Here is a 144,179-nt window from a genome sequence, read left to right on the forward strand (position 1 = left end):
ATTTTAGCTTATTATTATTATTATTATTATTATTATTATTATTATTATTATTATTATTATTATCCATAAATTATATTGAAGATAGTTTTTATTATGCTTAATCAAGAACTACTGCCCGGGACCAAACGCTATACTTTTGTGCATAACTATAAAGGTAACCATGAAAGTTCTGTCCCTTTTCGTGGAGGTCTGTGTTCAATTGGACCTCACAACGTGTTGAATGCGAGTGGACATAAGGCGAACGTCAGTTGTTGGTGTGGGTATATCCAACATACTCCCTTGTTGTGGCAATTCAGATACACCGTGAACTTGCGTAAAGACAGAGGGAACATGGGTCATCCACAGAGCGTCATAAGAGCATGTATGCTGAACGAGTTCAAATAGAGGTAGCGCGACAGAAGATATGCCAGGCCTTTGGTGAGGGTGTCGTAACGACGCGGACAGTGCAGCGATGGTTTAACAAGTTTAAGGACGATGACGAAACACCCGAAAACACCACGTGCCAAAAGACCAACACATGTACAAAGAGGAACTGGGACTACAATTCAGTGTGTGGAGAAACCATTCGGTAGCACATCCATCAACTTGGGAAGCACTACAAGTTGGGTCGATGGTTCTCACCTGTTTTGACTCCAGGCCAGAAGGCAACGCGGCAGTCGCCTGTGTTTATTTCCTGTTTCGGAGCCATTTCTGGACAGGGCGTTGACATGTGATAAAAAGTGGGTTCTATACGAAGCTCCACGACGCCGTCTTCATTGGTTAGCATCCCATGAACCGATTTCAAAACAGCCGAAACAAGCACTGTACCAGAAGAAGGTCCTTCTGTGTGTTTGGTGCATCGTGCATCGGGAACTGCTACCAGCTGGTCAGAGTATCAATGCAACTGTGTAGTGTCAGCAGTTGAGCTGTGCTCAACAAAAACTCAAAACTCTGGAGCCATCACTTCTGAATTGCAAATGGGTTCTCGTTTACAGGACAACACTAAGTCCCACGTGACTAGGATGACTCAGGACACCATATTCCGCCTTGGATGGGAAACAATATTGCAACCACTATATTCCCCGGGTATTGCACCGTCCGATTATCACCTTCCGAACGTTTTCAGAAGGTCGTCGATGCTGATGGGAACTATTTTTGATCTTCCAGATTAGGTGACATATTGATGTTCGAAGGTGGTGGGTGGAAAAGCAACAAAACTTTTCTTGGTCACCTTTATATTTAAATTTAAGACCTTGTATACAGAACCTATCTACACAAGATTGGTTTTCTTTGAAATTTCACTTAATTTCTTTACGGTTTCCTGACAAAAATATTTATTTATTATTCGTGACTAAAAATTTAAAAAAACAATTATTTTATTACACTGAGTAGAAATAAAAGAGAGAGCGAATGAAATCCAAATTGAATAAAAACATTGTTTCTCACCAAATTTTCCATCCTCTATGTCTTTTAAAACACTTGTTAAAGCATTTAAAAATATACTGTACTTACAAATCAGTTTAGTACCTTTGTTTTATGACTGTATTTGTAGTACTTGTTAAAACGTTTGTCTTCAAATTGTCAAATATAAATCGCAGTAAATTGTGTAATCTGCTGTTACAAAAAAGTATCCTATTTTCCGATCAGTATAAGGAAGAGATACTATATTATTTTTCGATCGGTATGGAAAAACAATATTTCTCCATACTATATTACCGTAAATTATTAATTGTCAATAAACTTTGTTACATTTAAATGAATGAAGCGAGATAATTTTACTATGATGTTTTAAAAGCTGGTCATTTGGGGGGGGGGCAGGAAACCATTTGGGGGGCCGGGCCCCGATGGGTCCCCCCTTGGCTACACCCCTGCCCACCACCCACCATGACCCACCACCCACCGTGACCCACCACCCACCGTGACCCACCATCCACCATGAACCACTCTCATCCACTTTGACCTACTTTGACTCACCAAACCCATCGTCATGAACTCTGAACACGATCCACGGCCTCTTCTGAACTGACTAAAGAGTTTACACTTGTAATAAAACAAGACTGTGAAATTGTCACTAATCGGAGTTTGAATTTCTAGTCACCACTCTGTTACAATAACGGTGGATCTGACCTTTACGATATTAAATGGTAAAGTGTTTGTCAGTGAGGAAATTGAAACAGTTCGAGGTGGAGGTGGGGGGGATTAGTGTGTGCCTAAAATATACTTGTATCAAGAGAGTATTCTTTCAAGTGTTAATTTCTGAACGCATTCCACAAGAAACTTCTATTCGCAGGAAAATATCCCTGTACAATATGGAAAAGGTTATGGTTTCTCAGTTCACAGTATTTTTCTCACAAAAGACTTGAAAAATCAGTTGTTCATAGGGTATAAAGGTGCTCGGGTACCGTATGTGGGAGCATTTCCATAAAGCATGCTCATAATTGTAAATTGTGTAATCACTAAAACACCACGTTAAATTTAAGTTACAAATATACATAATTGCAATTATTATGAATATTTATTCAAAGTAGTTTACCTAAAGCAAAGGAGAGACTTACTAAAAATTAGGTACAAAGTTGAATAACACAAATAAGCCATTAGTAATACAAGTATCTCTCTATCTCCATACATCTTTTCCATATCGACCATGTCAGTTGGCAATGTCGACTCATGGAGAACAGAAACTTCATCTACCACGCCTTTGATAGGGAATCTTGCGAATAAATTATCAATTAAAGCCTGATAAACTGATGATTTCTTATTTGTTTATAAATCTAATTTTTGTAATTACACATGAAGGTTTGATAGCATTACCAAGTTTCTTCCCCCGTCTAGAAAACGAAAGGGAACGAGGTTCCTGGAAAGTGTTCAGAGGTGAATGGGAATTTCCCTCCTTCTTCCCCTTCAATTACCACACTGGTGTTTGCCATGTACCAAATTACGATGAATTTCAATTAAATTATCATAATATAATTATTTCCTTGTTGAATTATCAATACTTTTCAGTGGAAAAAAGGATGAAATTTGAAAGTTCCAAATCAAAGTAAGTAGACCAACGTAAAGGGAAAAAAGTGTAAAATTTTCCATACAATTATGCGTACAATCCAAACTTCAAATTTCCGTGTAGTTAAGCTTACAGTACAAATTTTATGTCTATTTTTCTCACACTTTATGGGTTGATTGCCCTGTGCTGTAAGCGCTCCACGTAATAAACATAAGCTTCAGCAATCATTATAACAGAAATCAATGGATATATGAAGCCAAGCACTGTATTTTTTGTTTCTGATTTTTTTCTTAAATAACATCGATCGTTTTCGATCATTTTTGACAAACTCACTACCAATTTTCCACATATAGAAAGTGCCCACCCCCCACATAAAGGAGAATTTTAGAAAATGATAGGACACATTCTGTTTATTTTCAATAAAGAGTTAATACACTGAATTTCAGCTCCGTAAGTTTACGGCTTGCTAGATACTCATTTTTTTCGCAAAAATTGGGATCCTCACAACTTCCTTAGGATATTATGCATTATAATAAAAGCAACATAACATCCCAATTTGGATTAAGGCCGAACTATATACCGAAAGTAATTTCATTTGACTTTGCAATTTAACTGTGATGATCAGGCGCGCATAGTTACATTCAATTTTTTATATATTACAGTGATTCAAAAATGTATTTTTTCCAGTAGTTAGCCCTAAAAACTCACAGGTCTCGAAAGCCAAGTTGTAGTGTAAGTCCTATTGCTATTATTACAATTAAAAATATCAATATCCAAAAGTGCCTAAAGTTCTTTTTTCACTTGGTTAGATATACTCACCTCAGGTAAGTAGACAGAAACAAGTGGAAAAGGAAGGGAAATGAAGGTATTGAAAGTAAAACGGAGACAAATTTACCACTTTCAGAAGATACTGTCTACAATGCAGTGAGCAGAGAGGGTCGGTAGATCATACTGAATCGGTGGGTCGCGGTGGGTCACGGTGGGTGGTGGGTCGCAGTGGGTCATGGTGGGTGGTGGGTCACAGTGGGTCACGGTGGGTGGTGGGTCACAGTGGATCATGGTGGGTGGTGGGTCGCAGTGGGTCACGGTGGGTGGTGGGTCACATGCTGTTGACCCACCGACCCACTGACCCACTTCATCTCTGCATCGCAAGCATTATTTTTTTCTTTGAAGTGTAGAAAGGGTGGTCGCTGAAATTTTAATATTTCCCTCTACTTTGTGTTTATGCCTTATATATGGTTAACTGTGCGAGCACAAATTCTGCTTTGTGCTGCTCAAATACAAGCAAAGACAGACAATTCTATCGCAAGTATTAACTTTCTCTTTGAAATGTAGAAAGGATGGTCGCTGAAATTTTAATGTTTCCCTCTAATTTTGTTTATGCCTTATATATGGTTCACTGTGTGAGCATAATTTTGGCTTTGTGTTGCACAAATAGAAGCATCGAGAGACAATTCCATCGCAAGCATTAATTTTCTCTTTCAAGTGTATCAACCGTGGTCCCTTATATTTTAATATTTTCCTCTATTTTTTATTAATGCCTTATATCTAGTTAACTGTGTTAGCACAAATACCGCTTTGTGTTGCACAAATAAAAGCATGGAGAGATAATTCCATCGCAAGCATTAATTTTCTCTTTCACGTATAGAATGAGTGGTCGCTGAAATCTTAATATTTCCCTCTATTTTTTATTTATGCCTTATAGAAATAAATGGTTAACTGTTCGAGCACAAATAGAAGCATCGACAGACAATTCCATCGCAAGCATTAATTTTCTCATTCAAGTGTATCAACCGTGGTCCTTTATATTTTAATATTTCCCTCTACTTTTTATTAATGCCTTATATCTAGTGAAATGTGCGAGCACAATTACTGCTTTGTGTTGCACAAATACAAGCAGCGAGAGACAATTCCATCGCAAGCACTAACTTTCCCTTTCAATTGTAGAATGGGTGGTCGCTGAAATTTTAATATTTCCCTCTACTTTTTGTTTATGCCTTATATATTGTTAACTGTGTGAGCACAAATTCTTCCTTGTGCTCCACAAGTACAAACGAGATACAATTCCATCGCAAGCATTAATTTTCTCTTTGATGTGTAGAAAGGATGTTCGCTGAAATTTTAATATTTCCCTCTACTTTTTATTTATGTCTTATAGAAATATATGGTTAACTGTTCGTGCAGAAATTCTGCTTTGTGTTGCACAAATGCAAGCATCGACAGTCAATTCCATCGCAAGCATTAATTTTCTCTTTGAAGTTTAGAAAGAGTGGTCGCTGAAATTTTAATATTTCCCTCTACTTTTTTTTTTTTTTTTTTGTTTATGCCTTACATATGTTTAACTTGCGAGCACAAATTGTGATTTGTGCTCCACAAATACAAGCAACGAGAGACAATTCCCTCACAAGCATCAATTTTCTCTTTCAACTGTATCAACCGTGGTCTCTTATATTTTAATATTTCCCTCCACTTTTTATTAATGCCTTATATCTAGTTAACTTTGCGAGCACAAATACTGCTTTGTGTTGCAGAAATAAAAATATTGGCAGACAATTCCATCGCAAGCATTAATTTTCTCTTTCACGTATAGAATTGGTGGTCGGTGAAATTTTAATATTTCCCTCTACTTTTTATTTATGCCTTATAGAAATATATGGTTAAATGTTCGAGCACAAATTTTGCTTTGTGTTGCACAAATACAAGTATCGACAGATAATTCCATCGCAAGCATTAATTTCCTCTTTCAAGTGTAGAAAGGGTGGGCACTTTCATTTTAATATTTCCCTCTTCTTTCTTTATATATCCCTTATGTATTTCTAACTTTTCGGGCACAAATTCTGCTTTGTGTTCCACATATACAAGCAACGAGAGACAATTCGATCACAAGCATTAATTTTGTCTTTAAAGTGTAGAAAGTGTGGTCGCTAAAATTTCAATATTATCCTCTATTTTCTGTTTATGCCTTATATATGGTTAACTGTGCAAGCAGAAATTCTGCCTTGTGCTGCACAAATACAAGCACCGAGAGACTATTCCATAACAAGTGTTAATTTTCTCTTTCAAGTGTAGAAGGGATGGTCGCCGAAATTTTAATATTTCTGTCTACTTTTTGGTTATGCCTTATATCTGGTTAATCGTGCGAGCACAAATTCTGCTTTGTGCTGCTGAAATACAACAATGGAGAGACAATTCCATCGCAAGCATTAATTTCCTCTTTTATGTGTAGAAACAGTGGTCCGTTATATTTTAATATTTCCCTCTATTTTATACTTGTGCCCTATAGAAATATATGGTTAACTGTTCGAGCAGAAATTCTGCTTTGTGTTGCACAAATGCAAGTATCGACAGACAATTCCATCGCAAGCATTAATCTCCTCTTTCAAGTGTAGAAAGGGTGGGCACTTACATCTTAATATTTCCCTTTACTGTCTTTATTTATTCCTTATATATGGTTAACTGTTCGGGCAAAAATTCTGCTTTGTGTTACACAATTACAAACATGGAGAGACAATTCCATCGCAATCATTAATTATCTCTCACGTGTAGAAACGGTTGTCGCTGAAATTTTAATATTTCCGTCTATTTTTACTTTATGCCTTATATATGGTTAACTATGCGAGTACAAAATCTGCTTTGTGCTGCACAAGTACAAGCAACGAGAGACAATTACATCGCAAGTATTAACTTTCTCTTTGAAGTGTAGAAAGGGTGGTCGCTAAAATTTTAATATTTCCCTCTACTTATTGTTTATGCTTTATATATGTTAAACTCTACGATAACAAATTCTGCTTTGTGCTGCACAAATACAAGCAACGAGAGAATATTCCATCGCAAGTATGAATTTTCTCTTTCAATTGTAGAAAGGGTGGTCGCTGAAATTTTAATATTTTCCTCTACTTTTTGCTTAAGCCTTATATCTGGTTAACCGTGCGAGCCCAAATTCTGCTTTGTGCTGCTCATACAACCATGGAGAGACAGTTCCATCATAAGCATTAATTTCTTTTTTCAAGTGTAGAAACATTGGTCCCTTATATTTTAATATTTTCCTCTACTTTTTATTTATACCTATAGAAATATATGGTTAAATGTTCGAGCAGAAATTCTGCTTTATGTTGCACAAATACAAGTATCGATTGACAATTCCCTCTCAAGCATCAATTTTCTCTTTGAAGTGTAGGAAGGTTGATCGCTGAAATTTTAATATTTTCCTCTACCTTTGTTTATGCTTTATATATGGTTCACTGTGTGAGCACAAATACTGCTTTGTGTTGCACAAATAGAAGCATCGAGAGACAATTCTATCGCAAGCATTAATTTTCTCCTTTAAGTGAATCAACTCTGGTCCCCTATATTTTAATATTTCCCTCTGATTTTTGTTTATGCCTTATATCTGGTTAACCGTGCGAACACAAGTTCTGCTTTGTGCTGCTCAAATACAACCATGGGGAGACAATTCCATGCCAAGCATTAATTTCCTCTTTCAAGTGTAGAAACTGTGGTCCCTTATCAGAAAAATAAACCTACTGCTGAATAAGACTGCACTTTTTTAATATAAAAAAACACATTTACACGTTTACACGTGTTTTTTTTTTAAATATTAAATAAGTGCAGTCTTGATCAGCAGTGTGTTTATTTTTCTCATTTTATTCGCAAGACGTTGACTATGATTGTGGTCCCTTATATTTAAATATTTCCCTCTACTTTTTATTTATGCCTTATAGAAGTAAATGGTTAACTTTTCGAACAGAAATTCTGCTTTGTGTTGCACAAATGCAAGTATCGACAGACAATTCCATGGCAAGCATTAATTTTCTCTTTGAAGTGTAGAAAGGGTGGTCGCTGAAATTTTAATAATTTACTTCGGTATGATATTAAATACTCGCCCGCGCGAGTGGTTATTTCCATCCCTGGATTAGTGTGTCACCTTATTGTAGGGGCCTGTTTCCTTAACGGTTTGCGTCAACTTAATGGAAAATTTGCGTTTTGGTTTTTGATAATCGGCACAACTATTACAATGGCTTATTGCGATTTTGCTTTACGTTGCGTTCGACATTTTTTGTCAAGACACTGTACGGAATGTAACCTACATCTGTGATTACTTACTAACATTAATTTCTGATCTTTTTTATTTCATATTTTACTTTTGACATTATGGAATATTCCTTGTAAACCTTTGCAAAACCTACGAAGTGAAACGCAACTCAAAACATGCACAAGAATTATAACAGCTACTTCTATTATCAGAAAGACAAAACGCAAATTTGCGTTGCGTTGACGCAGACTGTAACGAAATGAACTCCATTATGAATGAAAAACTACTACTTTTCAACGTGAAGTGATTGGAGCATGCAGAGGGGAGGAATACGTATTGAAATTTGAGTTTATTCTGTGGCCAAAATACAATAATTCACAATTGCAGGAGGTTTGAAGTTCAAGGTAAAGGGAAAGTAATTGTGATAAGTGAAAATGTTTACCATGCAGATATATAAAGAAGGCTAAAGTAAAACTATACATATTAGATATTTTTAGTATATGAACTTAATGATATAGTTGTAAAATTGGAGAAGTAAATAAAATATGATCCAACGTAACAGCGTGTCTATCGTTCTCTTGGTGAGTTTGGTAATGTGATAAACAATGGATGTTAGTTTGCAGTGGCTTTCAGTTGTTATTAGTGCTATATTGTCATGAAGATTTTTTTTAAAAAATAATGTGCACGCATGGCCTACGGTTAAATGTTAACGTGATTTTTACCTTTGTTTTAAATGGTCTCGAGGTTGAGCGGAGCTAACACAATTTTCACAAATAGTAATATTGTAAAGTCTTGTACCTGTTGTCTCAGTAGGTCAGTATAAACGAGCGGTGAAACGCTAATCAATGCGTTTATTAGGTCAGCCCATCTCAAAATACAAAAATTTTGTTGTAAGTGAAGGTTAAGACACCACAACTTGAATATAATCATAGAGACTCAAATGCGCAACATTTTGCTGTCTGTCTACTTTCACACTCCAAAAAAATTAAACATGTTCAATATAGAAATCAAAAACTCTGGACTGATTTAATATGGGTGTCTGGGTAATCCTGCCAGTGTTCTCTTTCGCACTTAGTCTGTCCCCGCAGTGCCGGATTTATGTATAAGCTAAATAAGCTATAGCGGGGCCCAAGAAATTAAAGAAAACGACTGAATGTACATTTCCAAAAGACAAGAAAAATTATCATTAACTAAACTAACTCTATGGCCTATGGAACCCCGAGGTTCAATGCCGCGTTCACAAAAGCTCTCCACGGATTTCTATCCTTAGCTAATTGGATCCAGTTTCTGCTTTATATTCCTATCTCTGCGAGATCCATCTTAATATTGTCCTCCCATCTATGCCCAAGTCTTCCTAATGGTCGTTTTCCGATGGGTCTTCCAGTCAGGACTTTGGAAGCGTTTCTCCTTTCTTCCATTCTAGCTTCCAGACCTGCCCACCTAAGCCTCCTAGACTTGACGACCCTAATAATGTTGGGTAAACCGTATAAATTATGTAGTTCCTCGTTATGAAGTTTCCGCCATTCCCCATTCCCGTTCCTCTTGTGTCCGAAAATTCTCAGGATCTTGTTCTCAAATACTTTCAGTCTATGTTCTTCCCTCAGAGTAAGGGACCAGGTTTCGCAACCATACAGGACAACAGGCATGATTATCGTTTTATATATTTTAAGCTTCAAATTCCTCGACAGAATTCGCGACGACAAGAGGTTTTGAACCGAATAGTAACACAAATTCCCAGCTTTTAATCGACATTTAATTTCTTTGTGGATATGATTTTCGTCTGTTAATATTGATCCTAAATGTTTGAAAGTATCCACTTTATCAAAAGTATGATTTAATGTTCTAACGCATCCACAGTTTGTCGTATTACGGTCCCTGCAAGCGTTTAATAAGATCTTTGCATTTCTTTCTATTCTCCTATCATCCTCTATTAAATTTACATCATCAGCATATGCCATAACCTGGTGAATACCGTTCAACTCTAGGTCCTGGTTGGTATCTTTGATTTTCCTTATAGCGTATTCCAGCACAAAGTTAAATATTAATGGTGACAACGCATCTCCTTGTTTCAGCCATGTCCGACGTGAAAGCTCCTACCTGGACAAAAATTTTCCTACCTGGACTTTACTTTGGGATTCATTTAAACATATCTTAATTAATCTAATTAGCTTTCTCGGTATTCCAAGTTCTATAAGAACGTTGTATAATGTTTCTCTTCTAACCGAATCGTACACCTTTCTGAAATTAATGAATAATTGATGGGGTTAAGTTTAGAGTTACCCCTCCGCTTTTTATAAAAATCAGGAAAATTTACAAAAGAAATGAGGTAAGAAATGATAATTTGAAGTTTTTATTTGATGTTTAGGAATGTAAGTTCGGCAGGATATTTATGTTTAATGCGAGAAAAGATATGTGGAAGTTAGTACTATTTGCTGGATGCGGAAGCATTCGCGGAAGGTTACAGCAGCATGGTGCTTGTAAAATATGGCGAATGTGGCGAACAGGTGTAACGGATGCGCAAGAATAATGAAGAAAACCTTTTAAATTTTTGTGAAGCCCACGGAGTACTGAAGTCAAGTGAAATGTAAAAATTTTTAATACTTTGAGCACTGTATTTTGTATGTTGCAAAGTCCAAGGGCACCTTCAGACTGGAGGGGCAACTCTAAACTTAAGCCAATTGATGTACCGGCAGGGTTTGAAAAACCCGGTTATTTTTGAAAAAAAAAAAAAAACACCTGGGCCCACGTGGTTTTCTTTCCGGTATTTTCGGTTTAATTTGGTTTTTTCGAAATATCTCAATGTCTTTAGGGTAAAATTGTTAAAATATGATTTATATTTCAAGATTGTCATCGTCACAGCTTGCAACAATTTTCTATTCACTGCTGTTTTGAAAAAGTGGCCATCATTTTGAAGTTTTATACTGGATAGCCGAAAAAATCTATACAGCAAATTTTGAATGTCTTGTGCTTCTATCCTCTAAATTTCAACTTAAAAAGTCCGAAAATTGCACCCTGTAGCACGGATACCCGCTATTCTGAATAATGGCCACCATTTTGAAATTTTATGCCGCCAAAATAATATACAGCTAATTTAGTCTCTCGTGTTTCTACTCTGAAAATTTGAACTTGAAAGATCGAAAAACTGTCCTTTGTAGCATGGATATCTACTATTTTGAAAAGAAGGCGCCATTTTGTAATTTTACGTTGGTATGCCGCCGAAATCTATACAGAAAATTTAGTGTCTCCAACTTGTATCCTGAAAATTTGAAAGACTGAAAGTTGAACACTGTGTGGTACAGGCAGACAAAAAAGCGAACAAATGTAGATCGACTCATCCCAGGAGCCTCAATGATATTCTCCAAATATGAATACCAAATAGCTATATTAATTTAAAACAAAGACATAATTCATCAAAATGTCTTCTATGAAATAAATATTTTTCAACGTAAAATAAATGGTTTTATTGTTGAAGTTCACTTTCGATGCTTTGTGCGTTCAATTACGGGAATTTCCCGGGCACTTGTTGCAAGACGGTTCTTTTCTGAAAATTAATTTAAAACGATTAACTAAGATAGGCGTATGATTCATATTTTATAAAGTAAATGTTTCAAAATGTCTTAAATGAAATTAAATATCTTCCAGCTTAAAATAAATAGTTTTATTTTTGAAGTATTTACTTTCGATGCTTTGTGGGTTCAATTGCGGGAATTTCCCGATCACTTCTTTCACGACGAGCTCTCTCGTGGCTAAGCGGTTAGCGTACGCGCCTTTGGCGCTGGAGACCCGGGTTCGATTTCCGGCGGGAGCTCATGTGGTTCGGATTCCACGTTAATCAGTAGGTCCACGTCTCATATAGCCATGCTGCTGAACGGGACGCTAAACTAAAATCAAATCAAATCAAAAACTTCTTTCACGACGGGTTTTCCCTGAAAATGCAGCTTGCTGTACTGTGGTACATCGAAACTTCCATTAATTGTGCAGTTTGAATTCAGCACTTAAAATAGTAAGCGTTACGTAGTCTTGGGAACTCCGAGCATTAAGCTTCTTAGTTCTGACACGATTTTTTACGCTATTGCTGGTGTTGATTCTACAGAATGCTTATTTGAAGGGTAGCAACAAATGACTGAACTACTGAAATTACTGAACTACTGAAATTATATTCAATACTTTTGTTAACCATCAAAGGTAATAAATAATACTAATAGTTTTACTAATATATTTACATATTTACTGTTAGTACCGGCACCTATGACCTTAAACCCGTCAACGGAATGAGGGATAACATCAGGGTTTGCCCAAATAGGCCCAGCCCGAAAAAAACCGGTGGTTTTTTTCGGGTTGGACCCACCTGAAAAAAATCGGTGGGTTTTTTCGGGTTGGACCCTCCTGAAAAAACCCACCTGGGTTTTTGACCTATTTGTTAGTATATTATTGATACAACTAAGGTGATCACATTGTAAGTAATTTTTACAAGATTTTAGACTTTCCTTGGGCGAATTACAGGCTTTCACTTTAAGGTATACAACAGCATTCAATATAAGACCTTTATAAAGTTCTGAATGCACTAAATGAATTAAAAAAAAAAAAAAAAAAACTTAGCTTGAGATAGTTATAGAACAAATTAATGTATGGATTATGCTTATAGCCTATTTGAAGTAAAATAAGCAATTTTGTATTAGAAAATATTTTCCGTGAATAGTATGCTCGTCGACTTGGCGACACCGAGGGACATTATCACTCATACGTTTGACGGGTTTAAGGCCATAGGTGCCGGTACCTACCGTATGTAAATACATTAGTAAAACTATTAGTATTATTTCTTACCTTTGATGTAAAACACAAGGTTCTTCAACTAAAATTTGGTTTTCCAACAATAACAGTTTAATTCAGTCATTTGTTGCTACTCTTCAAATAAGCATTCTGTAGAATCAACACCAGCAATAGCGTAAAAATTCTTGTCAAATTTAAGAAGCTTAATGCTTGGGGTTCCGAAGACTAAGTAACGCTTACTATTTCAAGTGCTGAGTTCAAATTTCCGTACTAGTGGAATACGTCCCGTAAAAAACGGGAATGTCCCGTTTTTGGGCCCGAATTTCCCGCGTCCCCGTAAATTTAGTCGGGACAGGGAAATGTCCCGTATTTTAACTCCGTTCCATTTCTGCTATCAATATCAGCTTATTCGAAAAGTGAAAATCAAAAAATTCTGACATTGGCTGGGAATCCTGTAATTAGTGAATGAATAGTACGCTGTTGCATGTAACACTTTCGAGGAAGTTATAACACCACCCTGTTCGACTTGATAGCGAGCGAAATTTGCAATGCTACTTTTTCCATTGCACTTGATGGAAACTCGGATATTCTCCGGAACATACATACATACCGTACATATATATAAAAGATGGCTTTGAGTGTTTCTACATTTGCAAACACAGGGAAGATGACTAACCTTTTCTTCAGCAATACATTAGATAAGTTAACAAGAACTATAATCTTTTTTCAGAGGCTAGGGGCACAGAATTGTGCTTTGGTCCAGGTCTTAGAAAAATGTAAATCTGGTCCTGACAATTACACACGACACAAGGAGAAAAATCAGCTTTTCATCAGATTAAACTAACGAACGTAATTTTGGCAGATACAGCCATGTAAATAAATATTGCTAAATGCGCGAAAAATACTGAAAGTAGATTGTACCACTGATTTAAATAATTTGCATATTGTTTTCCTGTAGAGCATTTTTATAGCACATCTTAAGATTTTAATCATCTTCAGTCTATACAATTAATTGCAGGGTACGAGATAAGCTAAATTTGCTGTATAGATTTTCTCGGCGATCGAATGTAAAATTTCAAAATGGCGGCCATTTTTTCAAAACAGCAGTAAGTAGAAAATTGTTGCAAGTTGTGACAATGACAATCTTGAAATATAAATAACATTTTAACACTTTTACGTCAAAGACATTGAAATATTTCGAAAAAAAAACCGAAATACCCGAAAAAACGCATATGGGCCCAGGTGGATTGGGCTTTTTTTAAAAAAAGCCCGGATTTTTTCAAACCCTGGATAACATCCCTCGGCGGCACCGGGTGAGGAAGCACACTGTTCACGGAAAGTATTTACTAAAATATAAAATTGCTTATTTTACTTCAAATAGGCTATACGCATAATCCACGCATTAATTTGCTCTATAATTATCTCAAGCTAAGATTGTTTTTTTTTTTTTTTTTTTTTCATTCATTCATTCAGTGCATTCAGAACTTTATAAAAGTCTTATGTTGAATGTTGTTGCCTATCTTAACGTGAAACATATAATTCGCCCAAAGTTCAAAATCTGATAAAAAATAACTTTCAATGTGATCACCTTAGTTGTACCAATAATATATTGACAAAAAGTTCAAAAACCCAGGTGGGTCCAACCCGAAAAAACTCGGTGGGTTTTTTCGGGCTGGGCCCACTTGGGCAAACCCTGTGTACCGGGGTATTGTATTCCCACTTTTTTTTTTCGAGTATTTGGTGAATGGTAAATATTTGGTCGATAGTTGATCGATTTCGTCTAAATCCGCACTGATAATCTCCAAAAATTTCATCTGCATATGGGGTCAATCTTGCTAATAGAATATTTGAAAGGGTTTTATAGGATGTTGACAGAAGAGAATTGCCTCGATAATTATTACAGTCAGTTTTGTCGCCTTTCTTGTGAATTGGAACAATGATTGATTCTTTTCACTCTTGTGGCAATTCTTCCTTGTTCCAGATAAGGAGAATGAGTTTGTGTATCTTGTTCCACAATTTTTCGCCTCCAGCTAAAATTAGCTTAGCCGGAATTTCATCTACATTCGGAGATTTGTGTTTCTTTAATTTCTTTATAGCGGTTTCTACTTCTATTCGGTTGGGTTCTGGAATATACGGTTCTGCGGTGTGTATCTCCTTTTCTCCAGGCACATTAGTTTTTGCCTGCGTGTTCAGCAAATTGTCAAAGAAATCTTTCCATCTAATTAAGATGCTATCCGTATGAGTGAGAACTGTTCCGTCAGCTTTCTTTAATATATAAGCACGAGGTTGATAGCCTTTTTTAAATTCACTGATTCCCTTATAATGTCCCGAATATTTTTATTTTTACTATTATCTTCGAGTTCCTTAATTTTAGTTTTCAAAAAATCAGTTTCTTTCTTCTAAAAGTTTTGGAAGTTTCCCGCCTGATATCTGCGAAATTTTGTGTAGTTATTTCATTCGGATTTTGTAGCCAGCGTAATTTTGCCTGTTTTCTCTTCTCTACTAGTTTAATGCATTCCTGGTCGAACCATGGTTTGTTCCTACGTATTTCCGCATGTCCCAATTTTTCTATTGCTGAACTTTTAATGCTATCTCTTAATTTTAATCCAAGTATCCTCAACACTAGTGCACTCCGAATCTTCTAAAGCCGAGAATCTATTCGAAACTACAATCTGGTGTTCCTCTCTTACGTAGCTCTCTTCTAATTTCTTTAAATTAAATCTCTCCGTTTTCAGGCATTGAATATTACCTTTATTCAACGATAATCTCTCTCGTATTATCGCTACTACCAGGTAGTGATCAGTGTCACAATCAACCCCTCTAAACGACCGGACATCAATTATACTAGATTGCCTTCTTCTATAGGGGCCGCGGTGGCTCAGTGGTAGAGCGTTCACCTCTGGTGCTTGGGGTCCTGGGTTCGATCCCAGCCCCCGCCAAGTGAACTTTGTGGTGGACAAACACCGTGTGCGTGGGTTTTCTCGGGGTTTTCCCGTTTCCTTCCACTTTCTTCATTCCACCATTTCATTAATTAGTCATCATCACCGTCTCCTTTAGCCTAACCGGCATAACCGTGGGACGTAAAACAAAGATTTCATTTCATTTTTTGCCTTCTTCTATCTACTAAAACGTGATCAATTTGATTATGTGTTTTTCCGTCTGTTGATGTCGAAGTGTATTTATGAACGTCGCGATGTGGGAATTTTGTACTCTCCACGATTAGGTTTTTGGATGTTGCAAAGTTCACGAGTCTAACACCGTTGTCATTACTTTCCTTGTGCAGACTTTCGTTCCCTGTAATCGGTTTCAAAATATCCTCTCGTCCTACCTTCGCATTGAAATCTCCTAATAGAATTTTCATATGGTATCGCGGGAGTTGGTCAGATATCCGTTCCACTTCTTCATAAAAACTTTTATATCGTCACCCTTATCTTCAGTTGGAGCATGTACATTTAAAACAATAATGTCACACCACCATCCCTTAAGAGAAATAAAAGAAAGTCTGTCAGTAACACATTCAACCCGTTTAATTGCTGGTAATATTCGTTTGTGAACGAAAAACCCTGTTCCTAACTGGTGATTTTTGTTTCCTTCCCACCTAACTTCCTGAACTCCTACTAGATCCATCCTGTATTTCTCTAACTCACTCGTTACGGATTTTAACGCGCCTGCCCTACAAAGACTTCTAATATTCCATGTTCCAAATCTCATGTCCGAGGCTTTTGTGAATGTTTCTGAACAAGTGCTTTTTTTTTTTTTTAATTTTTTATTACAGGATGAGGTAGTTAGCCTTACCCAAACCCGCAAGGTGGGGGACCACTCCTAGTCGTCTGTGCGGGACTGCTTATTCAGTATATTCGCAACTAACCTCTATATATAGAGACCTTCTCCTCGATCCGCAACCTGAGGACGCGCCATGCCGTGGTGACAGGAACCCACGTTTTGCAATGGCAGGAAAAATAATAAATAATATAAAATCTACATATCAACGGCGGTTGGTACTATATGTTGCATGGTTATGCAACCGGATATTTTGTTAATACTAAAGATATTTTTAGGTATTAAAGTAGTGTATCAGTAAACAATAAACCTTTGCTGTTGAGCATAAAACAGTATTGATGCATTTCTAAAAAAATCAATAAAAAAACTAAAAGAAAGAGAGTGATTTACATTTCCAGTTGCAGTGAGCGTTGCCACTGGAAGCAGTAACATTGAGCATATGGCAGCGAGCTCCTATCTCTTAACATGAGGAACTGAATTTATTCCTGCGTCGCTGGTATCCTCCCGTATTGTTCCCTTCCAGTTGCACCTTTTTCTGCCACTGGTATATAGTCAGCTTCTGTAATAGTTACGAATTCCTCCGCTTGGCAGCGCTTGACTCAATTGATAGAGTGGGTGAGATATAGAGGCTTAGAAGAAAGAAGTTATTCACAAAACAGAAACTCGCAAAGAACAAATACGCGTCTGGTGGTAGCAGGGGTGGATCCAGGCTGAATGTTTGGAGGAGAGCGGTCGTTCGAAGTCAATAGGTTTCATTTGGGAAGGTTCTAGAACACTGGTCCCCCCATATAGGTTAGTAGCTAGGTTGGTTCCTTTCTGTATCAAAGTTTAATATTAAATTCGTATAGTATTGCCAAGGTAGCGTTAGCGAGTGAAGGCGGGTTTGAGCTCCGCAGGGCACGTTGTTTTCTGTCTTTGTTACAGCTTAATGGGAAGAGGGACCTGTGTTCTAGAACCTTGCCGTTTTATTTTACATTTATGACACAAAGGTGAAAATTCTTGTTATAGTTTTTATTTTTAAAATAAAATATATCCTATTCTGGGGGAAGGGGGGAGGAGGCGATCGAGCCTCGAAGCAGAAAATGTCTTACTACTGGTCTAATTCCTAGCTCTGTGTCTTTCGTGCACATGATCCCGTGTTCGATTTCCAGCGGAGAGTATAAAAAAATTAACCTCAAATGATTCACTTTCAATACTCGTCTGCCTTCTTTAGCCTAAATTGCTGGGATGTTAAAGTAATATTTTTTTTTTCATTTTCGAAGAAAAAAACCTTAGATTTCATGCTTCTTTGTAGTAGAACAGCAGACAAAAATACGTGGTTACTGAAAATGGACTCTTTGCCCCTTATATTCATACAAAGAAATGCTAACAAAATGCATATTGTGGAAGAAGAGAGGTGTTTCTGTATCCTAACGAAAATAAGCAGAAAATATTTGCGGTAGCAATGCTTTCTATTTAGAAAAACTTGGCGAGCACCATTTCAGATTTCAATGAAGTCAGAAAAATTTCAAGCTCGAAAAGAACGAAGAAAGATCTTCCATTTTAAAATAATGCATAGTTTACTTAATTAAATAATTTTGTTTAACTGCGTGCATGAATATATGCAATTTTCTTGCTTTTTCCTTCTTTTCGGGTTAATGATATCATTCATGGCTTACAGCACATGCTATATATTCGATTTATCTCTTGTTCAGTGACATGAGTGAAGAAGTTTTGTATATAAATAGTGTATAAACGTACATTGATAGTGGATGTTTGAAAAAAAAAAAAAAAAAAAAAAAAAAGGAAATAACTTATATTAAACCAATATTAGAGAATACACTTTAATCAATAAATATGGAGCTTAAAAGGACTTTCCTCTTCATATTTCCTGAATATGTTTTGGATAAGACTCAAGAATGCTGGGGGAAGGGAACACTTGCGCGTACCTACACATCAAAACAAATGTGCTCAAACAGTTATTATTATTATTATTATTACGAGTTCTTTAGTTGTCTTTTAATAGTAGTTCTTGCTCAATTCCTGTAGTAGTAAAATTGGAAGCGTTGCGATATCATTAATATGAGCACATCAGCAATCGGAATTTCTTTATCTTCTGTTACCTATCAGCTTGTGTTGTACGTATTTTTATATTGTAGCCAGGTGACGTTTCCAGTGAATTCTTGTACAACGTTTTTACTAGTACTTTTTGAGGAGGTATGCAACCACGCACAGTAATTATTACTTCATCCGCCATCTTTTAATCTGCGTGTATGAATACTGATCTGCCACGTAGTATTATTTCTAGGCAATGAGACGTCTTTTACATGCTCTTGTCCACTCAATTTACGTTATAAGATGTCCGGGAATCCCTAACGTCCTTTGGGAAATCCCTTCCGCCACCACTGCACAAATTTGAAAACGGCAAATTTGGATAGAGCAGGTTAGGATCCTTTGACGATATCATGCCGCATCACGTCTACGCTCAATAGTTAGTGAAATAGTCTAAAGTTTGTTTTCCCACGCTTTCGGCAGCCTATAACACTTAAATGACGCGGTTTTCGCCCTATGTTTATTAGGACTTTTTTTGTTTGTTTTACTCTCAGGAATCACTCCTCTGCTTTTGTACAACGAATTTAGCGCAATATTGTATATTAAAAAAAAAAAAAAAATTATACAATCGTCAGCGGCAACATATTGTTGTATAGCAAGGACATCGAGAAGCGACAGGTGCATAGTGTCAGTTTTTACTAGTTTAGCTTCATTGTTCAAGTTGCAGAAGCAGGAGATGTAGTTGTGGTGTTCGTTGTGTCCAGTGTTACTGTGCAGAAATGCGCATTTCATTTTTTTTTAAGAATTCCAAGACCATGTTCAATTCTTCCTGGCTGTTAGATAATTTTCTATCATGAATTGGTGAAGTGGCAGGTGAGAAATTTTGTCGGAGTGTCTTTTCGCTGAGTAACATCGAACGGCAAGTAATAACAAGTCACATGAAAGATAAAAAAACATATACAGTTGGCCACGTCCATCTCAATAATAGGGACAGTTAGTGCCTTTTGTGAATCAAGAAAACATGCCAATACTGTCAGTGGGGGTGACTTTGGCATACTTCATGCATACTTTCGTTCATAACTTTTTCTGTGATAAAGCTATGGCATTTTTGTGATATATAAATACTGAGGGAAGGCTACTGTATCATTGGATATTCGAGTCTTAAAAGTAGGACTTCTCATTACCTAGGAAAAAGAAACAACTATCACCATGCCAATCTTACAACAGTATTGACTTTGGCACTCCCTCTTTTCTTTGCAGAAATGAACATAATACATCATAAGGGTGCCAAAGTCAAAACTCTCATGTAATTCTGATGGCTTACTGCAAAGTTACAAAGATTTCTGAATTTGGGGTGACTTTGGCACATTCAGTTTTATATCACATATGACAATTAAAATACATGTACTGCATTGAGGGATCTATTGTGCTTCTAGAAAAATTTAGAAATGCACAAAATATGTACAAAGATGTGGACCTTGAACTAAAAAAGAGAAAACAAAGCAGTTATTCTAGCGCGTGGCTACAGGAATGTACTTTAACCTAGAATACAAAAAAACAGTTACTTTCATCATCCCTCTTCCAAAAACAAAAGTAGGTAGAACCCGGAATAGAAGAGCAGTCACTTTAATGTCCATTGTAAATTCATCTTTTTCCCGTGCCAATCCTCGGACTTGGACAACTGGATCAGATAATACTGCCAGTATGTCATGTAGTCCAACTGTAGACTGGTCTGATTGAACAACACTGAACACACTTTTTGTATTGTTGGAATGGAGTCCTGTAACCCTAAATTCTTCGTCCTCAAGGGCCTCTCTGATGACATAAACATACTTATAGGTTTGTGCATTTCTTTAACCCCCTTTGAATGATACTAGAACAAATTTCCCAAGATGAAGAGTAAGTTCGGTTGGAGCTTCATAGGTAGGTGTCCATGCTGGTAGTGGCTTAATTTTCAGCATTTGACTGATCATCTGAAGGTAAGTTTAAATCTTCATCTTCGTCTGTGCCTGAAGAACTTGCAGCCGTCACATTTGTACCTGGATCAACAGTGAGTCGTTTCCTTTTTCGTAAAGTTCTGACACTACTTGAATTTCCAAATCTTCTTTCTCGTTTAAAAAAAAAAAAAAAAAAAAAAAAAAAAAAAAAAAAAAAAAAAAAAAAAACGATGTAGACTCTACTTGGTCTTGAATTTGTTCATGACCTGGGTAGCTGAAAGTGCTACAAACAAGCAACATTAAAGAAAAAGTTAATCTAGTTAAAGTTCCAAGGATGCCAAAGTCACCCCAGTTAAGAAAATACAATGTACATACTCTTGTGTGCAACAATTTCGTACTTTCGGGATTATGAAAGGAACAACTAAATAAATAACCATGCAAAATTCGAAACGGTTATTTTTTTTTCGGTGTGACGTGTGGCTCTAAGTTATGCAGCTATTGAAAAATGATGTTTTTCTTAGGTGTTTTTAAAGTGTGTGGAACACTGATGCGGGTTCCTGGTTCGATCCCACCTTGCGCAAAGTAAGCTTCGTGCTGAACGAATATCATGTTTTCTTCGGGCTCTCCCGTTTCCTTTCACCTCATTCCACCATTGCATTCATTATCACCGACTCCCTTAATCTTGGAGCATATTCGCGGGACGTTAAAGAAAAAAGCTAAATTTCGTAGCATCACGGGGTAAGGGCAGTTTTATTTTTTAAAATGTAAAAATAATTCTGATGTTAGATAATATTTAATAACTTCTACACATTTAAAATTAACAGTGTTCCGCAAACTGAAAGAAAGAGAGCGGCTCTTCTAACTGCATGTCTTCTTAAAATGTCAGTAGCCTATATTTATGTGCTTTCTAAAAGTACTGGAGAGGTTTGAGAAAAGCCTTTGGGTCTCATCCTAAACGAAGGAAAAATTCCAACCTACACCTCCTCGCGGGAGAAAGTGGGCAACGTCTTCGGGACCAACGTAGGTGGGAACCGACCGACTCCCGGGATAAGGAGTCAGCTTCTACCAATGGCCTTCTCGGAGGGCGGATGAGCGGGTGGAGGTCAGGGCCCTTCTTGTCCTTAGAAGGATAAACTGTACTAAAAGGCGGATGAACCACTAGATGGTCAATGGCATGGAGATGTGGAAAGGAAATGGGAATACTACCACATTATCTTTTTCGCAGAAGGGACGAAGGAGGAGAATAAATAAATATGATGGTTCTTCCTGAGGCGGATCTCCAGGTGGGGACTACTCCGGGAAGAATCATCAGAGGAGAAAATAATAACTTTCATTTCAGCATGGGAACTTGGAACGTGGAACTTAGAACGACTAAGAAATATCGACGAGGATGTAAAAGAAGAGATTGAAGAAATATTCTGTGCAATGGGAGATATGGTTGACAATATAGAGAATACTTGGGGACAAGTTAAACAGATTCTACTTGACACACTCCACAATAACATTGGTAGGATGGGAAGAGCACCGAAAAAACCATGGATAACTGAAGCAATGCTTAAGAAAATGGAGGAACGCAGAAGGGCAAAAAACACGGACATCAATGAATACAGAAGGCTGAATAATGAATTGAGAAATGCACATGGAGCAGATATGTGAAGAAATAATGGAACTTCAATGGCGCGGCAGATATGATCTGATGTACCAAAAATCACAAGAATTAGGAGGGAGAGCTAACAAAAGTATACGAACGTTCGGCATCGAAGATCAACAAGGTGATGTAACCAATGACCATCAAAGAATCCTTAGAATTTGGGAGGAATACATAAAAGATCTGTATAATCAGAAAAACCGCCCGAAAGATACTGCGATCGAAGAAGAGGAAGAGGTGGATGACGACGAAAAAGAATCCAGTATATTGAAAAGTTAAGTAATACAAGCAATTGAAGACATGCGAAGGAGAAAGGTCACTGGAGACGACGATATACCAGTAATTTGCTCAAGGAGTTAGGAGACAATATAATGAAAGTGCTGACCTCACTTATTAACAAGATCTACCTGAGTGGAGAATGGCCAAAGGATTTTCTTGATGTTACAATGATTGCATTGCCCAAGAAAAATCAAGCAAAGAAGTGCAGCGATCACAGAACCATTAGCCTGATTCCCCACACTGGAAAGATCGTTACATGCATACTGAACGGGCGGCTGGAAAGCAAGATAGATGAGAGGTTAGAAGATCAATTCGGATTCCGGAAAGGAAAAGGCACCAGAGGTGCTATTGGATTGATGAGAATTATATCAGAAAGAATTCTTGATGTAAAGGAAGAATTGTGTTTGTGCTTCATCGACTGGCGAAAAGCTTTCGACCGAGTCAATTGGACGAAACTTCTGAAAATACTTAAAGAAATCGGAGTCAACTGGAGAGATCGACGACTCATTCAAAACCTGTACATAGGACAACGAGTGAAGATGCGCTTGAAAGAAGAAGAAACCAATAGTGTGAAGATTGTACGAGGAGTCAGACAAGGATGTAGTTTGTCGCCCCAATTATTCAACATTTACAGTGAATGTTTAATGAAGAAAACATTAATGGGAACTGGAGACTTTAAGATTAGAGGACAGATCATTAACAAGATCCAGATATGCAGATAATACGGTTATAATAGCTAAAACCGAAGGAGGACTACAGGAGATGATTGACAAAATAGTTGACACTGGAAAACTGTATGGAATGGAAATTAACATCGAAAAGTCAAAAGTCATGAGAATATCCCGTGGAAACACGCCCGTACGAATCAGAATAGAACAAAGAGAACTTGAAGAGGTCGATAATTTCAAGTATCTAGGAAGTATTTTGACGAGAGACGCTTACTGCACCAAAGAGATCAGGTCAAGAATTGCCATAGCTAAAGAAGCACTCAACAAGAAGATCACTCTTAACTAGCAGGCTCAATATTGGATTTAAGAAGAAGTTGGTCAAGTGCTATATATGGAGCGTTGGACTGTATGGTTCCGAGACTTGGACATTACGGAAGTTAGAGAAGAAATATTTGGAGAGCTTCGAAATGGGGTGTTGGAGGAAGATGGAGAAGATAAAATGGACAGAGAGAGCAACAAACGAAGATATTTTAAAACGGATAGGAGAGAAGAGGACACTTCTAGGCACCATTCTTCGTAGAAAGGCCAATTGTATTGGACACATCTTGAGAAGAAATTGTCTTCACACCGCCATAGAAGGAAAGATGGAAGGGAAGCGAGGAATAGGAAGAAGAAGAACACAGCTGATCGATGATTTGAAAGATACGAGAAAATATTGGGAGTTAAAAGAGGAAGCTGAAGATCGACAAAAGTGGAAGAAACCTTTCCAGGCCCAAATCTATAAAAAAAAAAAAAAAATAAAAAATAAAAAAAAAATAAAAAAAAAAATAAAAAAAAACTTCATTAGTACCAGGACCTGCCGAAAGGCAGAATACCTAATAATATTTATGTGACTTGAAGTTCTTGGAATTGAGCGTTATTTGTAAAGTATTGAGAGAAGAAAGTTTATGGGAGTATCGTGCTATTTTCTCTGCTGAAAACGTCTAACCAGGACAGACGTACAGAGGGTAAGAACAAATGTGCTCCATTTATTTTATTATTATTAAGTATATTGTATACGATAATTCTACGTAATAAACGGTATTTATTATACTGCTGTATGAGTGTTCGATATAAACTATTTCCAACTCTGTTCAGCATACAGGTACAGGGAGCAGATGGAGTTAACATTTTTATATTTTATCGTCTTTTTCTGTCATGAAACTATAATACACGTAGATATTCCCTGCAGCCTCTCAATAATTGTATGCAGAACATTGGTTTACATAAACGCCAAGTAAATCATGGAAAATGATATCGGAATGCGTGAGTAACAAACTTCTCTTACTGTCTCTCTACATGCTACAACACAAAAAAGCTATCAGCCAGTTAAAAAAAAAATAGTGAGTAAAACAGCTGCCAAACGAATAATATAAAACCTAAGGTCGACGGTTCAAACCCTGTTCGGTGAGTCATTTTTTTTTTTAAAGTAAAAGTATGAAATGAGAAAGGAAACAAAATGAAATATTAATGTTAATACCGAGCCAAATCAGAAAATAAAACGATGTTGATACCGTGGGACCCGGACAAATCCGCCAAATGACAAATCCGCCAATTACCAAATCTGCCAATTACCAAATGCGCCAAACGCGAAAATGACCAAATGCGCCAATTGTGAAAATGGACAAATCTGCCAATGGACAAATCTGCCAATTACCAAATCTGCCAATTACCAAATCTGCCAACTACCAAATCTGCCAAACGCGAAAATGACTAAATGCGCCAATGACGAGAATGGACAAATCTGCCAATTGACAAATCCGCCAATTACCAAATCTGCCAATTACCAAATCTGCCAAACGCGAAAATGACCAAATGCGCCAATCGTGAAAATGGACAAATCAGCCAATTGACAAATCTGCCAATTACCAAATCTGCCAATTACCAAATCTGCCAATTACCAAATCTGCCAATTACCAAATCTGCCAATTGACAAATCTGCCAAACGGAAAACACCGAACTCTGTTTGTATTATCATCAAATAACTGGATAGTCTAGTAAAAAGCATACTGAAAGAAAGTATATATGAATATCAAGCAAGAAACTAAAAGTAATTAATAGAAAATAATCAAATCATCGCCCAAATATTTGAGGATTTGAACGAGGTAACCATTTAAAATAACATTAACGTTTACTCAGTATATGTAAAAAAAAAAAAAAAAAAAAAAAAAAAAAAAAAAAAAAAAAAAGTTGGTTATTTTATGAAGACCGGAGAGACATGATCTAAAAGTTCAATAAATCGTACATGCTCTAACGCAATGAGATAATTTGTTTGTTCTTATATGTTAATTTGATGAATTTATAACTGTTAAAAATAAATATTCTTGTTATTTGCTGGAGTGATTGCCCCCTTTCTGCACTGAGGTTATGTTTTTGGGGTGCCCGACCTCTTGGACATTACACTATACTTGTTACAGTTGGCAATACTTCTTAAAATGACGTAGTTGCGAGAAATTTTTAAAACGATAGTTGTTTGTTTTCGTACCTTTGACACTTGACCAACAGTTTTTGGTAGTCGCGATTACTACAAATTCTCCTAATTTCACGACTTTTAGCAGTATTTCCAACATTAACATTCATTATCACATCTCCTAAACCATGTAAAATAACAAATTGCTATTACGTGTTGTTTGCCAAGACTCGATTTTGGTGTTGTTTGCCACGGTATTGTTCTCTCTAGCTTATCTTATATCACAATCGTGAAGACTTATACAAAATCGACTTATAAGCTAAGGGTTGCCAGATGAGCATATTATAATGATCAAATCTATTATATTATAAACAGAATGAATACAATACGAATTGTCCCAAGCACGTTATTGGGTTACTACGCTATCGGCTGTTAACGCCACAGTTAAATTTATTCAAGGTGAGTTCAAGCACTCAATATAATAATTTGTTTGCTTAGAAACTCTCCAAGTGCATTTTCAAAATTGATATAGCCTACAATTTGTTTGTGTTCGACTGTGTAGCCAACGTTAAATCTAGGCATATCATCAGGACTAACAATAAGGGGGGTATAGGAATCCCGATAAATGGGGACCCAAACCTTCTAGAGGGGGCGCGATACGCGATATATATATATATATATATATATATATATATATATATATATATATATATCAAATTAAAATGAGATTTAAAGATCTGGATTTAGCGATCTTTTAAACACCTTTGATGAAAGTAGAAAAATTTAGTCTATTGGTAATACAAAAATTTAGTGACTTATGTATAGTTACTGAGGTATTTTCAAGTCCACACAAAGAGCTCCCTAGTGGATGAGCGGTAAGCGTAGGGACCCAGGTTCGATTCTTGGCGGGAGCTTATTTGGTTCGGATTCCACGTTAAATTGTAGGTCCACGTCTCATATAGCCTCGATGCTGAACGGGACGCTAAGACTGAAAATCAAATCTGTCCCACAGAGATTATTAAAATACAAGGGTCGGCAATCCCTCCATAGCATTTCTGAAACAAGATGGAATGTACACGAATTGGAGTGGATTTGAGTTAAGCATCCCATTCAGCAGAAGACTATGAGCCTTGGGCCTACAACTTAACATAGTTTCCGATACACATGAGTTTCCACCGGTAATCGAACCCGGGTCTCCCATACCAAAGGCGCGTACGCTATCCACATAGCCACAAGGGAGCCCTGTGTACGATTTAAGACTATAAAACCTATGGCAGAAGAAACGGGTAGGTTACATTTCTCTAAGTTACAACCATTAATTCTCTCGGACGTTTGAAGATAAAATCTAGATCATATCAATGTAAGAAATTGAATCCCGCATTTGATACTGAACCACTCCGAGAAGAAATCAGAGAAGAACAATTTAAAGTATTGGCTTTTTGATGTAATCGTACATAAGATCGTATCTCAGGTGGATTCTCGGTGTACAGAAATGAGATATATTTACTTGACTTTTCAAGCAATTCTCAGAGTAAACACTTTAAATGACAGTGTCGCAATCAAGAAATTAATTACAATCTACTCTGATGACTTCAGTTGTAATTTTGTCAAAGAGAAACAAGTATATAAGTCAGTCTCTGTGCAGCTACTTTCTCGGATCTTCACACTAAAACTTATAAATTGATGTTATATTTGTGTTTCCTGAACTTTACAAGGCACTCAGAATTTCCTCGCGCAAAGTGGATTTTGTGGTGGACAAACACAGTGTGTATGAGGTTTCTCGGGGTTCTTCTTCCTCCCATTTTCTTCATTACACTATTTTTCATTCATTCTTATCATTACCATCCTTTAGCTTACACGGCATAAGGGTAGGACGTAACTGAAATTGAAAACAGAAAATTATACAACAGGAGATAATATTAAAACTCCGTTAGAAGAGAAAATGCAATTATATCAATTTATTAAGTTATTGTGATATTAATGATGTTCTATGTTCATTTGTTTTGAGTTTAATGTTCTCTTTCAACAGCGACTCTAATGAGACCTCTCTCGTCCCAAAGGCGAGAACATTTACCACTTGTTCCAGAGGATCAAAAACAGAGGTGCCTGGCAACCCTTCCTCTTACTCCAGATGTGAGTAAATTTTCACGATAATAAGATATGATAAGATCGGAATGCAAATACTTCGTGGCAAACAACACGAAAATCGAGTCGTGGCAAACAACACCGTTGCAAACAACACGCCACCCAAATTGCTGTAAACGGCATTATGATCATTACATCTTTTGAAAATAATCTACGTAATTAGATGTGATACTTATCTCAGCTCTTTTCCGAAACAAAGCCCTTTGCAAGAAGTCAAGTTTTGAATTCCATGTAGCTTTTTTCTTCTGTTTGATAGAAATACATGATATGCTGACCATAGTATTCGACACTAATTTGCTTTCGATGTGCGATGCACCATCCGTCTCACTTGCGTCCTTACTGTTGTAGAGGCCTCCAAAAGTGTGGAGGATGTGTGTATTCACCAGATAAAGATTCAAATTCAACACAAATTAGAATAACAGTAACCTTACACCCTTCACTACAATTGCAATATTATTTTGACTCACGACAATAGTTTATCCGATAAATATATTCTTCCTAACACAGTAACCTTCCCCTTCGTTTATATGCAATGAAAGATATAGCCATTTAACACACTTAAACACACTTGCACTTATACACTTTCGAGTGACGAACTCAGTACTAATCAGGAACTTTTACTCATCATACACAGTGTGAAACTACTTGAGCAACGTACAGATCTTTAAATGTGACATCTCATCTGAAACCTGTTACCTGATTGACTCGTAATAATCAATCATCTTACAGAAAACAAAGTTACACAAAAATTCTAAAATCCCTTCCCTTTCCTGCTCTACCTTCGCAAATACATAGAAATAATCTAATTACATGAATATAAACATTAATTCTTATGCCTTTTCAGTAATTTATCCCACTGGCAAGAGCGGACTTGGCTACCTGGCTACCCGGCAATCATTTCTTTCAACTATTTTAACGTATTAGCATTGTTCATTTTTTTTTAAAAAAAGTACTTCATTTTATACTATATTCTTCATTTGCTGTAGGCAGGGGGTGTGCCTGGGGATCCGAAAACCCCTCTCCGAAATCACAACTTTTCGTAAATTTCGTCTAATTTTAGGGGCGATATTACAAATTTTAATACAATTTGTCCTCATATTGAATTTGGACGCCTTCCCTCCGAAATGAATTCCTGCTCACTCACGTCCCTGGCTGTATGTAAGTATTAAACAAGTTTAATTAACATATAAGCGAACTCTATTTGGCAGGATATGGTTTGAAGGTCCAGCTCTTCGTTCCACTCTCTGGTTACCCTTCTGTATTGTACTCCTATTGCAAGATCCTTGTTGTATTTTTTTAATGTCAACTTTACCAAATAAACCTATCCTCCCTTTAGGTTGTGAAAGAGTTCATTTATATTTTTGTCTGACTAAGTATAGTTGTACATTTTCTGCTTGAAATTTTTTGCATACTGTGGAACGTTAGGCTCAGACTGATTGATGTCTGGGAAGTTTTATGAATCGGAATCTGTGCAAACATGTTTTCATTACGCAATAAATGGAACATAATTATGAGAACTATCATTTTAATTTGTCTCTTTTCTTTACACACAAGTATTGAGCGTCGGTGAAGACTTTTTTCACTCTTCAAAAATTTTCTGCGTTCCTGATCCGAGTTAAGTTGTTTTCGAGGAGTTACAATTCTATTTCTGTAGGCAGAATAAACGATTTATATTGAGGTAAAAGAAATAAAATACATGAAAGGTGGATAATGTTAAAAGAGATTCTACTGTTTTACGTACAAAAACAAACACTTACGCACTCACTCCAGAACTTGTAGGACTATGTTTTTGTGCCGTTTTTCTTTTCTTCTTTCTTTCTTTCTTTTTCTTTTATTTTTTATTTTTTCTTTTTTTGTAATTAGTTATAACTTTGTTCCCGTGAATTGCAGTAGGGTGTCGAAAATCCGGATTCGTGAGCCATAATGGTCGGATTCATGGGTCAAAATTTTGATGGTGGACCAAAGTTTGCCAGTCCACCCCTGCTCTGTGATAATTAATTCTTAGTTCTGATTTCGAATCCATTACATTGTTACCTTCTTTTTCAATGCAACTTATTTCTTTCCAGTTTTTCAGTATCCTTCTCTTGAACATTTTAATTACATTTATATTTGCTAAAGCAGGGCTACCAATATATCAAAATTATTGTAAGGCGAAAGGGGAATTCCCATTTTGCCTTATGATAACAAATCATTAAGTACCAATTTTTGGTTGACGTTTCTTGTGATAAGAATCATAAGGCAAAACCGGAAAAGGCGAACAGTGAAGACACGATTGGGATCATTTCCCCATCAACTACTTGTATCGCCAGGATTTCTTTTGTGTGTGTGTGTGTGTTTACGTATCTAGTTATGTGATATTTTGTATGTTTATTAATAATAAGTAACCTTAAATTCAAAATTTTCAGTCATTAAGAAATTAAGTAAGTAGATACTATAATTTTAAATGTATGTAGTAGCCAAACTATATTTTGGATTTCAAGTACAAACATTAAACTATTCTTCACCTCTATCGATCAATATTAAGAAATTCACAAAGAAGGTCTATTCAGAGCTTCCGTTACATTTCACAAAATATTTTTACTGTAAAACAATCAAAATTAAAATCTTCTTTATGTGGTCACATACCGAATAAAATTACAAAAGTTTATAATTATTACTGGAAACTGATGCTGTTACCCATTTCGAACATTTCTTTTTAAGCACATAGTTTCAAACATATTAAAATTTCATTTCTTCTAGATAGTATGAAACGTATACATTGTGAATTTTCATAACTGTTCTCAAGGTGGATTTGTGTACAGCCAGAGGCAGTTTTGTAAGTACAACAAAAAGTCCAAAATAAGCCTCTTAAAAACAGCTTTTATTTGTAAAAGAATAGAGAATGATCACTTTTGGCTGTTGCAATAATCTGTGCAACCAGCTTGATAAAAATTCAACGTAGCATAACAACAGCTGTTTCTCTTATTTGCCAAAAAAAAAAAAAAAAAAGAAAAAAAGAAAAAGAGAAAAAAGTAAAGAAAAAAGGGAAGCTCGATAAGGTGAGTGTAGGGGCGCCGAAGTCTATAGCTACGGCTCTGTTTTTCATCCCCCTTCTAAACATTTGTCTAGTTTACTGACACTCACTGGCGTCTCTGGCATATAAAATTGGGGGGGACATCGAAGAAAGTGATTAAAATGGTGCTACCTGGCCCAACATATTTAATATTTTGTACTTCAAAATATTGGGGGGGCGCGACCCCCTCGTCCCCCCGCCAGAGACGCCTATGCTGACACTTATCGATTCGACTGTGATATTCCTCATTGTTGTAAAAAAATATATAGAAAATTTTTCGAATATTTAACTTTCCCCTTCACCGGACGCAAATTCATATTAATTAATATACTGAGAAAAGTCCGTTATCCGGACAGCGATACATTGTACAAATATACGGAATCATTATGTTTACTACAGGAATCGGCAAGGAGCACACCTTATCCATATGTTACAGACTTTCCTCACTTAGATGTTACATAATGCCGTTTCAGGATATATGACATCTAACAGTCTTCCATATATCACATACGTATGTTACATACGCCAGCTGTATGTTACATGTGTATATCTGTATGTGACATCCTGATAACTTATATATAGTTCTTTCGTTCGTACAGAAAGTGCGTTTATTCGAAACATTTATACGGAAAGTATGTTTTAGTTATACTTCTTTAGTTATACGTTTTTTAGTTGTACCTTAAGTCCAAAAACTCCATCTTTTAAGGAGATGCAAAGAATTTTCATCTATACAAAATTAAATATCACTTTCATTATTGCTTACAGTAACTGTATACATATACTTAATTTTCAACTCTTTTCATCTCTGAAACAAAAACAGATAATTCTTCCAGATATATTTATTTCCTTTCTACAGAAAGTAATTTATTATTTGAATTATTAAAAGTAAACTAAACTATTGCTCTGAATTTTACCACTATTTTACGTATTTATTTATAGACCATTCTCGTGGGTAATGATGTATATAGTTATTCGCTGTAAGTCGTAAATAAGACAGGTGCGGATAACCATAATTGATAGGACGATCACTATCAACTTCATTGGAACATGTGTGGCCCCGCCCGCTAGATGGCCCGCAATTATTTTAGCAATAATAACATCGTTAATAAGTAGGCAGTAGTTAGTATAATCATGACTTGTTTGCAAACACGTATCTTGAGATCTTTTTTGAGTACCCTATTTAGAACGTTTAGAATATTTAGTCTTTTTCTTTTTTATATAATTTATTAAAAGTCAGGTTTGCGGGGTTCTTAGATTGTAGGAACTTTGCCCATATTACAAGTAACGTTTGTCTTCTTGACCTGATTTACAGTCGTGAATTTTAAAACCGAAAGTTATAACAGAAAAAATTCTTTTACAACTATAAATTTTGGTATTTGTTTTTTGTATGATCTTGTACTTGGTGAGAAATTCTAGTTTGTAATTGTGAAAGTTGTAAATATTTGAAAGAATGTGATGAAATATTTTTCGTAGCCTTGTAAAATATAAAGTAAATATTTTAAGTAAACACTTTTGTAATTTTCTTTTAAAAGATTCTAAAGTGACGGCTTATATTTTGATGTCCCTATTCAAATTACCCGTCCCGAAAACAGGTTCGTATTCATTTTAACCAATTTGAAAATACTTATTACCAAGACTTTTTAATTAACTTGATTGTTGTTACCTACGATTACAACTAGCATGTTCGAAAAAGTGTATGTGTCACCTTACGAAAAGACAAGGAAACTGCTAGTTCGCTACTGCCAGGACAATGAATGAAAGCTGTCACTGTACAACGATTACGTTGTATGTATCATTGGCAATCTGTGCCTATTTTCAGAAAGGGATCAGAGGCGAATTATGTGAACATTATAATGTATAAAAGAGAAAGAAAGATATATAGAGATTTCGAGATTATTGTTTTGTAAACGGTAACTAAAATAAGAGTTGTTGTTACTATAGCAACGATATAAATAATTGTACTTATACGTAGACATATTGATGAAAAAAAGAAGTGTGTGTATGAAGGTCCATATATTTTGTTATATGTGCAGAAAAGTTAATTATATATACTTCTCATGATCAAATAATAAACGTCAGTTAAGAAAGTGATAAAACGCGTTGAGAATTATTTTGAAGATTAATTACGAACCAAGGAGACCCCTTACAAAAATTGGTGCCTCACCACGGGAGTTACAAAAAGTGTCGTTTCGAAGGTCTAGTAAAAACGGCATTTCAACGCGACCTTAACATCACTATATTAAGAAGTGGAAAAGTAATTACACGAAATATGGCAATGAGTACAGAAAATATAAATATGGTTGATGGACAAAATGTGAATCCTGCGTTGACTCCGAGTGACAATTTGGCAGATATTCTAAAAGACTTGGCCCAACAGATGAACAACCAGGCTCAACAGATAAGAAACCAGTCCGAACAGATGAAAAACCAATCTGAGCAAATGCAACATGTGAATGAAAAATTGAACCAGGAAATGCAACATGTGGATGAAAAATTGGACCAGCAAATGCAACATGTGGACCAGAAATTAACTCAGTTAGTCAACGAGTTTGATGAAAAAATAGTAAAATTGAACCAACGTAATGAAGATAGATGGGAGCATGTGCAACATCAGTTAGATCAAATGAACATACATGTGGTGAAACAATTCGAGAAGTATGAAGAAAAGACAGAAAAAGTCGTACAAAGAAACACAGAAATACAAGAATCCCTGGATGTTTTAAAATCAACAATCAACACCCATGAAAACCACATTAAGGTACAGCAAGATGAAGTTAATTTCATCAAAGAAAGATGCATTCCCGGAACATCATTCCAGGACACCGAAGGCACGAGTCATCCTATAGCCACAGGTTGGGTATCTGATCATCCCCCAAGAGCAACATTGGAATTTGTTGAATCATCGAGCGGTGCAGAGAGTAGTGGCGGAGAAGAACGAGAGAGAAAAACATCCAAACGCAGACGCATTTCCAGTAGAGGTATGAAGACATCAACAGGTAATCAGTTGTGGTTTAGCAAAGTCGCTCACAAAGTTTAGTGGCGTACCAGGAGATATACCCGCTAGGGCATTTCTCGAAAAATTCCAGGATGAATGTGAGCTAATCGGTGTAAATGAGTCTTAATTCTTAAAACTATTACCACATATCTTGTTGCCACCTTGCTTAACCTGGTTTAAGGCCATTAGAGGTAGTCTTCATTCGTATTCAGATTTTAAGAATGCTCTTTTGTCAAATTATGAAAACGATTTTATGGTAGCAAATAGAGATGCTGTTTTGCGAACGAACCACTACAATCCAAAGTTACACCGTAGTATTACTGAATTTGTAGTATCGACATATCATGAGCTAAGATCATTAAATCCGAACCATCCGGAATCCCGAATTATAGCGTCAATTAGAATCTTATTGCCATTTAGACTACAACAGTTGTTAATGTCGGCTCAGTGCATTAATTTCAATCATTTAATTATGCTCATTCAGAGTTATGAGAGTCAATATGCAATTCAGAACAACAATAAGATGCAGGATAGAGGTCAGGGTAACTATGCACGTAACCAGACACAATATGCATCTGTTCGTAATGTAGATATACAACCTGAAAATGATACTAATGTTCGTAATTTCAATAATAGAACGAGTAGCTATAATGGTACCGGAAATCAAACGCAATCCAATTATAGAAATGGATCTAGAAATTTCAGAAATAAGAACAGGAATTTCAGTAGGAATAATAATTATCGCCGATCTTCACAAAATCAATTTGCAGATGGCAGGAATTTTGCAAACAGGAATCAACATATCGTATCCTCTTATGAAAGACAAGCACGTACACAAGATTGTGCTATACAATGTTCCTTAAACGAACCCTTCGAACGTATAACTTGAACTGACAGAAAGGCGTCCGACGGATTTGTATTAAATTGACCTTTGCTTACGTCCATGGTTAATGTGATCTTCGTTCAATTTATTATTAAAATGTATGTTGAAAACATATGTAATTATGGAATATTGTTCCAACTTCGTTATTCTATCGTTGAATTTCCTTTTATAGCATTAACTGCGAAAATATTAATTTGTGTTTCACGATAAGAAATTATCTAAGAACTTTATTGTAAGAAGCTACTATTGTTTTCGTATCTTTATTCCATTCGGATTTCATTTGAATATTATGAATATTTCAAAATAAAAGATCGTAATTTTAATGTAAACTTATGAAAGTAATGACAGATATATGAAATAGAAGCAATTTATTATATGGAAAGAATAAGAATAATGAATATCGAATCTTTTCATTTTTCAAAAGTTTATTAATGTGGTAAGTGATGACCATTAATGCGTTTATATGTTCCAACTTTGTTGACTTCTGATGAAGGAATAGTTAATTTTGTACCCTATAAGGAAACTACTAGTTAGGTTTAATTCTTGAATAGCCTTAATTATAATAATTGTAATTCGCCGTTATTAATATTGAGATATATTGATAAATATAAAAATATGTTATGTTATAGAATATTATATATAAATGGAAAAGTTAATTATGTATGTATATTAATGGTGATATTATATATATGAGGGCTATTCAGAAGGTAAATGTTTCATATCTAACCCAAGGTTCTTTCCTTCATAGTAAAACTATTATGGAAGTCCCGTTCGAGGCGACATCTACAACGATAACGTTGTATGTATCATTGGGAATCTGTGCCTATTTTCAGAAAGGGATCAGAGGCGAATTATGTGAACATTATAATGTATAAAAGAGAAAGAAAGATATATAGAGATTTCGAGATTATTGTTTTGTAAACGGTAACTAAAATAAGAGTTGTTGTTACTATGGCAACGATATAAATAATTGTACTTATACGTAGACATATTGATGAAAAAAAAAAGAAGTGTGTGTATGAAGGTCCATATATTTTGTTATATGTGCAGAAAAGTTAATTATATATACTTCTCATGATCAAATAATAAACGTCAGTTAAGAAAGTGATAAAACGCGTTGAGAATTATTTTGAAGATTAATTACGAACCAAGGAGACCCCTTACAACTGATTATTGGCAACGAAAGATACAGTTGTTAGTGCAGCATATTTTTTTTTATAAACTAAACTAGTATTCGAGCATCTCATTTTATTTGGTTCGATGTGATTTATCGATGTATACATATATAATGTGTTTGACAATGTTATTTTTAAAGGAAGAAAATCAATCAACAGTGTGGACTATATCTCATTAACTGAGTAATGTAGTCTTATAAATGGTGTAATAAAGATCTTAATGACAGCGGCGACGACTTCTGTATAATTTTGGGGAGGCATTGAAATATGTGTATATCCTTGTCACAAATTCGAATAAAGATATCTACATTCAGGGAGGCCAATCTCCAAGATCAGTGTGCATGGTTAATGACGATATAATTCAATTTCACTTTTATATCAGTAAGTAGCTGTAACAGAGCATCAATGTTCATATCTACGAATACGATATTTTACTACATGTTCGAGAAAAGTTTACATGGGTTTTTACACGTATGTATAACATTTTGTTTACCTCAATATTATCAATGGAATGATATATGTCTCGTCATTGGAAGACTGTTAGAACTAAGCGTTTCATTCTTGGAAATATGTGTGTCAGTGTTAAGAGAAATCAAGTAAAAAAAGGTTCAATCCGATTGTTAACAGTTAATATTTTTCACTTTAGAAATCTGTAATCAGGATCACAAAATTATTACAAAAACACTAAGCATACAAGTTACAAAACACCAGTTACTAATGTGTATTTACTAATAGATGCGAAGTGAACTCAATTATACTAATTTTCCTTTTATATGAACTAATCTTGGATCATATTCAATCCACATTAAACGTATTAAATACACAAAGAGAAACTTACTCTGAAAATTATTTTTTGTCTATCGAATAATTACAACAAACATTAGTCTTTTCGGGTTCGATTCCCAGTAAGAGGCAGGGGCGGATCCAGGACCGACTTCTGGGGGGGGGCGGTGGGTTGTCATAATGCTGCTTTTAAGGACTCCAAATTCTGGGATGGATTTTATTTATATATATAAAAAAAGAAAGTTTCCTCTTCTGGGGGGGGGGGCGATCGCCCCCCCCTGGATCCGCCCCTGGTAAGAGGGCATTAAAATTCAAACGCGTTACGTCACGTCTCATATAACCTATGTACAGCAATGGGATACTAAACTCCAACAACCAACATCAGAAAACATTCATTTTGAAACATAATTGCGAATTAATTAAAGTAAAACACATCAAAATTAAAATACTGGTACCCTTTTCCGCTTTCTTTCATAAATAATTCTTCTTCTTTTTCGTAATATTGTGGGATGATGATTGAAGAATACATCTAAAATAAAATGATAGTTCGGTGACTTATCTGTTGGCAGATTTGGTAATTGGCAGATTTGGTAATTGGCGGATTTGTCAATTGGCAGATTTGTCCATTGGCAGATTTGTCCATTGGCAGATCTGTCCATTCTCACGATTGGCGCATTTGGTCATTTTCGCGTTTGGCGCATTTGGTAATTGGCAGATTTGTCAATTGGCAGATTTGTCATTTGGCTGATTTGTCCATTTTCACAATTGGCGCATTTGGTCATTTTCGCGTTTGGCACATTTGGTAATTGGCAGATTTGGTAATTGGCAGATTTGGTAATTGGCAGATTTGTCCATTGGCGGATTTGTCCATTGGCAGATTTGTCCATTTTCACGATTGGCGCATTTGGTCATTGGCAGATTTGTCCTAGGCCCGATACCGTAACGGCAGCTACGCCAAGAACGAGAAATTCCTCCGTGCTGGGTGATAGTTAAGTCATATGACCAACTAATTGCTACAAGTTTCAAACAAGGAAACTCGACAGTTCTCGCATTTGTATCAGATATCGTCGGAAACTGCTTAACCGATTTTCAAAATTATTTCACCATTGGAAAGCATATTTAAAGCAGATATGGTGATTGACTATATTTTATCGCGGAGTAGGATCCCGGGGGAGTTCGGGACTTTCATATATATAGTTTTTTTTTCTAATGGTACGGCGTGCCGGTACCTTTTAATGAGAGCGGAATATTTCATCTTCTGTCTTAAAAAAGGAGTTGACGAGAAAGTTTGAAAATGCCAAATAGTAAAAAATATAGGTTTATTGAAAATCAGAATTTTTATTCTTTTCCTTTTCTCTTTCTAGAGAAAGAGTTGCAAATTTTTGGTCCTTCTTGAAGTCAGTTAATTGTATTCGGGGGCTAGAAATATTTGAGCCCTTCTGTCTCTTGCTCGCTGGCACGTCCTTGTGCCTCCCTTTTTCCATTCTTTTTCGCGCGGTAATATAAACTATAAAGACTCTGAATCGACCAGATTTTTTTTCTGAAATACTGTCCTTCCACAGTGAAATAATCCCAACAAATTTGTCTATCGATAAAGTTCGACTAAACTGAAAGCTAGCACAAAAATTCTGTTGGGACTCAACGTCTGTACTTTCTCCGTAGAGGAGTCTTTGCTCAGTTCCTATTTTAATGTATCCAATTAATTGTTTTTATTCATTATTAGTTGAGTCCGGATATTTATGTAATATCAACCCAACCCCCTAAATATGCACAAAAATCTCTTAAAAATGTAAGAAATATGTAATGCTTGAACAGCTGGGACAGCCATACGTCACTGATTGCAGGATAATAAAAATCAGACCTGAATGAAGGAAGATGTGAATCGGGTAGAGAGAAACATGAAAGCCCCGAGAAAAGCAATGCATATGGCATTTGTACGTCAGAAATCTCATGTGGTGTGGTGTGGTCCCGTTTCAAATCTAGAACCTTTTACACTAAATGCGCATCCGTCACCACGGCCCAGTCTTGAAATGAATTATACGCAATATACAAATTTAAATACTAAAAGCAACTTAAGACAAAATGTATTGTTTTATATATATTTATTTCATGCAGCGAAAAGCAGTCCTATATCTTTTAAACAATACCAGCTGAACTAAGATCGAAGAATATTTCCACTAATGAACATTTTTAATTTGAAATAAAGTACTTACAAAAGATGTGCCAGCAGTTCAACTGTGTGTTGTTGCACAATGAGTTCCAAGGTACATTTCCGAATGGTCAGAAGTAAAATTTTGACGGCGATCGGATAAAATATTCTTGTATGCAGAGAAATCTCTCCACATCACATGAGGTAACAGGAGCATATTTCAACAGGGGGATGTAGTTGAGGGAAATATCTTCAGGGGGGGATTCTTGTTTCATCACAGAATCTCACACACTGCCAATAGGCTATCGTAACCCGGGTTTCTTTCCAGCACTGCATTTAGTTTCTTTTAAACTTTTTCTCCTACATTTCCACACACATCTTGCAGCAGTCTCTTTGCATACTCTATGATTTCCATGGATTCCGGAAGAGGCCGCCCAACAGTCTCTAGCTTTTCAATGCTTGTAGGTAGCCAACCAAAATTGCTGTCTATGTATGCGATATCACACGCTACCTTTGAGTCATTAAACAGTTTTTGAGCAATGCCAATTGACACAGCGGACTCCGATGGAAATGAATGAGCAACAGGCTTAATTTTTTTGAAAATGTTCATTGTAGAAATGTACTGCCTGTATCCAAGTGCCCCATCGCGTTAGCACAGGCTCCGGAGGAAGTGGCACGTCTGTCAGTTGATTTCTGTAAACTTGATCATGTTGTGGCGCCTTAACAAACTTTTTTTTTCGTGGAAGAAACTAGTTGATTTACTACGCAAAAGTTGTCTCTCACCTCTTCAGCAACACGCTGAAGAGCATGGGCCATACAGGTAAAATGAATTAAGTGAGGGTAAAAAACTGTAAGTGCTCTAGCCGCTTTTAACATGTGCGCTGCACTGTCTGCATAGAGAACAAGGACTTTTTCTTCCTGAACTCCTCCGGCTACAACACTTTAAGACCATCGTTTACAAAGCGAGCAATCGTGGAATGGATCGTGCGTTCCAGCAATTTACTCGTAATAAGATAGGATTTAGATGGAGCATCTTCATTTAACTTTCCAATCACTGAATTTGCTGCATAACGTCCCAAAACGTCTGTTGTTTCGTCCACATTAAATTCAAATATTTGAACTACCTATTTCTGCCCTAATGGTATCTATAGCTTCCCTATAACAAACTTCGAGATAACACTTTCGAAGAGTGGATTCGTCAGGAATTCGATGCCCGCAGTACTTCTCCAGAAAATCACGGTATTTTGGCACTTGGACTTTGTTCCAAGGAATGTTTGCTGCTATCATTGCTTGGCACAAGTCTTTGAAAAACTCACTCACTGAAGTATCTTGATGCATTTTTGTCAAGAGTACTTTTTTTTTTTTTTTTTTTTTTGTACGCAAATTTTTATTTCTTGCATGGAGTGCACTTCGTACATGTTGTTCTAACTGAGATTTCATTGAACATCCAATTTTTTTTTATTTGTTTATTATTATCACACACTTGGCACAACACCACTTTACCGTCCGTAGTAAACGCATCATCGATAGTTACCCACGACCGTAATTTCGCGGATAAAATTGAGACAACCGGAGCCATTTCTAACTTCGACGGTCAATACAGAACACGTGCGTTTTGCAACTGCAATACTAGAGTACTGTCCTTCTGTCATTCAGTTGAACAAGTGGAAATTCTTTGAAAGCTTAGGTTACCTGCTATGATATTGCCATTGTCGCCAGCTTGGAACGAACTCTTGCAGTAAATTCCTGGAAGCACACTAGCATACAGTTTTAACTTGAATTACAGGATTTGTTTTCATCTTTTTTCCCGTCCGACCTCCGATAGCAATCAAATAGACTCCATTTTAGAAATTTCCTGGCCAGTCGCCTGTCAGGCACGTGATCTATCTTCCTCCAGAGTTGAGAATAAAGGGCGCTGCTAATGTATACCGTAGGGAGGATTTTTTTACTTGTTTCTTCTTATATTTCTTTTGTTATCGGCGAAAATTCTGCGAAACATGGTTTTACAAATAAATAATAAAAAAAAAGAGAGAGATTTCTCTTTCGGTAAAGAAACGAAAAGATAGACATGACAGAATTGAATCTAGATGCAAGCCTCACAGTTGGAGAGTTTATTTTTTAATATTAAATTAAAATTTCAATAAATTCAAAATTTTAAGACAGTTTTATGTAAAAAATATGTAGAAACCATAGAAATATGTAATATTGGTTAAAATATGTAATACGAAACTTGAGTTGAAGCACAGGTATGAATCACAAACATTTAAGGATTTGACGAACCTACATATAAAGGAAAAAATATGTAATTACATACAAATCCGGACATTAATTATTAGGAAGAGTATTAAGTGGAAACATCCCCTAGATTTTTCTCGCAAAGTTTATCCATTAATTTAGTAGAGGTTTGTAGAACATTTTGGTAGCATGATTAGTATTTAGAAGAACACAATGTATTGTATGTGTTGTTATTGAAATTCAGTATTTGTGCAACTCTTGAAGCCTTTTGAAAACAAACAATAGCAGTTTACTTTCGCCCGTTTATAGAAAGAGAAAAAAAGCCAGAAACAAATCACTAAGAAATATTAATTACCATTACGTTTATTGTATTGTAAAATTAAGACGTAAGAATCAGACATTTTTCAAGCATCTTTATATATGTGTACGTTAGAGCTTTTAGTTACAAGACTGTAGTGATATGTTACTGCATATTAAAATTATTATTGTTAATAATAATAATATCCTGAAGGTATGCAACTTTTTAACCATTATGAACTTGATGTCCAGCGTACCGGCACCTTTATTTTTAGAAATAAAACACAATATATATATATATATATATATATATATATATATATATATATATATTCAAGGGAGCAATGTGAGAAATTAGACTCAACCCAGTTTAAACATTCTTTCATCATTAAAAAGCATGGGCACCTCCAGCCGGGGACAATTGCCCTCCTCTGGATCTTTGAAAGAGATTTCTTTCTTCGAAATACATGTTATATTAGATTTCTTACTCACCACTACAGTATTTAATATATTTACTGTAGTTAATAAAGTACGCAGTATGAGTCAATAATAGTTATTTTACTTGAAGTTGGGGGTGTATTCGCGACTTCTCTTGTGTGCTAATCTTTTGTTGCCACTCCCTTAGAAAATCCCTGCTGACGTTTCTCTTAAAAAGCTTATGTAATACATATAGTGATATACTATATTTGGCCCCACAATACTAGGCCGTATGCGCCTGAGCGGTATTCTTTTCATATATGTAAGAAGCAATCTAAGGAAGTAGTAGATCGATTTTTTAAAAAATCTCCGGCAAAATATTAATTTAATGCAGATGGTGATTGGAGGTATTTTTTTCTGGAATACAGACAGGGAGCGACTGGATCGTCTTTATTTTATTTGGGTGATTAATCTGCTACGTAGGTTTCATGGTAATGCTATTGGTCATATCACAATACAAGAAAGAAATTTCCAGCAAATAATTTCATCATAAATAATAAAATGTGTTACTTCAGTTATTAATAAAATTAAGGATTTGAGTCATTTTATTCATATAAAGTATTACCAACTATTACTGCAGCAGTATAGTAACAAAGGCAATTTAGGCATCCGTGTCCAGTTGGGTACGGAAGGGAAGTTTCCAGGTTTTAACCTACCTTTCACCAAAATATTATTCAAGAATAAACCATCTATACATTGTTCGCCGTAAGCTCTAAACTGCGATAAACAAAGCCACGTGAAACTAAATCTCGCTGATTTGCTGTTGTCCTACCGACGCTTGTACTCCTACGCAAAATAGTTCATGTGATTGGATTATTACTTTTACTATGAAGCTTCATATAAAATTGCTATATTATTATAAATGACAAAAATATAATACGGATTATCTAATAATACTGCAATCGAGTGTGACTAATGAAACAATAGAAATAAACATTAAGCATGCGCAGTAATTATGGCGCCAACTCAACTGTGGACGGGTGTTCTGCTTTTAAAGTCTGGAAGATGACTGGCATGAATCCCGGTTCCGCGAGTGTTGTGGTGAAACACGAACAAGGCAAACCTTTACTCACAATTGTTTACGAGCGAAATTCAAATATATATATTTTTTTTAATCTTTCGAGTTTCTTTTCTTTCTTTTCTGCTGCTGCTGTAAGTATCTGGGCAACACGAGACAGTATTGTCAAAATCCACGTGTATAATTTGCTCCTCCCCGTGGGAAGTGGGAGTGATAACATCACTAGCCAATCGTATTTGTGACAAGCGGAAGGATACAAATATTTTGTTTATCGGAGTTTAGAGCTTACGCTGAACAATGTTTAGTGTTTTGATTTTTTTTTTTTTTTTTTAAGAAACTGTTCAGTTGGATTTTCTCTTATTTCATAAATAAACATTTCAGTAACAATGCTGCAATAAAGCAAGTGGCATAAATCACCTGGCATAAGATGCCATTAGACGTAGTTTATTCGTAATGAGTTTGTGTGTATTTTTTAAAGAAAAAAAAAATCAGTGTTTGAACGTGCATTGGACACCTTTTAAAAATGAATTTTTATAATTGTTTAGCATGTCAAAAAATGCCCTGAAGTGCCTCAAAATGCACCCGTGTCCAATGAGTATACGTTTAGAAACGAGTTTTGAACATTGTTGGGATACTTCACATATTGATTCTTCAAAGAAGAATACCGGTTAGCACTTATTTACTCCTTTAAAATAATTTGGACACTTAGCCGGAGACACCGTAGTTTTTGTTTTATAAATTAGTTTTTTTATGTTTTTTTTAAATTCATGTTAAAAATATGCAATTATGCATACAGAAATGCGAGAGCTGAGATCGAACCAGAGACCTTACGCACTCTGTCACTGAGCGACCGATGTCAGTTGCAAGTTGCTCTTATATACATAATGCATTCATTGCAACATAATTTAGCAATGAAGATATCAACTTTAGTATATATTTTTAACGTTGTATTACAGTTTTTAGTACTTTAATATATTGCGTTTATGTTATGTGTTATTTATGATTAATATAAAACAGGTTGTATGTGAGAGGTATTGTAGTTACAGCAATAATGAATTTCTTTTAGAAATTTAAGATATAATTTCTATACTAATATTTATGAACATTTTGTTTATGATGCAATAAAAGAATACGTGGTGTGATTGGAAAGTTTTAAGACAGTTGACAACATGCTCAGGAGGAGTAGATATAATCGCCCGTTAGCATGGAAGCGGTGGCTTGGTATGTCCGTGAGACATGTTGAAACATGCACCGATGTATCTTTATTCAGTACGGCGAGCAACCAGTTGAGTGCGGACGTGTGCGTGTCTTGGCTGATTTTTAAGTGCGCAAAATGGATGAAAAATTGGAACAACGCGTTTGTGTGAAATTTTGTTTTAAAACTGGGAAATCTGCTTCGGAGACTTACGAACTGTTAAAAACAGCTTTTGGAGACAAATGTCGGAGCCGGTCAAACGTGTTTATCCGGTTTTACAGATTCAAAGATGGCGCGAGTCAGTAGAGGATGACCCCCGGTCTGGCCGGCCTTCAACATCAAAAACTAACGAAAACATTGCGAAAGCTAGCGATTTAGTGCGCTCGAACCGTAGACTTACAATTAAGGTATTGCTGAAGACCTGGATTTAAGTTTCTGTGCGGTTCAGTCAATTTTAACTGATAATTTGAACATGCGTCGAGTGTCCGCGAAATTCATTCCAAAGGTGTTGTCACACGAGCAGAAACAGCACAGACTTGAAGTGTCCCAAGAACTGTTTAATCGAGCCGAAATGGACTCAGATTTCTTGAATAGGGTAATAAACACGTGATGAATCATGGGTTTTGGGTATGACCCAGAAACAAAGGCCCAATCGTCTCAGTGGAAGAGCCCAGATTCACCAAGACCAAAGAAAGCGCGCCAAAGTCGGCCGAATGTAAAGACAATGTTGGTAGTATTTTTTTATTATTATTCTAAGGGTATCGTCCCTCATGAATTTGCCCCTAGGGCCAGACAGTCAACCAGGAATACTACAAAGGTGTCCTTCAGCGTCTGCGCGAAAATGTGCGGCGGAAAAAGCCTGCCTTCTAGAAAGAAAAGAATTGGATTCTCCACCACGACAATGCACCAGCGCATTGTGCATTCTCGATCCAGGAATTTTTGGCCAAATTCAACATTGCTGTGCTTCCACAACCTCCGTATTCCCCAGATTTGGTTCCGGCCGACTTCTACCTCCTTCCTAAATTAAAATTGTCATTGAAAGGGAAGAGATTTGACTCAATTGAGGACGTCAAGCAAATACGGAGATAGTGTTTCACACCATCACGGAAAATAATTTTCAGAAATGTTTCCAGAAGTGGAAACACCGTTGGAATCGGTTTGTTCATTCAGCAGGGGACTACTTTGAAGGAGATCCATCACAATAGCTTGTAAGTACTGCCATTTTTAAATTACAAGCCCAGTCTTAAAACTTTCCAATCACACCTCGTAGAGGTTTGGGGGAATGATTTTACTGTAATTTTATGTTTATTTGTGTTTGTTGATTTTTTTATAAGTACTGATTTGTGACTATGCGTTGACAAATATGAATGAGTACATACTTTAGATTTTGATGATGGTTTAGTAGAAGTTTAGTAGATGATACACTTTTGTGTTTGTTAATGTTGAAATTGTCTGTAAAATGTTGATACTTGAATGATTTTTATAAAGATTTCTGTTGTAACTACTTTTGGCTTAGGAAAGAGAAGTTTTGTTTTTTGACTAGTGCTGAGATTAGGCATTTACTGTATTTGTGGTGAAATACTAAGCACATGTGCCAATGAATATATTTTTTTAAAATCATATTTCTTAATTCATAAACTTACACGATGATTTGTGTAAGGTAAGTGACTTAATTACTTGGAAAGAAATTTAAAGACAGAATTATATAGCAGTTTGTATAGATAAAGAATTTATAAGTTAATTACAATTTAGTTTTGAAATTTTTTTTTAAAAATTATTGTTTTTTGTAACGTATTTGAAGAGTAATGAACTAAAAATACAATTACGGATAAAAAGTTAATAATTGAGTTGAACAGTTTGTGACAGTGTATTTTTCTTAATTTCACGTCTTCGACTGCCTTCTGTGCAAAGGAAGATGATGATGATGGAATGGTAGCGATTAAATGGGTCACTGAAATTCGTGCGGCCTCAGACTCACTATTCTTTTGTGCTTGTGTTCCCTAACCACAACTTGTCCATGCTTGTTCTGGCTCACTACTCCAATAAGGCTCACGATAGCTCGATATAGCACAAATTTACTTCACCAAACTTGTGTTTAATAAGGCTTGGGATCGGTATCAATGGGGATCGCACTTACTGTCTTTTATTAGGGCTAACGTTTGCTCGGACTTTTTGTACGCTATCATCTTATGGCACTGATGCTCAGAGCCCGAGAGCCTGGTCCGCGAATTCGAACATTCCGCATCAGTATACCTAGTTATATCATAAATACTGTCACAAAGTTTGGAGTGACGCTGTAGGCATCCGGAGTGGCACAGTGCTGCCATCTGTGTATAAAGCGGAAGATGCATGTAGTGTGTGTTTGACTGTTCATAACATATCGTGGCCTTGGTTTGACAAGGTTCTAACTGCACGTGACTATATTTTGAGAAAAACGCGTTTAAAGTTTTATTAAGCTATAGTTGTTTTATTTATAAATTAATCATTATGATGTTTTTACACAATGATAAACTGCCTACAAGGTTTACATTTAAATAATTGATGTTGGAAATGGGGCTTTACATTTTTTGTTTTGGACAATCAGTAAAATGCAATTAGAATCTTATCTTACTGAAATGATCATTTTCAGAGAAACAAGGTTATAACTGCACTTAGGACCTTGTCAAACCAAAATGACGAAAAAAACAGGCATGACTTAGGACGATAAGGGTGTAACTGCAATTCAGTAGATTAACTATACATATTTTATTACATGAAATATGTGTCGAATACTAGTTACGGGTTTGACAGTGCAGTATAATAATCCCTGTCTTCCAGGGGCATGAATAGAAGGGACTCTTTAATGTATTTTTCTTTAATTCTGCAAACCTCGCACAATGCTTTTGTTGTTTTGGTTTGATGTCAAAAACACTCAAATTACTACTGAAACATGAAACTACATAGACTGTCGTCTTGGAGTTTCTAGAAATTTGATGTTTGCTGTATTAACAGGCTCGTAACTGTCATTGCTTGACTTGAACAATACGGTAGTGAATTCTTGAGTAAACGTCAAGTTAGTTGCTTGAGTGAATGGAATGGTTTTGTAATTTAGAAGTTGTGCTGTCGTCCCAAAGTCTTTAAAGTCACTCGGCCTCATCTCAATAACACGGTATGGGTTGTGACGGTCTACACTCTTCAATATTCTTACGAGACCCAAGGAGAGCAAAGTCCATTTTGTTCATTGATTTTTCAATAATTGCACTGTGAACGAGATCTACTTCCTGAACACAGGAATGTCCTGGAAGAGAGTATTTAATTGAAACAGAATTGATGTTCGGATTTTCTCTCAAAAAGTCCAAAACTGCATATGATATATAGGGATTACGGTTTAATGGTACACAGGAATCGGACCTAGTAATTAGTTTCGTGATCTCATTTTCTTTGAACACTGCACCCAATATTGTCTTGAAATCACTCGAATGTCATTTTCTGCAATTTCTGCCATTGTTTCGTTACAGATAGCAGAATTCACTTTTTTGTTAGAGTAAAGTGCGCGGTCAAATTGTGAACATTTAACTTTCTCTTATAAAATAAGCTACCGATATTTGCGTGGGGGCACGTGATAACGTTTTGTAAATCGAAGATAAGGACTGGAAGATCTTTTTCTTTTTCACTTTTTCTGTTGTACTTTGTGCAATACATGCGTATCATAATTGTCCTTTTGCTCACCACTTAAAGTTTGAGTCTCTTTCGCCACGTTATACGCCTCGCACACAACGCATCTCTGTTTTTGGCAGATGACAACCTAAGTTAAACTCCGTTTCAAATATTCAGTAGTACATTGATTTCTTAATTGGTGTTTTGTTTCCTTTCTGGCACTTTTCAATCATACATTTTTGCTATGTTCAGATGACTCCCAAGGTACACTCATGTCCAAAATGATTGTCGCATATCTATAACCATCTTCTTGTAAGAATATAATTTTATAATGATTTTGCAGGGTACTTTTAATACCATACTATGTGTAGAATCGGGAAATGTATATTTGTGGTAAATTTCATAGGAAAAGAATTATAAATATGAAAAGTAGAATGAGTAAAATAAAATGTTGCTAAATGGACAAGAAAGTTTTATTTTCATTTTATTGTGCTCATTTACTGCTCTTTGACATGAAATTTGCCACATACATGTCTTTGCCGATTATACACATACTAACATTGTAAGAAATACCGGGCGAATTCGTTATCAAATTATATTCCTACAACAACATATTTATAGACATGCGACAATAATTTTGGACATGAGTGTACAATCTACTGTTATCAGCTCGTCAGTAGTGGGATTCCTCTGGCTTCCGACGACTATTATTGGTTTTTCCTCTTTGATCTACAGTAGGTGTGTTTGTATTCATATTCATAGTCTTGGTTTTGTGTGCAGTATACACAGGTTTTTGGGATATGTCGAGGGTCGACAACTAAAATGTTTTACACACTTGAACCTTTCCTCCTTTAACATTGAAGAAGTAATGAAAAGAATACTTTCTACGAGATTTAGCTTTTTTCGTTTTTTGATTTTTAGTCTCGTCTCCATTTTCGCTTGATTCGTCTTCATTATCCTGACCACACATTGAATTACGAAGACCAAGTTTGAAATTTTGCATATTTTTACACCAATAGATGGCAATAAATCCTCATATGTACCTTGCAAAGTTTAGAGACTTGCTACAAGTAATTTTGTATTAAACTCTTTCAATTTGGTTTAACGTACGATTTACCAACTTAGTCATTTTTATATAGCACGGTTCAGGAAGTGGAACAAAATAGTGTACTCAGAATAGGTGTGCCAAAAATATTTAAAAATGGTGGAAGAAAAGTATCATTATTTACTTCTCAAGATAAAAGAATAAATCTTACATTTTAATTATCTCTTCAATGCAAGGCAAGTAACAAAGAAAGAAAGAAAGAAAAAAAAAAAAAGGAATACTTCTGTAACTTACAGCTTCTCAAGTTTCAGTTAGAACCTTGTCAAGCTGAATACTACATTAGAGTCAGAAGCAGTTAGAACCTTGTCAAATTAGTAGACCGTCTATTTTTCGAGTTACAACAATAAGAGTCATATATTTAAATAAAGCTCAATTTCCAATGTTACTTACTGTGTATAACTCAATTTTGACAAAAATGTCAGTTAGAACCTTGTCAAACTAGGGACACGATATGTTTATATTCTACTGAGCTCTGATGGAGTGAGGCGATTACGAAAATCGTGTAGCAGTAATTGCACTACCCAAGGTCGGTAAGACAGCAGGTGAGATTTTCAACCTCTTGAAACCCCTACAAATCAGCAAGAGATTCGTGTATCGCGCCATACAGTGATACACCGAGACTGGAACGGCAGCTGACCGCGCAAGGAGTGGCAGACCACGAACGATACGAACCCCGCAGGTCCAGAAAGCAGTTGCAGAAAGAATTCGAAGAAATCCTGTTCGAACACAAAGTGTGATGACTGCTGAGATGAACATCAGCAGCAATTTCATGTCTCGTATGCTCAGGAGTGACCTACATTTACGGGCGTATAAGAGGCGGACTGGTCACTTTCTGGCCCAAACATTGTCGCAGTGGGTCCTTAAATCAAAGAAACTGTTGCGGCGTTACGCCAACAATCTGCACAGAAAGATTCTGTTCACTGACGAAAAGGTGTTCACAATTGAGCAGGCCTACAACGCCCAAAATGACCGTGTGTATGCCACGTCATCCATCTACTGCAGCTGTTGAGGCAGCTCCCAAGGATTCAGAGTTCACATCGTCCTGCCTCAGTGATGGTTTGGTGGGGAGTGAGCTACTGAGGCACAACCCAGTTGCATTTTTGCGAACAAAGTGTTATTGTAAAACATCTGCCAAGGCGTACCAGGACACAGTGCTAACACCTATAGTGAAACCATTGTCTGCTACCATGTTCCCTGGAGAAAAGTGGACGTTACAGCAGGATTTCGCCCCAGGCCACAAAGCGAAAACAACCCAGGACTGGCGGGAAGGAACGTCCCCGACTTTATTTCTACCGCTCATTGGCCTTCTAGCAGCCCGGACCTTAACCCGTTGAACAACAAACTTTGGGCAGTCCTTCAGGCAAAGGTCTGCCCTAAACGGCATCCATCTCTTGACAGTCTGAAACAATCCTTGACCCGAGCAGTGAGCAATTTTCCCATGGACGTGGTGCGTAATGCCATTGACCAGTGGCCGGACAGAACAGACTTCATGCCTGCATCAAGGCCAAGGGGGGACATTTCGAAAAATGATTCGTGCGTAGGTGTACAGCATATCAATGTAAAATATGACCAAAATAAATTGCCTTGGTGTTAATACTCTCTGTGTTATTCACATTCAAACTTGTGACAGTATTTATGATATAACTAGGTACTACCATCCGCACACTCATTATGAATGATCTTATCGTTATATAGCTAGAGGCCAGAATGAAGTTACCACACTGTTTTCCAAGTACAGTATATCTAAGATATTACTGCAAAAATTAACACAAGTTTGTTTTTAAAGTACGAGAGAAGGATAAGTGTTACAAATACATGCTGCTGGAATATTTAGTGCTTTTTGGACAAGCACAGACTTTTTGAATACTGTTTGATCCATTTTCTTCTCAATGTGTTTAAATGCCTTTTAGTGTGCTAAAGCTATTTTTTTTCAGGAACTCTATAACGTGGCGTAGGTAATTCTTCATGGAAAAATCCTAAGGGATAATTTATCCTCGGAAAGTTATTTTCAGGCCCTTTTCTGAAAAATAGTTCAATTGTTTTCGTTCATATTTTATAAATAATAAATAAAAGTACTGAGAATCCTACAATGTGGCATAAACAATTGCCCATGAAAAAATCAGGAAGTGGTAGTTTGCTCTCGGGAGTGAGTTTTCTTCGGACAGAGTTTTCCGAAAACACTTATTATAATTTTGTTCTAATTTCATAAATAAATGGGTCCGTACTAACAGCTTCATGACATGATTTGACATAAGAAATGGCAGCTGCAAAGTTTAGTGATACGGCCGTACTTTGTATTTCGTATGTAGGGATCGTAAAATGTGTGTATCCATTGAAATCTCGATTTTTTTTTCTATCACCATAGTTCCATCTCTCCCATTGTTGGTCGAAATTAAAAATAATAAAAACAAGGAAAACGCCATTTCACAATTTTAAAAAAATCTCATACTGGCTGCCCACGTTAGTTATTTGGTCGCTCAGGGAATCCACACTCGACTACCTAGATTTTCTGCGTTTCTTAATAAAGTGAATAAAGTAGGGATTTACGGAAGTAAAGACAGTTCTCGATATTTCTATTGATAAAATATAGGAATAGGTTTGCATCATCATAATTGTTCTGTCATTGTTGGCAGGTTATTTGCCGCAAACTGCAAATTTCCATGCGACCGCGGTATTGAGTTAACCTTTCGTCTTCACGTATTGTTTCTGGTTGAATACTGTCCATCAACTGTAGACTTTTGTTTCCTCCTCCTTTTCCTTCCTTTCTCTGTAGCACGCCCGTCATGATACAGTTTCCCTTCAGCAATTGTCCCAACCATATTTTCTTTCTTTTTTCAGTTATATCGAAAATCGTTCTTTTTTCACTTACTGTTTCTGATACTTTCTCATTCATTTTCCGTTCGATCCTGCTATTTCTTTTCATTCTCCTCCAAACCCTTATTTTCTATGGTTTATGCGTAGTGTCTCTTTCATTATAAAACTTTATTGCTTTTGTATTTCTAATGTTTATTTTCATCCCATAATATTTAGTTTCTCCTCAAGTTTTTTAAACATATTACTACTGTTATTTTCAGGTTCCGAAACAAGCGACATATCATCTGCAAACCGTATATACTTCATCGTTCTACCTCCTGTCAAAATACCGTCTTTATTATACTGGGCCTTGTTCAATATATTTTCTAGGTATTAAATAACGTCGACGAGAGACATCCCTTTGGACACCCCCTTCCAATTGCACTTTCCTTTGTCAATTTTTCCCTATTCTAACACCTAATTGTTGGGTCATATATGTTGCTTGTGAATCTTCGATCCTTTCATTCCAACCCAACTTCCTTTCGTACTCCCTGGGGCCGCGGTGGCTCAGTGGTAGAGCGTTCACCTCTGGCGCTTGGGGTCCCGGGTTCGATCCCAGCCCCCGCCAAGTGAACTTTCTGGTGGACAAACACCGTGTACGTGGGTTTTCTCGGGGTTCTCCCGTTTCCTCCCACTTCATTCATTCCACCATTTCATCATTTCTCATAATCACCGTCTCCTTTAGCCTAACCGGCATAACCGTGGGACGTAAAACTCAAAGATTTCACTTCATTTTTTCCTTTCGTACTCCCATCAACAGTTCCAAGTTTACACTGTCATAGCTGAATTCTAAACAAAATTCTCTGCCATTACAGTCCTCAAACATCTGTGGTCGACAAAATTTAGTTATTTGTGTTTATTTATTAGACTTATTTGATGTGTGGTGAGCTTAGTTCCCATCTCTATTTTTCCAATTAAATATAATTAAAATTATAAATGCGTAGTTCTTATCTGGAAGAAAATCTTTTAATAAAAGATATTAACTGAGTCCAAAAAGTGCTTTGCAATGATGTATATTACAAAACTATTTATTTATTTATTTTTATTTTGTCTTTTAGGCTGTTGGGAGTCTTTCGTTGTGCATGCCAGTTTTGCTGTCTCTATTTAGAAGAACAGTCACAACGATGGCTACAAGTTACGTAGCTGGTACACACTCAGTGGCATATGTTACAGTACCTAACGAAGAAGTCGCGAAAAAAATATCACAGTAAGTGGGAAGTCAGTATTTCATTCCTTTGTAACTTGGTTCCTGTTTATTCGAAACATGTCATATCATTATCATTGTATGTAGACACTAAGGTACTTTTGATCCCCGTCTCACTGGCGTTGTTACTGTTGTAGAGCCTTTCAATTTCGAATGTTTTCAATACTATAGCGTCTTTGGTCACCGCGTAATAAATATGGTATGCGAAGTCTTTCGTTTTACATGTAGATTTGAAAATACGTAATAATCTGACCAGTAATTTTTGAAAAGATTATTACATATTTCGAATAATCTCATTTTTATTTAGTGAGGACATTATATCGTAACAAGCATCCAATGGACAACATCAATAATGTAAGTGAGACGAACTATGCAACACGCATCCAAAGTATCCTAGTGACAAAAACTATGACAATGATATTTTGAAGCAATAGATACAATGCAAAGTTAAAAAGAATTGAAAATTTTTGACTATGCAAAAAAGATTTATTTCTAAAAAGTTCTTAAATTAGTATCATATCTGATTACGTAGCTGGTTATGAAAAGACATAAAGATCATAGTACCACTTACAGAAATTTGATATCTAAAATCCTTCTGGAGATATGGAAATCATGGGCAGAGATTGTAATAAAATGAAAGTCGTGTAGAGATTACAGATTAAAATGATGTAGCTAGGGGGAATTTTTTATAATGTATGTTGCTTCTCTTTGTTTCTATAACATTCCAGCAACAGTTTTCACAATTACATAATTTTAAGCAGTATTGCAAACTTTCAAATATTTGTCATATCTGCGAAATATTTTGAAATATCAAATTATAGTAAATGGCATTATGATCTTTCAATCCATTGAAAACCTATGGAATTTGATGTGGTACTTATTTGAACACTTTTTCGAAGTAAAACCTTTTGAAGAAAGTCAAATTTTCAATTCTTTATAACATTGTGTCTATTTATTCGAAATACGCCCTATCGTAGTATTTCATACAAAAGTACTTTCCCTAATGCAAAGAAACTTTAATAAAATAACTGTATATATATATATATATATATATATATATATATATATATATACACGTACGTACACTGGTAATATGTAAACGCAGGAATTAAAGAAAATTGTGTATTATCTTCAGGGACAACTCAATATATAGGCTTACACTTGGAGAGAAAGTGTGTCTCTTATTGATTTGTGTTTAAAATTATGGATATAATTTTTTCCAATACGTGCTACGTATGAAATCTGGCATTGTGTAAGATATTATAATGCCATATCAAGAATTGTAGTCCATTGTAAAGAACATCCAGATATACGATGTTGCAGATAATAAGAATGGTATGTTCTCCATCCTAATGGCCTTCATATATTGTGTTCCGAGGTACCTTCTATCGCAGTGTTCCACAACCGGTGTGTCTCGGCACACTGATGTGCACTGGCAAGGTGAAAGTGTGATGCGAACTTTCGCCTACTGTAAGAAATTAATTGTGAAATTTTATATTTCATCCCAGATAACGTGTTCCGTGCTTGCACAGTATTTGAATCTTTTTCGTCTCTGTACAGTATTTTCGTCGGTTGTTGGAACAAAACAAAAAGTACAGTACGTTCATGACTCCTACAGCACGTGTTTCAGAAAATGCACAGAAAGCTCGTTATAAGATAATCGAATTCACCGTAAAGGCCAAGAAACCCCACACAATAAGTAGCACATTGATGATGCCTGCTTGTAAAGAGGTGGTGAGAGTAACCCTGGGTTCAGAAGCTTGAAGTGAAATTTAAAATATTCAACTCTCTGCTGACGCAATCGGTTGCCGAGTTAGTATTTTCAATTACATATTTGTATCAAATGTTGAGTGAAATTAAAACATTAAAGAGGTTAAAAAAAAAATTAAAATCCGTCGATGAAGAAATGAATCAGTCAGCGTCCTTCACAGTCAACATTTTCTCCATGGATCAATCTGGTATATACCAGAGGAATTTAAAACAAGTCGAAATCTTTAAGAAGAACTAGCTGAAATGCCTGTTCTTCGCACAGGAGGAATAGGTGTATGGAAAATATTTGAATCCCCTTCCCACTTACGATACATATTTCAAGGAAAGTGTGATGATAAAGAAGATACTCTACTTTTGGCATAGATTTTTGAAGATCTTACTGCTACAAATATGGTTAAAAACTTGAGGTGGATGCTATGCTTTAAAAGTAATTTTCAAATGAGTTCAGCAGTTTTCCCGACCCCCTCCCCCCAAACTATAAATTCGACACTAATCTCAGTCATGTTTGACATATTGTTTCATCCCTTCAACCCCCTCCCTCTGAAAATGGGACTGAACTTCGATTTAAACGGAATTTAGAGCGTCAGTATTCATTTGAGCGATCACGAAAGGTTATAGATTACACACTAATCACTAATATCGTTTTTTTTTTTTTTTATTTTTTTTTATTAAAGATTATTAGTCATATGTCTGTCAAGATCGGTTGAAATTGCTACAAGCATTCCACAGTTATGCTGGATAGATATATAGATAGATATAGAGCAACACCTTCAACGTTACCCTGTAAATTTCCAGTCAAGTTGACATGCTCGTTCTTACCTAAACTTGAGCTTAACCCTTATCGGGGCAAGACATTTTTGTAACGTAAACGGGCAACCGGGGCCTGTGAGGCCCAGTATATATTTTAAGTGCAGAACACTCAAAATTCAATGCCTATTGTCACTTACTGTTCAGACTAGTCTAAAATGTACCGGTATATATTTTTGTCAAGTAGCGAAACTTCGTGTCACGCTTTTGTAAGCCGACCAAGCAGAATAGCAAATCCGGTCCAGACATTTTTGTAACGTAAACGGGCAACCGGGGCCTGTCAGGCCCAGTATATATTTTAAGTGCAGAACACTCAAAATTCAATGTCTGTTGCCGCATACTGTTCCGACTAAAGGTTACAATAGTCACGTGTTCAATATATAATTATGTGACAGTTTGATCCAATATTTGACAGGAATTTCACTAAAGTTATACGGGGCCTCCTAGGCCCCGGTTGCCCGGTTACGTCAGGAAAAGATTTTCAAATTAAAAAAAAAAAAGCTTTACTAACTCGATATGTTCATGATTTTAACTTCGACGAAAGATAGAAGAATTCAGTATTTTATGTCTTCGAAATATGTATGGTTATTGAGAAATTTTAGAAAAATAAAGCTACTGGGCCTGGGAGGCCCCGGTTGCCCGGATAAGGGTTAAATGTAATCGTGAATGTGACTAATATCGGTCGTTTGCGATTATTTTTACATTTTCCCCCCTTCCCACCACCTAGGAGTAATAACAAGAGCTAAACGTGGAGTTAAACAGCATCAGGAGTTTCAGTGTTCGTCTCAGGGACCTCAAAATCTATGTATTTGCTACTAATAAAAGTTTTTATTATTATTATTATTGTTACTCGTTCCCTACTTCCCACTCTCATAGGGATGCTAAAGGTCTTAACTCCCACTGGGGACTGAAGTTGGGCTTAATTGGGATTGGAACTGTCACCAGTCAACTTAGTACCCCCGAAAACTACGAATTCGACACTAATATCGGTCGTTTTCGATTATTTCTACATGTCAGCGTAACCCCTTCCTCCGTCCCAGGGGTGCTAATGAGGGCTAAACTTCCGCTTAAATGGGATCAGAAGTGCCACTATTCATCTCAGCTACCCTGAAAACTACGGATTCGAAACTAATACCAAAAGTTTTCATTATGTCACCCCCACCCACTTCTAGAGTTGTAGGGAGTCTTACCCCCACTGGGGCTGAAGTTGGAAACAGGGTGGTGATAAACCTGGAAAATCGGGAAGAGACCAGGAATTTCGATTTGCTAAGAATGAGATTTTAAAACATTGAAATTAAAATTTTAAGACGACTTCAGACTTGGTTGAGTGCTTGTTTTTTAATTAGATTTTCAGACTTATCTGTGTTTTCCATTAACCATATGTAATAAACTTACTATAGTTATGCGCGTTATCTTGTGCTTTCGCTTGTGCAGTGGAATATCATATTGGTAAATCATCCACTAACTGCAGTTGAATCAACTATTCAATGATATATTAATTTTCGAATTACTGTGGTGTACTCAATGTGTAGCTACATACATCAATGCGTACTGATACTAAAGGTGTCGAAGTATCACTTATGTTCCCAGACAGTGAGGTTGCCGGAAAAATGTGTCCTCAACGTGACAACATACTTCCGTTTATGGATTATCACTGTACTTTAAAAGTAAACTATAATGACCACAAGAACTCGTGAAGCCTGTGCTCCTACATCAATCATAGAACTGCTTTACCTTACGTGTGATACACTGGTAGAATTCGATGCGATTAGTGGAGCTGCTTTCCGAACACGCACTTGAGAAAACGTCAAATAGCAGAAGCGTACCAACGTTGTTGCCTAACATGGTGAACGAGCAACAAAAAAACATGTCTTAACTATAACACGAACGGTAACAATAATAACAGCAAAAATATAAAACACTACAAAAACAATAACAACAAAAATTATCAAAACGAAACCTTGCAGTTTCGAAGTGCGGCAATCCCACAATACTGTACTCTCGGGAGATGTTCTCCGCATAGGGCGAGAGATAACACTAGCAAAATTTCGTGGATGGGGCTTGAAGACTAGAACTCAGCCTCACGTGCTATTGGGTGGTAAAATCGGTAAATCTAGGTCAAATTTCACGACTCCTTACAGTCACGAGAATTCAGTTGTAAAAGAAGACGACGACAATATGCGATTTTGAAGTACTGTAAAAAGGAAAATGTGCATTCGTATCTTCAAGACAGATATCAAGACTTCTCCAAATGATCCTGTATAAGAAGCTGTGTTTGAACTTACGTTGCATGGAGCATTTAAGGTTGCAGTTGAGGCAAAAACTGGAAAACCGTTCAATTTCTAGGAGCTCTATGTAACTTACTTAAGGATGTTCCAGTACCCCGTATCGAGTACACTCGTATAGAAGCTCAGAAAATTTTTCCAGTGAAGTTTTATTCTGCGTTGCTTGAATATAGTAGTGTTGCTCAGCGAACCACTGAGATTTATCCCTGTCTTTTTTTTTTTTTTTTTTTTTTTTTTTTTTAAGTGTGTTAGGAAGGATAAGGAAATTTCCAGTTCTTTGAGTTATTAGCTCATGTCCAGTATGTTGGAATAAAAAAAAAAAAAATGCGAACTCCTAAACTTACATTTTTTAAAGCACTTGCTTTGGGCGTAGAACCTTTCCTTACTGAATTTGAGACTGACGCTCCTCTTTTTTATTTTTATATACAATATTTTATCGGATGTGATAAATTTTATGAAAAATATGTTTGTAAAACCACAAACTTTTAGTTTTTGGATTTCATGTATACGAATTAAGCGGAAAAATAAAATAGAGAAAATCTTCCTGTGAGAAACGTTGACATTGATTGTGCTACACAAACTGTCTTTGAGAAATGTTAGCAGCGAATAACGGATTTGGACATTTTAAATTTTCGCTGAAATTGCCGAAAATGTCTCCCGAAATTTGTCCTTAGACTTTTAAAGAAGTCACCTTTAAATTATAAGTTGACTAGAGTTCTTTCGTGTTTCAATCTTGTTCTGCACGAGTTGATGGAATAAATCGCATGAAGTCTCGTTTTGCTGAACTAGTTGAAAATAATTGGTTAGATGGCAACAGGGCAGATAGAATTGTGTTGCAGTTCAAAGAGTTTTGTTCAAATCCAAATTATAAAATAAGTGTAAGTCAGTATTCTAGAACTGGTCAGTGTTTGTGTAACTTTTGGCTAAGGAATTTGAATACTTCAGAGTAAAATAATTTGAGAGTTGTCGTTAAAATTGTTTTGATTTTCTCTCTTGAAAATTGAAATCTGGAAAGGGATTTTTTTCAATCAATACACAATATGTAGTAGATAATTTAAAAGAAGAAACTTTAGTAGCACTCAGACTTGAGTAGGATTCAATAGCTTCTTCTGGTGGCCTTGAGGAATTATTCATAAAGAAAAACATGATTCATTATGCACGAAGTGCTCGTACTCATTTTGCAGAAGCAAAAAATTAGCGTTAAAAAACATTTAAAAAAAAAAAAAAACTGAAGACAGGTAAAGTAAGATCATACTGAACGAGTGTAAAACTAAGAAGAATAAAACTAATTGGTGATGTACGCAATATTGATGAGGAAATAAATCGTTTGGAGAAGTGAAATGAATTATATAATAGTGTTGATTTTTTTTAAAGCATACCGCAGCCAGTTGTGTGTGTATATATATCCACTCTTTTTCAATAAATGTCTTACTTGATTTTTTCCATGTGACTAAAATTATAGATTTAGGAAGTCTAATTTGTTGTTTTGTGCAGGAATTTCTGTTGGGTAAGTTCTGTAATTTCATGATAACATACGTTGTACTTGTTTTTATATTATTTATTGTTCTAGTTGAAAAGTAGGAGGGGAGAAAATAGAACAAGTGAATAGTTTTCGATATCTGGGTAGTATTCTTAGTAATAACATAAAGTGCGAACGTGAAATAAAAGCAAAGATAGGAATGGCGAAAGAAGCCTTTAGGAGGAAGAAAAGTCTGTTTTATGGGACCTTGAATAAAGAGTTGAGAAAAAGACCCATAAAATGCTTCGTGTAGAGTGTTGTACTGTATGGGACGGAAACGTGGACATTACGTAAAGGTGATGAAAATCGCCTGGAAGCCTTCGAAATGTGGATGTGGAGAAGAATTTAAAGAATAGTTTGGTCGAGCGGAAAACGAATGAGAGATTGTTAGAAGTGGTGGGTCAGAAAAGAACACTTTTAGATATTATTAGGAAGAGGAAGAGAAACTGGTTGGGACATTACCTAAGAAGAGATTGTATCATGAGGGACGTCCTAGAAGGTATGGTGGCGGGAAAGAGAGGGAGGGGCGAAGGAGACTACAATTAATGGATGATATAAAAACAGAAAGATCATACGCAAAGACGAAGAAGTTAGCGGAGAACCGTGGAGCATGGAAGCTTCTCAGCTGTGGCAGGTGACCTGCCAATAAAGGCAGAATACTTATGATGATGATGATGATTTGATTAGAGGAAAAATATAGTACTTACGTATCATCGTTGTCATGTTTTCTTCGTCTTGTTTTTTCATGAACGTAGGAGTTCATTGGGAATTACATATGCAGGCAAAATTTCAATTAAATGTTCTGGGAAACCGGGAAATGTGTGGGAATTTTTTCCTGTGATTTTTGTCACCATCCTGGTAAAATTCATCTATCATTCATACTTTTAACATAATCAACTACGAAGCTTTCTGAAAAGGAATGCCACCTATCTTTCTAGGATATGAAGCTACGTTTTGTGATTGAATTTATCTCAGCACAAGATGTGCCTCATTGAAGAGTGTTGGATGTTTTTAAAGAGGATTGTGTAGACATCAGTACGGTAAGACATTTGGTTGTTCGTGCTTGTACGAAATCCCTACGGGAGCGAACTTTGCCTTAGATGACAAAAAGAACCTGGCACAGCACACAAACAGAGCTTACTATGAAGTGTGCATGTCACAGGAGCGAGTGCAAGCAATAATCGCATATATTGGATACTGGAAAGGTCGTACACTGTGTGTGCCGGGAAAGCTGATTCCTGACATGAAACAGTGTGGATGTTTGCAAAGAGATACTTCAGCCCTATGAACGTTAAGATGATGAGTTCTTAAAACAATTTTGTCACAGATGATGTAACTGAGGTACACCATTTCAACTCTGGAAACAAGTGCACCTCCATGGAGTGCTGCCACAAAGCTCGCCTACACCAAAAAGGTTTAAGTCTGTGTCATCGGCAGGCAAATTCATGCTAACGGCCTTCTGGGACATTCATTATGTAGTGCATATGGAATTCGTTAATAAGAGAACATCAGTTCTGATTAGTACTATAACACTCACAAAACCGAAAGCATGGAGTTGACGAATTTGTCCACAAATAAAGCTTCTTCAGGATCATAATTTTGGTCCTCACACTAATGCAATGCCAACTAAGATGATTTAATGTTTTGGTTTCACTGTCATTCCTCTTCCGGCATACAGCTCAGAACTGGCCCCATCAGATTTTCTTCTTTTTTTCGAAACTGAAGGAACACCTGGGAAAAATTCATTTTGATTCTGACAATGCAGTGAAGCAGGAAGTTGGGGCCAGGGCAATTATATAAAAAGTTTCTTGTGTGCTCTGTAGATACATGCGTTTGTTTTACACAGATTGCTTCAATCGTTTTTACGTATAAAAGAGGAAGACATTACATTTCTGCATGCCATTGTATAAAATTATAAACGTTTTTAAAAAGAAAGAAAAACCTCATCAAATGTGAAAATTAAACTGAACTAAGTCAATGTAAAATCATTATTTTCAATTAAAATAAGGGTACACAAGTTACTAAATTTTACCTTTAACATGTCGTCTATTGCCCATGATATTTAGTTATATTAACACACACACACACACACACAAATTAATTTACTTTATATATATGTATTTAAGTTATTTCCTCAAAAGAATCGCCTCTAAGTAAAATCTATAATACATTAAATTCTCAACATTCAAATTATTTAAAACTGTGTTTGTAATAAAATTCGTACTAGTTTTTTAAAAGTCAGTATTATTCTTTAATATCTGTAATGTTTTACAACCGTAAAAAAAATGTGGACGAGGCTGATGAGATCCCTTAATACCGTCAAACTCTTCGGTTATAAATCATGAATTTATAGCAGCACAATATATCCGAGAAAATAAGTAGATTATATAATAACTAGACATCGGATTTTTATGCAAATGCATATTTTGTTTGCTTATATGCATCTTTGTTAAAATTGGTGGAGGTTTGTAACAACAATAATTCAATTTGAATTTGAAATTTTGTAATGTATATAAATGCATATTTCAAAGGTTAATGTATATATTAGTGCGTAAGAGCATATTCAGCATATTCTATAAGTTTTATTTCATACATATGCTTACAGCATACAATAAATCTAGTTTTGGCTTGTATTTTCAATGCATTTAAATGTCTGTACAGCAAGATTTCTTTTTGTGTGGGAGAATGGAAGAATGGAGAACCAATATTATTAACAACCGATCAGCAGAGCAAAGAAACTTACAACTGCCAAGGCATTAAGATAAATATGATGAAAAAGACTCATTGTAACGTATCAACATCAATTCAGAAACAAGAGAAGCGAGGAATGCTGCTCAGTGAAAGGTTCGCTCTAGATGAAGTTCAGCGTGAGCTCCAATTAGTTTCTGGTAAATTCGGGCTTTCTGTGAAAAAGAATTGATGGGTGTTCTTGTCAGAAATCCCGACTACAGAACAGTTGAACCAATGGATAAATTCATTCAAGGGTTAGATTTTAACTTGCCAAAACATATAAATACCGTACTTGCTTCTGTCTATAAATATTGTCCAGTAACACCTGTTAATGTTGAGAGGACATTTTCTGACTACGAACGTCACAAACTGACACTTAAATATATATATATATATATATATATATAAGCATCTCGTGATATACCGTAAGACTAATCACGGGAAGGAGTAAATCCTTAAAACCGAATGTTTTTCTGTACAGTGAAAACACGTATAAAAGTGAGGTTCATACTATTTCATGTAAAGTAAAAATACAATTGTGAAGAAAAACTAGTAATAGTGTTCTCATATCACTGTGTTCATTTTAATGTCCTAATCTGTGTGTGTTCTAAAAGGTTAGAAGTATATAAACTGTAAATACTGTAAAATTAAATTTTGAAGAGAAGTCCCTGAAAGGTAAAGCACACTTTTGATGTTAAATTTCACCTACAAAACGTTGTCACAACTTTGCTGCATGTTATCAAAAGCTCTCTTTTATTGCATTGTTAATGCATATTTTAACATATTTGAAAGCATAGTTGCATGCATATTTCATGAATTTTAAGAGCATAAAAATCCGATGTCTAATCATAACAAGTGCAACATTTTTACCTACTATACTATGGCATTTGAAGGCTGTTCTCCGAGTTCCCTTTAATCACTGTTAATATATGAAGGGCTGTGGAGTTGCTACGTCTTTGTACTACCTATCTATATTACTCAGTTTATCTTCCCACGAACGTCTAGGCGAAAGTATTTTCTCCAGTGATTTTTTTAATAGTGTGTGTTTGTATTAAGGGAGTCATTGTGTAATGAAAAAGGAAAGTGGATAGGGGGAGGGGGTGTCGAATAGCTAATAAAGGGCTGGAGACAAGGATTGTTAATTAGCCCAGGACATATAGGTTACTCGACAATCCATAGAGATCACACACAAGTTGAAAGTCCCAAGTTTACTATGAAAACTTTTTACATTTTTTTAAACATTTGAATGGCTTGGTGAATTCCAGGAATGTAGAAATTTACCTCACTATATACGAAGCGATTCATCATTCACTGCTTAGTTGCACTTTTCACCACACGTTGCGTCACAGCCTTCATTTCATTCGTTTAACCCACACACCGTGAATTGTGTTTCAATTACGAGAAATACAGCGTGCCAATGAAAACACTGTTTAATTTGACGTAACTGTAAAATCAAAATTTATTAAAATATTCTTTTACTTCTATTGACCGATTGGAAGTAAATTCGCCAGGCTTCATGTGGTATCAGTTCATTACAGACTCAGTGTGCGTTTCACGTATGATCCCTTAAACATCCATTCGATCGAGCTCGGATTAAAGTCTCCGAAGTATTTCCAACGTGATGCAGCTGAGAGCTTCAATAGTGCGTTCCTGCAGATCAGCCATAGTTTAGGATGGTGGAAGAGTTGGTCTTTGACATACTCTCAAAGGAAAAAGTCACAAATAATAATGTCCATTGATCACGAGAGTAACTTGAGGAACACTTTGTTATTTGGTCCAGCGTGACGAATCCACCTGTTCTGAAAGTTGTAATTCAGAAACTTACGGACACCACAATGCCAGTATGGCCCGCTCTATCTTGTTGAAGAAGTTAGTAATCTCCTCATAAACCAGTTAACATAATATGTGCAAGTAACTGTGCAATGACATAGTATGTCATTGTATCATCGGTGAAAGTAAACTCGCCATACAGTTTTCGTTCTGATCTATCGCAAAACACGTTATATTTTACCGTTTAAGTGGAATGTTACCTCTTCCCTAAAAATGATCTTCGACAACAGGTTGTGTTCATTGTTCATTAAGTGCAGGGGATCAGTGTAGAATTGAAGTATCTTTATAACCCTTGGCGCGTTGACTTTTTAGGGCTCAGCAAAAAGTTTATCTAACTCGATCAACAACTTGATTTGAACTTGGTGGTTGGTCTGAATTATCAGAGATGCATCCTTCCTCAACAGAATTGTTGTATCAGTTCAAAATAGATTATTTTGCAGGTGGGGCGGGGGTGAGGGTGGGGGATCCACATTAAATTTGCGCTTGAAAGCACGCTGCACCAAGACGACTCCCTTTGTTTAATGAAATTCTAACATACCCCACCTCCGTTGATATCGGGTGAGCGCTATTGTTAAATTTATTTCACTACCTTCTAGTGGTACAAGGATTTTACATACAAAGAAGAAACAAAGATTTTAAGGAAATGTACTCACTAGTACTGTATACAACATATTCCAATAAGTTCTTATTTTGTAACTTCAAATAAAGGAGTTATTTGTGAGCAAACTGTACTTACATACATAATGAAATAAACTATTCCTTGCGGGGTCTCAGTGGTAGAGCCTTAACCTCTGGCGCGTGGGGCACTGGTTCGATCCCAGCTCCGCCAGGCGGGCTGTGCTGTACCGTACGAGTAGGTTTTCTCGGAGTTCTTTCGTTTCTTTCCACATTCTTCAGTCCACTTTTATTACACATCTCATCATCACGGTCTCCCTTAGCCTTGATGCACAACTCATGAAATCGTATTGTACTGTTCGTACATTTGTTAAAACCACCGTTGTACTCTCTGCTTTATATATATATATATATATATATATATATATATATATATATATATATATATATATATATATATATATATATCCTGTTTCAAAAAGAATATACGTATTACGAAGAATTATTTTGTCCAAACTATCGATCGCTGCGCCTCGGCTCGGCTATTGGAGAAACGAATATATAGTCTAGTTTATATTAATAGCCGCTAGATGTCAGTTGTCTTCTGTTTTGCTTGGTAGCCGTCATGTTTAAAATGGCTACTCCGCAGCAGAAATCATTTTGTGTTCTCGAATTTGCGAAGTGCAATTTCCTGATTACAGTGCAAAGACGTTTCAGGTTGAGGTATCAAATTGATCCTCCGAATGGGTGGAACATTCGCAGATGGTATCGGTAGTTTGTAGATACAGGATGTGTATGTAAAGGAAAGAGTCCTGACCGCCCTCGTGTTCCTGAAGAAAATGTTGCACGAATTCAAACTGCTTTCCAACGTAGTCCTTCAAAATCAACTCGTCGTGTCAGTCAGGTGTTACAAGTGCCGACAACAACAATTTGTCGTGTTTTGAGACGTATGAAGCCGTACAAGTTACAGCTGTTACAAACTCTGCGTCCTTATGACAAACGCAAACGTGTGGCATTTTGTAACGAGATTCTGGATGCTATTGACAATGATAACACTTTTGCACAACGCATCGTGTTCAGTGATGAAGCGACTTTCCGTGTAAGTGGTCAGTTGAACAAACAAAATGTTCGAATTTAAGGCCTACAGAACCCACATGCAGTCATTGAACATGTACGAGATTCGCCCAAAGTCAGTGTGTTTTGTGCGATATCCCGATCATCTGTTTACGGCCCATTCTTCTTTAATGGAAACACGGTTAACAGTCAGCAGTATCTCGCTATGTTACAAAACTGGTTGCTTCCGAGGCTGCACGGAGACAACTTCATTTTTCAACAAGACGGGGCACCCTCTCACTGGAGTCGCCAAGTGCGTGAATATCTGAATGAAACTCTACCGAACCGTTGGATTGGTTGTCAAGGAACTGGTGGCTTAGCATGTCTCAGCTGGCTTCCACGGTCACCGGATTTGACACCCTGTGACTTCTTCCTGTGGGGTTTCGTTAAAGACAACGTCAAGTACCACCACTCCCACAAAACCTGGAAGAGTTGAAGAACCGAATCCGTACTGCCATAACATCAGTGACGCAGAACATGCTTGCCCCAGTATGGGAGGAATTTGAGTATCGATGTGATATTGTTCGTGTCGCTGATGGAGGACATGTTGAACATCTGTAATTTGAACTTGAGAGGTTCGTAAATATGTGTAAAATTTCATATTCGTATGTCTTAAAGTTTAATAAAGACGTATTTGCATTCGAAATACGTATATTGTAAAACTTCTTGGGTAGAGCAATAAATGTACTCGGGATTTGGACTCCCCTTCACCCTTTTATTATAAAAGTTTTATGTACACAAATTATAATAAGAAATTTCCACTAATATTTAGGTAAGATTAGATAGGAGCCCGGTGACCAAGCGTCCTGAGAGGGGTGTAGATTAGGTATCTCTCTCTCTGTGACCGTGCGTCGTGAGAAAGAGGAAAGGAACCCGGTGACCAAGCGTCGTGGGTATAAGGATGGGTACCTCTCGGTGACCAAGCGTCGTGAGAGGGGTTTTAGGTGTTGTGATCAATCCGGGAAGATTGATGTTGGTCGAGGTGTGCAGGTCCTTTTTATTCTGTCCTGTCGGCTTCCATCGTTGATTCTCGTCCTTCCAACTGTTGGCGATGGTGATCGACTCCTCTTCGGGACCGTCGTCTGTTTGTTTTTATTTATTTATTACTAACACATGTAGTTCACACGTGGTTATTGCCTGGTACGGCAATCTGGAGATCCTTACAATATTCTTTTTGAAACAGGTGTATATATAACTTATTCCAATGTATGGTTGGAACATTTTTCTTTCCCGTTCACTACTTTTGGGATTGGTAAATTTGAGGTAATTTGTAAAAATACATTGCAACTTGTCCTTGGTTTCATACGATTATTTGTAATAAATGTAATGTGTTCAACATTGTATGCAGAGACTTTAATGTGTTTCATTTTTCATTAACATTGTCGTATTAATGGTATTGTGTTACACATTTTTAAATATATTTTTGTATAGATATAAAGTAAGTATCTTTATTATAAAATGTAAATTATTTAAAATGAAGTCGCATTGCATCGTATTACAGTCTAGGTTTACCGTAGAGTAATTGAATTATTTTCTTCTTTTTTGTAGCGGACTTGTGAAAGCGAAATTAGCAGCTTGTGTAAATATCATTCCGAAAATCACTTCAGTGTAAGTAATTATTTTTTAAGATATGAGATCAATGAAAAAAGTACTGAAAGGTATTATTAATATTTATAGTGTTTCTTTGAGAAGTAAAATTTTATTCTGAAATACGTGTTTGTAACTAACGTTTTGTACAAACGTGTAACTAACATTTGTTATCTAAGTGAATCTCTTATATGTTGCATTATCATCTCTATTATTATTATTATTATTATTATTATTAGGGTTAGGATTTTATTGCACTATAAATGCGGGGAAAATGCAAAATAAAAAATGCAATTATGCACTAAAAATCTAAAAAAAATGCACTATAATTTGAAAAAAATGCTTTCACAGAGAATCATCCGTTACTATTTATTAGTGCATTACCTATAGGGCCTATATATATATATATATATATATATATATATATATATATATATATATATATATATGTATATGTATATACGTGGTTCTACTCTGTTGTGTTTTTCTCAAAAGTTGCACCTAACATTTAGCTGCAATTAAAAAAAATGAAGGCTGGTTTTCGAACTGGAATGCATGGCTGTTGTCTGCAAATAACGATTTGTACATTGAAAAGGTTCTTTCAGTTTCTACAGAATCCACCGTAGCATATTCAAAATAGACCATATCATTAATTCCTAGATCACTTTCTAATTTGGGCAGTACAAATTTTCTGCCTGAAAGAATGTCCACTATCGCACACAAAACATGGTAACCTGAGTTTTTTTTCGATATATCTGTCATTTTTCTTGACAGTACAAGCCCTACTTCCCCAGGAACACTTAATAATGCACTTGCTGCATTTTTGATTGAGTCAATTGAAGTCAACTTTTCTCCACATTTCTCTAAAGAAGTAATTACACCTGGTAGAAATCCAAAATTAGATTGAATGTGCACAAGCTTACCTTGAATTTCAGGATTGACCAGTATCTCTTGTGCAGTTCGAATAGCGGAAGCTTCGGAGGAGTCGAAAGAGTCTATCGTTTTCTTCACAGCTTCGAAGTTTTGACAATAGTATTTACAGGCTTCTAGCCACGTTCTCCACCTGGTAAGAACGAGGCTAGGTGGTAGAGGGAGTTCAGGATGCTCCGACTTAAAAGCAGCTACACGTGGTTGGGCCTTACTGAACACTTTCTTTACACTTCCTATGAGTTTATCAACATCAGGAAACTGCACACGTATCTCTTCAGCCACTCTGTGGCAACCATGCGCGAGGCACGTAGTGTGAATCATTTTCGAATATAACGCCTGCAGTGGGTTCGCTGCTTTTACCATATATGGTGCAGAATCGGTTACAAAGAGCAGCACGTTTTCGTAAAGGACGTCATTAGGCCATAAGAGATGCATTGATTTATCAAATAACTTACTGGTCGTGGAATAATTGACCTTTTCCAGAACTTCGCAATTCAAAAGAAATGTTTTACTCGGCCCACACTCATGCATCACTCCAACAACATTCACTACATTTCGTCCCTCCGAATCACAAGTTTCATCCATGGACACCTATATTTTCTTTCCGGCCATTTCTTGTCTAAGGCACTGCATTGTTTTCTCGTAAAGTTTGTTTACGTAATTCTTCCTTAATGTCGAAGAATCGGGGAGGTGTTTACAAGTGTATTTTTCCAAAAAGACACGCAATGTCAAGTTGTCCACTTTGTTCAACGGAATGTCAGCACAAATAAATGCTTCACACAAATCTTCGAAAAAACCAGAATGATTTTTGGATGTACCACACTGTGGGAGAAGTTGTTGCGCGGCGTTTGCCTCTCGTTTCGCACGTAAGTTAAGTCCCCGTGTGTGTTTGTCCCTTGAAACATGCTGTTCAACGGTAAATTTTCTTTCGGCTGAAACTGCCGTATCACACACTTTGCAGTAGAGAACACTTCTATCTGTTGTAAATACTTTTTCAGCTCCAAATTCACTCACACATCGTTTAAGCTTGGAAGCACTACTCTCTTTTATCTTCGGCATTTTAACCAGATAAACTGCAGAATTAGGCGTCTACCAACAGCTCACCAAAACAGTGAATGCCAAGGTCACTGAACTCTCGCTCCTTGGCTTCATGTGGCTAATCGCCAGAAACTGCAGTCTGCGGACATTGGGCACGCCTGCTCCAACGAATTTTCGAACTAGAATCGTGTAGGCGGAAGCATTCTGCTTCAATTTATTTTTATAAGAAAAATGAGAATTATGCAGTTAAAAGTAAGAATAAATACTAAATATGCACGTAAAATGCCCAAAAACTTTAAAAAATGCACTTATACACAGAAATGGGCAAAAAATGCAAAAAATGCACAAACAAGTTTGTCTTAAATTACTTCTTTTTAATAAAACAAGATTTATAACACAACGAGCAATGTTTATACTAATCCAGAAAAAAGATGCAAAATCATCAAGATCCTAACCCTAATTATTATTATTATTATTATTATTATTATTATTATTATTATTACGTTGTTGCGAATGAGATGTTTTCCCCAAGTGCATCATTTCAAAGGGGAGGGGGGGGGGAGGATGAAAATTTCAATACCTGGTTAATCAAAATACGTCTCGTCTGTAACCACACACTTTTGCCATCTTTCAGCCAACAACTGTCGAAATCTGGATTCCGCGATGCAACGAGTCCTCAACCGCATATTGCACCACCCGATTCCGCATATTGAATGATAGCCTGCAAAGCCTTTTAAGTGACATTTGCTCAAACAATTTTAGCAACATGAGAACACCTTTATTATTATTATTATTTATTTATTTATTTATTTATTTACATTTCTGGAAGCTTGCGGTATGTTTTATAGAGTTCAGTACTGGAGTGATGGTTTCGCCTTAACGGAGATCAATCTCACCATAGATCATCATACCAGCAACAGAATGAAGGAATTTCGGAAACTGTCCTGGTTCGATTAAGACTCAGCCACTGTCCTGAGTGCGGTTGTTATAGCAGATCCATTTTTATCTCAAGTAAGCATCCGATGCAGAAGACTTTTCCGATTATTGCTTACTCAGAGAATTGCATATATTCAGATGGTGATTCTTGTTGGCCAATGTCAACTCATGCGGTATGAGTTGACTACAACTTTTTCAACAGTTGGCAAGAAGCTGCCGAAAAACGGTTGTATCATGTATACCTAACTTACCTGCAACGGCACGAATACTTTTTACGAGAATACGAATTCTTGAGGAATTCATCCCAATAGATATTGGTCGGTGTGCATGAAACACATTTTGTAATGCTGTGTCACCAGAGCGAAATTTGAGAAACTAAATGGAAGTGGTTCGTTCATTCACTATTCTTGGTCCAAATGCACTGTTAATATATTTTGAGATTTACTGTGCAGAACGTCCCAGTTTGAATTCGTAAAGAAAAATCACTTGCTGTTGTAAATTCTCTGTGGTGCACTTTGATACGACGCTCTTCAACAACGCACTGCCTCCTGACTGACTGGGTACTCCAGTCTGTTTACTGGACGCGTAGATTTTGACGTTAGACGCAGTCCTTCGCTGTGTTGTGTTGCTGAGATAAGTTTTCCACCATGCGTCAAAGCGGCATTTCATTCGTATCAACGTTATATATATATATATATATATATATATATATATATATATATATATATATATATATACGGGGGTCATTGCAAAAGTCATGGCAACTAATTTTTTCTCGAGAATGGTAACGAATATAAAAATTCTGAAATATGCAAATGGAAGGTTAATTCATATGTGAACATTACATGTAGGGAGATGGATGAACACACACACACCACCATAAAGATATAGCACGAGAAAAAAGATGAAAACATTTTGTCGATCCAAACGTGTTTTACTGTCAATGGCAACAGTACACAGTAGTACATTACAAACTACGTGCATTCCATGGGATCAGTAGTCTCCCCAAGAATTCACAAGATGGCAGGGACTCTAAGATGTCACAGGAACGTGTTCCTGCCCTCCAGTACGTGTATACTGTTGCAATTGACAGTAAAACACGTACGAAACGACAAAATGTTTTCATCTTTTTTCTCGTGCTATATCTTTATGGTGGTGTGTGTATGTTCATCCATCTCCCTACATGTAATGTTTACATATGAACTAACCTTCCAGTTGCATATTTCAGAATTTTTTTATTCGTTACCATTTTCGAGAAAAAAAAATAGTTTCCATGACTTTTGCAATGACCCCCGTGTGTATATATATATACCATGTTCGCAAAGTGTGAATAAAACGAAAGTAAAACTAACTAAATATGTTTCGACGGCTACAATTATTCAGTGTTGGTCACATAGCACACATTTGTTCTATTGAGAAGTTCAGTCTACAACCGACTAAGCAAACCAGAAGGTTGTGAAAATTGCAAATGTGATGCGGTGTAGGAGAGCCCGGAGGTTTTGTGGTAAGGTTTTGTCATTCACGTAACTCAACAAGAAATCGCATGGGGTTAACTCTGGCGTCGTTATGGCCAGCGCTACGTTGCGATATTGTTAGATTGACAGTGTCTCGCCATCACTCAACACGATGGTAACCAATGTCAGCAGATTTGTTCTTATGACCTTTTATTGTGGGGATGTGAGGGATGAAGTCTCCTTGCTACTTCAGGATTTGCCAAAATGCATCACAGTTACCATCGCCAACTTAAGCTCATACGAGACAAGGAGAGAAAAAAGTGAGGGAAATGTCAAATAAAGAACAAGAAAAGACATTCCAACATGGCACCCACATAAATGTTTGTATTGTTTTCCCTGGTCTTTAGTTTTTCTTTTCATTTCCTCTACTGTTCTACTTTCTGCCTGATAATACGTTATAACATAAAAGTTATAGTGTGTGGGTGATTATGTTTTCATTATTTTCTGTTAAACACCTCTTTATAAGATTGAAAGTAGACTTGTAGTTGGAAGGATAAAACTAATGGGAAAGGTTGGTCGATAATAATACTGGAGAGATCAGGGTTGTAAATGAGCTAGCTCGCCTGAGCGCGCTGGTTTTTCGTCAGTTTTATCATGAGCTAACTCGTTTTGAACAATTGAAGCGTGAGTTAAATTTAACTCGAAATATAGGTGAGGTTAAGCGTAAAACCACGCTTAGTTTCACGTTCAACGCCGGTATTGTGATTTTCACAAAATAATATAATCGCCCATTTGTACGCTTGCTTTTGTCCGATCTCTGAAAAGAGATTTTAAATACTAATTTGTCATTAAACAAATGATGCAGGTTAGGGGGTTGGCGCTAGAAATAGCTCGAAGTGGCTGGAAGTGCATTTATTTCAAGTAGTATTTATTTAAACGGCGTAACAAACATCTTGGCATTTGAAGGCGGCGCTCTAAGTTCCCTTTAATTGCTGCTGTCAAATGAGAGGCCAGCGGTATTGCCACGTTTATTTTGTAGGGGGCGCGGTGGCTCAGTGGTAGAGCGTTCACCTCTGGTGCTTGGGGTCCCGGGTTCGATCCCAGCCCCCGCCAAGTGAACTTTGTGGTGAACAAACACCGTGCTCGTGGGTTTTCTCGGGGTTCTCCCGTTTCCTCCCACTTTCTTCATTCCACCATTTTCATTCATCTCTCATTATCACCGTCTCCTTTAGCCTCATCGGCATAACCGTGGGACGTGAAACTTAAAGATTCCACGTTTATTTTGTACACATCCACGTCTATTCCTTGTCACCTGATCGCGCTGTAGTTTGTCTGCTTAGCCATAGCCACACCCCTTTACCACTTGGCAACGTCGCGCCAGAGCTTGCGTTTTATTCGTTTAGCTGAAATGCGAAGATGTTTGTCACAGGCTTTAGTTGGCATAATTTATCGTATTTTTCAATGTTGGTCCAGAATTTTAACACGACTGTTGTGTACGAAACAAAGAATAGAAAATATCTCGCCTTGTGTATAATTAGTAGGCTGTTTTACTTTGAAAAAATCAAAGAAATAGGTTGTTATAACCTGCAAGTTTGTGGAGAGAATTATCTCGGTATCAAGAAATTCATCTGGCACTTGAAAAAATTAATTATTTCTTGAATTTTTCCATGCAATGAAAAGATATAGGTAGTAGGACCAGATATTTGATATATTTCTTTTCTTTTCTTTCCATTGTAGGTTGAAGATTTTGCATTAAATTATTATTTTTATTTTTTAAAAAATAAATTATACATTAGTCAGATTTCCGTTTTCCATTTTCGAGGGACGATAGGAGAGAAAAAAATCGTGGCGATTGTGGAAAATCCAATTCGAGACTTTAATGGATTCACATGTTTCATGGCCCCTACATGCCGAAAAATTGCTTTTAAAATGTTCGTATGTTCCTTTCGTTCGTCCTAATGTATATACATTTACCTTGAGGTCATACTGTTCAACATATCCGTACCAAATTTGAAACGTAAGCGTTTTATAAGATTTCCTAGGAGGATCTTTCGAATTCTCTTCCTACCTCCAAAATAATAGTCGTTTACTGAAGGATGTAAATAAAAAAGTGCAATTTTCTCAAAAACGGTTCTAACGATTTTGTTTATATTTCATACATAATATTCCATTAATAACCCTATAGTATGGTATAAGCCATTTTTCGGAAGAAAAAAAAAGTAGTTACTCTTGAGGGTGCTTTATTTTCTGACGATTTTCTCAAAACGACTATAGCGATTTTATTCGTATCTCATAAATAAATATTTAATATAAATTAATAATCTGACAATATAACAACTAATTTGTCCTGAAAAAGAACCCATAAGGGTTTGATCTTTTGGGGTAAGTTTTTTCAGACGATTTTTTCGAAAACAACTCAGGCAATTTTTCATATTTCATAAATAAATATTTCATTAAGAACCTTTCAATATGGCGTAACTTGTTTGTCCTTTAAAAATCTACAATGCGTAGTTTATTTTGGGGGTAAGTTTTCCCAAGAACTAAAAAATGAGGTGGTTTTGTTCATATTTAATAAATTCTACAATATTATTAGAGTTTAAAGAAAACGAATGTTGAAAGACGAGACATAACTAATCTATAGACCCCGTATTTTATTGAATTAAACAAAATAATATGCATGAGTTGAAAGCTCATGCGTAGTTCCCGTGCAAATAAGATTTGTAAATGTAAAAATTGATCGTGTACGAAAACCATGTTACTCATTGAATTGAAACTGATACTGAATTATACTCTTCTTAATCTTTTCTTTATGTTGCGAGGAAGACAACAGTACAGCATGATTAATGAGGCATAGATTTTAATTTCTGTTGAACTAAAATATTGTCCAAATGTAAACTATACAGTCGATAGATCACATCGAGTGAACAAGATAACATGCTTGAGACTAAATTCTAATTTGTAGTTTACGACAAAAGAGAAGATAATTCGTTTCAATAATAACAAGGGTTGTTTTATTTAAGAGAAATTGTTATATAATCCTTATGTACTGTATATGTACCAAATACAGTGTTATCTAGCAAATTGTTGTCTTTTCCTAACGATAAGACACATACTCTTTATAGACATACTAATAACCTGACAGTACAAAATAATTGTATTTTTTTCTGGAAAATTCGCAAGGAATAATTTACTCTTGGGAGTGAGTTTTTCCCTAGCAGAATGCATCCTGTGACCTAAATACAGAAGCCACAGAATACCAGGAAATTGCAGGCCATAACATTATAGAACTGCTATCATGTTTCACAGTAAGGAGGACATAGTTCGGACCATAAGTTCTTTGAGCATGCGTCATCAATAAACTTGGCCTGTTGTTAAAAATAAGGTAAATGAGAACGCATCAGAGCATATTATGCTCCAAGCAATCGCTTTGTCTTGTCGGCACCATTTTGTATTGTCAATATGTTAGTGCTGTATTCAGCGGTTTGGAAATTACAACCCGACTGCAGATATTCAAGTTACGTAACTCTCATTGGACTATGATTGAGTTCCACAGTCACTTTTTTCCGTAATCACTCTACGGCTTTTGGAGACAGTCCTCCTCAATGATGGGCGATATTCTTTTCAGTCAGACATCTCTGTCGTCAACTATTACTCGTCACCTTGGACGCTGTTCCCTGCGACATACCTAACACTCTGGCTAACTTAGATACACTTGCACCAACTAACCATGGATGCACCCACAATTTAGCCTCTGAAACTCAGAGGTCTCCCATTTTGTATCACCACTGTCTGTCCAGTTGAAGACGCCCATTCTACTCCGGCTGACGTCCTACAGTTAATCACCTAACATACCATTAACAACTGGCAGACTCTGTCTCACACTTTCTCAGTGATATCAATCACGTCACACATCTTACATGTTGCAAGCTGCAGATGTTTTCATCTGTATATGTTTTCGTTATGGATTTACTGGTTTCTTATATTTCTAATGACAGTAAGTTATTAATGTGTAAACTAATAGCAGCAATGTGAATTGCAAGATCAACTATAGCAAATAACATTATGAGGTATGTTGATTATCTTGTGCATTATTATTTGCAGATATGAATGGAAAGAAGAGATAAATGAGGATTCAGAATTATTGTTGGTAAGTAGTTAGTGATTTGCCATACTAAAATAGGAGAATAGTGATACTATCTGTTGAAGAAAAATTAAACGTGTCACAGTTCATTCAGAAAAGATTATTTCCTTATTTTTAAGGTATATCAGTGCGTTTATAGAGAGAAGGTAAACAACTTTCTTAATTATTATCGGATAAGTGAGCTAAATACATTACATATACTGTAAAACCTGTCTATATTGGTCAACGTTTGTTCCACGAAAACTGGTAAATTTACAGAAAATGATTATATATGTAATAGGTATATTTTGAAGCAAAAATACTATTAACTGGTATTGTTTTCAAATGGCCTAAATATACCTATGCATAATACAGAGAACTGAAATGCCTGTTCTTCGCTCGAGAGAAATAGATTTGAGCAATAGCAGTAGTTTTTGTTATGCTATGATATGAAATGTTTAGCTTTTATTTTATGGTAATACATCTGTAGAAGGTGGATTTTCGGGTTCTCTGCCCAGGGTCAGGTATACGATTTGGTTCTGCATTATGAAAGGCTTGGGGAGAGGGTAAAAAATGCTTCTATCTATTTGTTCAGCTCTCAGACATTATAAAGATTACCTTCATGAAAAACGGCTGTAGAGTGTAGGGGATAAAATTAAAAGTGAGAAGAGAAAAGAGAGATGAAAAAATTAGCACTGAAGAGAAAGCAGATGAACATGAAGTTACAAACCGGAATAAGAAACACTGTTTGATCATATTAAGAACTGAAACCAAAATAAAAATTATTATTACCAAAGTGTGATGGATTAATGTATTTCCATTATAACTGTTTTGTTTGTTCTATGTTACCAATTTCTGTTTTGAGATTAAATCACACTTGGCAATCAGAAGATGTGATATATATGTGTCATATGTATAAATGCTGTCTCTCTTGTGTACCTTTACTGATAAATGATGTGTCAGTGAATGTTGTATTTAACTATGAGATAGAGGAAGACACTGAAAGAATAGTAATCGTAAAACGGCAAACTAAAAATATTATATACTCTTTGACACATCCGAGTTTTCATGTCAAATTAAACCAAATTTTGTGACAAGGGGTATATACACATGGAATTTCATATTTAAATGAGAACCCTGCTGAAGTTTTTAACAGTTTCAGAATTTACACAAAATGCAGACAAGAGCTCATACAAATGTTTTTAATGTCATCCATTTTCTTGGCCTTAATTTCTACACTTAACACTTGTATATTTTTGCTTGAATCTTTCTTGCACATTGCGCTCGAATAACTATATAATAGTCAATCAGAAGGAAAAAAAATTACTCACCATTCATAATTTCACGGTGAATCACGTGACATTTCAGTGGAGCGCAGACTTATCTTCATGCTTTTTAACAGAAAGACTGAGGGAGGAGATAAAAGCATTACGAGTCTCACATGTAAAGTATCCATAAATAGCCAAATAATTACATATAGGGCTGCATGTACACAACGTCACCTCTACATTATTACCGTCTTGCGCTTTTGCTCAGAATCGGAGTTGCTTGTATCAGAATTATTAGCACGCATGTTATATTTTGTAAGAACCTTTGTGATTCTGATTGAGTTTATATGTAGTTGTCCCTTGTCCAGATTTAAGCGTGGGTTCTTTGTTTTTTTTTTTTTTTTTTTTTTTTTTAATAAAAAAAAGATCCTTTAACATTATTATTAGATTTCCAATGGTAATTATTGAATCATTAAAAATATCAAAAAAATAAGATTGGCAGCGTAAGTGTGTCATATAATGCATATCGGTGCTTTTTTATTTGGTACATTTTATGTTTTGTGTACAGTTTGGTCTTTCACAATTTACCGTTTTTTCAAAATCTGCCATCCTGGACATGCATCTAAAGAACCTACTCATAGAGAGGGCTCTCACTATAATTGCTAATTGCTGGAGACCTGATTTTGGATTGATCCCTGTTATTAGCTCATGTGAGAGGACCGATAAATTCAAACATTATTGAAACAGCCTACTTTTTGTTATGCCTTCTCACAATATTAAAGTGTAGAAGTTGTTTCTGTGAATCATGATGGTTTCAAAGGTTTATGTATTACGAGGGCTTCAATCTGAGGAGCTTTTTCATGGTATCGCTCTACTACTACTTGCTACAGAACTTCAGTATTAAACAAAGAAATCTGAAAATCAAAGTTGTTGACACTCAGTTGAAAGTTATCTAAAAGTTAAGAGTGATACGAAGCTTGTCTACTATTAATTTGTGTATTTGAAAATTAACTGTGCTGTCTTCTATAATTTCAGATGATAAAGACAAGAACATCTCGAGTAGAAGAATTAACTCAATTTGTAAAGTAAGTATAATTGCTAAAAATAGAAGTGCTAGATAGTTTATGTGCATTTTAATTTTAAGCATCGTATTCCCTTTTTAGTATTAGAGGAAGAAAGTATAGATATGCGTTTTTTCCTCCTCCCTTTTTAATCTAGAAAATAAATGAAAACTGAGAGTCAAGGTTTGTCAGAAAGGAATAGGAATTACGCTCCCTCTTCTCTTTGTCATACACACACACACAATGGAACTTCGTTCTGGTGTGCCTAGAAATCTTAACACTGGACATTATTCAATAATTATGTATAAGTATTTGCTTCTAGTGAAATTTTGGCCACGGTTATATGAGGGAAATTTCAGACTAATTCAGTTTCTAGTGAGAATTTTTTAAATGCAGTTTTTTACGTACTTAAAACTTGTATTGTGAAATTTATACTAGATATTTGTAGGTTGTTATATATACACATATAAAGCTGTAAAATTTTAATAGTGTTGGCACTAATATGAGAGAATTAACTCAGTCGTTATAGACAGAAATAGTTGGTGCGTGGTTAGAGTTTAGCATCCCTTTTCAGCAACGAGGCTATATGAGACGTGGACCACCGAGAATTGAAACCTGGACCTCCTGCACCAAAGGCATGCACGTCAGCCACTAGAAAGAAGCCATGTTCAGTTTCGCAAAAGATTGTTTTCTAAATTGCTTTTCACATTTGTTTTATTGTAGCCGTCTGTCATATTAAGGTATGTGTTTGGTCACTAATAATTGCTGTGTGTGTGTACGAATAAATTTATATGAATCGTTTAGAAATGTCTGCTTTCCATAACTTGTATTAAATTAAGTATGTAAAAAATTTGTGTAGTTCTTTTCCTGTCATTTACTTGAAATGAGGTATTAGCAGTATGGTAATTTTGTATATTTGTACTTGTCAGAATACAAAATAAGTTTCTTCTTTCTTTTCTCTCCAGAGACAACCATCCTTATGAAGTTTGTGAAGTAATTAGCTTGCCAGTAAGTATTTATATAACTTACGACTTTAACTTATTTCAGGCTTTCCAATGCTCCTGTATTTCCTATTTTTCCTATATATTTGCTTCGTCTCTTCCTATAAACTCATATATTACCTATATTTTAATGAAACTTCTATATTTTTGTGATATTGCTACTTCCACTTGTGAAAATAACATAAGGAAATAAGGTGTGGATGGTTGGAGAGCCTTTTGTCTCCACAGTAGGGTGGTTGAATGGAGACTCCCCTATGTTTCGCCCTTTCGTGCTAATTGTCTAAAGATAATTACACCAAACAATATACAGTTAGCGCAAAAAGTATTCAAACACCTACAAAATGGGACAAAAATTAAACTCATTGCGTCATATTCATTAAAAAGTTCTTTGGAATTGTGATTTTAAAGACATGTATATAATTTATTTAGGTGTATCAACTTAACAAACCAACTCTTTGTATCATGTGTTTTGTGATTTTTTAAATGAATTTTGTATTGATTTTTACAACTTATGTATAAAATTAAAAAAAAAAAAAAAAATTAACATTGAAATGATAGGATCTTGCAAGTGATGAAATTATTCACATCTGGGAGACGTATACTTACAAACAGATTTTCTCGTGCAAATCCTTTACTTTCCTTATGGTCGCTGCTTGGTACTGGTGAGCTACGTGCGAAAACACTAAGAAACTCGCATAAAATTTTGCAACAGGATAATTGCCCATTTGGTTATATTTAGAGCAGAATGTAAGTTCGTATAACAATTGGTGTAATTTTCATGTGATTTTTTTTCTGTGTGTTGGATAATTGAAATGTTTCGTTTTCACAGCTTCACAAAACCACCTATATTTTTTCGTCGTGATTTCCTATATATATATATATATATATATATATATATATATATATATATATATATGCATTGGGAAGCCTGTTATTTGTGCTCAAAATATGTTTCGTCGTATGGAGACTAATGTGACTTGTATTAAAATTTAGTAAGCGACTTTAACATGAAAAATTCCCTTTAGTGTTTTTTTATTTGGTGAAGATGTAACACTAGACACACACGAATTATTTGATAAATCTAATATTTTCACCACAACGGTTCACACGATCTTGAAAGATAGGAAAATTAAAATAAGTCGGAGAAATCCTTCAAAATATGTCGAAAATCAGGAAAATCTTCTGTATATAACAGAAGTCAGGGATTTTTTTTTTTTTTATATAACTGCCCACAGAAAGATATCAAGGACATCTCAAAGAACCAAGACAGATTCAAAAACAAGATAATAAAGAAAATTTTCTTTAGACATTAACAAGCTTGACGAGAACCGAAAGGTGTTAAAACTTAAAGCATCGAAAAAAGAAAAAGAAATTAAGTCTAAAATTGAGATGCTAAAAAGGAACAAAAATAAGTTAGGTTTGTTTATTGTAGATAATCAAAAAGATACACCAAATTATATGTTTACTTGTTTATGTGAACATTCAGAATGCGGAGATATAAAAGATATCGTTAATTTATAATTATTGTTTGGTACTATTGTTTTATTGTATATCAAATGCAGGAAGTTTAAGTACATACAGTAAGAAACTTCATATTGTATTTCAAAAATAAAAAAGGAGAGCGATGTATGGCATTGGAGATGGTGGAGGCCGATTAAATATACATATATATATATATATATAATCGGCCTCCACCATCTCCAATGCCATACACCGCTCTCCTTTTTTTATTTTTGAAATACAATATGAAGTTTCTTACTGTATGTACTTAAACTTCCTGCATTTGATATACAATAATATATATTTACTTTCTAACCTTCCCCGTAAATGATACTGTTCGCACTGCCGCATCAGAAAAATTACTTAGTCATAGAAATGTAGGGAAATCAATCCCAGAATTTCAGTATAAACCATTGTATATAGGAACACGGTGGCTCAATGGTAGAGCGCATACCTCTGGTGCATGAGGTCCCTGGTTCGGATCGTAGCCAAGTAAGTTTGTAGTGGACAGCATCGTATCCGTCGGTTTCCTCGGTTACTCCCTTATCCTCCCACATTCTCATTTCACTAATACTTTCATATTTATTCACTTGGATTAAAAGATCTCATTTATACTATTATACATAGATGGTAACTTCAGACACTGTATTTTGCTTCATAATGTTCAAAATTACTTATTTATAGAAATAGCCTGTACCATAAAATATATTCTACTCTTTTTAGATATACTACTGGTGTGCAAAACTGAAGAACAAGAGTAAGTTTTTCGTATCCTTTGTCACTCCCAAATTGCATAGATTTGTAAAACTTGAACCATATATAGAAAGTAGTGTTACAATATAATAGAGGAAACAACAGAAAGTAACACTTGATTAGAACAATATAGATTGTTTGTATAACTGCACACCAGTTCATTCGCTCAATATCCTCTCTTTCCAAGAACTCCGCTACCAACGCTGTTCAATGGGGTGGCGCATTATCATTGATAAAAAGTTGAAATCGACTGCATCTCTGAAAAGACGCATATGGATGAGTGCAGTATCACAATAACGTTGACCGGTGAGTGTTCCGCATTAAAAATTTAAAGATCGATATGCCCATGCAATATCATACCTTCCCATACAAGAACACCGGACTAATCAAATAATCATGTTCAACAATGTTTCTGGGTTCATTACATGTTCCTATCTCACGTCAGATGAATGTACTTCCGGAATCACTATTTAGACTGAACATGTTCTCATTGGAGAAGAGAATGCAACATCTGTCCAGTCTTTATGTTCTTGGGACCATCACAAACGATGCCGCCTGTGTACAGGTGTCAACGAAATACAACGTAGTGGCCATCAGGGAAAGAAACCATCCCCTTGCAGTCGACATGCCATTGTGGAAAATGAGATTGGACAACCTGCTCCACTAGAGTGCTTGTAGTTGCATATACTGTTTAAGATCGATCCCTTTTTGCCTCTTTCACAATGTAGCGGTCTTCTTTTTGTGTACTTGATCGTGGTCGACCATCAACTGTCCTTCGTACAGCATTGCCTGTGATTCGGAATTTTTTTTTCTTATGTACGGGAAGCCATGCTGTGGGCAATGCCACACTTGTCACACTTTGTCGTCTTTCAGGTTTTCCGACAATCTCATGTGAAGATACTCAAATGATGTTATCTCCGGGCGATGATGATGTAACTCAACCGCAATGCACTTCAACAGTTAGCGATACACATTATCTCGTCTCTTTCATTCAGCTGCTTTGTGTTGGGGAAGCAGACCCATTCGGCATTATCAGGTTGTCTAAAAAGTATTGAGCTTCTGGAGGTCAAAATTGAGAATACATTTATTGTGATTTGAAAATAAAATTATGAAATCAAATATGCACCATTTTTTTCGGCAACACCATAATTTCGTCGTTATAGAACGTCTCTCATTCTGCTTAAAAAAAAAAAAAAAGGTGACATGTGGTTTACACAAGCCTCTTTTGAACTACCTTAACGTCAGAGGCTGAAACTAAAAGTAGTGTAATGGTTCCAGGTTCGGTCTATAAGATGGATGCATTAAAACCTCCCAGTCAAGTTATCTCAATTTCTGGCGGGTCGTTAAGTATGTATGAGAACTGGCGTTGTCATCTTGGTATACAACAAGCTTTCTCTTGAGTAGTTGCGTCAGCAGCTCGTGATGCACGATGGTCTTCCAGTCCCACCAGACGCATAGCATAACCTTCTTGGCATCAGTGTAGGCTTGGCCACAGACCGTAATATATCTTCTCTCTTCGACCACAATCTTTCCCGCACATTGTTGTCCTAGGTTATTCACTTTTCATCACTTTGAATCAATCGCTTCAGAAATGTCTCGAATTTGTTACGTTTCAGTAGAGATTGGCAGATAGAAATTCGATCGAGTAATTTTTCTCGAGTTAGATCATGTCTCTCCAAAATGTCGAATTTAATTTGTAGCCTGCTTTCCGCAAATGGTTTCACACTGTTTAATGATAGATATTTAGTTCTTTGGTAATGTCATGACTTCTTACATTCCGATCTTGCTCGAATTCTGCCAGAATATCATCTACTTTTGCTATGTTTAGTCTTTCACTGTGAGGAGCATCTTGGTGAACACCAAAATTTCCAGAATAAAAACGATTGAACCTCCTTTTGACTGTTTTCGCATTTATTCCATTTTCCTTACGTTTATGAGCAAAATTCAGTTATTAGTATGTGGAGATAATAGAAAGCAATCCATCTAAGGAGATATTTTCAAAAAATATAATAAAAATATAAGCAAAAAACAATTACGCTCGGTTTTGTGTATACTGGCAATCATGCCTTCGAGGGAATTTTTTCAGTAGCAGAGCACGATTGCGAAGGGAAATTGACAATAGGCAGTGAACAAGCTGCCGGAAAAAACTGGAAAGTGGAGTAAAATATAGAATTTATTGGTTTAAACTTAGTGTCTAGATGGTTTGACAAATATAAATTAGCTTCTGTACCTAAAATGTACAAAAATATAGAATTAAACAGAAAAACTCTTATCTTAAGGTTCGAAGTGGTACGCACCATGGTTATGAGCATTGTTGGTTAAGAAGAAAAGAACAAACAAACCGTAGTTTCCATGGTTAGGTAGATAGAGTGGCGGACTAGCAGTTATTTTATTATTTTGACACGGGATCGAATCCCATCCCATCCCATATATATATATTTTTTTTTTACAAAACATTATAGGAAGTGTATAATTTTCATGTTAATAAGAACCGAAACAATATAATAAGGAAATAACTTATTGATAGTATTCTTTAATCGACGTATTTATTCAGTATTAGAAACAGCTATTGTTTTCAGTTTATGGTCTTGTATGTTACATCTCCCCTGCCCGTTCTTGAACAGCAGACAACTCACTTCGGATTTGTGTGTCAGGAACAGGAAAAAAAAAAAAAACATTCGCGACCTTGTCAGTCTTTCCAGTCTTACCCCTTGTTACATCGACACGACGTTATATCGAATGCTACAATAGCTTATTGTCATGAAAAAAAGGAAGAAAGGAAAAAGCTGACGTCAAATTATCGTTTGAGTGTGCGCTTTTTTTTTTTTAGAGTATTGACTTTCTCTCTATCTTTTTTTTTTTTCATATCCACAAATGCAAGAAATAAGTCTATTTAAGGAATATAGAATGTTTTCGTTGAACGAAACAAAATTACACAGATCTATGTATGCGGAACACGAATATTTCCAAAAGATAGCATGAATATGAACGATAATCATACCATATTTCTACATGATATAGTAGCGTGAAAAACTGATATTAAAATGATATAAAAACAGGCATAAGCTTTTTTTTTCCTAGCATGGCAACATATTAAATTTTGGGGGTTACAAATTATCACCTTACGTGTCGTTGTATTCCTATTCGTTTTCACGTTCGAATGACGAAAGAAGAAATTGTAGTGATAGTGATAAAAATCGAATTGGAGATTTCAATAAATTCAAGTTTCACGCCCCCACATATCGGAAAGTGATTTTGATGTCTGTCCATCTGTTCGTCTGTCGGTTAGTCACGCTTTTACATGCATTCAAATAGAGGCCATACTGTTCGATGTATCTGGACCGAATTCTAGACCTGAAGTTTTTATAACACTTTATCGTTTCGAATTCTATATCTTCCGACACCTAAAAATAAGGGTAGTTTACTGAAGGATGAAAATTTAAAATAATTAAATTGTCTCAAAAACAGCGGTAAAGATTTGCTTATTTTTTTTACAAATATATATTTTATTAATAACCCTTCACTGTACTATGAATCATTGCTCTGAAAAAATACATAAGGTGTAATTTACTGTATGGGATGCGTTTTTTCGAACAATTTTCTCAATCACATTTCATAAATAAATGTATCATTAATAACCTAACAATATGACAACTCGTTCGTCTTGTAAACATTCAGAAGGGGGAGTTTATTCTTAGTTTACTCTTCTCCGACGTTTTTTCATTAACGCCTGACGCAATTTTGTTCATATTTCATAAATAAATGTTACATAAATAACCTAACGATATGGTATAATTCCATCATCCTAAAAAGCTAGAAGTGGTATATTACTTTTCGGAGCAAGATTTACCCTACGATTTTGTCGAGAACGACTCAGGCAATTTTGTTCGTATATCATAAATAGCATAACTCGTTTGTCCTGAAAAGATATACAAGGGATATTTTATTCTTGGGGATGACTTTTTTGACGATTTTCTCAGAAAGTACTCAGACGCTTTTGCTCATAGTTCACATACAATTACTTCCTTAATAATTATAATATATGGCATAAATTATTTCTAACAGAAATATGACAAATGGGTACTTTACTTTTGGACGTAAGTTGCTTAGAACAAAGTTTTCCAAAACACATTATTTTATTCGCATTTCCCAAATAAATGTTTCAGTAATAGCTGCAGCCAAACACGAGTCAGTTTAAGAAGTTGGAGCGAGAAAATTCAGTGCGTTTCAACCGTACCCATTCTTAAATATATTTTTAAATGTTACACCTAATCACAATTTTCCTAACAAAATTGAAACAACTTTTTGAATGTGCCTTGTTGTGGCCAAATGGTTCAAGTGCATTGGTTCTGGATTTGGTTCCCGGTGAGAGCTAATGTATTTTTAACCAACGTTAAGGTATAGGTAATAAGTAGGTGAAAACATAAAAGTGTTTAAACAAGCCTAACCAAGCTAATGAATAATACAATATTACGAAATTATAGAAGAAACGTTGTTAATATTAGATATTTGCGTGTGAAATGTCCAACCGATGACTGTCAACTCCAAAGATAAGAAAGTGAAACATCCAATACCAGGTTAATCAGTGGTCTCTAGGTAGAGCTATCCTACTAAGCGATTGAGATACCAAAAAATGTAATCGCTGGGAGACATGTTGGAAGATTACAGTGGGTGAGAGGGTTTAATACTGCAACTCATGAATAGTCTGCACCTTCGTTGCGTAGGCCTATCTATATATATATAGGTTTGCATTGAAATGAGCATTAATACACAATATCTGTTGAACATTACGGGGGGCTTGCGGACAGGTTTGCAGTGCATTTCACGGGGTTCGATATTGTAACGATCCTAGCGAACTCCTGAGCGTTCCCCACTGTACACTATAAGTTAAATTCGTGCCTAATTAAAACTCTATTTGTTTAAATTTAACACTGTTAACCGTTATCACCTGTGCACTACGGGCAACAATCCGCCAGTAATTCTTTATTTTTGCCCTTTGTTTTAGCGCCATAAATGTCTTTGTTCATAAATTTAGTTGTCTATGGTTTTGCATATACGTAGCGTAGACATTAAATTTTGACTTCTACGCCATATGCATCTAATTACAAACACACCTATAGAACGAACACAACAAACTTGAAATACGTAGTTTGTATATGGAAAATCATACACGAGGCGCTGCACGGAAGAGCCGTGTGCATACACATAGCAGTCAACTTCCTAAGAAATTTATTATAATAATAATAATAAACAGAAATCGAAACAGTTATTTACATAATTTATTTATTTAAGCATGTAAGTGCATTGGACTTAAGTAATTTCTCTCTCTCTCTCTCTCTCTCTCTGAAGGCAACAACCCTTAGGGTGCCAAGACGTAGAAAAGGACTTGTGGCACTCACGACTATAGGGTGGTGTGTGGTTTGTCACATCGGGTTCCTTTGTTGTTAGTCCCAGCTTTCTAGACCGGATGCAGTTATTCCCGGTAGAAAATATAAGAAAATATACCTTTCTAATACTATTAAAGTAAATAATTACACTCATTCCCTCAATGTGATACTTGTTTGTTTAACTGTATACAGACAGCTGATCCGTGGAAGAATTGTTGATAATAAATAAAATAAACTCGACAAATATTCTTGTAAATAATAGGTAAAAGTTTGCGTCACACTGTTCATTTTGCTGGGCACGCCAGTGTGCCATGTTATCCGGTTGTGGCACACTGGAATATAGGGTATGGCTTTCTAATTTTTCCCAACTATTTTAACTGCTTCAATTGAAGTGAATCTATAATAATAAGAGAGTGAATGTAGTCTTCTTACCCTTCGATTTAGAAATAAGAAGTGTATTATTTCTTTGGTTAGGAGCTAGAATTGTATATATAAAAAATAATAATACCCAGAATTTTATAGAGTAGTTTGTTTTATTCGAAATGACATACTTCCTGCAACTGTTTGAATTGGAATTATTTGAAATCAAATCTTTAAGTTTTACGACCCACGGTTATACCGGCTAGGCTAAAGGAGACGGTGATGATGAGAAATGAATGAAATGGTGAAATGAAGAAAATGCGAGAAAGCGGGACAACCCCGAGAAAACCCATGCACATAGTGTTGTCCACCACAAAATTCACTTGGTGCGAGCTGGGGTCGAACCAAGGATCCCATGCACCAAAGGTGAACGCTTTATCACTGAGCCACTGCGGCCCCTCTGAAATTATTTATAGGAGAGAGTGGCTACTTCATGAAAACTTGAAATCGAACACATTTGTTTAAAAATGCCAGCTTTTTGTGAAATATTGCTTAATATTAAGGAAAGCCCAAGTCAATAATAAAATAATAATAATAGTAATCTTAAATTAAAAACTCTCGGGACCTAGTTCATTGGCACAATTCCACGAATTAAAAAGAATTTGTTTACTTCTCATGTAAGTGTAGAAGGACTTAATCCCTGTTGCTTTCAATATACGAAGAAAGTGTCCAACTGTCAAGTGATATGCTACATAAAATGCCCTATGCAACATAATGTAGTATAGAGTCATCATTTCTAGGTTGTCTGTTGTTTTAGCAAGAAAGGAACTAAATAGAAAATGCTGAGTTTTAACCTAGTAGAAAGTTTGCAGATTTAAGGGAAAATGCACAGAGTTGTTGGATATAAAATGTAGTTCGGATTAATCGAGTAAGACACCGTAAATAGTTTATTGTTTGAAATATACTGGGAGTGACCAAGCCATTACCTATGGAAATATCGAAAGAGATACGTTAATGGTGTTAATTGCAAACTGTTGTAGAAATGAAAAAATTAAGGAAATCTCTAAAACTCTGATATCACAGATCCAAATTGACTGACTGTTAAGTAAAACTGCTAAATCTGACTGTAAAAAAAAAAAAAAAAAAAAAAAAAAAAAAAAAAAAAAAAGAGAAGAAGAAGAAGTATTAATGATTTCTGTTACAGTTTCAGACATATCATTCTCATATCAAAACTACGATAGAAGTAAATTATGAATAAAGGTGAATTTACAGTTCTGGAATACCAACAAATGATTTTGTTAGATGTAAATTTTGGGAAAACTTTTTTATAAGGCCTTACATTTATTTATTTGTTTGTTTGTTTATTAGCTTCCCCATGCAGTAAACGTCGCCAACACCTAGTGGCCCACTTGCCGGTAAATGGTGATCGTCGATATAGCGACGCGTCGAAAGTTTGCCGCTCGTGTGCCACTAGTGGCAGGGATTCGTCGAGTCGAAACAGATATCTAGAATCGGGGATATTAAAGTTACCACCGCGTAACAGCGAGGACTTCATGTTGACCCGCGCTCCTTTGATTTGTCACGGAGAATCGCAAAGGGACCATCACGAACTATCGCCAGTCATGTGCATGCGGTTATTACTTTATATTACTTTTTCCTGACGAATTTTTATTATAAGGACAATACTTGAGCTCCGGGGGTCAAGAGTAATTCCTGCCTTTACATCATGAAGTGAGAAATCTTGAGATGGGTGCGTATAATTGTATGAATTTAGATGGCAACTGTAGCCGATCAGTAGCAAGTGAATATGGGAAAACTATGAAAAAAGTAAATAGACGCTTGCCATTTTGTTATAAAATTACATGGCGAGTGCATTTGATCTGATTCCAATTAGTTTTCGTCAAATATACACGGTTAAAGGAGCACTCTGATTAGAAATATTAAAAAGACCAACGATTTATCACTCTACAAGCTGTGTCTTATTAATCGCCTCCGTGGCGAATTCGGAAGAACACGCAACTAGTAACCCTAAAGGTTGGTGGTTCGCGCCCAGCTCAGGGCACTTTTTTTTTAAACTTTTTTAAAAAGGTTTTTTAGACTCAACTTAATGCAAACAAATTACGCATATAGGCGATTTAACGTATTTTAGGGGAATAATTTTGTGGTTCCCCGTTGGCGTTCCGTCGCTTCTCTGCCCCTAGTGGTACAATTTTCAAAACGGAAGTGGGACCACCCCGATCGTCGCTGGGACCGCCAATTTTTGGGGACATATTGCTAGTTGCCTATCGGTGGTCCACCGACGCTTATGGCATGGGGTTGTCTCCCCACAAGTGAGGCAGATTGTAATCGACCAAGAGTGTTTTGAAACAATGGGGAACATCTTCCGATTTCGACTTCTGAATAATCCGTTTAGGATCAAGTCAAATCAAGGCTGCCCCACGGGAAGGTAGAACAAGTGAGGCAATCGTTCCAAGCACTACGCTCGAGAGCCTCGTCTCATTCAAGACTTAGACTCTTCAGGAAAAGTAACAAGTTTATTACTTGTAATTTATTCTTTGAGTCAAAGTATTTTGCAATAAACCATAGTTTTGTAAGATATTTTTACGATTGTATACTATTAATTTCGAAAATTGTACTCATAATATAATTTCCCATCATGGATTTGAAAAAATCAAAGTTCGAACAAAGAAGGATTTCCGATCCACATGTCTCTTCATGTTTGATATGGGTCTCATCTTCATTATTGACCCTTAATTTATTTTAGTCCTAGGCAACGCGAATCGACGGGATGGCTCTAAGTGAAAACATTCATTTAGATGGTTAAGTAATCAGGAAATTCCTGCTGTTATTTCACGAAACAACAGATCTTGAGGGGGGAAAAAAATTGCTTACCAGGAGGAGGGAGTAAATCATCTGCTTACGTTTGCTTAACTAGGAAGAAGGCAAGGGCGCTGATCCTGGGGTCCGCCCCCCCCCCCCAAAGCTGCCCCCTTTGTATTTATGATATACAATAGTTGGCATAATTTGAGTGCAATTTGTCATAAAATCCTCATATATATATATATCTTCTGAATTTGAACTCTCCCCCCCTTCCCATTTACAGAGAAATCGGTACCCTTGGAAGAAGGTCTAGTGAAATGAATAAAAATGTGATAACGTAATACTTGAACAACTCGATCTAATGGAGGAAAGTAAATTAGTATTCAACACTTCTTTCAATTTTAAGCATTTCAAAGATTCTCGTAATTTAGTAGCGTCCCGAATTTGCATTTTGAAATATGGGAACTCTATCTATACCTTAACGTGGGAATCGGTTTCTGACCATGCACTTAAGCCGCTTTGCCACAAGAGGCACATAGGAGTTTTTCTTTCGATTTCCTTAGGGATTTTGCTAATGGTATGACTTGTAAAACTGTTTAAAAAAGAATATTCATCGACACAATAAGATGATAATCTGATACGTAGGAAATATATTGAATTGTTTTTAATTTTTTCTCACGCTACCAAAACAGTACTTATGCTTTTTTTTTATTCCAGCCTTTTAATATAAGCATTTCACACTATTGTCTGTTCTAGGACGATACAATTCTAGTTCATGTATATGCTAGCTTTGGAAATACAGTAGAGTTTCGCTTATCCGACATAAACAGGCAGACAGAACGCCGGATAATATGGATGTGTTAAGAAAAGACCTATTAAAAGTAAAACTTATGATATAATTTTACATATTACGCATCTAATAATCATGTTTTATAATAAATAAATGCACTGCACTGAATCAGGGACGTATCCAGCGTGGCCTGAGGGCTGTCCCCTTCCTCCCCTTCCGAAACTCAAGCACTTTTTAATAAACTTGCTTTTACCCTTTTGAGATTCTTTTATATCAGTTTACTTGGAGTCAGTGTCCAAACTTTGGGCAATGTGCTGTTGTCTTGTTATAATTCTAAGAACACACCATAATGCCATTATACCAGGTGGAATTAAAAAACAGTTTTAAATAGGATTAACATTTCGTTTCCGTTCTGTTTTTAACTTTAATATATTAGAACGATACACTCAATGTCTTCTTGCTATTTTTGTTATGTGATATACGTAGCAGAAAGTTTTCTTTAGTTCCATTTCTCTCGAAAATATGTTTCATTTTGTTTGTCCTATAATGCAGTTTCCAAAGTAAACCGGTTTATAAATGAAAAGTAGGAAAAAGTTTAAGAGCAATACAGAACTGTTGCATTATTATTATTATTATTATTATTATTATTATTATTATTATTATTGATATTTTTAAAACATTAGAATTACGTGCTTACAAGGATTCGTGTTGCCCCCCCCCCCCCCCCCGAATAGAAAACCTGGATACGTGTCTGCACTGAATGATAGACATATGAGTCAAGGTGTAGACGGGCGCGCTAGGCGATAGACTCCAGAGCATAAAAAATAGATTAAGACCACAATTTGCAGTTCTTCTTGCCGATTGGTACTATCTGCAATGATATGTCGGATCATACGGTATGTGGAACAAAGCAAGGTCGGATAAGCGAGATCATGGTGTATTGGTGTTTCACGCACCTAAACCTGTAAAATGTTTGTATAAAGAATTGTCTTTCACTCCCTAGCTAAATTTGTGGGTATGGTCACACAACTTGCCTTATAAAATATAGTCTTATAAAAAAAAAATATTTTTAGCTAAAAGCTAAAGAGAAGCCAACTTCAATTATTTACTTTAGTTTTTTTTTTTTTTTTTTTTTTTTTTTTTAAATTTAATAATGGCACACTAGTTTATTTCATCACGATAAATCACGTTTGGTACTAAGATCTTTTTCTGTTCATATATATCCTTCACACTTTGTTGGAGACAAAATTGTTCTTTTCCCAAGAAAACAGGATGAGAGAAGCTATACAACAGCATGAACTGCAAACAACAGCTATTACCAATAGTACTCTAATCCTGGATAAATACGTCATTACAGCAAAATATCAATAAGTTATGCCCTTATTATATTGCTTCGGTTCTTATTAACATGAAAATTATAATGTTTTATAAAAAAAAGCATGGGATGGGATGGGATTCAATCTAGTGTCAAGATAGTGTAAGAACGACTAATCCACCACGCTACCCACCTGACCACGAAAACTACTTTTTGCTTGTTCTCTTTTTCTTAAGAAATAAATGCTAATATCCATAGCGCATGTCACTTCCAACCTCAAGACAGGAGATTTCCTCTTTGTTTCTATACCTCCGTACGACATCTTCGTTACAGAAGCTAATTTATATTTGGCAAACCATCTAGACACTAGGTTTAAACCAATAAATTCTATATTTTACTCCACTTTCCAGTTCCTTCCGCCAGCTCGTTCACTGCCTATTGTCAATTTCCCTTCGCAATCGTGCTTTGCTACTGAAAAAATCCCTAGAAATCATGATTGCCAGTATACACAAAACCAAGCATAATTTTGTTTTTTGCTTATATTTTTATTATTTTATTATATTTTTTGGAAATATCTCCTTAGATGGATTGCTTTCTATTATCTCCACATACTAATAACTGAATTTTACCCATAAACGTAAGGAAAATGGAATAAATGCGAAAAATCGTGAGTTACAGTATACGCGCAATTTTAATTGCGCATGGGAGTACATGCGATATTTAATTTATTCAAAACAATTTCCAGTTAATGTAACAACGTATCTCTAATGCTATTCCATAATTTATCTACGCAAGGAACAACGCAGTCTCTTTCTAACAAAGGGGTACAGCGTGGTAGAGCGTTCACCTCTGATGCATGGGGTCCCTGGTTCCATCCCAGCTCGCGCCAAGTGGACTTTGTGGTGGACAAACACCACGTGCGTGGGTTTTCTCGGGATTCTCCCGTTTTTTCCCTCTTTATTCATTTCACCAGTTAATTTTTTTTTCATCACCACCATCTCCTTTAGCCTAACCGGCATAACCATGGGACGTAAAACTTTAAAAAATTTCATTTCACTTCTTTCTAACAAAGATCCATCATATGTGTGTATTGATTATTGTCGTACCTTCTTTGTAGATGTTTGTCCCTATCGTCTTTAGCTTGTTTTCTCCAGTGTTCTGGCAAAAGGCAAAAGTCATCAGGTTTTCGAAGAAAGAAGTACACTAGATACTCAAAATTTTTTGAAGTATTTTTAGACAAAATTTTCAGTTTATTATAGCGTCAAGGTTCGCTGTTTCTTTTATATTTAATATTTGCACTGTAACAGGCGATAATCTAACTATGCAATAATGTCAGCTTTTTTCGTTGAATTTGCCAACAACTTTGTCTTTCTCTAATTTATAAAGTATGATGCCCTCTTTGTCTCTTCTAGAAATCTCAGAGTATGGTCTAATTTTCAAAACTCAGTCATTCACATATAGTTTAATGTTATTATTTCTCAAATACGTATTCTTCCCATAGTACAATCACCAGAAAAGTTGGTACCCGCCTACTAATTTCTTTTCTCAAAAACGATTTACGTACAATTTGCCATACCTTAGAGAAATAACATATTTTCTTTGAATTGCAGAAATACAGGGAAGAGCACGAGATGATCCGGAGTTTAGTTTTAATATAAGTATTAATAAGTCAGGCGTAAAATGGAAGTGCATTATACTCAAAATTGGGAGATGCAGTTCACTTTAGCACATGCTCAATATGCCTACCATTTTCACTGGTAACCTCTTCGAAGCGGTTATTTACGTTTCCCACTACGCGGTGACATATATCTTCAGCAATGTCACTGCATGCTTAAATGATTTGCGTTTTCATTTCATCACATTATCTGGGTGTTGAATATCTTTTTCTTAAGAAATCCAAAAAGATATATTCACAGAAATTCAGATCTGGACTATTTGGAAAGCGAGGTTGTCCACAATCAAACAGAATTGGCAGTCGATTTGAAACCACTAGTTCTCCGAATGCTTAATACAAACAATCAATCATAACGCTCGTCGTGTGATGCCTTGCTACATCATGCATCATCCATTGTGTATTGAAGGACAAGGTTCTTGCTTGAATGTGTGAGATGAATCTGTCTCTAAGCATTTTTAGGTATCATTGTTGATTGACTTCTTAAAATGAAAGGATCAATTATCAATTAGACCGTGACTGGAAGCCTACCCATATTATAACCCTTCGAGTGTTCAACAATTTTTTCATGGCATATTTTTGGGATATTGGTACCATAAAAGCGAACATTTTGCAATTCACAACTTCGTCCATCCCACGAACCCACACAAAATGTGAATCGCTCTTAATTGTTTCTGTCAGTGAGTGTATGTAATACCGTAATTTTATCAGGAAACAAATTCAAATCATGTTTTAATATTCGTTGCACTGAACGGCTAAATATCCCTAACGCTGAAGAAAGTGTCCTAGTTTACTCTCCAGGGCTCTTTTGTATCGCCACATGGATAGCATCGATTTTTCCAGGAGACCGAACAACGGCAAGGCGAGAACGCTTGGATTCCAACACTGAACCTTCCCTTTCGAACTTTGCATGCAGTTTGTGTATTGTTTTATCACACGGAGCCACTCTTGAAATGAGCACGAAACGTCTTTGCGTTTAGAAAATGCATTATGTTTAAAGAAAAAACACTATTTGCGAGTAGTGTTGAATAGCAAGTCTATTTCGATCCCTCATTTTTGTTTCACACGCTCTCTAGTGGAACTACTTAAACCTGACATACAAAAGAAAACAGGTATTAATTTCTTAGGGAACACTACACATTTTACACATACAGTATATTTAATCCTACCTATATCTAATATACCTATGAAACACGAGAAGTTACTTTTATATCAAACCCCGGATCATTTCGTGCGCTCAGGAACTTGTTCTTGTTTTTTCTTTTTTCTTGTTTTTTGATAATAATTGAACATCACTCTGACGCCGTGATCCGACTTAAATAGTCACACAATAGAAGTCTAGAATTTCTTTACATCTTAAAATGTTATGTACAAAATTGAGGAACTTCCGTTACACTTCCATTTTGTAATGCAGTCCTGTTAAAACTGACGAGTTGAAATTATATAAATGCTTAATTTAATTTTTTGTATTATTGTTAGTAGTAGTAAATATTTGCAGCATCTGTCAAACAAAATTACACAAAAACTCTTCACAATACCACAGCTTCCATTAACACGACATAGGTACCATGTTTAAATTCATTTTGAAAGTTAGAATTGCTATGTAATATATTTATGGAGAAAAAGTTTTGGTTATTTTTGTAGTATTTTAAGCTTTTTATTAAACATTTCGGAGAAAAGTAGAACTATAAATTATGTTGAGTAGTTGATTAATGCAATCGTTTATTTGTTAATGAAGTTGTTAATAATATAATCCCATTATTGTCTATTTGACCTTATCTAGATTCAATGTTGAATGTACCGTGCTATAATACGATTCATATTCTTCCGTTTCATTAATTGAGGCTTTATGTGAAGTGTTCAAACGCTTAATTCGTCCCGAGATCGCATATTTACTCTTCTTAGTAGTTTTAGTGTGTTCCCTGATTCAGTAAAGCTAAGAAAATTATGGGACATATTTTCGTTTACGTTGAGGATTATAGAGAAAGAATACACGTACCTTTTCCGTCAAAAAATAAAATGGTCTTGGAAAAACTACTCTAATTTAACAAGCTGCATGTAATCTTTATTTTTCTGGCAGCCAATATAACGGCTTCCTTAAATGTACCAGTTAAAGAAGAGAATTTCGTAAGTTTTTGTTCAGTGTGAAGTTTCATGGTGCTATAAAATAAAAATTTACATATCCATTCTTAACATTAACAGTCATATTTGATACTGTCTGATTTTTATTTACTTTTAGTTTTAGATTATAACTTTCGCACTCTTGTGGTATTAATATTGGAAAATATTGACTTTGTAATAGACTTAAGTTGTAACCTTTAGTAAAGTAACCAATTTTCATTTGGGATTCCACCCAGGTATGTGAGAGTAACTCTAATTCGCACCTATGGCTTACTTCTATGTGGGAATGGTAAAAAAGGCTTATCAAAACATGTACCAGTTCTAACTGCTATCTTCAGAAATGAAAGTTTCACTTGTAGAAGATAGTCCGCTAAAATATTATGTGCAGCATTTGTGACTGTTGAGAGGTTTTGTTTGCATGTGATTGATGTATTTCAGCAAGAAAGGTAAGAGTTTAATAGCTCTTGAAATATATGTTTTTAATTTTCAACCGACCGAACAGAGCATAATTTGAAAGCAAATACAGAAGACACAATAAAATCTCGTCTAGAAAGGAAATCTTTGAAAACAATACAAACGTCGAAGAAAAGATCACTCAAACTTTCTGTACACAATTTTATGTCAACGTACCAAGAAAATAACAACAGGCTTTTTTATTACTATCTTTTTAACATGTTTTCAAAGTCACTTAAGAACCTAAAATTCATGTATATTTCGCTCAGTCGTGTATTCGATTCATTTAATTCAAGGTGTCTACTGATAGTGGAAATATACTGGAATTTTGATCTACATACTGGAAAAATCATGAAACATAATTTGTCAACAATACTTTTTTGTAATTGTTTTAATAGTCTTAGAAACAAATTGTATCCATTGAGATTGTACATTTTTCCAAAGCAAGAGTTGTATACATTTAAAGCAGTTAGACATTTAAAGCAATTGTAATTAGACATTTAAAGCAATGGGTGGAGTGGAGGGCTGTGAGGGGAGTTGAGATGCCCTTTAAAAATGTTAAAAAGCCATTGTATTAAAAAAAAAGCTTAGCTAAATTTATTAAAAATAAATTATTCTTTTGATGGTAAAACAATTACAAACCTGAAATCATCAAGAGTGTGATTATTCCTAAAGAACCATTACAAAAATCATTGTATTAGGTACATGAATTTTGCTGATAGTTATACTGAATATACTGGAATTTTGAAAATGAAACTCAGTAGACACCCTGTAATTCCAAAAACTCATTCGGTCTGTCTTTTGCATGAGCGAAAACTTCGTAATCACACCTGAAGAAGAAAACTGCTTATACAGTAAGCTCAAGCAAAATATTTCGAGTTGGTTCAACTTCATTAAGAATAGTACATTGTCTGGTATTGAAGGTTACAGAGTAAATAATGTCACCGAAATTATAAGAAAAACAAAGATGCAAAACACAATGTAAGCGAGTTCATAGTGTTTCTTAGAGATAATTGCCCATTTTCAAGTAAATTATGACCGGGAACTGTTTGTAATGGGTTATACTGCGCTTGAAAAATTCCTCAAATAACAGAACCTATTTTCCTAACTCTATATAACTCCATTTTCGGGGCCCGCAGTGGTTCAATAGTAGAGCGTCCGTCTCTGGTGCGCGGGGTCCCTAGTTCGATCCCAGCTCGCGCAAAGTGGACTTTGTGGTGGACAAACACCTTGTGCGTGAGTTTTCTCGGGGTTCACCCGTTTCCTCCTACTTTCTCTTGGAAATTCAGTTATATTTCTTCAGAAGGAATGTTAGCTCAGTGGTAGAGCACAGCACTTCTAATCGTAAGATCGCGAGTGCGATTCCCGATTGGATTAATTTCTTTGGTATTTATTGATATAATCCAAAATACATGAATAGTTATATAAAATAATTACATTAAAATAAATCAATTGTGTGAGTGAGTGTGTGTACGTATATATATATATATATATATATATATATAAATAGAATCATTTCAGGACAAGTTATTATTATGTTTAAAGTATAACATCTTGTTAAAGTGATAATAACTAATTATATCTACCATTGGAAGAAAATATTTTGCCATCTCTTTTATCTAGAGATGGGAAATTCCTTGTCTTCTATCAACACAGTGGTGCCTCTACGCATTATGGAAATTGTGTCCGTGAATATTTAGATGTGCAGTTTCCCAACTCGTGAATCGGTAGACGTGGTGCTGTGGAGCCGTCACCACGTTACTCCCCTAAATTTTTATCGTTGGGGACAGCTCAAATCATTTTGTATTCTGAAAATTCGGGACCTAGATCAATGATTGATATTAACGCTTAACAAATGCATGTGCAAGCATACCTGAAAGCACTTCGAGCAAGGATTTGGCTGAATAGGGAAAAAGAAAATTCAACAGAGTGGGCAACACATTCTTTAATCTGGAGAAATGTGTGGTATGTGACTGATGTGAAAACCAAAAAACAGTCATAACTTCAAAAGCAAAAACAAACACAGCATTGAATTCCTGAGAAAATTTCAGATTAGGATAAAATATCACGACATATGGTTTCCATTTAAGAGAATAAAAGTGAATTCAAAATGGCGACCATAGACATCACATGTACTAAAAGCTTTCCCCCCACCTGTATTACCAATCTATAGTGTTACTTTTGCAATTCATTTAAAATCCTACCTTTTATTTGAGTGTTTCCACTTTTTTGGACGACCATGTAGTATAATAGAAACTATAATAATATATGTAAGATGGAAGTCGGACTTGGATAATAAACACAGGCCAAGTCGCTGTCACGTGTTAATCTCTTAATTTGAAGTCACAATGTTGTGTAATGTCAGAAAGCAGAAGACAAATAAATATATGCATAAACTACTTACTACCTGATTATTTATAGACTAAAGGACAAAGTATACTATATAATATATTAAATTTGGTCTTACCGATGTATATTATCTATTGATTATAATTTATTTCAAATCAGGTCGCATCGCTGTCATGCGAGGAACGATGTATTATGAACACGCTTATAGCGGCGGGGTTAATTTTAGTTTCTTGGTTCATAAATTAATCTTTGTTATCAAGTTTGTAGTTTATTTCCTTTATATATGTATATATATATAGGATGGATCATTTATCTTGATATACCTTTATAACTTAACTAATAGAGTAAAAACGCTGAAATTCTGCTGTACCATGCAAATATCGACGAAAGGCAGACATTGTTTGACATACCCTGTTATGCCACCTGGTTAATAGTGTAGCCAATCCAACATAAAGTTATATTTTTTTCAAATGGCACTACGTCATGTGGCTATTTAAAATCTTCATGTTAAACGATAACTTAAAATATTACATTTATTATTCAGTGTTGCAAACTAGGGACGCTGCAGTGTCACAGACTTCCAAATTTTGGTGCCCTCTGTAGCAGTAATAATGCAAGTGAGGCGGATGGGGTAGTGCACATTCAGAGTACTTTAATGTCTAACACTGTGATCATTATATGCCTGATTTTGAATGAACAGAAATAAAGATACAGGGATTGAAAATTTGACTTTCTTCAGAAGTCTTTATTTTAAAAAACTGCTTAGATAAGTGCCTAATCCAATTGTATAGATGACTTTCAATAGACGTGAAGATTATAAAGTCGTTTATATCTTTATTTGGTATCTCAACCCGTTCTGGAGATATAGTCAATATGGATCAAGTTTGCAACACTGCTTAAAATTATGTACTTTCGAGAACTTGTAATTACACCTACCAAGAAGTGTATCATTGCAATGTTAGGAAGCAAAGTAAATTAAAAAATGTTTTCAAAAAGTCTCACATATACGCTATTTTAATCAATATATCATATTTAACCATTTTTTAGATCTTCGGAATCGTTTGAGATATCAAATTGCTGTAAACGGTTTTATGTCTATTTAAAACAATCTACATAATTGAATATCATACCTACCTAAACAATTCTTTAAAATAAGGTATTTTGAAAAAAAAAAAGTCAACTCAATTCTTTGAAATTGAGCTCCTTCGTGGCTAAGCGGTTAGCGTACGCGCCTTTGGCGTGGGAGACCCGGGTTCGATTCCCGGCGGGAGCTCATGTGGTTCGGATTCCACGTTAATCAGTAGGTCCACGTCTCATATAGCCTCGCTGCTGAACGGGACGTAAAACTCAAAATCACCTCACCTCAATTCTTTGAAACCGTTTGTTTCTATTTGTTCGAAATACGTCATAACAGTCATACGTCAATACAGTGATGACTGTAATATTCGACACTAAGATATTTTGGATGTGTACTATCCCGTCCATCTCACTTCACCATTACTGTTGTAGAACCTCCAAAATTTTGTTGTGTTTCCATGTTTGTGATATATATATATTTGCAGCAGTTTAACTATGATCTTAACACAACACTTTACACTTAACTTATAGTGTATTGATTAATTATAGTTTACTTGACTTAATAAACGTTCCAAATAGAAAACACTGCATGCCCTCCTCCATAAATTACTTCTTGGAACTTTAAATAATTTAGGCTAGTACTACAGTAATTTGGTTAGAAAGATTGTAAAAATAGGTGTACTGTTGTATCTCTTTGATAATTGTTCACTGGAAGAAAATACATCCAGTTAGCAATGGGAGGAAAAATTCAACTGTTACTTTCAGCTAATATGGCTTTTCAGTGAGGAATAAATCCAAAGATTCGTTTACGGTTCTCGTTTGCAGCTATAAACAGGTTCATTATTTTTTCAACACTTAAGTTTTCCAAGATATCAGCGTGAGTGTGGCAAATTGCAAGGTGGTTCAGTCTTTTCTGCGTCATACTGCTTCTTAAATAGGTCTTCAATCGACGCAGTGCACTGAAGGACCATTCTGGTTCACAAGAAGAACTTGGTGCAACTAAAATTATTCTCAGCAACATTTCAACATTGAGAAACATCCTTCTGAAAAAAGAAAGGATAACAGGAACTGTGACACTTGGTAATTGTAAAACTATTTGAATATTCATTAACCCTGGGAGTCCCGAACGGGTCCATTGTACCCATTCGACTTTTCGTTTATTAATTGCAGAGTAAGTTTTCGTGAGTGGTCGCTAATATTCCGTGACTTTTTCTTTATGGTGCTGCTCTCCCATGTTATGTCAGAAATGCTTTGTTCTTTTAAGTCACGTGGTATACATAAAAATTATAGCATTGTGTACCAGATGGGTCCAGCGGACCCACTGCATATTTTAAATAGGAATACTGGTTCAACTTTGGTTGTGATTTACATTGTGGATCATAGATGGCAGAATTAACGTCAGTGTGTTCTTTATTCTTTGTTATCAGTCTTATGTTTAAAAATGTTTTACTTATAAAGTAGTTTAATGCAGTGTTAGTAAGTATTCCTAACTAATTATTCCTTTTGTACGTAATGTCTACTGGTTTATGGTGTTTTCTTCCTGACACAACTTCTCAGGGGCATATTATAAATTTCTACCTATAATATATTCTAAACCAACCAGTGCCTACCCCCTACAGAGGGCGTAACCCTCTTCGGATAGTAGCTAGCGTCGGCTAGCTGGAAAAAAAAAAACAGTGCCTAATTCATTTTAGTCATTGGATTTAGTGTGTGAGGATAATGGCACGTGGCGGACTTTCCGATAACGATATACGCCAATGTCTGTTGGCAGAAGAGGAGGATTTTTCTGGTGATTCGACAGATGATGGAGAACTGGACTGTGAATTATTAGAGTTATCTGCAAGTGAGAGTGATTTTTCTGATAATGACAGTGGCTTGCAAGATGAAGCAATTGTCCGCTCCAGAAGTGGCTTAGAAGATTGGAATTTAGTACCCTTCACTACCAGTCACGGGCGTGCTGGTGCTGCCAATATAATTAGTAAGGATTGTGGTCCTACACGGTATGCTAACAGGGAAGTTGATGATGAGAAATCTGCTTTTTGTTTATTTTTTCGTAGGAACATTCTAGAAACAATTTGCAAGTGGACTAACAAGGAAGGTAGGATAAAATTTCCTCGTGAGTGGAAACCTATTAGTGTTGAGGAACTTCAGAAATATATCGGTGTGCTAATACTTATTGGGGTATACAAATCAAAGAATGAAGAAACTAGGCAGCTCTGGAGTAAGGAAAACGGTCGGCCTATCTTCAATTCCATTATGAGCAGGAATCGTTTTCAACAAATCAATTCCGCCCTACGTTTTGATTATGCAGAGCTCAGGCGCCAGAGAAGACCTGATGATAAACTATCTCCAATTCGTGCAGTGTTTGAAGACTGGGTTAAAACTCTACAGGACGCTTATATTCCCGGAGATAACATGACGGTGAACGAACAGCTTGAGACTTTTCTTGGACGTTGTCCCTTTCGACAATACATATCAAGTAAACCGGGTAAATATGGAATAAAGTTCTGGGTTATTTGTGATAGCACCACAAGCTATGTGTGGAAGATGCAAATATATAGCGGAAAAAGTCCAGAACAAGGAAGAGAAGTCAATCAAGGGGAAAGAGTCGTTCTTCAACTGACAGAAGAAATTGCTGGAAGTTGTAGAAACATTACTGGGGATAACTTCTTTACAAGTCTTTCTCTTGCACGTAAATTGAAGGAACGAAAACTCACCTACGTCGGAACTATACGGAAGAGTAAGCCAGAACTCCCAACTTCTTTTACCAAAGCGGATAAAAGTAGGGCTGTAGGAAGCAGTTTGTTTGGATTCCAACAGGATGCCATGATAGTTTCGTACTGTCCCAAGAATTACAAAACTGTTACTCTTCTGAGCACAATGCATAACCAGCCTGAAGTTGATACTTCTACAGCAGAGAAAAAGCCAGAAGTAATCCTTTACTATAACAAAACAAAGTCTGGTGTGGACACTATGGACCAGATGACCCACTGTTACAGCACAAAGCGAATGACAAGGAGATGGCCTCTGGTAGTATTCTTCAACATGATTGATATAAGCGCACTCAACGCTTATATTATATTCTTGTCATTACAGAAGAAAGACAAGAGGCAGAGATTGAAACGCCGTAACTTCCTGATTTCCCTCGGCAAAAAATTGGCCCATATTGGAGAAGACTTTCCACAGAAGAGAAGCCACACAGAAACTGATCAGCTCACGGAAAAAGAGTCATCCAAAAAGAAAGCTAGATGCGGGATCTGCCCATCAAAACGTGATCGCAAGACAAGAACCTTCTGTACCAAATGCAAGACAAATGTGTGTTCTGAGCATAGCAGAGTTGTTTGTGAAAAATGTTTCGTACACTAACCTTAACAAATGCAAAAGAAAAGGCAAAGGGATCGTAATTTTCAGTTTTGTGGAAGCAAATATTTGCTACTTGTAATAAATTTTTTATTATGTGTATATAAAAGGTTGACTATTTCATTATGCCTAAAAATTAGAACTTCTATTTGAGTTCATATAAAGAAATAGTAATACTGCTAATTTAGCATATTTCTAGTGTACGGTATAACTACGATAACTACCAAGTGTATTTTATTAATTCGTCATAAATACATTTGCAAAAATGACATAATTTAGTATTTCGTTGTTCATTTTCTCCCCAAAATTTAATTATATGTCTAGATGGTGTCAATATATTACTGTGGGTCCATTGGACCCGACTGGTACACAAAGGTATAAAAATATGTCTGGAGTTCCAGGGTTAATCTTTTAGAGATTAAAATATAAATCCGAAAGATGGTTCTTCATTGCAAGTCTTAGTTAATAGTTTTAATTTTCTGTACTAATAAAATTTCAAATTATTAATTACATTGACATTAGTAGTACCTACTTTCCATTTTTCAAACTAACTACAGGGTGGTCCGGAAGTGGGCGTACCCCCTTTTAGTTTCAACAGTATAGTGTTAGTTATTGTAGAATGTCTGTACACAGTTACCTTGAAGTCTTAAGAGTCTTAAGTGTCATAAACATCGGTATGATCACCATCCATGTCGTAACACAGCTGAATTCTGCGCCAAGTTCTCGCAGATGTTTTGCGAAGATACTCCGGAGACACGACGGTGAAGGCGTGTTCCACAGCTGCTCATAATTCCTGCATTGTGTGATATCGAGTGTTTCTTACTAGTTGCTTTATGAAACACCAGAGAACATTGTCTGGTGTAGTCAGATCGGGACTTCTTGGAGGCCAGGCAAAAGGGAGCTGGTGGAGATGCACAACCTCTTCCAATCCAGCGGCCAGGAAACGTCTGATTCAAGTAATTGTGCACGTGAATCGCAAAGTGCGCTGGTGCTCCGTCCTGCTGTATCACAACAGTGTATTTGATACCATTCGTACCAGTTGAGGCACCAGTAAGGGTACGATCCAAAACCGGACCAAATCCGTCAGAAAACACCAATCAGGGCACGCCCACTTCCGGACCATGTTGAACTCTACTATAAACGTGGATATGTAAAGACATTTTTGACATCTGCAAACGGTCGGAAGAACAAATTGTATCTTTATTTATCATTGGAGATTGTTTCTTTCCTTTGCATTTTTCATTGGACTGGCATATTTACGGAATAGCATGTACGCTGAGTAAGGTTGCTCTGCAAACGCTGCTGTATTAACAATAAAAAGGGAAGTACATATAGGATACTTTAATGCTTACTTTACCTTGAGATTTTTCCTTATAAACAAGAGCTGTTGCTCTTGATTAGGAATGGGCACGAGCGAGTTCGAGCGAGTCTTCTTTAAAACTCGGCTCTACTCAAAATAGACATCTTTGAGCTCGGGTCGAGTTTCGAGTCGAGTCGAGGCAAAACGAACTAAATCCTGTGTGTAGTTTTAAGTACTCTCTTCAAGTATCCGACATAGTCAATATAATTATTATGAATAATACTACTACTTCTACGACAAATTATTATTATTATTATTATTATTATTATTATTATTATTATTATTATTACAACACCATGTATAAACATGAAAGATGGGCGGTTTGTATCTGAATACTAAAAACTAGCTGACTGCTTATCTCGGTAGTCGTGGAGTCTAAGACACAAGGACATCGTTCACGAGATTCCGGGTTTTATGTTCCGGAGGAGGGTGATGGTAGGCATGGAGTCATACGTTTATAGGACCCACCAAATTAATTGCCCTAGGACATAAAGTACATTCCCAGGAGATGTGCATTCCTTGACATCTCATCACCCAGAAGAACTCCTCCGTGGCTAAGCGGTTAGCGTAAGCGTCTTTGCGTGGGAGGTCAGAGTTTGATTCCCGGCGGGAGCTCATGTGGTTCGGATTCCACGTTAATTAGTAGGTCCACGTCTCATATAGCCTGAACGGGAGGTTAAACTCAAAATCAACTCAACTCTTCACCCAGAAGCTGAGAGAAAATAACAACTGAACCTTTGCTTCACGTTAAGTAGATGTCAACTGTTGAACCTGCCGCTATTCGAACATTACCACATTGTTGCACTTTCATAAATATAATAAAGCACGAACCATTGTTGTTGGCAGATGTCAAACAGTTAAATCTAAAAGATCTATCGAGATTCTCCTATAGGTTTTTCTATTATTATTATTGCATTGACTTAATTTCTTGGTGAATGCATTTGTTATCTATACCGGGCTATACGGAGTATATGCGATTGTATCTGTAATCGAGTTTTGTATATAGGTCTAAAGTGAAAATTAATTACGTTAAGGAAGTTTTAACTAGGAACAGTTTTTTTCTACCTCTTCGCTGCCAAATGGCGAATATACTTGTCTTCTATGTGCGCGGTCCCGGCTCTATTCTCAACAAGTTTTGCCTCCATCGGTTTCAACAACCGGTAGGAGCAAATTTTTCTCAGTTCATTTTCTGTATGCGCAAAAAGTTCTCAGAGTTAAGGAGGCGATTTAGAGTTCCAGGGTCATACCCAAATGAGGGCAAGGGACCACGGCCCCACCTACCTGAATCAACGAAAACTATTAAACACTGCTTCTATCCATTAATTCTTCAATATAGCTTACAATAAATTATTCGAGTTGGAAATTTGCACTTGACTGTACAAGTACTTAGTTTCGTATTAGTCTTCTTCACAGCCGAGACGCAAATACAAAAGATCCATTGAGCCAGATATGCAGTCACTTCCATAAAAGCGACACCTGACTCCCGGCGAACAAATAAACTCGATAAATTTGAACATGTTAAATCGTCAGTGTCGACTCTAATGATGCAACTGGGGCCGCGGGTTCTCTGTTGCATGAGATCCCTGATTCGATCCCAGCTCGCGCGAAGTGGACTTTGGGTGAACAAACACCGTGTGCGTGGATTTTCTCTGGGTTCTCCCGTTTCCCCCCACTTTCTTCATTCCACCATTTCATTAATTTCTCATCATCGCCGTCTCCTTTAGCCTAGCCGGCATAACCGTGGGTCATAAAACTTAAAGATTTCAAATGGTGCAATTGGTTTAAATAGGTCGGCTCACGGCTTGTTCGCCACAGAGCCGAGCTCAGAAAAAACGTACATATGTCAGGTCTACTGAGCCGATGGCTCGCTTCAAGCGAGCCGGTTCGAGCTGGTGGCTTACCTGAACCGAACCGAGCTCATGGCTCATCCCAACTGAGTCGGCTTGAGCTATCGCTCAATTGAGCCGAGTCGATGGCTCGTCCCAACCAAATGGCTTAACCCATCGGCATAATTGAGTCGAGCCGATGGATTATCCCAACAGAGCCGAATAGAGCTGTTTGATCAGTTGAACCGAGGCGAGATGGTTGACATCACTGCCCTGATTGGGCTTCTGCTTGGGTTCAAAGTTCTAACGTGCAGGTCTCAGCCTTGATGGTGAGAACTGTAGTATATACTTATATTGGTGCTCATGACATTTGAGGCTGTCTCGTTAAAAAATCCATTGTTGTCTCGATACTGAGACGAGACGAGAAGTGAGCAATGTCTCCTCTCGTGAGCAACATTAAAAGTATTTCACATTACTACTTACATTTCTCATGGCTTTCGCTTTCCAATCTAATCAGGTCATGATTTCAAAATGTGCTGAACGAGTGAGCCATTTATCGAGCTCGACTCCACTCAAAATTCAATCTCAAAACAGTGACTCTGCTCGGAACTCGACTCGAGAAAATTACCTTTGACTTGACTCGAAACTCGACTGGAGTCGAGTTTTAGCTCGACTCCTGCCCGTCTCTACTATTAATATAATAGCCCTACACATTTTGATCACCAAAGGTCCTCTAAAGTTGTAATTCAGCTCTGAATCTTCACGTAATTAATTGATTGATTAATTAATTAAAATTTGGTTGGGCTCTGAAGCAGCGTAGACTATTTAGCCCGTCAATGACATGAAGATATTGCCCCTTAACAATTCAAAAATTAAAATTAGAATCCGGTCTCAAATTCATATCAAGATTAAAAACTGAGGCTGTAAAGAAGTATTCAGTACACATAAACACAAGACAATAACAAAACGGCACAATTTAGAAGTAACACTATAGATGATTATACTAGCTGTGTCTCCAGACGTCAGAGCCTCGTTAGCCTGCAATACCAGTGACCAGGGTGCTATGGTCACCTTGCAAATACAGTTTCTAGAGTACAATGAAGTAATGTAATGAAAGATGACACTTTAACTTCTCAATGCACGCTTTTTTTTTTTTTTTTTTTTTTTTTTTTACTTAAATGAAATTTACGATACCTTATTGAGTTCCAAATTAAACAATGTCATTAGTGCCTTCAAAGTTTAATCTCTGCAGTTATTAGTTTCTCACACATAATTTAAATTTATTGCATAGAAATGGAGAAGCTAGACATTTTTTTTACTATATGTGACAATGTAGGAAACAAAGTGGAAGCATATAAATAATTAAAACATGTTTACTTACCTTACACCTACGTTCATATCCTTCAGAATCGTCACAACGTCTGTGATCGTCTTTGGGCAGTACTTGAGATGAAACATCTGTAGTTCTACTCTGAATGACGATAAGTCAATCTCTGGGTACTTGGATATCTCATCCCAATTAGCGTTCTCTTCATGACCAAGGAGAACATCTTCTTTTGCTTTCACCTTTTCCAGTCCCTCTTGGTTGAATCTTGCTCTTAAACCACACAAAGCACTGTCAACAACCATATAGTATTCATTTCTGTAAAATTCTTCAGGTGTGGTAGGAAGATATTCTTTTGCTGGGCCAGATAGCCTCTGTGGTGTTCGTTTCTTTCTTGGAAGTGAAATGGGTACCAAATCAAATTCAGTTACCTTCCTTTTGGCTTCTTCAAAAATGCGAATAAATGATTCTTCATTACGTTGAAGCTAGTATAAACAAAGTCAACAGCACTCATAAGACCTGAAGCTGTTTGATGTGGGCCTTGAAGTGTCCTGTTAAGAAGCTCCAACCTACTGATAATATCTCTAGCCATTATGAGCCCAAGAAGTGTAGATCCTTCTTCAAAAAGCCGCAAAAGCCCAGCTGCTGATCCTGGAGATGTGTTTGCATTTCCTTCAGTCTTCATCTCTTCTAACGTAGAAAGAATTTCTTTATAATGTTCAACAACTCCTGTTATTTGACTGAGTCTACAAATCCACCTAGTGGGACACAAGGGTTTAATGTTTACAATATTTGAGACGGGACCAGCAGCATTAGCCTCGATCAGAGCAGAAAATCTTGACCTCACTGGAAGTGACTGCGAAAACAGTACTCCTAGTTCATGCACCCATTGCAAAGAGTTTCTCACTATTTCTGACGCATTACAGGCATCCTTAACCACAAGATTAGCACAGTGAGCTCCACAATGTACGTAGAAGGCAAGAGGTTGCTGTTTACATATTATAGATTGAACACCAATGTTTGCACCACTCATATTTCGAGCGCCATCATAAGCTTGTCCTCTGAGTTGAGCAATGGGAAGCTGAAGTCTCACCATCGCATCTAGAATAACTGAAGCTATTAACTCACCTGTAGTTTTTGATATACTGTAGAGCCCAAGAAAACTTTCATGAGGACAGAGATCTTCATCAACCCACCTGGCACAAATACTTAATTGTTCTTCACCACTCACATCACAGGAACCATCAGACATGATAGAGAACAGAGGAGGGTTTTGAGATTTGATTTTGTTACATATTTGAAAAACAATTTCTCTGCCCATGATTTCCAGAATTTCGTTCTGGATTTTACCATCCATGAAATTACATCTCTTCTTGTTTCCCTCTATCCAGCTCTTCAATTGTGGGAAATCTTCAGAGCGAAGGCTCATCAACTGAAAGAAATTCCCGGACCTGGAGTCATATCCTCTAAACGCGAGTCCCTGTCTTGCAAGATAGCGTATACTTGAAATTATTTTTTCCAGGCATTTCCTGGCTTTCAGTTGTTCATCTGAAACTTGTTTGTTTAGTTGGTTTTCTATTGGATTTTTCCTGTGTGTGTAGCACAGTACAGCCAGTTTATGGCATTCTGAAATTTCGTGTATACGGAGTTTCTCTTTAGCCTTCTTCCAGTTGCAAAATCCAACAGTAGTGAAAGCGTCTTCCATGTTTTTAATAAGAACTTTTTCTTTATTGTTTTTCAAGAAGTCCATACAGTAAGAACAGAAAATACCTTTAATATTGTTTGGATCGACGTGCAGCCAGGGAAATGTCTGGAACCAAGTTGACACAAATTTCAATGTTCGACCTTTCAGATACTGTTGTGGAAAGTTTGTAGGCAACACTAAAGGTTGATTAGGCTTTGAAAAGTTCAGAGGGTGGGGAGAATCTGAACCACTTGCTAGACATGGAGATTGAGTAAACACTGATGATGATGGTGACCGGAGATTCGAATTTCCATTGTCAGTTTGAGGTTGCGATGCATCAGTTGAACTATCAATTAAATTTTCCTTCTTTTTTTCTTCAATAATGGTACTGCTTTGTCCCACACTGCTGTCTTCTTTTCTTTTTCTTATGACAAATTTATCCATTGTAAACACACACACACACAATAAAACACTAAACAGAAGCAACAAATAAAAAAATCAGATCAATGTTATATTCACACACATGGACAAAGCTGTATAAACAACATTACTGTTGGAGGAAATAGACTGGAAAACACGTCTTCTCAAAAACAGTGGCACAGAAAAGCACACGCGGACACAGTCCAGTTGACGAAGATGAACAATACTTTAGAAAGAACGTGCAAAGAGACCTACACACCCACACATGAAGAAAAAGGTCTCTTTAGGTAGGTTTTCAATTACACTTCTGAAGTTAAACACACGTGTTGTAATATGATTCATCCATCGATTTTGTCGAGGTTGCCGCAACAGTGCTGCTACTTTTACACGTAGCCGATACACTAAGAGTCGGTATATTATAAAAAGGTTTCATTCCGTATTTTTTCTTTTTGTAGTGCAATATTCCTTGCAGCTACCGTTTTCTTGGAAGACAAAAGATAAAAGGCAGAAATACTTAAAACTGAGCATGAAAAGTTTCAAGTACTAAGTGAGATTCGAAATATTTTGGCTTGGAAGCAAGTTGTAATACTTTCACAAAGCGGTAGCTGTGCAAAATAAAAAGTCACACTAAGAAGTGCGTATTTTCAGCTAGTCTACAATTTTCATAAATGTATATTTCAAATCTATTTTTGCTGCAATTGAACGTGTGCACGCTTTATAATAGTTTCCGATGTAGCTAATATAGTCTCGCTACGTTCTGTACTTCACTTGTATACCCTGGTAATTGATGCAGAATTTCCTTCAATGAAATTGTAAGTTAATTCTTTTCTCATTCCAGGAATCACCTGTAGCGTCATTTCAGATTTTTCTAGAGAGGGCAAGATTCTCTGTTTACATAAAAATTTCAGATTTTTTATTAGTATGTTAGTATTCAATTGATTAAAACATGTATTTGTCAAACTCAGGGGGAGCAATTGCCCCCACCTGTCCTACCCAAATGACGCCCCTGGGAATCATTAATTCACAATCGATGTTCCCACTCCAGTATTTCATCATTTTTGCCGAAATATTATAGGAAAAATCCCTACTATACAATTTTCTGGGGGGACAATCCCCCTCTGGTAAATTTCTGGGGGGGACGCGTCCCCCTCATCCCCCCCGGCGGGCACGCCCATGTACAAAGTCTTTACAACATCCTGGTCTACGTAAAAATACCCTTTTATGTTTACAAAGTATGTCTCTAAATGATGAAGCAATTTCCTCATCAAATGACCTTACTGAATTTAAAATTTCATCTACACGCTTGTAGAAGAAATCATCATCTTTCATAATTGACGACTCATTTACCACATTAACATTATTTTCTTTCAATCTGTCAAATTTAATATTAAAAACATCATTTCCAGAAGGTTGACTCTGCGATGCAATATTGTCTTGTGCAGGAATTAATTTTTGAACAATAACATCATCTAACGTCTTTATGGTGAAAGTTTTGTTCTCGAAATCTAATATGGTACGCAGCTGTGTTAAGAAATCTAAGCCAATTAATATTTTTTCATTTAGCTCATTAATAACTAATATAGGTATCATAATTTTAAAGTTCTGTATACCTATTTCAATTTGAGTTTTACCTAACACCTTTTTTTTTTGTGTTTACCGATATAGTCAACCAATAACAAATTGTCTACCTTTTGTAATCTTGGGTTCGAAAAGTCCTTAGTTATTTCTCGCCAGAAGGCATACGATGAAAGCGAAACTGTAGCACCGGTATCAATTAATGCGTGAATAGGAATTTCATTAACTGTTATATCAGTTCTTGCCGTGCAGAAAGTTTTTAAGAATACAAAATCTTTATCAATGTTACTTAAATTTTCATCCATATCATCATCAAATCTCCAAAAACAGTTAGCTATTGGTATATATTGATAAACATATTAGTATCTAAAAGCTTTAGATTAGTTTCGCAATCAGAAAATTGATCTGAAGTATTTGATGCCGACGTTGGTTCAACCCCTTCCACATCAGCACATTCTAGTTTAAATTACGTTGACTTGTAACCTCATTTAAGTCACATTGAATCCCACAATCTATAGTATTTTTTAAGCGATTAGGCATTGTTACCATATTTTGATTCCTATTTACGAAGTTCCTGCCATCTGCAAATTGATTTTGTGAGAATCGACGATAATTATTATTCCTACTGAAATTCCTGTTGTTATTTCTGAAATTTCTGGCTCCATTTCTATAATTGGGTTGCGTTTGATTTCCGGTACCATTAAAGCTACTCATTCTATTATTGAAACTACGAACATTAGCATCATTTTCAGGTTGTGTATCTACGTTACGAACAGATGCATATTGTGTCTGGTTACGTGTATAATTACCCTGACCTCTATCCTGCATCTTATTGTTATTCTGAATTGCAGATTGACTCTCATAACTTTGAATGAGCATAATTAAATGATTGAAATTAATGCACTGAGCCGACATTAACAACTGTTGTAGTCTGAATGGCAATAAGATCCTAATTGACGCTATAATTCGGGATTCCGGATGGTTCGGATTTAATGATCTCAGCTCATGATATGTTGATACTACAAATTCAGTAATACTACGGGGTAACTTTGGATTGTAGTGGTTCGTTCGCAAAACAGCATCTCTATTGGCTACCATAAAATCGTTTTCATAATTTGACAGAAGAGCATTCTTAAAATCTGAATACGAATGAAGACTACCTCTAATAGCCTTAAACCATGTCAAGCAAGGTGGCAACAAAATATGTGGTAATAGTTTTAAGAATTGAGACTCATTTACACCGATGAGCTCCCATTCATCCTGGAATTTTTCGAGAAATGCCCTAGCGGGTATATCTCCTGGCACACCACTAAACTTTGTGAGCGACTTTACTTCGCTAAACCGCAACTGATTACCTGTTGATGTCTTCATACCTCTACTGGAAATGCGTCTGCGTTTGGATGTTTTTCTCTCTCGTTCTTCTCCGCCACTACTCTCTGCACCGCTCGATGATTCAACAAATTCCAATGTTGCTCTTGGAGGATGATCAGGTACCCAACCTGTGGCTATAGGATGACTCATGCCTTCGGTGTCCTGGAATGAAGTTCCGGGAATGCATCTTTCTTTGATGAAATTAACTTCATCTTGGAGTACCTTCATGGGTGGTTTTCATGGGTGTTGATTGTTGATTTTAAAACATCCAGGGATTCTTGTATTTCTGTGTTTCTTTGTACGACTTTTTCTATCTTTTCTTCATACTTTTCGAATTTTTCCACCACATGTATGTTCATTTGATCTAACTGATGTTGCACATGCTCCCATCTATCTTCATTACGTTGGTTCAATTTTACTAATTTTTCATCAAACTCGTTGACTAACTGAGTTAATTTCTGGTCCACATGTTGCATTTGCTGGTCCAATTTTTCATCTACATGTTGCATTTGCTGGTCCAATTTTTCATCTACATGTTGCATTTGCTGGTTGAATTTTTCATTCACATGTTGCATTTGCTCAGATTGGTTTTTCATCTGTTCGGACTGGTTTCTTATCTGTTGAGCCTGGTTTTTCATCTGTTGGGCCAAGTCTTTTAGAATATATGCCAAATTGTCATTCGGAGTCAACGCAGGATTCACACTTTGTTCATCAACCATATTTATATTTTCTGTACTCATTGCCACATTTCGTGTAATTACTTTTCCACTTCTTAATATAGTGATGTTAAGGTCACGTTGAAATGCCGTTTTTACTAGACCTTCGAAACGACACTTTATATAACTCCCGTGGTGAGGCACCAATTTTTGTAAGAGGTCTGTCCTGGTTCGTTATTTAATCTTCAAAATAATTCACAACGCGTATTTATCACTTTCTTAACTGGCTTTTAATATTTGACCATGAGAAGTGTACATAATTAACTTTTCTGCACATATAACAAAATATATAGACCTTCATACACACACTTATTTACCCGTCAAGATGTCTACGTACATATACAATTATTTATATCGTTGCTATAGTAATAACAATTCTTATTTTAACTACCGATTACAAAATAATAATCTCGAAATCTCTATATATCTTTCTTTCTCTTTTATACATTATAATGTTCACATAATTCGCCTCTGATCCCTTTCTGAAGATAGGCACAGATTGCCAATGATACATACAACGTTATCGTTGTAGCCCACCCTCATAGAATGAAATCATATGGGGATGAGGTCTAGACATTTTGCTGGTCATTCTGTGGAAACTCAGTGGCCTATAGAAAGCATCCTGGGAACTGCTTGTTAATGCATTTTCTAACATTCAAGGCATAATGCAGAGGAGCTTCATCTTGCATGAATAGCATCTCATGTTTCTCGTTCCATTCAAAACTTGTAGGCCATGCAAAATTAAACATTTGTAGCTAACGTTCAGCGTTGATAGTGACTCTCAACAAATAGGGTCATAATGCGGGAAGAAGTTAATCCACACCACACTGTTACTTTCGGCCTACTTTGAGTTCTTTGAGTTATCTCTTTGGGATCAATATCTGATAGTAATGGATATTATTACCAGTAACGAAGCCACATGAAACAGCTTCATCACTCCAAAGAATGTTTTCAAACAGGTCTGGATTATTTTCGTTACCCGAACATCATTTCACAAAATTCAATACGCCTATCACAGTCATAGATACGATATAATGAGGCTTTCATGGTTAGTAATGTAACTCTTTGTGGAGAATAATACGCATAACATAGCATAAAGCGATTATCTCGTGCAGCTTGTCTTGTTGATTTTGAAGAGTTTCGCTCGAACATTTCCCTCATTATGTTCACCGTTTCCTCTGATACTGAAGTCTAGGGCCTATCTGATCTCCTAATGTCCAGGGCACTTCCGGTAGTCAGTAATTTTCTGTGGCAGTTTTTTATTGGTTTTGCATTCAGAACAGCATGTCTCCCATGTTGAGACTTCCACCATCGTTGCACCTGAGTTAAACTTTGCTGCAATTTTGGCTCTCTCTTCAATATTCAATCTATCTAGCCATATTTGCGGCTTCAAAGAATCTGAAAAAAGCGTAAGTATGGCATGCTTGAGACAATAAAGTAAGGTAAGTTTCATTGCAATGTGTACTAAGTTTAGTAGGAATAAAAGATAATATGGATCCATATTTTTTAGTGCTGTGTTACGATACTTCAAGGTTAAAATTAGTGTATATTCAGGTAAAGGTTAAAATAGGGAGTTATTTACTTCCCACCGATATATTAAAAGGAATTATACGTGTATAAATTTGTCTCCTCAATGCTTTCTCTCGCCAATACTTGAACCAACCAACCTGTCCTGTTAGTTTTATTTTTCTCCAGCTGAAACACAATAATCTCAGCTCTGGAAGTATAACAGCACTAAAAATGTATGAATATAAGAATGGTGCATTATAATGTATCTCATCTTTAATACTTAAAAAGCTGTTTTGTAATTCCAGATACAAGGAGGAAATAAACCATACTTGGACTGGGTGGGTGAAATAGTACCTGAGAAAACGTCTAGTGAGAAGTAAGTTGTACAGTGCATATTCATATAAAGACTGACATTTTGTACAAGTACAGTGAATTGTACAGCATCTCGAAGAAACAAAGCGTGCATCAACAGCAGCAGCAAATAACTTAAACTATAATACTCGTAAATTATTCTAATTTGACTGTTAACGGGTCATATTAAATAAAATAATTCCAAATAAATCAGATATTTTATTTATATATATATATATATATATATATATATATATATATATATATATATATATATATATATATATATACTCTTCACCTTACTTCAATACTTTATATTGACCTTTATAAAGTTTGATACATAGGTTTGGAATCATCATGTATTTTTCTTACAAACTGTCTATCGCATGTCACTGGACTGATATGAATAAAACTTTCTGTAGGTATTAGTCCCAGATGAGAGATGATTATTATTTGAGGCATTTGATTCTGAGAACTTTTACTACTTCACATATGAGTTCATGGTAACTTCAATTTAAGAGAGTATTTTTTAATCAACACTTTGGTCAGTATTACTACCATATTTAGTGTTAACATGAAGAGCTATTTAGTATAAACAAGAAGAGCAGAAATAACCCAAAAAGTTTTTTTTTAAATTTTTTTTTATGTTGAAACTATTTTTGTTTTATATCAAGACTAACTGAAATACTGGTTCTTTGCACGGGAGAATAGGCGTATGATAAATATTTGAGTCCTTCTCCCTAACGATACCCACTTCAATGAAACTATAATAATAATAATAATAATAATCCATAAGATACTCTACTATTTGCATACATTTGGAAGACCTTGCCCAATAGAATACGAACTTTAATCGAAGTGACATAATAAAAACCTACCTGGAGATAGATACTATGTTCCAAAACTTATTTTAAGCGGATCAGCCGTTTTGCCCACTCCAAAAGTTATATATAGCTATATATAAATTCGACACTGTTTTTCGGTCATTTTGGATATTTTATTTTCCACTCCTCTCATGTATAATGCCAATGGAGGTTGAACGTGGATGTAAAGTGCATCACGAGTGTCTGTATTCATCTTAGTGATTTCGGAAACTATGGATTGCACTAATGTAGGCCATTTTCGATTATTTTTGTTACCCCTTCTGACCCCACCCTGGGGGTGTTAGGGGTGTCTTACCCACACTGGAGGCTGAACTTGGACTTAACGAATGTCATTATTCATATCGACGTGACGAGTGTCAGTATTCATATCAGTGAGCCCGAAAAGTATGGATTCGACATTAATATCTGCCTTTGTCGATCGTTTTTACATGTCACCCCTTTCTATCCACATTTTCCCCCCAGATTGTAAATCATACGTGTACCAAGTTTGGTTGAAATGATTTCATGAGTTTTAGTTGTGGTGTGTATAGACCGTTTAGTTATGAAAAACAGTATTTATTGAAAAAAAAAAAAAAAAAAAAACAATTGTGTTACATACCTGAAATTTCTCACTTCTCTACATAACCACTACCTTCATTTAAACATTGGTTGTATCTGTTCCCGGGTTTTAGAATTTCCATGTTATATTCTGCCGGTCTAGTGTTTCTTTTTTTTTTTTTTTTCATAAAATCCACCCAAAAACACCTTTAGGATCCAAATCGTTATTGTGAGACAGAAAACTACGGCGAGCCATCCAAAACAAAAGGTGAATGGTTTCTGGAGGAATTGTGCTTCTTCACAACAATCCCTACTATCACACTGGTGCTGCAACCCAGGAATTGTTGGATCAATTTGGATGGGAAATTTTTTATCATCCACCCTATAGTCCGGACCTTGCTCCTAAAGATTTCCACCTTTTCCCTAAGGCGAAAGAGTTTCTGGACGGTAAACGTATTGGAAGTTCTGAAAAGTTGGAGAATGCAATGACCACCTACCTGGTTTAATGGACTAGCGGTACAAGAGTATAACATGGGAATTCTAAACTTCGTGAACAGATACGACAAATGTTTAAGTGAAGGCAGTGGTTATGTAGAGTAGTTCGGGAAGCTTCCGGTGTATAACAGAATTGTTTTTTTCCAATAAGTACTTTGTTTTTCATTTCGTTTAATTAAACTGAATAACTCTGTGAACATATATAGAAAAAGCATTATATATACAGGGTAATTTTTTAAAAACTCACGGATTTCATTTGGATCTAGAATTTCTAACTGAAGTCCGGGGTTTGTGGCAAATGATCAAGGAAGGATTTGAGATTTATGGTACTATGTTTACTGATTTAAATTCATCCGGGGTAGTAATGACTACCACCAGTGTACCTTACAATTGGAATGAGGTTTTGGATTTTTGAAGCGAAATTGCAGAATACAAGTGAAGTGTTAGTGAGAATACAAATTAAGTGCTGGTAGTAACACCTACAAATCACATGTTGAATAGCTATACCAGGTATCTTGCGACAAACGAGGGAAAGATTTCTTGGGCTACCTAAAGAGTCGGTAACTGACTTCTTCCATAACACCCGTTTGCGGGGTCCGATGCTTCACTGGCCCACTCAGAAGCGATCGTGTTTCTTACAATTTATTCACTAGCAACAATATTATGTTGTCTGGGGCAGAACGTGATCAAATTTGTTTCTAAATGTCCTTTGAGTAGCAACAACAGATTCAGTTCTCCAAAACTTTCAACGATAAACTCATGTTGCTCCGAAGAGTACACTATTCTCACTGTGTCCTGATCATACCCACACATTAGCACAGAACTGTATACATCACAATTCTCAATACGACGACCCAGTTTCCTGTTGACCTTGGTAAGGTTGTCATCTAACGAAGAAAATTCAAATCTCCATACCGCACCGTATTTATTCCAATTGTAAGGCACACTGGCGAATATTTGCTATTTTTCTTGAGCAGTAACTGATATTACCCCGGATGAATTTGAACTAGTAAACATAATTTCATAAATCTCCATCCTTCCTTTATCACTTGCCACAACTTGCATGAAAATCTGACTTCAGTTAGAAATTCTATACCCAAATGAAATCCGTGACGTCTACAAAAATCACCCTATATATATATATATATATATATATATATATATATATATAGGGTGGACAAAAAATCTAAAAACACTTCATACAGGACACGTAAGTTTGGACCTCCACTGTACAACATGTGTTGCGGTTGCCGATCGTTTTTTGTTTTTAATGTGTCATGTGGACCTTCCTCTTCCGTCAACAGTAATCAGCTAACCTGTGAGTGTCGTGGTGTGAAAGTGGTGCAGTAAAATGGGCGACCTGACAGACTTCCAAAGAGGCATGATCGTTGGTGCCCGTCTGGTTGGAGCTACAGTGGCAACAGTGGCGAACATTGTGGGGGTATCGAAAGGCACTGTGTCCAATGTCACGAGGGCATACGCAATTCATGGGCAAACGACGTCTGCAAAGCACAACAGTGGTCGAAAGACAATCCTGTCAGATAGGGACCGGAGGGCATTAAAAAGGATTGTAGCAGCTAAAAACAAGACCACTGCAATGAAAATTACGTCTAAACTCAATTTCGGCCTACAGAACCCGGTTTCATCGAAAACTGCGACGGGAACTTCATAAAATGAAAATTCATGGCAGGGCTGCTATCGCCAAACCCCTGGTCACAGGAGTAAGTGCGAAGAGGCGTATCCAGTGGTGCAAGGACCATAAGACGTGGACTCATGAGCAGTGGAAACACGTAATGTGGTCCGCTGAATCGACCTTCGCCTTGTTTTCAACAACCGGTCTTATTTACATATGAAGAACACCGTTGCAGGCCTATGATACAGACAGACTGCTCCCAACTGCAAAGCATGGGGGTGGTTCTGTTACAGTATGGGCAGTGATATCGTGGTTTTCTGCAGGCCCTATCATAGCCCTACATGGAATGATGAATGCTAAGGCGTGTGAAGCCATTTTGGGGGACCAGGTTCTATCCATGGCCCAAATATTGTTCACTGATGGTGATGGCATCTACCAAGATGATTTGACACCCTGTCACGTTGCAAAAATGGTGAAATCATGGTTTGAGGAGCATGACCAGGAGCTATCACACTTCCCCTGGGTCCCACAATCACCAGATCTGAACATCATTGAGCCATTGTGGTCTGAGTTAGAAAGACGTGTTCGGTCTCATTACCCTCCACCAGCATCCCTTAAGGAACTGGAGCATGTTTCCGAGGAACGATGGTACAAAATTCCACTTCCACGTCGGATCCAAGCTGTTTTGGACGCAAAAAAGGCCCCACATCATACTAGGGATGATTTTCACACTTTCGCAAACGTTTTAGATTTTACATCATACTAGGGATGATTTTCACATACTTTCGCAAATGTGAGTATATATAAATTCATAATGTATGAGCAACGCCCTACGCGCTGCTCCTGTAAGGAAATAAAGAACTGAGTAGAATAAATAGGACAGGCAAAACATTTGACATTGCTCGTACAAATTCCTGAGCAAACTGACATGCCCATTCTTGCCTAAACTTGACTGAACCCTTTGACATTCATAACACATACGCCCTTATTACTCTCCTCTAGAAGATCCAATCTTCATTAGGACTGTTTTTTTTTTCTCCTTTTACTTTTTTAAATGTTCAAGGAAGGAATTCAAGTCGCTATTGTTAGCTGGTAAGTACGTGCATTGTGGTGACGTCACATGTAAATATCTGTTGATCAGCACTGCACGTGTTTCGTACTTGACTACAAATCTCGATTGTTTCAGTGTCAAATTACGAACAAAGGGAAGTTTTAAGAAACCTTTACAGATATGAGGTTCACTGTACGTGAAATATATATGAGAAAATGTCTTTATCGGCTCGCGCTTCTTCACCTCCTGCTTACTCATACAGGCCGGAAAGGTTTTTTTCTTCTTCGCAGTGCAGTTGTATTGAAAGATAGTTTTGGAGTAGTTTCTGTGAGAGAACTGTGTATTGTTTTCTGACTTTCTGTGACTTTGTGATACTGTTTACTTGCGAATCTTTTTGTTTTCTCACAGCAGTAGGTGTTTTATATAATTTAGAAACGAACAGAAACATTGATTATTTTCGTCTGATTGCTTGGCCTCATTATTTTAGAAAGATTCGTGAGCAGTTCCTTGGATAGACACTTCAATAGCATCTCTGAAAGCAATTATGGCGTTTCTGCTACAATTCATCATTCTGGAGGCTCTGGAAGAATTTGACGAAAATTAAATGAGAAAAGAAGTTAGTTCCGATTCAGATAGCGAAATGGTCGACGAGGAGGCAGGGTAATAAAGGAAGATGGCATTTGAATTACGAAAAGGCAAGTATATCTCAAGGTAGATTTTATCCGGGTACATGCAGCTGGGGCCGATCCAGGGCGCAAAATTTACGGAAAGGGATTTTTGGAGGGAAATTTCCCTGAATGCTCAAATTTCTCTTTTGTGTACGCCACGTTCATATATACAAGGTATTACCTGAAAGCGTCTTTCATTCTGAAAAGAATGACGTATGAATCATTGATACTCTGATAAATAGTGCTGTGGTTTAAAAATTTTATTTCACGGTTTCTTCGTGAAATTTTGGATCTTCAACAGAATTGGGAGATATTTTTCCCTCGTAAGTAGTCAAGAAATTGTAATAAGATCGTGCACGTAAGTCACGAAAGGACAGGAATATATTTCAAGGTAAGTTTTATCTGGATATATTCAGCCAGGGCCGGTCCCAAAAAGGGATTCTTTGAAGGGAAATTTCACGATTTAACTCAAATTCTGCCTTTGGTATACGCCATTTACTCGTGAATTTGACCCATTGGAAAGTTTATTCTGATAAAAAAAATGACATATGAATCATGATACTATTAAACATAGTGACAAAGCTATAGATGCTTAACTGAAAGTGGAACATCTTCCCTTTAGAAACCGGATGTCAAGTTTAATCGGGATTGACACCTGCAAAACATAGTACTCTACGACGAACCCCGATGGATTCGACAGTAATCTCGGTCATCTTAGACATTTTATTTTTCGCTCTTCTCACCCCATACTAGTGGGGCTGAATCATTTCCACTTTTGGTAGAATGTTTTGGATAGACATGTAATGTTGTCTTGAGACTGAATAGTTTGCAAAATAAACACTTCTTGCTATTTTACCGTTTTCGTTATATGGCGATAAACGTTGAAACAGGAAATGACTACTTTTAACCACTTCTGGTTCGGATAAAGGGTTAACCAAGTAGATGAAACCTATTCTTGGGACACCGAATCGATTGCAAGTTACCACATCTTGATAGCATTTACCGTTTTTGTTCTACGGAAAATCAGTATTCAAATCGGAATAGTAAATTTGAACCCTTTCCTGTTTCGGTAAAGTTTGTGATAGTCATTATATGTTGTCTTGAATCGCTGAATCGTTTGTAACAAGCAGTTTCTCGTTATATTACTGTTTTCATTCTATGGCGATAAACGCTGAAACCGAAAATGGCTAATTTGAACCACTGCCGGTTTAAATAGAGTTAACGGAGGAGATGCAACCTATTCTTAGAATGCTGAAACGATTGGAAAAAATCGTATCTCGATATCTCTTACTGTTTCTGCTCTAATACCTACCTACCTATTGACAGACGGACGAACAAAGCCGTTCTATAGAACTTTCGACCTTTATGCATAGCATAGTTTGGAAACCTAATAAGGGAATACTTGTTTCAGTGTTTTCGAAAATACCTCCTAAAGGGAGAAATTTCTATAATGAAATTTTCCCCTATACATATTTAAAAATTAAGTCCGTGCGAAAAACGAGAACTCCCAGTATACAACTTCTATATATATAAAATTGTATTTCATAGGACTTCAATCCTTTGTGTTAAGAGGATTTTATGAAGACAGAAGTCCGACGATGCAACGTCTAGTGATTATAGCGGATGAATCAGAACTTCACGCCCCAGCTGTTATGCTTTTCCCCGGTCATCAAAAAACCTCACTTTCGCGTTATCCGAATGGATGGTTTCTGTTAACTAAAGGCATATGTTGATCTAACTGGGAGCAGTACTTGCACTTAATCATTTAGTTTTCCAAAACGAACTAATAGTAGAGAAATACCTTTCCAATTACACATATACCTTTCATGAATATAGATCGGCCTTTTAAATGTCTGTTGATGTTACTTCATTTCATCTCTCCCACGATTTTTTACGTTGTGTATTATTGTATACACGACTCCAAAAGTACATTACCACCTGCAATTCTCACTTTCCTGCAGTAGTAGGCAACCCAAAAGTCACTGGTGTTGGGGTGGTTGAGAATTAGAAAGGCGTTGGACCAAACCTCAATTTTGTTACAAATATAGCAGTGTGGCAAACTGCATATATGAGAATAAAATAAATTGTTAAGAATAACGATTTTATTATCGTGAAAACAATGGAAGACATGAAAAGTTACAAAATGATCTTGCTTAAGCAGTTCAAACAAGAATGGAAAGAAGTAGATAACAAAGAAAGGCAGTTTCTCTTCATTTCCCCCAAAAAATTCTCGCAAAAAAAGAAAAAGGGTTACATGATGTAAAGGCTTAATTAATATAAATGCTTAACCGCACAAAAACAAAACATCCACATGAAACGGAAAGAGAGACAAACACAAAATAAGGGACGTCAGTGGCATAGCAAACTTGCAGATAATAATAATATTATTATTAAAAGCTTGTTTCCATTTCAAAATTTCTGACTTTGCCTAAGAGCGTGTATGCATATAGCGGTCATGTGTGCACTTTTTGCCAATGACGGTCCCAAAGGCCAAAAGGGATGAGAGAGGAACAAAAACATTTCTTAACATAAATTCAAGGTCAAAGTTCGAAACACTTGCTTTTAACAGGTGCTTTTTTGATTTTCTTTTTTTGGAACAGAAAAGTTCTGGCGGCTAAGAAGTTATAGTATATAATGTAAATTTGCAAGTAGATTTATTTACATTGCAGTTTGTGGTTATAAAGAAATTGTCAGAAGACATTGTAAAAATTAAGTTTCATTTCTTCATCCATAGCAAGTCTTAGTGCCTCTATATCTCCCCCCCCCCCCGAATATCGGTATCGAAAATTTAGGCTGCTGATATATCGATGTCGATATATTCGCGACATCGAATGTTGATATATGTCAATATCAATGACATCGATATATCGACACATCGCACAGGCCTAGATCCGAAGAACTAAGCAATAATATAATAATAATAATACGAATATATAGAGGATGCTTGAAACATTCATTAAATCACTTTTAAAATGAACGCAAAACTTAGTGGTCAATGCTCAACTTCCAATAGAACTGTAGATCTCCGAGACATGTCTAGCACAATGTCAAACGTTCAACACATGCTTTTCCGCGTGGTTCGGTTGCAAATTCGGTAGTGTTCATTGAACGTACTGATCCGAAATACATTCTAATAAACCCAATAGGTAGCGTTGGTCATACCTTCAATTCCAGACTACTAATGCGAACTGAATAAAAAGAAAGAAAATGAATGAATTCTACTTTACTGCTAAATTTCTATCAGAAACACCCTATATTAAAATTCCAAACTGTATCACAATGAAAAGTTACAAATGTTCAAAAGGAAAATTGGATGTTCCTTATAGATGTAACAGACCTTGCATGTTTCAAATTTCAAATGTGAATAAAACATATTGAATTATAGGGTGGAAACAAATTTTGTGTCAAACTAATAGAAATAAAATATTCTTTTCAAATAACCAAAAGGGGGCCATTTTGTAGTCATCTCCGAAGATTTATCTGTTCCGAATGGTTTCATCTATTGCGGATATAACGTTATAATTAGCACAATTGAAGCCATTATTTTATGCGAAAAAACTATTACCTCGCGGGAAATTGAACCAAGAATTTCCACGTGGAAGTCTTGTACGATAACCACTACTCCAACGATTACTCTTCCCAAACTTTGCTTAACAAGTGGTGTAGTGTTTCTGAGAACGATAACACGAAAAGTGCTGCCGATCAATGAAGTGTTTCGAATGTCCTGGTAATTTCCTTGCCCTTTCCCAACCAACATTCGTAAATCGTCTCTATCATGATGCAGGTGTTTGCTTCCACATTCTTAAGGATTGCTCATCCAGTATAAGTCGATTCTTCAGTATCACTTTGTTATAAAAAAACTTGGGTGTGAGAAGGACTCGAACCTAGGTTTGATAACTACCGCTTGTAAGTTCGCTACGTTACCAATACACTATCATGCCACATAAAACTTAACACCAAATATTACTAACTTCAGCTTTGGAACGAACTGTTTTTACTTGTAAGGTTGTTTACACCAAAATGCACAACGAAATTCATTTATTCGACGACCTAGAAACAAATTAGTGCCCACTGGTAAGCGAAATAACATACAATCCAGGAAAAATTGCAGAAATAATAACATGCAGTAATTTCGCCGTGCAGGTTACAAGTAGGCGAATAATAATAAGACAATTATACTGTTATGGTTAGCAATTATTATTACTCGCGTACTTTTGAACTTGCACGGCGAAGTTACTGCCTATCATTATTTCTGTAATTTAGTACGGACGGATGAGATTCTACACTTGAATAAAACCGCAGGGGTCTGATTAAACTGGTACTGTGTATTTTCTTGTCAGATATGGTTGGGCAGGTCATTAGGAGGGGGAAGGATTTATTGCCAGACCATTAGGTTGTCAGAGTGGTTCTTGGAAGGATTGACCGTTAGCAGGGTTTCTAGAAAGGTTGAATGACTTGTACCTTTTATTCTTTCGTTTTCATTGAAGGAAACAGAGGAATTATATTTCGAAATATTGAAAACTCGATGAACAATCTTTGTGATTATATTAATTATTTTTAATTCTTTCTATTATATATCAAGCTTATTAGAACAGCTATGCTGTGATCATACTAAAATATTTAATTCGATCTCTCAAAATGACATTGTTATTTAATTGGATCGTATCTTTTTAATATTTCGTAATACTTTTTATGGATAGCTTCGATAGGAAACTGATAAGAACAGCTATGCTGTGATCCAATTAATTTTCACAGATCGTTTCTTATTTATTTTCTCGTAATTACTCGCCGAACAATCGCTGATTGTGATCAATTTAATTATTTTTAATTGGACCGTATGCTAAAGCATACCCCGTAGAACGGCTACGTTGATCAAATTAATTTTCTCAAATCCTGTTATACAAACTCAGGAGAAACTGTTTCGAAGTACTAAGAGATGGAAGGGAATAAACTTTATTCATGCGGGACATATCTTTATTTGTACGGTCGTGAAGACCTCGTTTTATGGAGTACGTATACTTGTGCATGATACGCTATGCTGCATATAGAGCATTGTCTTCGTACGTCTTTCGCTGGTGAACTCAAGAGGCGAACTTAGCTTTCTGCACGTTTTTTGGAAACCGGTTGGGTGGAAGTGAAAGATGGCGTTGAGGGTAATGACCTTACAGGTACGTGTTAAAACATGAACAGAAATACAAAAGACCGACGCCGCGCCGGATAGACATCACAGAATGTCGACAGAGCAATAAAAACAAGTTTGGTGCCGCGGTAGGTGGACATAAGACATTGTCGGCGGAGAATACAAAAGATTGAGGTTGCGGTAGATACACTTCACAGAATACCATAGGAAACAAGTTTGATGGTGTGGTAGATGAGCATCACAACGTTGGCGTAGAATACAAAAGAAGATTGGGGTTGCGGGAGATAAACATTACAGAATTCCGACAGATAATAAAAAGTTTGATGGCGTGGTAGGTGGACATGACACATTGTCAGCGGAGAATAAAAAGAAGTTTGGCACCCGAATGGTGGAACATGACGCGACAATGAACACGAATACAAAACAACTGATGATTCTGTTGAAATATGATGTACTGAATGTGAATACAAAAGATTACCATAATAATGGATGATCCTGTTAAACAAAAGGCGGCACTGAACGTGAATGCAAAAGAAAATTGTCACATTGATGGATTAACGTGATGTGATACCGACTGCGAATACAAAGGAAGTTTGGTAGCATGAGAGCTAATTATAATGAAATAATCCTTTTATGTTACGTAGATATGTAAATGGCTGGTAGATGCTGTTTACGAGAATAACAATAATGATGGAATGTTGTATTAGAAGATGTAAATGACCACAAGAATAAATTTTCTTTTAAAAACATGTAAACCGTTTATTTGGACATGGAATATGTAAATGTTTTAACGTAGATGACAAGTGATTGATTGGTACGCGATATGAATAACATTGAGGGAATACCGCTGTAAGATGTGAATGACTGTAGCACAATGTAAATAAGATTGATGTTTTAAAAGAATATCTTGATTAGGTGAATGATATATGAGAACATAACTGAAATGTAAGTGCGTTTTTCCGCCCCTATAGCTATTAAATTGTATAGAGAATTGGGAAAGTACATGTGAAAATATTTTAATTGTAGGGGGGGTTGAAAAAAATTGTTTTAAGGTACACGTGATATGACGTCGTAGGTAGTTTTCCTTATATATGGGGTATGTAGAGGACTGGCATACTTAAATCATGGAGTCGTTTGATAGCCAGGTACAACGAGAAATTAAGCTTTGCAAGGAGGTAACAAATTCTTCGTTTGTTTGTTGAATCCCCCAAGAAGTTAAGGGAATCTCCGGATTTGTTTATCGAGGAGGATACGTGCTATTTTTCGCCAGCTTCTCCAGATATTATAGATGAAGAAATTATAGATTTGAGAGAGGAGCCAATATTTATTCCTACTTCACCTGTTCGATCGGGAACAGCTTCAGCAGTAGTAATACCGCCAACACCAGCATCCTCACCAGTACTAGAGCCATCTTCAGCTTCCGCAACAACAGCAGGAACATCACAACAAACTTTAAGTCCAAGCGATAAAGTGGACCCTAGTTGAAGAAAGATCACCTTCCCCTGAATTATTTAATGAAGAGGAAGAAATTCAGCGATTATTTGACGAATTGGATGAGATTAAACAAATCTGCCCAGAAGCGATTGTTTCTCCAGATAGCTCATCAGGTGAATCACCATTGTATTCTGCACCTTCACCCCAAAAGTTTCCATTGGATTTTTCTGTGCGGTCCAAAGAAAAAGTGTGACGATGAAAAGTGCGTTAAAAACTTAAATTGGAAAGCAGAATGTTTTTCTTTGCCAAGGGTGTAGGTTAAATTATTTTAATCAATTCGGACACAGCTGCGTTTGGGAACACATTAACACTCGAGGGGGAAGCCTGGTGCAATATGACAAATAAAAATGTAAGAAATGACGTGTATGATGTCTATGTGAAATCACATTTTAATAGTGAAATAAATGAACGCTTGTTTGATGAACAATATTAACAGTTATTAAGAAATCCTGAATATATTGAAGATTTGATAAATTTGCTGCTCGAGAAAGACCGAATCACGATTTTCATGTTTTGTTTCCTTTTTGTTGTGTATATACATATCTTTCTATAGTTTTGTGTGTATACTTGTATACTTATATATTATTCTTTTTGTATGTTTGCTTAAATATATTGTCTTTATATAAAAATGTATAAAATAATTCACTTCTTGATTTCTAATAAAAACTTCCTAAATAAAAGGTTTCATTGGCATTTTACAAGTTGAAAATTATCATATATAACTTTATTTGATACTCTTAAACTTATAGTACACGATTTTATTTTCATCTAAGTTTGATGTTTGATGAGTGCTTTTTATTTTCTTGAAATTTGTTTACCATTTGAAATATTTAAATTTGATAGGTATTTTTACCTTTCTTAAAAATTTTACGTTGAATAATTTGAGTTTACAGTATACATTTGACAACTAGTTTATTTTTCATAATTGAAAACGAATTTTTGCAAGTTCATACTTTAAGTTTTCTTATGAGCTGATGAAGCAACCCAGCAAATACAAGAAGCGAATTATTTACAAGTTCAAAAATGAAATTTGTTCCGACTAATTTATTACAATATAAATAAGAACGAGTTTCCAAATGAAACGAAAGAAAACAAGCTGTTATACAAACGAATTTTTGAAAGTTCACACTGTGTTCTTAGGACTTTACGTAGTAATTATTTAACAGTACACAAGTATGTTGCTGTAGGAGTATTATTGTATTACCAGAGAACAAAATATTAACAATCAAAAACTTAACACTGACTTTTCATTTAGAAAGAATATAAAAGAAGTGATTTTTATATACTTGCGTTATAAAATGCAGAAAGTTTTTTTCATATAAAGTGCAGAAACTTTGTTTCACATACTTGTTATAAAATGCAGTAACTTATTTTTAACATATAAATTGCAGAAACTTATTTTTCACATACATGCATTATAAAACGCTGAAAATCATTTTTCATATACTAACGTTATAAAATGCAGGAAGTTATTTTTATACACATAGTTATAAAATGCAGAAACGTATTCTTCACATAAAATGCAGAAACTTATTATTCACATATGTTATAAAATGCAGTAACTTTTTAAAATATATATTATAAAATGCCAAAACTGTTTTACACATACGCCCATCATAAAATGCAGAGTTATTCTTCATATACGCATGTTAATGCACACAAATGTTTAATTGAAAAAATAATTTTTACACAATCTTTTAAGTATGATAATGTAAAACGTATTTACACAAGAAATTTAAGAAAAACATGTAATGAAATAATAATAAAAACAAGTAATATAAAGTGATAAAAATGTTATTTACAAATGGGATTTTAAAATGTTAACATTCCTTGAAATATTGTTTAATACATTTCATATTTTACTTACAAATACAATTGTGATTTACAAATGTTAACATTCCTTGAATTATTTTTAATATAATCAATATTTATATGTACAATTACATGTTGGCCAATTTAATGCTGTCTTTTATCAGTTATTTTCGTTAATTTACACACACTGTCTTTAACTTAATCTTGTAATTTATTAACAGAGTTTATTTTCCATTATTATTATTATTATTTACACGTTTAAAATGCATATTATATTACAAACCTTTTTGTAAGAATAAGTTTAATTAACTGAAATTAGTCTTTGTTTAGTAATGTTATATAGTGTATATGTAATTGTCCAATCATTAATTTCAGTATCACTATCTACTGATACAAATTCTTCATATAAGTTATCAAAAGTTTGCACATTAACCATAGCACGCCATGTGTTATAGCATATCATATAGTCTAAAGTAATGCATTCATGTTCATCTAAAATACTACGATTTTCAAAACAACCGTAGCACAAAAGTTTATGTTGTGGCTCACATCTTGCAATACCCAGTAGAGCGCTCGCAGGAACAAGAAAGGTCTCCGTGGGTGGTTTCGGCAATGTCCGAACACTCGTATTCTCTTACTAGTGACATTGTAAGTAAATGTGTATCCACCAACGTTGCCATAGTTTTGGTCTCTGTTATACTCTGATTTATGACTTACACATGTGGGTTTAAGAGGTCACTTTCCTCTCTTTCTTTTACCCTCTTGCCGTGGATTTGGGATTCCACTTTGCCCTTTTCTCCCCCTCTCCAACGAAAGGTACATGCTCTATTTTGTGTTAATGCTAGTAAAAAAAGAAAAATAGAAATAAATGATTTTTAAGTACACGACCACATCAATATTTTAATATTTCAGAGTATACCATATTTTTATTGTCTGATCTATCTATAGCAAGAAATCATGTGTAATATTCACTATTTAATGCAAATGTCATAATTTATTCTTAAAAAGTATGTATTAAGATACAAAATATACACCACTTTCAACTATTAAGGAGAATGAATTCTGTTATTATTTATTTATTTTGCTTATTTCAACTTTGTTTCGATAAAATTAAGAATATTAATTAAATAATGAGTAAAATATTTGCTTTTAAATGAGTAAAACAAGAAACGGCTTTTTGCAATCGATTTAGTGGCCCAAGAATACGTTTTAAACTCCGTGAATTCGCATAGTTTGAAAGTTTTAATTACAGTAAAACGATACTCACTTGTTATGTCATCAAAATGTATATGCTAAGGTGGAGGAATAGGGTGTAAAATGTATGTCAAGAATAGGATATTTCGCGACATGTTAGGGAGATGAGACAGTATACAATCTCATTATTAAAAGTAAGTGAACATTTGCTCCAGCATTTTGTGAAATTCCACTTTAAGAGGAAAAATTCTATAACTATTTTCTCAATATGTAATAAAAGATACAGGCCACTCCACTAAATTTTCTCACTCCAATTTCTTAAAGTATATCATATTATGCTGCAGTTATTGCTTAAACATGAAATACGAGCGACATGAAATACGAGGAAATTTCATTCGAGGAAAATTACCTACATGAACTTTTTTATAAGTGACAAATGGAACCCTCGTATATCAGGGTTTATTAATTGAATATTTATTTATGAGGTGTCAACAAAATGATTTGCGCAACATTACAGAATTATTAATGATATATAAACAAAATTGATTGAGTTGCTTTTGAGAATATCATGCTATAATAAACTCTCCCATTAAGAAACTACCCCTTGCGGATTTATTTGGGAGAAATTACTTAACCGTATTATAGGGTTATTAAGCAAATTATTATATATCGCCTGTTTCATATTTGAAAAAATCGTCCGAAATAAACTCACTCCAAAATATGGATGGCCGGATCCGGATCTGATTGGGTCCGGATCGTTTGGATCCGGATCTCGGATCTGGATCCGGATTTCGAATCTCGAATCTGGATCCAGATCTCGAATCTCGGATCTGGGTTCGAAATTCGGATCTCAGATCTTGATTCTTATCCAAACCCACATCCCACCCAAATTATGATAAACTTGAATATCTAAAAATCGCCGAAAGTAATTTCACGAAGTCCTGACAGTGAAGAAGAGAACATAAAATTAAGACGAATATTGACAAGTCTATTTGTCTCCTTCATTCTACTCTAAAGATCAAATGCTTGGCTTACTTTTTTAAAAAAAATTATCCGGATGAGAGTTCGAATGTCGAATCTAGGTCCACTCGGTTGCAGGACCGAGATGAAATACATACATATATATATATTTGAAACCGGAGTACAAAACCCGAATATTTAAAATTACTCAATACACCTATTTCATTGACAGTTAAGAAAACATAAAGAGTTAAGACAAGTATTGATTAGTTTTTACGTATATTTATATTGCTCAGTCTGCTCAAAATATCAAATATATATCTTACAATTAGATTTAATAATTATTTAGTAAATCACAATATGAGCACCGAGAATGAACTATGAATTTTGGTGCCCCTTATCTAGATTTGAAATTTCGGATTCATACATAGAATCAGGCTGAAATATAAATATTTGAGATTGGAAACCGAAACATGTGCTAGTACCAAGATCATAGTCGTTTGTACCTAGGTAATGCGAGCGGAAGGCACTTGCACTAATTCCGCATGTAGTTTGGGGAACACGAGTAACTAAAAACAGTTAAATATTCTTTTTCAGGGGTAAGTCGCTCTTTAACATGACTTTTCATGAGTGTTGTGTTCAAATATGAAAACTGTAATGGCGACTTGTTTGAAATCAAGTCCTTTTCATTTTTAACAATAAAGTTAGGTACTTGGGGAAAAATTAGCAAGGCGCATTTCACTGATTAGGGTGCTGATTCTTATGGAAGCTTTCACTTGAACCGGAAGATTTCCTCATGTGGATATCGGATTGCCACAATTCACCTTGCTGAAAGACGTGGTTTATCAGAAGGTCGGCCAAGATTCTTTTGAACTTTGCCTGTAGACTGCTTCTGGTCTCAATTATTCCCGTATAACAAGACTAACCATATATATAGTTGGTTCGAAATGAGTTAAAATATCACTAATTGACTTTAAGGGGATAATCGTGATTTAAATATTCGTAAATCAGAAGAGATGTGAAAGTTTAAGCGTTAAAATAAATCCGATAATTCCGGAATAAAGAGATTTATATGCAACCTAATGATATCGATAAGACTTTATGTAACATTTTCAAAGCTAAGATTAACAGTTATCTTCTTGAAGAGGGTTTACGGCAACATAGAATATTATAAATCCAATTATTATAAGTAGTACCGCTGACAGCCCCGCATTTCACATCACCATCGCCCTTCATCCTGACAAGTGGGCAATTCACTTACCCACAATGACTTTTCAGGCCTTCCAGTGACATCAATATCTCAATTTGGATTTGGGATCATGCTTCGGTGAACCTTGACTATCACCATCAGCAGCTATTAGAGAATCAGAACTTATTTCTGTATTAGATAATGTGGGTAACTATAGGTTTTCGTCTATAGAAGTCGGAGAGTGTATGGTATTATCGCAGGAAATATTTCATACATAAGACTTAGATTGTCAGTATTTAGGAGCAACTTTTAAAATAATCAGTTACTTTAAATGTGCTACAGATTAGCCGATAAAACCCGACAGCCATAGTCGAGTGGTCTGCGGCATTAGGCTGTGGATCGTTTACTGTGAATGTCTTCGATTCAAATCCCACTTCGGGCATAGGTGTTTTTAACTGTCCTCGTTTACTTCTATGTCTGTGTGGTGTCGTAATGGTTACAGTGTAATCCGTGCAAAGCGTTCAACAGGTTAAATAATCTGAAAAAGCTGTTACCTTTTTATATATAAAAAACAGTGGTTAGCGCGTGCTTTCGGTGTCCGTGGTCATGGGTTCAATTTCCGGAGAGGCACTCAACAATTTCGATGTTGACCCAGCATCGTGAGGACAATTGGGGAGTTATCTTAATAGAGGATTCCAGTCTAGAAAGCCGGCATTAGGGACTTTCGGTGTCGATGCGTTGACTACACATTCCCACTTTGAACGTAAGCCCGCTGGTAGGAACCAAAGGACTGTCGTGCCAAGAATTTAGTTTGTTTTAATTATCATAAATGCCTTCTTTATTATTAAATTTTATCCAATATTTTCTTTTCAACCAGTTTGCGAAACTCAGATCTAGCTACTTGTTTTCTTTGTAATTCATGATCATAGCACAACTAATCACTAAGGAAAAACAATCTTTTCAATAAAATTCGCCTCGCATCTTTCGTAGCTCTAAGTTTAGTAATTTTTAGTTTTTTTAAAAAAAACTGTATGGCGTTTTATCACTTTCCCCTCGCTTTCCCTATTTTTTTCTGGTTTTACCTATGTTTCTTTTGCACGGACATTGCGCCTATATGCACATGCTTAGTGTGTTTGTTTACAAAAGCGGGCCATTTTCCTGCCACTATAGAAAGTAAGAGTGCCCTGTATCAGAGAAATATTAATTGACGTATGTAAATGATGAAGTCATAATTTATCAATTTTTTCATCGTACATATTTTCCTCATCCTCATTAATCTCTTCACCCCCGCTTCCTGAATTCCAGTTCTGGTATTCTTTCTTGAGCAAGGTCTATTTAATGGGGGACTGATGTCTCATGTAGGCTTATTAACTATAACATCAAGCAATAAAGAAAGTAGGGTTTAATTTGCACTAATTTTAGAACATTGCGTTAATTAAATAATAATAATAATAATAATAATAATACGGAGCGAACTCAGGGTACTTGTTATGATTCTTGCTTCTTAATTGGATAATACCGAGTTCGAATTCGGAGACCAGCCATCCTGACTGAGGATTTTCCAGGGTTGTTCCTCAGTTATACTGGGCAAATGCTAGGTTAGTACCTTGATCTAAGGCTCTGGAGACCTTCCTTCCATTCCTTTTCCAATGTTTTCATCTGTTGATTACTAGAGTGTAAAGTGGCCTTTGAGGATGTGTCTGGTAGCTTATAGTAAATAAACAATAACGACGTAATATATCTTCACGAAACGTGTGGGTTAATTTAACTATAGCTTTACAGTCCCAATAGATAGCTAAAGTTTTAATATCAATTTTCTGACAAATACTATTTTCATATTGTTTCAGCTTTCAATTTTATCATGTATGTTCCACCGAGAATTGAACCTGAGATCACATGAACAAATGCGAATATGTTAAATAGTTTTGAACACTTTAATATACAAAACTCAAAACGCTTCAATGGTACGATGCATGGATATGTTTTGGTTACGTCCGGCAATGTATGATTAAAGAAACCTGGAGGGTGAAGAAAAAATAACAAATCTCTTTTATATTTACTCCTTCAACAAACTCCTGACCTCAGAAGGGCAAGCCATAAGTTAGGTAATAAAGTCATACAACGAACACTTTTATTAATACTAATAATACTACCCAACCATATGGCTCTTCTGAAATTCTCGTGTGTATATTAAAAATCTACTGTTGTCCCACGCAAACCAGTCTATATTTTTTGTTGTATCTTCGAAGTGAAAGATATTCATTATTACATTTGTTGATGGTTGGACTCTAGTGAGTCAGAAACTACTATTAATAAAGAGTTTGTTTTGTTCAGTATTCCTGCGATTAGAAGGGTCTTATCTAAAAGATATTTCATTTGTATATGAGAAAATAAGAAAGTTTATTTTCTAAGAATAAAATAAATATTTTCAATGTGAAGCTAACATTAAGTTTCGAAGAGGAGCTAAACAGAAGAATTTTTTACCATTTACATCTGTTTTCAGACAATTCAGTATACTCTGAAACTTGGAAACATTTTACTAAAGAGACTTCGATGTAAATATTGCAAAGTTAAAATAAAATAAAGAACAAAGGTAGCACAAACGTGTTATGGAAACATTTAAAAGCACAGAAACCTACTATATTAGTGAATCTGAAAAAAGTTTTGACGAATTTTAGATATTCAATTTTATCATCACAATTTCAGATGTAGGTTTGGATACGAATCAAGATATGAGCTTCGAATTTCGGATCCAAATCCGAGATCCGGACCCAGATCCGAAATCCGAGTTTCGGATCCAGATCCGAGATCCGGATCTAGGTCCGGATCCGGATCTCACTGGATCCGGGATATCCGGATCCGAAAATTTTTGGCCATCCCTACTCCAAAAGTGAACTACCACTTGCCGATTTTTCCGGATAAATTAGTTATCACATATTATTATATTGTTATGAATCATGTATTTATGAAACATGAAAAAATCGTTAGACGTTTTCGAGAAAATCAAAAATTTTTATTTTAATGTTCAGTAAAGTACTCGTAGTTTTGTCAGTAGTAAAAAAATCGAAAAAAAAACACTAGAGAATATTATAAAAACCTTAAATTTAAAATTACGTCTCGTTCCTTTGAACCGTAGTTATGCCTTCTAGGCGACCAAACATATTTTCACTGGGACGAACAGACGTCCAGAACTCCGTTTTGAGGCATGTAGAGGCGATCCAACTCACAAATTCTTTTAAATCTCGATTTTTCCATTATATTGCTATACTTTATCTTGTATCGTTGCTCGAAAGTAAAAATAAAATTTTTGGAAAGAAGACAATCGAGACTGTCTTGTCTCATAATCACTAAAAAACTGCTGAACCATTTGAAGAGAATTTTGAAACAGCACTTGGCTGGAGCTAGATTTTTCAACTTGGCTGTGATATAAGAGAAAGCTAAATGCCCTCTGAAGGGGTGCAGAAGAACAGTAAATTCAGGTCCATGTAGAGAAGGGTCGTCCTTCGAACGAAACAAGTGCGTGGTGTCCTACGGTGCATTGTTCCCTAATTTGTCACTTCACTTCGTCTTTCTCATTTCATATATGTTCACGTGTTCGGGTTTTACAAGAGTAAAGTCTTACGCAAGTTTTTTTCTACTTTTCGTTTAGCACTGAAATCTGGGGTTTCAACGATTCATATTTGTCAAGTATGTTTTTACATAATCGCTTTATGTTCATTTATAGAAGCAAGTTTCTAGTATTCGACATGATGTGTGCTTGTAGTATTGTCTAAGAGAATAGATTTGGAGCTGTCTTGTCTCGAATAGTATATTTGATTCTACTGGAAGAGTTGTTTCGTAATGTATCTCGTCACGAAAATGTTCCATTCTCATCTCGCGTATGTGTCTTTGTTCGATGAAGAAAATTTACCATAATATTACCGGTTATATTAAAATTGGTGTAGTAAATATTTAAGGATTACCAATCCTCTGTTGATGGTGTGGTTGTGGTGTGATTGACCTCGGTGAAAAGTAAGAAAATAAATGCATCTCTCAATATACGAAATGTGTCAACAGCTTTTGTGAGCTCTCTCGTCGGTACGTAAATAGCGTACACACCTCCCGTGTGGGATTTCTGGTGGGAGCTCATCTTCGGATCCCACACTAAGCTGTACATTCACGTTTCATATAGCCTTTCTGCTGAAAGCGATGCTAATCTCAAATCTAACTAATTAACAATTTCTGCAAAATTTTCTGATTTTCATTAAACATGTTTTATGTATGAGTCTGTGCTTGTATGTTGCATTTGAAATTTAAGAACTATTCATATCTCTTGGAATTGAGATCAGTCAAGGATTAGGGTTAAATTTACTCTATTATTTTTTAAAGCATACTCTCGATTAATTTTTCTCTTCTTCTTGTCATACCCTTTGTTGTATTCATTATAATACAACTTCTCCAGAACGCACTTAACATTCTTCTTCTCTTCCCTATATTTGCCAGCACTGACTCGAGCGGCTGGATGGAATTCTCTTCGTTTTACTCTTTCATTTTCAGATAGCTTTCCGTCAACCATGGCCTGAACACAGCACTAGGCATCTTTCTTATCTTTATTGAATAAGGAAGAGAAAGAAGAAAATTTAATACTATAGTAATGTTCTTCTGGTGTCACAAGGAAAATCAGTTAAAGAAAATTGATTAGTGCTCTGGTGTAGAATTTTATAAAAATAATCGATGTAATATAATGTAATTATGTAATAAAGCAATTAAATATAATGTAATAAAATGCAAAATATAATTAAAATACATTATTCATAAATTTCTGATCTCATGTTGCCTTATCTATTACGTTAATGAGAAAGATACATCATACATTTCAGATATTATTTGATTAGAATTCAAGAGTATTTTGTATAGATTAAAATATCATCCTTCTTTCTCAATAGATGTATTCATGTTTATAACTTTAAAAGAAAGCACACTCCAAAGTAGGGAAGGGAAAAATAAACACATTAACCAATAATTAATGCATATGGTTCATTCCTCTCCAAAGGAAGAAGGAAGATTTTTCCACTCAAAGCGTCAAATAACACAAACCATTCCGAGTTTCTACGCTACTTTTTTTTCTTTTTCGCCAAAACCTTTCTCAAGTGACAGAGAAAAATACTCACCCCTCTGGTCGAAAATTGTCAGCTAGCTTGAATTTCTTGGCAACACCGGATTTCGGAGAAAATGTTTGTTTTACTACCATGTAGTGGGAGGAGAAGGTTAATATGTCAATTTTCCATACCTCCCCCCAAGGTTTTTAAGACGTTTCTAAAACTTTAACCCACATTGTTCATTCACAGAAAAAGTACACTGATATTCACAATGATCGTACACATTTAGGAAACACACTGATACACTGATGATTGTTGCAGTTCATTATCTTGTTCAAGAAACGATCCTCTTAAACCAGAAATATGATAATCATTAAATATAATATCCTGATATGTATAGTTAAATTTGTTTATAAGATATGGAATGTTTGCATCTATATATTTCACGGGGTTTTTAGATATTTTAATATTTGTTCACGTGTTGATTTCTTAATTAGGAAATTCCACACAGTATTTAATTCTTCATCACTTTCACTTACACATTTGTGCACACTTTCTTCCTCACTACGAATTGCATAACTTTCACAAAGTAACGGTTCAGAAAGTTTATAATTTTCTAGTAATTGTGTTATCCAAATTTCACTTCATTACAAGTACAATCATACTTTAATAATTGAATATTAGAATGTCATTAGAAATTGTATTTTGATCTACTACTTCTTCTCAAAGGGTATTTCATTTGGATATCTGAAATATCGTCTATACACAGTATCACTTATTATATCGTGTGGGATAAATAATCTTAAATGCTTCCACTTCTTCAAGAATGTCGGGATCATTTGGATGTACAGCGGGGGACACTTCTAAATGGTACAGCCATATGGAGATTTACGGCTAAGGTGTACCATTTAGAAGTGTCCCCCGCTGTACAAGAATAATTTTCTTTTTTTTTCAAGTTCAAAACGTTTTTCACGTGGTGTAATGGGCTTTACACATTTACTCTGCGATAAGGAAAGATTGGTTTGAATTTCACCTTTCCTTTTATTATGAGAAGAAGAATATGTTCTTACATGTTTAACATTATGCAAAACTATTTTTCGTTTTCCATCCACAGAAACAGCTAGCTTTCGACTGCATATCTTAACACCATATCAATCACTTTATTTATACTAGTACAAGCACACGCATGCGCAAAATTTATACTCGAAAGGGATGCGCGAAAACAAATGCGCAGAAAATAAGTATGAATATATTAAAAGTTCTTCCAATGGAATATTTGTTTTCGTAATGAATTACAATCCATGTGTTTTAAATACAAAATATTTAATTCGATCCTCAGAATAACTTCACTTTTATTTTTTGTTCTGATTGAATATAATAATTTAAGTCACATCAATTATATACACGATCTTATGAAGATATACTGTGAGAAAACAGATTTTTATTCATACAAATGTAAAACTAATATAACAATTCAGTATTTGGATGTTACAACACTATATCCATGAGTAATGTTTCATAAGGCAATACATATGCACAACGTAAAGAAATATCAAAGTAATAATTCTGACATACATGTAATAGACATGTACGTGTTATGTTGTGGATGAAAGTAATGTTAATTGTAAACACTGATACCATTACTAACACTTACTGTATGCTTAAGCTTTACCGCACTCTGACAACAAACGATATAATAAATAAACTCAGTTTTCACAGAAGACGAAATGTTAAAGAAAGGATTTCGAACTACTCGGTTCTGAGATTAGTAATTCAGGTACTCTTTTGCATGACTATGTAAATTCTTTCCTGCTTACTACCAATGTTAAGGAAACAGAAAAAATACATTGAAGCGTATCATGTCCATGAAGGCATACACCTAAATCAAGACAATATTGGAACGAACCCGGGTATGAACCATATTGCAAAAATATTCTACAATTCATTGTACGGAGAATGGACGTAACGAAGAGTGCAGACAAAATTTTTGACTGAGTTACTGTTAGCGCAATACAATATGCAAACAGCAGTGTCATTTTGGTGACGAACATATGATTCACATACAACGACATCGAGAACGAAAATAAACCGTTAAAGTTGGAAACGAATTGGATAAGACATTGGTATTGCTAAAGCGTTATAACGTATTAACAGTTTGACTTAATGCATTATTACACGGACAATATTATGTCTGCAAAGTTCAAACTTACAATTGAGTTTTACTTAGGAGAGCTAACTAGTGAAGTTCAAGTAGGGTGACATCGTTTTATTACAAGAATATAATTTCGTTAGTACAGATGGCACACATGGAATTCGTCAAACAACCTGATGAGCTTATCGATTTGGTTATGCTCTCCTCGAGGTGGTGTACTATACAAGGACAAGATTAGTTGAAAATTATCATTCCAAGGGGATACTTGTACCCAACGAAAAATAACATTTGCTGATATAACTATAGACATTTTTGAGGGTGGACAGGATATTATTTTAGCAGAATGTAAATTAGCTATTAATATCACCTATCTATCGTGCAGGATCCTTTTGCATTGGTAAGATAAAGAAGTATACTTCAATCGATATTGGTAGGTAAGACCTATGAACTTAACAAGATCAGGACACATCAAATACAATGTATGGTATGGGTGCACCATAATTTGAAACAGTAAAGACTATATTTTATAATTATACGTACTTTGGAATTAAGGGAATAGAAATAACCATTGAGCGCTCGGGTCCAAATAAAATCGAAGACCCTGAATCATATCCGTGCATTATTTGATTTTGTAATAGACAACACGTTCACACATTGATAAGAACACCGTTGTAGGAATAACAATTGAGAGCACTCTCTCGAAGGTGAATAGGGCTCTATATATTATGAAAAAGTAAATCGGAATTGAATCCGGAGACCCATTTCTTTATAGTAGAAAATACCCTCAATAGTAGTGAAGAGTTCCTGGTTGCTGGTGGATGTCATGTTTAAGGTGCATAGTTTGCATCTCCAAAAGGAAAAAGACGAAATCGAAAAATTAAGAAATATCCTCCATTGGGTGAAATTTTCAGATGACAATTCGTATGGAAAAGATCTTTATTTTAGGAATGGTAAGGGCTGAACATAAACATATTCATGTATACATGTTGCGGAAGAACCCAAAACACTTGTTAAAACAAGCAAGAAAATAACCAAAAACTTGGAAATAATTGCCTTAGATCAAAACGTGTGTACTCTATGTTAAAATTTTGAGCAGTACCTAGCACCCAAGTACCTGATCATTGTATACGAAAGAAATCTTAATAGTTGAGAATTTCATGTTATTTCCACACAAAGAATAGCAGATATTCAGCTTATATGATTTTATTGAGGACAAGCTTTACCAATTGGTCCCCAGCGTACGTAATCTATTGGGAACAGGATTTAGTAAATTTGCATGCAGTAGTACAATAAATCTAAGATTTATTATTTTAGTGATCATCTTACCAACATCTGTTTAGTAAAATTGTTCATTATTACATTATGAAACTTTTAATAGCCAGCAACACCCCCTTAAGATTTATAAACACTTAACTGCAATAATAATAATAATAGTTGTACCAAAGGAGTATCTTCCAATATTTTAAATTGGTTTGTACGCAATTTTTAGCTTTGTAATGGTGTGAATCAGATCTGCAACATTTATCACTCCCCCTCCTCATTATCAGAAGAAATGCTTAGTATTATTGCAGTGCACTGCACTACACAATAACTATTTTATACTTTCTTAGACAATTACAACAGTAAGATTCAGTTATCAGTTTTTTAGGTCAAAATCAAGTCATACCAATCCTTTTCACACTTTATATATAATAAACCTACAGAACACCGACAAGATCATCCAATGAAACAGTTCTATCAATTGTTTAGATTTTTTCAATGATAAACACAATTCATAGTTTTTAATCACACTGGTTTCTATTCTAAATTAAGAACTTCTTAAAATCTTTCTGCAAGAATATTTCTATCAGTTGTTTAACAAATGCATCAATATGAACTGCTTCATAAAGTACGATCATATATCTTCTGAAACTGATGCAGAATTCCATCTTGCATGTCCATATCAGTAATAATGCTTATCATATTTGTCTTCAATATATTTCTGTCTAACAATGCACTCATAGTTTATTGTGTCCTCTTGTACATCCACTGCAAGGAAGCAAGCTTCTATTAGCCTCCCACATTTGAAAGGTGTTTATTAGACATTGAATGGTTATGTGAATGTTATTGCAGTAACATATGCATACATCTTCAACAGTCTTCATTAGACATTTTGACTTCTAATCTTCAGCACCCACAAAGAGAAGAAGTAGAAGATTCCTCTATTGAAAGGTTTTGAAAATATTGTCTTGTTTTTTTATGTATATATGTAAAACAGTACGAAGAGAGATGAGCACAGTTCATGAAATACACGGTCACACAGACTTATCCTTTCTTAACTGGTATTTATATAGTTTTTATTGATCCCATTGTAGAACTTTCTTCGTACCTTTTATTGTTTTATTTGGAACGATCACTTAAAACAGGTTTGATCAAGTATGGGATTGTAAATGAAAAACAATTTACCCTGAAACTAAGGGATTTTATTTTGTATTACCACTACATTCTTTTATGATTATGGAGTGTAGTTCTATTCTCATGTTCAGTTTAAGACTGCTTTTCTAAGATCTATGATACATCTTCTCGTCAAAATATTAACATTTTCGCTTTTACACAATTGAAAAACTGTTCACTGTATTCACCTAATAATTTTTCAGTGTATATATGGTCACACGTTGAATTTCCGGTACCTGTTGAACCAGTAATGTAGTAGTATAACCCCCCATTCTGACCATCTCACAGTGTTGCCTGTAATAAAAGTAAGTACACTGATACTTTTTCCCCTAAATAAGTAAATTTTGTTGATTTTCTTAGGGATTTTTAGTGATTTTTGCAGTGTTGCAGCGAAAAATTAACTAGATTTCCGATATTTTTGTATGTAATATGGTTATTGTTTCCTTTTATGACTTACTTTAAGTACACTTCATGTACCATAATTAGACAACGTGTAATTGGCGCAATGAGCCTTTGCAATTGAAGTAACGATAGTACAGGTACAAAGAGGGTCCGGTTTACTAATTGTTCCACTTGTTATGCCGCCTGTCATAATTGTTGACAAGGGTATGGTTTACCTTCGGTTTATTATGCCTCCTGTCAATCGTTGACAAGGGTCTGATTTACCTGAGCGTAATTGTTCCCTTGTTACCTGTCATAGTTGATGACAAGGGTCCAGTTTATCTGCGTTTTATTGATCTATTTGATAGTTTTTATACTTAGGGCAATGAAGTCACGAAAGTGTACGCGGTAGTGACATGTTAATGATATGAATTAATTTTTTCGCCTTACTTACATAGGTAATTGTTATTTACGCATAACATATTGTTCCGTGCGATGAGACCAATCCCTAATTACGAATTGTACTTTTTATTAGATTAATTACGAATTTACATTGCACTTTTTATTTAATTGGAAACACGCATTATTGTTGAATTAATGAAATTAAACTAATTAGCTTATTGAATGAATTAACGTATGATAGTTATCATATGTACATACTTACGTATGGAGAATAGAGATTTACCATATATGGCTTTTAATTGGTGGAAACGACATCAGATTTGAGTTTGCGTTCATATATGATCATTTCCAATATGACGCCATTGTGTGGTCGTCGAACAGAGCTTCCTCCATACTAGGATTGTTAAAATTTGAATAGTCGTGTGTACTCGTATTCCCGTATAGATTCATGTTAATCAGGCTTGTAAAGAATTTGGTTGCACGAAGCTGTATAGTTTATTATCACAGTATGGGCCTTATGCAGAGTCGTTTTGACGCGTGATTAGTGCCATACTAGCATTACTCTTCTGCAGTAGTCAAACCTTTAGTATGACGCTAATCATATGACAAAACGAATCTGCATAAGGCGGTATGTGTATAGTTTATATTAAATTTTGCATTGACCCATGTTTAATTATAAAATTGAAATAATAATATATTACGATACATTTCAATAAAGAACGCGAGTCCCCACTGTACTATGGTATATACAACCGTGCTGCCATCTATTTTCAATAACCACAACCTTATTTAGCGTGTACGGCATATGGGAGAGTGATACAGAATGAATGAGAGAATTAAGCTGAATGACATTTGATTTTTGATGTACAGGAAAGAGAAGAGAATAAAATAATAAATACTATTGCCACATAAGCTATTGCTTATTGAATTGAATCGAAATTTAAGCATAATATTTTAGTTCACATTGGGGATATTAAATTAGGTTTAACTGTTTATGTACACACTGTGATATATTTTTATTATTTATTTTGGATTTTTATTTAATAATACAGTCTGCAGAAGTATATTGAACCGTTATACAATAGAACAAGCTCGTATTTTATCTGTATAGATGTACCTAGCTTTATACAAGAGTGGTGTTTAGTATTGGATTGCCTTAACGTATTTGAATGTGCGGAACGTCACATGGTGGATTTGGAAAGGGGTATTACAACTTTACGTTGCAAGTGATTTGTTAGAATGGGTTTGCGTTAACGAACACATATGTGGTACACATTGGGGATATGTTGAAACTTGCCCCTATTCTAATTGGCAATAGTAAAGAAGGCTGGTGCCATGAATTGCTTTGGAAAGTATTAGATAAATATTGGCTTGAAAATATTTTAAATTGGATTATGACATGAAGCATAATATGGTAATAGTATACAACAATACCTCGTCATCTTGTGTGCGCGTGCATACTTCCTACTGTTGCACTACGTATAAAATGATTTTATTGCATTTAGAAGTGGTAATAGAACACGCAAGAAACCCAGATCATGTATTCACACTCCAACATGAAGTGTGAATACACCGTCATGTGCGTTTCTTATGTGTTCCATTACCACTTCTACATCAAATAAAATCATTTTTATACGTAGCGGAACAGTAAGAAGCATCCACATGCACGTGACATGCGATATGTTTCAAATGACCCACATATACTCATACACTACGTACAAGGTCACATTATTATTCTTCGCA

General features: G+C 35.7%; 1 protein-coding gene across 4 annotated transcripts; it reads left to right on the top strand.

The window, feature by feature from the left end:
- The first annotated feature begins 8,263 nt into the window (after positions 1–8,263).
- LOC145690551 (protein CutA homolog) lies at positions 8,264–115,143 on the top strand. Of its 4 annotated transcripts, none has more exons than XM_081765543.1 (7): positions 8,264–8,416; positions 52,631–52,779; positions 66,994–67,053; positions 75,492–75,537; positions 77,814–77,863; positions 78,805–78,847; positions 81,064–81,198. In XM_081765543.1, the coding sequence occupies exons 2-7, from the start codon at positions 52,655–52,657 to the stop codon at positions 81,181–81,183; spliced, it is 444 nt and encodes a 147-aa protein (XP_081621669.1). In that variant the 5' UTR covers positions 8,264–8,416; positions 52,631–52,654; the 3' UTR covers positions 81,184–81,198. The 4 variants fall into 4 exon arrangements, with proteins under 4 accessions (XP_081621669.1, XP_081621668.1, XP_081621670.1 ...); XM_081765542.1 differs by lacking the exons at positions 8,264–8,416; positions 81,064–81,198 and adding exons at positions 8,423–8,593; positions 114,888–115,143; XM_081765544.1 differs by lacking the exons at positions 8,264–8,416; positions 81,064–81,198 and adding exons at positions 8,423–8,593; positions 95,795–95,997.
- The last annotated feature ends 29,036 nt before the right edge of the window (positions 115,144–144,179 follow it).

This window comes from Thermobia domestica, chromosome 7 (genome assembly GCF_964235325.1).
Source record: "Thermobia domestica chromosome 7, izTheDome1.hap1.1, whole genome shotgun sequence".
Classification (NCBI taxonomy): domain Eukaryota; kingdom Metazoa; phylum Arthropoda; class Insecta; order Zygentoma; family Lepismatidae; genus Thermobia; species Thermobia domestica.

What these genes read in the sequence shown, in the direction of transcription:
- LOC145690551 (XM_081765541.1), top strand. Translation starts at nt 8,558, where the DNA reads ATGATCCAACGTAACAGCGTGTCTATCGTTCTCTTG. An exon ending in GTCGCGAAAAAAATATCACA is followed by an intron (nt 52,780 to 66,993) that starts GTAAGTGGGAAG and finishes TCTTTTTTGTAG; the next exon opens with CGGACTTGTGAAAGCGAAAT. An exon ending in GTGAAGTAATTAGCTTGCCA is followed by an intron (nt 78,848 to 81,063) that starts GTAAGTATTTAT and finishes TACTCTTTTTAG; the next exon opens with ATATACTACTGGTGTGCAAA.